General features: G+C 40.8%; 4 protein-coding genes and 1 long non-coding RNA gene across 31 annotated transcripts; 3 read left to right on the top strand and 2 right to left on the bottom strand.

Annotated features, from left to right (window-relative positions):
* Positions 1–4908: 4908 nt before the first annotated feature.
* NFE2L3 (NFE2 like bZIP transcription factor 3) lies at positions 4909–5796 on the top strand. Its single transcript, XM_068935192.1, is given in 3 exon segments — positions 4909–5527; positions 5530–5642; positions 5644–5796. Coding segments are annotated over 3 exon segments (885 nt in total).
* Positions 5797–11566: 5770 nt separating this feature from the next.
* HNRNPA2B1 (heterogeneous nuclear ribonucleoprotein A2/B1) lies at positions 11567–26973 on the bottom strand. Of its 12 annotated transcripts, none has more exons than XR_011139653.1 (12): positions 26841–26973; positions 21365–21475; positions 20355–20501; positions 18646–18856; positions 18187–18288; positions 18018–18098; positions 17341–17403; positions 16743–16862; positions 16371–16493; positions 15481–15563; positions 14023–14153; positions 12857–13213 (listed from the first exon to the last, which is right to left on the bottom strand). XR_011139653.1 is itself a non-coding variant. In XM_068935187.1 (11 exons), the coding sequence occupies exons 1-10, from the start codon at positions 26868–26870 to the stop codon at positions 15502–15504; spliced, it is 1050 nt and encodes a 349-aa protein (XP_068791288.1). In that variant the 5' UTR covers positions 26871–26973; the 3' UTR covers positions 11567–13213; positions 15481–15501. The 12 variants fall into 12 exon arrangements, 8 of the variants coding, with proteins under 8 accessions (XP_068791288.1, XP_068791286.1, XP_068791290.1 ...); XR_011139652.1 differs by having other exon boundaries at positions 18009–18098; XR_694244.2 differs by lacking the exon at positions 26841–26973 and adding an exon at positions 25297–25765.
* On the top strand, positions 25669–38570 carry CBX3 (chromobox 3). 9 transcript variants are annotated; one of them, XM_068935194.1, is made up of 7 exons: positions 27156–27257; positions 28471–28513; positions 28875–28925; positions 32793–32935; positions 34621–34786; positions 36192–36286; positions 37927–38570. In XM_068935194.1, the coding sequence occupies exons 3-7, from the start codon at positions 28902–28904 to the stop codon at positions 38051–38053; spliced, it is 555 nt and encodes a 184-aa protein (XP_068791295.1). In that variant the 5' UTR covers positions 27156–27257; positions 28471–28513; positions 28875–28901; the 3' UTR covers positions 38054–38570. The 9 variants fall into 9 exon arrangements, with proteins under 9 accessions (XP_068791301.1, XP_068791298.1, XP_068791296.1 ...); XM_068935196.1 differs by having other exon boundaries at positions 27169–27253; XM_068935198.1 differs by having other exon boundaries at positions 27186–27257; positions 28376–28513.
* Positions 38571–55895: 17325 nt separating this feature from the next.
* Positions 55896–96133, top strand: SNX10 (sorting nexin 10). 6 transcript variants are annotated; one of them, XM_068935204.1, is made up of 7 exons: positions 55896–56009; positions 74059–74122; positions 81871–81957; positions 83952–84052; positions 84731–84829; positions 93119–93334; positions 93773–96133. In XM_068935204.1, exons 2-7 carry the CDS (start codon positions 74099–74101, stop codon positions 93849–93851), a joined length of 606 nt encoding a protein of 201 aa, XP_068791305.1. In that variant the 5' UTR covers positions 55896–56009; positions 74059–74098; the 3' UTR covers positions 93852–96133. The 6 variants fall into 6 exon arrangements, with proteins under 6 accessions (XP_068791305.1, XP_068791306.1, XP_068791309.1 ...); XM_068935205.1 differs by having other exon boundaries at positions 55928–56028; XM_068935208.1 differs by lacking the exon at positions 55896–56009 and adding an exon at positions 56480–56521.
* LOC104145095 (uncharacterized) lies at positions 75939–98517 on the bottom strand. Of its 3 annotated transcripts, XR_011139656.1 has the most exons (4): positions 97898–98227; positions 90363–90435; positions 87467–87620; positions 75939–77090 (listed from the first exon to the last, which is right to left on the bottom strand). It is a non-coding gene; the product is annotated as an uncharacterized lncRNA (long non-coding RNA). The 3 variants fall into 3 exon arrangements; XR_011139655.1 differs by lacking the exon at positions 87467–87620 and having other exon boundaries at positions 97898–98236; XR_011139654.1 differs by lacking the exon at positions 75939–77090 and having other exon boundaries at positions 83744–87620; positions 97898–98517.
* Positions 98518–143719: the final 45202 nt, after the last annotated feature.

Consider the following 143719-nt stretch of genomic DNA (forward strand, 5'->3'; position numbering starts at 1 on the left):
GAGGAGCTGTTTAAGGTCTTTAATAGCTATTGTCCTTGACTTCTTATCTGTTTGTGATGATGATGAATTTTACTGATTAAGATGATAATGAATGCTAATCACTGGACAAGTATTAGGTTGGCTCTTTGTAAAATTAAAGAGTTAAACCTGTTCTTGCAAACCTGTAGCTATAGGATTAACTTCATGCACAAAAGTGGATCCGTTGAACTTAAATTTAAGTGTTTTCAAGCACTTGGCATCATATACTTGGTGTCTTGTATACTAAATTCCCTCTCCTGCTATTTTACTACCTAGGGGAACATGGTCTTTTTGAGTTTGTTTGCATTTAGAAAAGTAAGTGTCTTCAAAAGTTGGCCATAACAGACAAGTCCTCTGATCATGTCCAACTGTAACTGACAAAGCAGACATGATAGGTTGGAGTATCATTTTTAATAGCTAGAAATTGTATTAGGCATTGTTGAAAGGAAAGAATCTCTTAATCAGAGTGATAGATGAATGCCTTCCTTGGATATGTCTTTGTTGTCAGAAATGACAGTTTATAGAATTAACATTCCCTTATTATAAAATTTAAGTTCCCTTACAGTTCTTGAGAAGAATGTATGGAAGAGCAGAAATCAAAAAATGAAAATAAAATTAATATTACTTTTTTTCCAAAGGACATTAATTTTACTCTGAAATCCTATTTTTTACTTTCTTACGTTACATTTTTTATGTTTTGTGTAAAGAAATAATTTTAAAAAATTGTACACATTTTGATGACAGTTGAAACTGGAGTATTTATATTGTTTATGCTTCAAGTAACAACAAAATTACCAAAAGAGGAGCAGGTGGCTGCAATTCAAAACCATGAATTCAGTCTCATGCTGCTCTTACTATGTTATGAAGTCTATATACAGTCAGTTCATTTACATGAATTAATTACTCAGTGTATATTTTGTTTGAAATACTCTAGCTGTTAAAAAGGTGCGTTTTAAAGATTAATTTTGAATGGGTTGTTTAATAGAATTTTTTTTTTTTTTTTGTATATCTTCAGGATGTAGATTTGAAAGCATATCAGGAAGCTTTGAATGACTGTTGTCCACGTCAAGGAAATGATCAGTTAGAATTGCAAGAGGGGGAGGAAGAAGAGGGCATAAATCGAGTAAATGATGAAAAAAATGGGAAAAGGGAAAACTCTGAAGAAGAAGTGAGGGTGAATATAGAGCCTATTACTGAGGTAAGAGTAGTGAAAGAAACAGTGGTTTTGAAAGGAATGCCTGATATCCTCTTTTCATTTGTGGGTGTTCTTTGCAAGGACAGGAAAGGAACAGTGACTTAAGATGGTAGTCTGTAAGACATGGCCTTATTCACCTTCTCAAAAACGGACCCTCCAATATAATTCATGTAGTTGAAATGTTCTAAACTTTACAGAAATGACTAATTTTTACATTTTCTCCATCTTGAAGGTATTGTGTTTGTGGGCGAGGGTTTTTTTGGCATATGAGTACTTGAGACAAGAACACTAAATTTTACTGCTTTCGCTATTTATGTTAGACTTTTTCTCCAAATGTAGGATTATATTTGGGGAGACTTGATTGCCTAGATCTGAGCATATATATTGTAACTTGAAGGCAGAAAAACAATGATGTTAAACCAAAACAGGTGCACTCCAGATTTTGTTCTTTTGAAATCTACAGTAAAAGAGCATGTTTATTCTGTTTACTCTTCCTGGTGAGAACTGAGAACATCGGATCCATTTTCTTTGCCAGACGTCTCACCTCTATTTTACTGCTGCCTCGGCAGGTTGGCTTTTAAAGACTATTTGCTTTTTCCACAGTGATGGATGAGTGCAGCCTCAAAGAGGAAGAAGGCTCAGTTCTGCATTTGTAGGGCAAAGAACAGTGCTACTGACACTGAGCTATTCTGCTTCTTCTGACGACCTAACATCTCCCATCAGGATGAAGACTAGACGGCAGGGTCTGCAGCAGTGCTTCCCAGAGCTGTGCGCTGCTTCTTCCCAGACTTTGACTTGTACCTCTATTTGTGTAAAATAACTGTGCTTTACAAAGTGTTTTTTTAACTCTGTCACAGAAAGATTCCTTGTAGATTCCCTTCTCTTTTCAGACGACTACTTACAACTGCTGTCGTTGCAGACAGAAAACATGCTAGAGGTAAACGTGAAAGCATATGTATTGCCAATAGACTGGAATACAGTCAGTGGTTATTGCATAATGACTTCCTCAGTTTCATTTAATTAAAAAACAAGGAATGTATCAGCAAATCAGTGCAGTTAAACTTACCGCAAGAATTTAAAGAAGCTAGTGTCCACCTTTTATCAAAGTTGTCATTGGCTGTATTTGTAAAATTTTCCTCAGTAACTTTCTTGGGATTTGCAAACTACAGAGTCGAGTCTTTCCTGTGACCTAGCGTTGAAAGTTGGAGGGAGGTGCTGGGCAAGTCCATTAATTCAACTAAAAATTTTCTGAAACCTAATGCCAGCTGGTATTTATGCCACAGCTCTTAGTGTGTCTCTGTAGAGCAACACCAGTGTACTAAACACTAGCAGTTATAAAGTAGTTGCAGCCAAAGATTAGAGTTGTCATAAATATTGAGTTAAGTGCTTAGAAGGTCACTTCCTTCCAGAAGCACAGACCCTTCTTGGTTGCATATCAGGTCAGTCAGCATTAGCAGCTAATCCATTTTGATTGCTTTGTTCATCTTCTGGGCTTCTGATAATACTGTTTACTTTTTGGGTGCACATCTTCACAAAAAAGTTATCTTAATTGGAGTCTCCCTCTTCTCTCACAGCTCATAGCTGCAGTCATTAAACCATGAAGCTGCTGCCTACATTCCTTTTTTGCAGTGCTCCACGGGCGTCTTACACATGCTTCCCATTGTAGGAGTGTTATAACTTGCTTATCTCTGGAACACCTGGTTTTGGGAAACCAGGTGGCGTAGTGCCTCCTAGCCCATAAATTAGCCTCCTCCCCTGTTCAGCTTTGGTAACACATTCCACACTAAGTTCATTGGGATTTCAGTTTTCTCAATTATTTTCATAATTTCAAAGGAATTTGGCTGTAGCTTTCATGTAGGTATGACAATACATGGTTGCATATTTTATTTAAGACAATCTAAGCACATCTATGTTGCTACCTTGCAACAATTTATCTGTTAAAAATGGGATGCTTGTTCTTTTCCAGCTAAGTATCAAATCTTTACAGTGGGGGGTTTTTTAAAACTATTCACTGTTAAAAATGTTTCTTCTCAAGGGCTTAATTGACAATACCGGCTCTATCTCATGGTCTACAGGTGCTCTAGCACACGGTAGCGCGCTAGGAGAAATATGGCAAGACTTCTTCTGTTACCTGAGCTCCCCATAAGCATAATAGAGAACTTGAAACATTCTCTTCTTCATGGTACATCATTCCTTCCCTGTGGAAAGTGCTTTTTACGTTGCTTGTTCAATGAATTGCAGTCAGAAAAGCCCACTTCCAAATCACAATAGGTATGCTTAGTTGTGGAGAAATCCTAACATACACTTCCTGTATTTGATGTATTTACGTTCTTAAGTTCTCTACATTAGTGTACTTCATGACTACTCCACTGTCAGCAAGTGTCCCAATGTAATGTGTTGCACTGTCTTGGTACTTCTAAACCGAGGGGACCTTGATTTTACTGCAGCACTTGCTGGAATTCAGGCTGAGGGGTCATACGGCAGCTTTGTTTTATAAACAAAGCTGAAGAGTGATTTAAACTTAAAAAAACATTCCCAGAGGATGTGAACAACACAGATTTTTTTTGAATCTTTTCTCCAAACTGATAAGTAAAGGAGTCGAATCGAAAGCTGAAGACAAGAGACCTCAGTTAAGCAGCTGATCCTAACGTGGCAGCTAGCAGTCCTGAATGGCTGCCTTTTATAACCCGTGAAAAAGAAAGCAGTGAGGCTGCCTGATTTGTGCCTCAAATCCACAAATGCAAGTTCCTCTCCTTCTGCTCACTTTTCTTACACCACTGGTCTCCCTGGTTAAGTCCTGTAGGTGAGCTGTTTTATCTTCTTTACAGAGTTAATTATCTCACAGTTTAGCTCCTTGAACCAACTTGTGCTCAATTCAGATCAGCGTTAATGCCACTACCAGAGAAAGGAAAGGATCACCCCTAGAAGGAGCCTTTCTTAGACCAGATTAGATGCAACGCTTAGGCTGTAGTTTGATAAACACTTAGCTACAGTCTACTTCTACCTCTCACCGCTCATCAATCACTCCCACCCACACCATCCTTCCCAAATCCTCTTCCTCCCATCTCTTTAACCAGCTCTTTCTTCTGCATCTTCCCCTCTTCCTCCCGCCATAAGCTAACACAGGTTATGCTCTGTACAAATGGGAAATAGTTCAGAGGGGTGGCGTTCAGGATAGCTAGAAGAAGAATTTAAACATTTAAAATTCTGATATTAGCGGATTCAGGTAGTGGGGAATTCTAAAATAAACAAACTGATTATGACTGTGTAGGTGAAGGATGTAGAGGCATTAATTATATAAGAGAGAGCCTTTTTCCCCCTGTCATCTTTTAGAGGAGTTTACTGGAAGATACACAAGTTGCTACTTCTAGCAGAGGCTGAAATTCATCGTCCTCACACTACAATGTAAATTTGCTCACGCTACAATGTAAATTTGACCCAGACAGGTAGCCACTGTTTTAGTCCTCATGATAGCATGCTACAAAGATTAGACTACCCCACTCAATCAAATACAGAAACAAGACATTCACAAAGACAAGCGTCTTTTCTGCAGTGAAGCTCTAATACAACAAATCCGGAATCACTACTTCATGCGACAGATTTGACAGGGCTGCTTTCAGCAGCTGTCATTGGAAACCTAACACACCCCTAATCTTCCAAACCTTGAGTAGAATATATTTGATGAAATTAATCTCATGTCTTTGGTTTTGGAGGAAGGATTCAGTCCTATAGGAATTCCCCAGCTCTTTGAGGAGCCTGACTCAGATTCTGGACTGTCTTTAAATTCAAGCCATAGCACCACCTCTTCTGATTTATCGTCTTATTCAGTCTGCAGTGAAGGTGCTGTTGCATGCAGCAGCAATGCTAAATCCGTTTCCCTGCATGGCGTAGGAATTGATGATGGTCATTGCCAAAAATGTACTAAATATGGCCATGAGGAATATCAAGGTGATTCAGAGTGCTCTAGAGAAGCTGTAGTTCAGCAGTTGCTTCATAACCTCCCTTACAGTCAGCTGCCAAGTCAATCAGTGAGCCTCATCAAGCAGATGCAGATGGAGAAATCAAACAAAGGAAAGGCTAGGTGCCGTAATTCTACTGACCAGAACCTTAGCCACGATAAATGCCAGGCAAAACCTCTGAGAATTCAATTTTCTGTCAATGAAGTTGTGAGTATGCCCGTCAACTCCTTCAACAGCATGTTAGCAAAAAAACATCTGATAGACACCCAGGTATCACTTATATGCAATATAAGACGAAGAGGAAAGAACAACGTTGCTGCCCCAAATTGTTGCAAACATAAATGGGATGTGATTCTTGCAAGATGTGTAACCTTCAAACACAAAAGGAGAGCCTTAAGAAGGAGCACTTTCAGTGTAGCAGATCACTCTGCTTGATGAAGCAAAAGTTAAATGACTCGTATCATGACATTGTTCAGTATATTAAGGGCTGACCAGGGCAGACCTGTTAACATAAGCCAATGTGCCGCTCATTGCAGTAGCGATGGCAGCATTTTCCTAATACCTCGACACCTGGTCAAATCAGAACATAAACAAGATAATCAGAAAGAACGGAAACAAAAATAAGATACATTAAGGTAACTTTTAAGATTTTATTTTTCTGAAGGAGTGATGAATATACTGGTGTGAAGACCTCTAGGTCAGTTCTTACAGCAGTGCAAACAGAAAAGACTTATTAAATTTGAATGGGAAAACGACAAGTTTAAGGGCTCGGCAAATACAGCAAACTGTCGTCAGAAAGAAACTCTAGCAGCTGAGACTTCCGAATGAGGTGATCTGTTTAGTTTTCATGAGAATTAAAGTTTCTTTAAGAACCCAGGCCATCAGTTACAAATACTGCATTTAAAGGCCTACGAAGACAAAACGCACAAGGTCATTTTAACGGAGACTAGGAACTTTCTGGGGATGGGCATGGGAGGGAGAACATCGAGGTGGGGAGGGAAAGCAAGCTTTATATCAAAGCTACAGGTGGAAGGAAAGTGTTTTTAAATCCTAAGTACCTGATTCCTGACATACAAAGTGACCTTAGATTTCATTATTATTAGGCATTGGAAGAAACATTGTAGCTTAAGTTCATCTTTGGTTTAAATTAACTGTGGATTTATGTATTTCTATAAAAGATATACTGTGTTTGTGGTACTCGTTCAGAACTGTTGTGCTTTTCCAGGTTTTCCCTGGGGGAGAGAGGCCCTGGAAGCTACTGCATTTTCCTCACCTTTCACAGTCATAGTTCCAAGCAAACCCAATGTACCAGTTAATGTTACAACTAGTGCGGTCACTCTCCAAATATATTCTGAAAAATTCGTATCTAATTCAGTATTGTCTTACCATGGTCCTCTGCAACCCTATCATTCTTAAGTTTCTTGCGTGAAAGCATGCTGAATGAGTTCCTATTTTGTTTCGTAGTCCGTGACACATTTACTTTTGTGACTTCCCTTTCTTCTCCTTCCCTTTTTCCTTTTCCAGTTGGACAGATAACTAGGTATTTCCCCAAAAGGAAATGCTTAGTCTTTTCCTTCTAGTTTTGTTTTTCAACTGCTGTTTTGTAAGCACCTTGAACTTTTGTGTGTAAAAAATCTTTTCAGTAAATGAAGTTGTACTAAATTATGTATCAGTACTTGTGAGATAATCAGGTCCCACTCCTTCTGACAGTGGCTTTGAATGAAGAGATCTACTAGCCTTTGGTTTTGATGTGAATTTATTTGTACTATAAAAAAAGACACTTGACTTACATACTTATTCTCAATGGTTCATCCTTTTGTATTTTATATCCTGAAAAAGGACTGCAAAAAAGATGGCCTAAAAGAGAAATAGGCATGTAATGATGAGAAAGGAATGTTAAGGAATAGGCATGCAGTTTCGTAAGGCATTAAAATCTTCACTAGTATTAAGAGCTAATAGCAACAAATACTTTTTATATCTTTTATAAAAAAATCCCATAAAATTCTCAAAAAAAAAAAAAAAACAAAACAGTTGTGGCATGACCAGAACATAGCAACTCTGACCACGTATGTTAAAAGAAATAAATGATGCCTCTGTCATGTAAATCACATTGAATTTGCTTGACAGTAAAGAATTAGGAGATGCAAAGTTACCAGTTCATATTTTGTAAAAATGAAGCACTGCCTCATAGTGCAAAAAGCACTGATTTATTGAAACTGGTCATTTTGAACTATGTGCTCTGCATTTTACATTAATTTTTTTTTTTAAATGTGTGTTTCTCCTTACATCAGGCAATTTCACCACATCCTAGACCTCACAGGGGAAGTTGATAGGGGAAGCTTTCTTTAGTGAGACCCTTAACATTATTGCTGTTAATTAAGAATTACTGTGAAGCACAATCATCCTAAATAGTATTTACAAGGAGTTTCTTTAATCGCTAGTTCATTAACTTAAACCAAAGCACGGAACAGATAAATAGGATGGATTTTAAACTTTACTTCCAGATCCCCAAAAGATTTTTTACATGTGTAAGTCAGCACGTGACACATCTTTGAATTAAATAACATCCATTTTAAAATCTAAGCATGTAGCCTTTGCAGGACCAGGGTCTTTAGGTCTGCTTCATAGCCCATGTGCACAGATTCTGATGGATATTAGATTAGGCTCATAACTGATGAAACCAGAAACCTAAGTATTTCTCATACAAAGAAATCTGATAAAGAAAGATCTTGTTAGCTATTGAGGACAGTGGTAATTCTGACAGTCTCGTAAAACAAGTTCTACAATCCCATGAGGGAAAGGAAAAAAAGACAGCAAAAAAAAAAAAAAAAGGTAGCAAAGGTGGTGTCTCCCCAAGAACTCTTGTAGAGCCAGCTAATAAGACAATAAAGCATGTGTCGCATTGGGTGATGGTTACCTGGTTAGATTTTGGTATGTGATGCAAATAAGGGAGCATAGTGGAACTCTTTCAAAAAGCAGTTATTATTGAAAGCAACATATTCCAAACGGTCCATATAAAAGGAAGACATCACAGCCTTAACTCAATCCCATTTCAATTATCTCTAATTCTGCAGATTGAGAAGTAGTGTGATCCTCAGCTAATTCCATTTTTTATTCAACAACTGTATTTCTTCCTCCAAGAACTTTATGCATTTATCTCAATTTCCACTAGAGCAACCAGCAACGTTACCCCTGCAAAAGTGTTTCAGGTAAATTAATGAATCTTGGGAGGACTGTGAGTTTAACCAAGTTGATCGTGTGGCCCTTCTGACCATTAACTCAGAGCACGCTGCATGATTTTCCTCAAACCTTCAGGTACCTACCCACAGAGGAAAAACAAAACTGTAGGCAGAACTGAGAACCATTTCCTGTTTATTTCAGTTTTAGCAGATTGCTGTTAGTTTTGCCTAAAGACTAGTTACTTACGTGAAGCACCTTCCCTTAGCGTGAATAGCCTAAGTTTAAAAATACATATTTATATATAGAGAGAGCCTAGTCTTGGCTGTCTCACATTTTCACATCCTCAAATTAATTGAGGAAGTTAGGCTAGGTAGGTAAGAAAACAGCAGGTTTATAGCAAGCTTTCTTCCCAAGACAAATGCTTCTTGTACAGTAGATTGCACACTTCTGCTGCACTTCTACTTAGACTATTATTCTCAGCCTATGCACAATAAGGAGACCCTGTAGAGCAGGAGATATTCAGAAAAAACAGCATTGTTAAAGAAAACCTGTAACTTAAAAACTTGCCAAAAGGTAGGAAAGCCCTGCAAAATCTATTTTGGATTTCTTATTGTTAGATCTGAACTTTCAAGGCACCAAAGATGATAATGCACAAACCAAGAACTGTGCTGTACAACTGTAAAAAGCTAAACATGGTATCAGATTTCTTCTGAAGGCAGGAAGATGTCTAGCGAAGAAGTTGCTAGGACTGCATTCTACCTTAATACTGACACATCAAAGAAACATCTCTCAAGTAGGAACAGAGAAATTCTGTTTAGACTGCTGCATTGCTAGAAATCTGCAGAGCTGAGGGTCGCAGGTTTGCTGATATGGCAACAATAATACTAAGCAGAGAGTCCTTACTGAAACATGGTAAAATATGCTATAGTCCTCAAAATTTGAGTGGCACACTCCTTTTTTGTCAAGTTAACAATTAACAATCTCACTATAAGGCAAAGTTAAAAGGTCAGATAATCAACCTGAACTAAGCCTAGAGGAAAAAAAAAAATGGTTGGGGGGGAGGGAAGGGGAGGAAATCACAAAACGGATCAATTTCCCCATTACTGCTCACGGAACCAGAACAGGCTGTTCAAACAGCTGTAGAAGTGCTAGTTTTCTTAGATCCATACCTTTTATTAAGAAGTATCCACCCAGAAACAAACGCTTCAAACAGCTGTAGAAGTGCTAGTTTTCTTAGATCCATACCTTTTATTAAGAAGTATCCACCCAGAAACAAACGCATTTAGTATTTTATTAGAATGGAATACCCTAAGCATTGTTTTAGGTGCAGTTTTAGCTTAACATTCTAGTTTATTCAAGAGACCTTGCTTCTTACAGAAGCTAAATTTTACAAACAGCTAAGACTGTTCCTGCGCAAGAGCTTACAATCTAGTTTTTGATGTGGTAAACAGCAATAACGAACTTCAGGGAGGAAACAAAGAACAAAGCAACTCCGTCAAGATCCATTTGTCAAAGAGCATTGACAACTCAGTATTTGTCCCTAAGATGTCCCACACAGTACATTTGTTTCCTGTGAAAATCAGAAACAAGGTTCTATCAATAACCTTGGGGAAAGAACAGGCAGGCAGAAGCCTATAAACGAGGCCACAGGACACTCAACAGCTCCAAGTTCTAATGAATAACTATTTATTAGATAAAGTATCAAGGTGACACAATTGATGACATGAAATGTTTTATTACTGTAGCGTACCTGGTAAAAGCATTTCAACTTAGTGATACCTACTACATAGCTAACAAACCCATCAAACACATCAGCCATGGATTTTCATACGACGCCTAAAAACAGAGTGAGCAAGCTGGACAGGGGTGGGGGTAGGGCGGGGTGTCACTCCTTGGCGAGAACTGAGGTGGAAAAAGAGATTTTCTAGAAGCTTGCCCCTAAAGTTATTTTGTTGATACAATGAAACAGTGTGGGAGGTCAAAGGAGGTAGTTTGTAACCTTCACGGTCCCCAAAGTTGACCTGTGACGTCCGTATCATTTAGTCAAATAAGTCACCACCATTTAAAGTTAAGCATTGGTTACTTTTCCTATTGATAAATAAACCAGTTCTTGCTTGCGTTAATGCCACTTGTTTCTAGTAACGCTGAAATTTCAGCTGCAATGCAAATCAACACTACTACCTGCAAAGCAAGGGTACAACTGTTAAAAAGGCCAGTACTCCTGATAAAGTGATCAGCATCGCCCAGGAAACCCCTTTCAGCGTTACGTTCCTATGCATTCCTAACAGCATCACTGTAAAAACATGAGAGGAGAGGGTTCGTGTCTAAGAAAGAAAAAAACCCAGCGCTATAACAGATTTTCACTTGCATCATGCATTCCACTTCAAAACCAACCAAAACACTGGAACGATAGGGTATATACACTGTTTCAGTATGTTCTCGGCAAACCCCCCCCCCCCTTTCCCACCATGTGCGGTCAAGTTGCTGAAACATTAACTAAGACAACTTCTTTAAAGTTCAGAGCTACGTTTTTTAGTAGTATGACTGCATCCCCAAAATACATCCATCCATCATGAAGCTTAAATTATGCAAGTAATCTCCCTTTCCAATTATGAAGTTCAGTGCCCACTAGTTGCAGAACAGCATGCGTTTACTTACTTTTTAACATTTGGAAATTAAATAAAGAGGGTGAATAAATTCCACTCATCATAAACGATACAGAGAAGAAACAGATTGAGGGGCCTGAAAAGCAGTATTATTCTTTTCACAAACACTTTATAAGTGAAAGTCCACCATACTTCAGGCATGCACTGCAGTTTTTCTTCTCCCCTACTGTTTACCAGGAAGTTATGTTGTCATTCGCCTTCCCCCCCACCCCCCGATTTGCAGCAGCAAGTGTTGGATGGGGCAAGCTGACCTAACACTGACAGCTAGAGCCTCAGTTTTTAGTACCCTGAAGGACTATCTAGTGAATTAAAATAAACTATAACATATCTTGGTTACTACTCTGCAGGCTTCTGGGTGTAGTAAGATGCCAGCTGCAACAGTCCCTGCTTGGCTGGTGGGGCATGGAATGGGGGTGTTTTTAAGCATCACAGCTAATATACTGACCAGCAATGCTACATTTTCAAAATCAAGTCTACAGAGTGATGTAATACCAACTTCTTAGAAATAAAAAACGCATAGGTTATTTAAAGACTGAAGAACAATAACCAACCACACACTGTAGGTTTTTATTCAAAATTGCTGTTTTTCACTATTAGTTTGACTCAACTAGTTGACTAGTTGACTTCCCACTGAATTTATCACTGAACACTGTGTGTCACTTGCTTGGATTCTAATAAACCAAGAAAGAAGAGTCACAGAGGTGCAACTGTGAGACAACCGCAATCTTACTCAAATACTCCAAGCTTTCAAGACTTTTAACATACAGTGAACTTAGTTTTTACATGCCACTGTTCCTTGTAAACTCTCTTTCCCTATCCCCAGTAGATTGACATAAACATCCTTATTATGGAAAACATAACACAACTAATTCAAATAAATTTGGAACCTTATTGTAAAACTACTAAGTGTGTAAAAATCTCAGGAAAAAAGAATGTTTCCCCTTTGAAGTATGATTTCACTTAAATTATGTGATGTGAACGTGGACTTGGCAACTGTAAAGGAAAACTTCCATTAACTAAAATTGAATTCCAGGAAAGAAGGCAAGTTCCTATGCAACTGGTAAATTAATTCTGTTGGAAAGAGTAAAATAAAAGCAGGTTTTGTGTGTCTTCATTTTTCTGCTTCCATTGCAGCTCAGTTGTTACCTATGCAATTCAACTTAGAAACATAAAAAAAACCCAAACATTATATCCTTGTATGTTTTTGAATTGTACGAAGATGGTTAAAGACATTAGTCTATCAAAGCTAAGCATAGAAATTCAAAGCTTAGAATAAACCGTGTATGTAGGTAACAGGTTAAAACACCAAGAGACTGAACAGGCCTTTCTCCCAAATACATTCCTAGCTGAAGCTCTCCCAAGCTTCCGTGTGTTTTTTCAGAAGAGGCCGCTATTAGTAATAGTTCTGGTACAGCAGGGAGTTCACACTGCATTCCATCTTTCCCTCTTAGTTCTAAGAGCTCTTTATTGGTGAGAGGATAAAGCTATTGTCCTAACGCATTCTGATGAACTGTCTGAAATTGTTAGTTTCATTAACAGGAAAGGAGGTATTATTTTTAAAACAATGATATAAAACACAGCCAAAAGCTGTTTTAAAGCAGTTGTGTCCAACAGCAAAATCAGCATTTTTAAGCTGTGGTACTGTTTCTCCCGCAAGAGAACAGATGCCTACGTTTATCAGAGATACAAGCTCTGTGAATACACTTATCAAGTTAACTGGATTTTAAATCCACCTCAAAAACGGAATGTTCCGTATCATGAATGCATCTAAAAGCTGCGCATCGACATTATTTTAATGTTAGACACAGACTAAGTTTTATTAAGCATTACACTAGAACTACTTTGGTATAAAAATACTTTATTTTAAAGCTATGAAAGTTATAAAAATATGTAGTTATACCTTCTACTCACAGAGTGTCTGCTATTTTAACATTAGTGATTTGTTTCACCTAACCAGTCTGAATTTTATTCGAAAGGTTTACAAGACAATTATTACTATCATTTAAAAAAAAAAAAAACCCAGCATTACAGGGAGCTGTACTAATTGAGATGTTTTATCAGTATTCATTTAACCTCTAGATTTTTAATGAAGCCAGCAAAAACAACTATTTTCTGATGAAACAGAATTTCTTATTTCTTGAAGCGTTTCTGTGGTTGACCACTTCTTCATTAGTTACCTGCAGCATGGCACCTTCCTGCCAAAGAAAAAAAAAGTGTATCTGAAGATGTTTATCACATATGTCTAAACCAAATTACCAATAGGGGAACTTCAGCCATTTAAAAAAAAAAAGTATAAGCAGTTCACCGGTGTGTCTAACACAAACAGAACAGGACCTTCATTAGTCGAGTCCATGTTCTTTAGTGTGTAGCCTTTCAAAGGCAACAGAACTTTGAAATTGGGTTTTTTTTTGGTGAGTTTTGTTGATTTTTAGTAAAAAACCAAATCTAGCGTATTAAGCCATCCTTACTCCGAGCAAATCATTACTTGGTGAATTTTCATTAATTTGAGGAATTACACATTCGAAGCAATGAGAGTAAGGCTGACTAAATTTGGCACTAAGGTTTATTAGCTGCAAGAACTATAAAAAATGGTGGAAACCTCATCATTCTAGCCAAATTCCAATTTAGGTAATTACATTATACACTTATGAAAATACCACCTGCAGTTTCATTTGAAGTTTTCACCTTCCCTCCTAAAGAACTGCTTATGCAGTTGTTAAAGAATAGCCGACACATTCCTTCACAGAGGCAGATGTATTCAGTGGTGCAATTTTTCCTTTTATGAAAAAGGTCTAAAGTTACTTGGGAACCTTCAGGATGAAACGTGTTATATAAATAGATTACTGTAGACAAGACACATAACAACATCGTTCATCTTCAACAGCACAGAACTACCTTCATTGCGTTACCTTGCAACCACCATAATGCATAGACTCCCAAGAAAAAATAAAATGTTGCAGGATGCAAAAATAAAGTTGTATGATTTAATTAACTTGTGACCTACCATTTTAACTACCAACACCAGGGATGGAACCCTTGCAAAGCTTTACTAATGGACACTTGCAGGTCTCATTTGTTCAACTGTAGCAGTGTACAGTGGCAGCAGTCTATGCTTGTCCAGGGTTCATATCATAGCTAGATTCCAGTAGGAAAAAAATATGTTAAGGAGCTGAAATTAATAAAAATTTGTTTGTAAAAAATTTAATAATACAAGAAAACAGGATTCACAAAGTACTCTTCAGTTGGTAATTTTTAAACTCAAGTCATTGCTATGTTAAACTACATACAACAATCACTATACTGAAAGAATACTGTCATATAATATAGTATTAGTTTCTTGTTTTTGGAACATTAAGAAAGGAAAAGTAAATAAGATCTTACCTAAAGAAGTTTAACTGAAGCTTAGAACTATTTTGCTCTACACCCCTCAGCCTTCGTTGGCATCCTTATAAAACTACTGTAGTTAAAGCTTTGCAGAAATACAGCGCAGCTTTTTAAGACTGGCTGAACTTAGTGACGTTTTCAAGAGTTCTCTTGTACTAGACCTGTGTCCCTGGAAGAGTACCTCGCTGGGGATATTTCCTTTCCTTGCCATTGAAGAAGCAGCATCTAAAAGATCTAAAAAGGTGTTTCTCCTTGCAGAGATATCCCTTAAGTTATCTAGATATTTTAAACCTGATCATTTACAAACAACATACTTTATTCTGACCAGCATTTAATTTTACATGTACAACAATAGCTTTATATTATTTGTGGGACCTTATACTACCCACTCCTTGCCTTATTTTACAGTATTAAAAAAAAAATCTATAATTACACAATATTTCCTTTAGAATTATTTTATTAAATCATAAATGTACAACAGCTTCTTAACTCTACACACGCACTTAAATTTTTAAAAGGAAAACGTTATGTCTTATTACACCATGATCCTGGCTAATAGCTTTTCAAAACTTTGAGAAAAATCTTAAAAAAGGTTTCACATGTCACCTGAAACTTACAAATTTAACATTATCAAAGGAATGCTTCTACACTTACAAAGACCACTAGAAAGAAACAACAATTAAAAAGCTAAGAAACTGTCTCAAAGGCATTTTTACAATCCTTCCTCCACAGTAAGGTAATGTTATTAAATAATCCAAATCCATTCACAAAATGGCTCTCTGCATCTGCTCTGGTGTCTTCTGCCATATCACTGCATATTTATGCATGACTGAGATAAGTGTTTCCTTAACATTGTTATTTCGATAACCTGAAGCTGTTCTGTTACCTCTGGGCTCTCATCCTCTCCTATTTATACAGTGAAGCCTGTTTCAACAGAAGTAAAGAGTAAAAAAATAGGTTATGAAATTATTCATCTAACCATTTTTTAAAGGAAAGATAACATGATCCTAAAAAGCTTTTAACTCCTGCAGCTACTCTCAAGAATCACTGCAATTTTAGGACTTATAAACATACTTACCCATGGCAAGCTTGCAGAAGCTCAATAACGGCTCCTCCCTCCATATCCACCACTTCCTCCACTGCCCCCTGGACCATAGTTTCCTGCAACAGAATAACAATGAGAAACTGAGTATTTTCCATCAGTACATGTTTAAATCCAGGAAGGCTCTTGTTCGCTGCGTAAAAAAACAACACCCAACTACTTATAGAGATAACACATACTACTCAGATTTTAACATTTCAGTGTCGTCTTCATGCTGAAGTCTCAGACGTTTAAACAGCGCCACAAATCATTTGATGTATCAAGCTAAAGCCTCCTGTACTTTCTTGAGCCTGATTGTGCAGGAATGAGTTTATCTGAAGCTCAACCCTCGCAAAAAAATGACTTCTGGTTTCAGTTTCTCATTCACAAGCTGTACACACCATACTAAATAACACTTGGACAACCAAATGGAGAAAGCAACACCAAAAAGTGACACTGAACAGGAGGGAAACGGGGGAACAAACCACTAACTTCAGGGGACATTAACTAGATTTCCCTCATCCAACCCAATCGCTGCGAACAACGTGAGCCAACAGCAGAGAACATGAAACTTTTCTAAAATCTTTGCAGATCAGCATCTACAAGATATTTCATCATGTTCTAGAAATAGGTTAGTATTTTGTAATTTGTCTCATACAGACACAAAAAAGCTAAAGTACCCCAAGATAAGCTTTACATTCTAAAGGACAATGAAAACTTGTAGCCAGTCCACATGCTCCATGAAGAGCAAGGGCATTATCAGTCTAGGGGCTGTAGGAGAGGTTGCCTCATTAAGTTCTGCCTATTAGCCTTCCCTCCCACTACCCCAAAGGACAGAAGTTCACCCGCTCTGTTTGGTTCCAAGACAGTTCAGATGCATACGATACCTCCACCATATGGTCCCCCCATGTTCCTGCTGCCACCAAAATTTCCACTCTTCATTGGACCGTAATTTGAGGGTTGTTGGTTGTAGTTTCCAAAATCATTGTAGTTTCCACTTCCGTAATTGCCTGCATTATCAATACAGAGAGGAGAAATGCCTGATGGGCTCAAACATATACAACACTCACCGAGTTTTCTCACTAAAGACAGAACACGTAGGTATTTCAGCAGCCTAAGAAATGAGCCACTTTTCCATATCGTTGGGAAAGTTAAGAGCACTGCTCAGACACCCCCCATCCCCCCCAAATAAAACATTCTCAAATGACTTGCACTGATTAACAACTGAAATACTTGAACATTTCAGGCCAGTAGATTACCTCCTCCATAGTTGTCATAACCACCTCCATAGCCCCCACCCTGGTTGCCATATCCAGGTCCTCCTCCACCGTATCCTCCTCTTCCTCCTCCATAACCAGGACTACCTCCGAAGTTGCCACCTGTTACAAAACAATCCTTTACAATAAACTTTTCAAGGTAGAAAGCAACCAAATTCTACAGAATCAGAGGAAAACCTCTGTTCAGAAGTATATAGAGCAAAAGAAAAGAGCGGGAGTTTTATAAAGAAATTTCTACAGATACTAATTTTAAAGGCGCATACTCAACCTCCATACTGACTAAATTGTTACCAAAACCCACTAGTCAGACTGCCTAAATGCATCAGCAAAGAGTCCCAATTAAAATCTTACTTTTTCAGGAAATTTAGGAAATGTTTTTCTAGAAAACTGGGCATGGTCATCCAAGATACAACTACACAATTTGCTATATGAAGTTATGAAGTTACAACGTTAATAAACAGCTACATGTTTTTCCTAGAGCCAACAAAAAGGCTTTATCACTTAAATGTATTTTATGTATGTGGTAAGTGAATAGAAGAGCCTTTTTAAATGGACAAAATAAACACAGATGTCAACTAACCTCCAGGTCCTCCACCATATCCATTATACCCATCACCGAATCCACGGCCGCTTCCATATCCATCTGTTAGAGGAAAAAAAAAAAAAAATTCAATTCACCAGCAGCAAACTAACTGAAGAGATTTTTCTCCAACCCGTACCACCTTAATTGAATCAATAAATTACTGACTAACTACACATACACTAGAATTTAGAGAAAAAAAAAAAAAAGTATGTGAAATAGCCCATATAATCATTACCCTAGATCTTTTATTTCCCTGCATTCATCAAGTACCAAGTTTTAATTTTGGTCACAGGAAGTCTGAAGCGGCATTCAGAATTATGGCTGCTAGCTTGCATGTAATGTAAGCATTCAAGAACTCCCCCCATTTAAAAAGTCATGTGAACATTACATGCAAGTACAGAAGAAAAATCTCCGAATTCCTTAGCAAAATTCTGAAGTTTAATTATTTTATTGGCTTTTAATGAAATCCTTAAAAAAAAACCTTCAGTTTACTAAATATCCACATCATGAATTTGTGTACTACATAAAAGGTTTGCTAGTTATTTTTTCTTAAAAAAATCCTCCAACCGCTACAGCTGTATTTAAATTAAATTGCAGTAGCTTATAAAGTTACCCAAAAAATCAAACAAATGGTATAAATAAGAAAAGAAATGCTACAAACATGCCTGTCTTACCGGCTCCCCCTCTGAAATTGCTGCCAGGTCCGGGACCAAAGTTGCCACCACCTCCACGCGCATCACCAAAACCAAAGTTCCCTACAACAGTTTAAAATTTTAAGCAGTGAGTTGATGCAAAGTGAACACGAAAAGAAACCACAAAGCATTAATCAATATTTGTACATACCTCCTCTCCCACTCCTAGAATTCTGAACTTCTTGCATTTCCTGTCTAGAGAGAGCTTTCCTTACTTCTGCATTATGGCCGTTGATGGTGTGATACTTCTGCACTGTAACCAGAGAATAAAGTATGAGCATTTAGATACTTATCTGCAAACAAGCAAAATTATCAGGCTTACAAAAATAAAGTGATTTCCAACTTAATCCACACTTATTTAATATTATTTAATAATAAGAAGGGGGGAGGAGGGGAAAAACCCCAACCAGAAAACCTAGGCAAACCCAGTACTCATTTAAAATGGCACCACTGCATGTTCCTACACAATTTGCTAAGACTGTGACGTTGCAAATACTCATGCACAAGATCACTCCTATTACATCAGTAGTTTGAATTTAGCTTTATACAATTATCGAGACCATAAATATTAATACTATCAGATAAGAAGAGTGAAATGAACCTTACTTACATACAATTTTATCCACAGGATCATGGTCATCAAATGTAACAAAGCCAAACCCTCTCTTTTTACCAGACTGTCTGTCAGTAATAATTTCGATAGTGTCAATTTTCCCATATTCCTCAAAGTAGTCACGAAGGTGGTGCTCTTCAGTATCCTCTTTAATACCACCAACAAATAATTTTTTCACAGTAACGTGAGCACCAGGTTTTCCAGATTCCTGTCAAAAAAAAAAAAAAAATTCTCTGAATAACCACAAAGACAAGCAATTTCATAAATCAGTGTTTTCCCAAGATTTCAGGGATGTAATACTCATAATCAAAAAGATTTTGAGATATTGAAGCAACTGTCTTATGATGCATGTCTCTGAGACATCTCTTCAGGGTGGGGAGAGGGCAAGGCAGGAGGAAGGAACCCTGTTCCTCCTCCCTTTCAAAGTAAAGTTTTAAATACAATCTCCAACAGATTTAGACAAAAACATAGCATCAATTGCTTGAAAGAACTTCAACTATTTAGTAACTTTAAATAAGCATGATTTTTATAATTAAAACAAAAACATGCCCTCTTCCTCTGTTCATTTCCCCAATAGCAGCGAAGCCCACATTCCACTTAAATCAACAGCAAAATTCCTGTGACTGCAGTGAATCCACAGCCACACATTTTAATCTCTATTCAAAACATGAGAACTCAACTACTCACATTCTTTTTTTTAATGCTGTTTTGAGTATGCTATCCAAATTGCTGCAATAGTAAGAATCGCTTATCCTTAAAGTTTCGTAATAGCTCCGTAAGTAAAAACAGCATGTGTATATGCTGCTTTAATTATGTTTTTCCAAATACAAATCAATTTTCCATGCTTCATGAACAACATGAAGAAAGCTCGGGTGTTCTGGGGTTATCCAGAGGGGTTACTATCGTCAGTTTCCCTGTCTTACAGGAGAGCTCATTACATTCCAGTTGAACTGGAATGCAGTGAACTGTACTGAAAACGCATTGAAAACCTGAGTCCAACCTTATGTTTAAGCCATAAACTCTCCCAAAGCTCCAACAATGTGTTGAAGTCAGCTAGAATCTGCACTTGCTCCCGGAATATCTGCCCCACAGTAATCCAGCTGGAAAGTTTACTGGACAGGATGAACCGCTATCCTGCGCTCCCACATAATTTGTATTCTGGAGTTTAAAAATTAAATATCCCTGGAGCCAACACCTGAGTAGCCCTAGGCTGACTTTGTATAGCACCACTGGAAAAAAGGACAGTTTCCATACTAGGTTCTTTATTTTCAGTCTCTGTAGTCATATACACCTTAGAAATACCCAAGGGACCTTGAATAGAAACAGGAGGCATTGGCAAGAGCTTATTAATTTGAGGTCTAGCAACAGTAAAGAGTCTATTTCCATAGCAGAGTCTGCCTGAAATTAGCATAATTAAAGGCATTCAACACCTTTTAGCTAATGATACTTCCAGATCCCAGTTGCATCCCTCACAGAGATGATTCACAACCAGAATAATTAAGAATTCACTGTAATAAACAAAGAGCCTTATAAAAGTGTCAATTAACAGACCCGAAGTGTGGGAAACAGTGTCCCAACTACAGCCTTAACAAGACAATTTAAATACAGAAAATTTCAAATAACAAAGCAAAAATGTCTGACCAAAACAGGGATTCCTTTTTCAAAGCCTGAAAGTTTTTTCAAAGCTGTTTCTAAGCTGTACCTACCTCTCTAGCCACAGCTCGCTTAGGCTCAACCACCCTTCCATCAATCGTGTGAGGCCTTGCAGCCATAGCTGCATCAACTTCAGCCATGGAGGAGAATGTTACAAAACCAAACCCCCTTGATCTTTTGCTTGCAGGATCCCTCATTACCTAAAAATAATAAAATGTTTAAACCACTTCTACATGTATCATTTTAAACTTAATACTAACAACACTTGAAGAAAATAGGTACAACTTCATTTACTTTTTTCTTGACTTCAAAACATGACTGTATATGAATATTAACATATATGAAAAAGCATTGCTTGTCATCACACAAATTCAAACCACCTCTCTTCTCCACAACACTACCAGTAGTAACTCAGAAACGCTAGTAACAAATATTCCATGGAAATGATGTAAATTTATACTTACGTTGTTTTTCAAAATCAAATATGTAATTTCTTTCAACCTCTCCAAAGGTCACTGCCTTTAAATACAGCTTATAAAAAATATGCATTTATCACTCCCAAAACAAATTCACCGGAAGAACTTTTGCAAAACAGGTTAACAGAAATGCAAGACATCACAACTTGTAGAAAGACATCCCCTTCCAGCTTCAGTAAGGCTGCTTACCACAGTATCACCTTTAGGCCAAAGATTACCAATCACACACAACAAACGGAATAGCAGTTTGTGTAAGCACTCCCTCCCCCACGCACTTTAAGGCAATGACACCGAAGTTAATTTTAAATTGTTGAAATCGTCAGTTAAAGATAATCTAGGAGATTTTAAAGGAAATAGATTGTATTTTCTAGCTCCACTAGCAGATCAGGGAAAGACTTTCAGAAGGGAAAGTCTGCCGGTAGCCTCGATGGACCGAGTAACGTATTAAAAAATAAAAATCACTAACTAAACTGTAGAAAACTTAACATTTCATGCTTTCATAAAACTGTTCAGGAAACAAAAATCTATTTTTAATCCTTTCTAAACGTATGATATCATCATTATATGAATTGGTATGCCCAACTTACCACACAATCTGTAAGCTTCCCCCATTGTTCATAGTAGTTCCTCAAGCTTTCTTCTGTTGTTTCAAAGCTTAAGCCACCAATGAACAGTTTGCGAAACTGCTCCTTTTCCCTCTATCACAGAAAAGAAGTTTACATTAATACAATTTACAGCATTTCCCCTACTGCACAATTAGACAGTCAGTGAGATTTTCTTAAGAGTTAAAAACTTTCCGTAGAAAGCATTTTTCAAGATAAGATTAGGCGGTTCTACAATGTTTGACTTCTATTCCAGAAATTAAGCAACTTGTGCAATTCTATGATATAGATTTTAACAATGTACTTTTCCCATCTCTCCCTCCAAACATTAAAAAAGAGACTACATTTAAATACTCCCAGAAGAGGAATCCTCCCAAAGGTCTTATCAGAAGCTTTTTCAGGTTGTGCCAGGAAAAACAATGCTGCGAACTAACAAAACGTTCTCATTACAGGTAACACCAACCCGTTCATACTGTATGATTCTATTCCAGATAGCATATATTTTTAAAAAATGTTCTGCCTCAACTTGCTGCACATGAATACAACCATACTATTTTCCCAAGACATTAAAAAACAAAGAGATAGCTTTAGACCTTTTACAACAGGTCATTGATTCATTTTCCCTTTATTAACTCTTTAAAATGTATAAAACTAGAGTATTTGCAAAATTAATCTAGGTCTGGGATCGGGCACCATTGGAACTAGAATAAAGTAGGCTTTACATCTATTATTTTGCATACAGTATACACCAAAGCAGAAAGAAACAATCTCCCAACCTCCATCAATTGAAAAAAAAAAAAAAAAAAAAAGAAAATATAGTAAGGCATCAAAAAGATCATTTTCTGTATGACAGTGTGTCACTAGATTAGGCACTCTGTAGTTTTCTACGTCAAACAGCAATGGTTTAAAAAAAAAAAAAAAAAAAGAAAAACAACCGCACACAAACAATAGTCCTATTTCACAAACTTTAAAAGACATCAGACTCTTGCTCTAAAGAGATATAACTGTCCTGCCAGGTCTCCTGCCAAATAAGAGTTCGAATACAATGACTATTTCACCCTTATAATGATAAGTCATTTTAAAATCAGGAACACCTTTTTTTTTTTTTTTTTTTTAAACACCTCCAGCACGCCACCATTCGCTACAACTAAGCAACACACCATAACTAATTATGCACTGTGCAATAGGAGAAATGCAAAAAGGATATTAGAAAACCAATGAAAAATAATGAGATTTGGAAAACAAACAAAAAAGCCTAGTGCAGATACTTTGAAAAGTGTTAGCCAATCATCCTGCAGGCCAAAATATGCTTTCTGAGCTTGTCCAGAGCAGATAGCATCTAGAATCAATTAACAAGGAAGACCATTATTAGAAGCAATACTGAATCAGTTTTGATTAAAAAAAAAAAAAAAAGAGATCACTATCACCAGCTGAAGATACTGCATTCAGTCTGAGAAACAAGTCAACAATCATAAAAACAATTTTGATATAAATGCTGCATTTGAGAACAATCAATTTCAGTGTCACTCAGAAACGCTAGATCCTATAGCGGGTTCCAAGTATTTTCTAAGAAACACAAAGGAAGCTACCTTCTCATTGTGCAGATGGGCAAAATTTGTCACAACATAACTTAAAAGGGGTAAACCCACGTTACCGTTTCTTTCCTATGAGCTCTTAAATGGAATAAGGGGTGGTGCATACCTCATTTGGTAAGTCACATGTGGCAAGGCATGCATACTATTATTTAAGAACCCAAGTAAGCTAAGAAATCATTTAAAGTAATGATACTGCAAAAAAACCTCTCTCTTCACATTAGTCTCTAATTTTCTAGCAGCAGAGCTGAAGTACTTGCTACAGTTTCACACGACCAGAAAAGAACACTTCTCCCTGTATAATCAATTACCACATGTCTAATAATGCAACTAGGACAGAAATACGCAAATTCAGGCAAATTCAGTAGGCATACTGATATTTCTCATAAACGTTTATCTGTGAAAACAGCGACAGAAATTTAAACGAAACTCAAGCAAAGAACGCTACGAGCCATAAAAAGTTGGTTTGATTATTAAAGGACAAACATGTATCATACATTACTAAAAAACATAAAACAGAAAAATGAAACACTCTTGCATTCTTAAGAATTCTCACATTCATCATCTCCTGTGTATTAGTGTCATACAGCATGTGCCCTACCCAAAACCAACATCTAGGCACCGCATACATGTCAGGACATAGCAATAAAAAAAACCCTATCACTTCTTGAATCAAAACCACTGTGTGAAAACATCATAAACATGCTGTTCCACTAATACAGGCAGAGCCTCTGAACATAGTCTATTTGCATTAAATGTTGTTTAAGAGGCTCAAATTCCTATCTAGAATTAACCTACGACCAAGATCCAGAGAGCTCTGATAATCTTTTACACGGTTCACGTTGAAGCTGTGAAACATATGATATAAGCTATTATCCTTCCAGTCCCACTCAGAATCTTCATGAAAACCCTCATTTGGTAGCAAGCTAATATAAAAGACAGAATAAAAAAACTCCTTTAAAGACTTCCAGAGTGCATTCTACCGCAGTAACAAACTGTGAGAGAAAATCTTTTGGAAATCTGTAAATCTTCCTTAGGGCTTATTTTAAGCCTTCCTTCACAGGCTAAAAGCAACACTTCAAAGGACTGGAAAACATGAAGCCTACACTGGAAAATCCATCACCAGACCAAGTAAGTGCGTTTCGTGTCATAACAGCATGGGTACAAATACTCCAAGCTGACTGCAGACTTCTGCAGAGTTAAGAATCCGAGTAACAAAAACGGTTAACAAAACAGGTAAGTGGAATCTCTGAGCTGGCACTGCCCGCCAAAATGGAAACTGCCAAGCGATTACACTTCCCCAGATTTACTGGCCCCAAACCAGAAAGACACTTCCAACCACTCGCTATGCAGTCGCGCCCCGTTAGCCCCTAACACCTCTTACATGGCTTTCCGATCCATCAGTCTACGTCCTCCCCCTTCCCCCGCAGCCCGGTATTATCAGGAGTGAAGCGGCTGCCATGCCGGCTCCGCCATGTGGCGGCTATCAGGAAAACAAGGGCCCCCGCAGTTAGATGAGGAAAATGGCGCCCAGAAGCAACCGTTGCCTCCAGGGAAAGCGATGCGGCGGGAAGGAAAGAAATTCACAAAGAACCGACGCCAGAATAAAGAAGCTAAGTTACACTCGGGCCTTCAGGAAAAACACAAATCAGTCGCTGCAAACCGCTTCTAGCGTCCGGCTACACACGCCTTACCAGGGAGAGCTTGCAAGCGATTGCTTTCTGTTCCCATAAAGATAACAACGGCAGCCTGGCTCTCAGCCTCTACTGCTCTCCCTCCCTACCCCCTTTCCCCTCCTAGGTCTCATCCTGAAAGCCTCACGCACGAGCGAGTCTCGGCGCCGCCATTTTACCCCTCCCCCTCGTTACCGCCATTATCAGCAGCGCCACCCCGGCCGCTCAGCGTCCCGCAGGGCAAAGTAGAGTCCCGGATCGCGCATTAACTGACCTCCATAGTGGTGTGTGTCCCCCTCTCCCTTCCCCGCAGCACCACCCTAACGGCAGCTCAGCTAAAGGACATGTCGGGAGATTTAAGAATTCGTACCCGCACGCACAGCTACCGCAGCTTCCGCCTCCCCTCTCGAGTGCGCACCAGCCCCAACCGCCGCTTCCAGAACCTTCCTCCCTGCTAACGCTTCCTCTGCGGAGAGGCACCTAGCCGCTAGCCGCGCCGCCGCTAACGGGGGTCGGCAGCAGCACCCAGACCTACGCTGCCCGAGGACGACTCTGCTCCTAACCCCCCGATCCTGAAAAAGCACTCCATCTCCACAACCAGACACGCCACCCTCCCTAACAGCCGAATCTGTATTTTTCCCTTTTCACATACCATATTCTTCATGGTTTACGTATCCCTGCTTGAGAATACCGCACAACTGCTCAGTAATGGCTGCCTTAACTGTTACGTAATTTGAAATTCAGCTCCACGTAGTGCTAGCGCCCTCCTTCTCCAGCCCAGACTCGCTGCCGATGTTTTAGTCAAAAAGCTCGAATCTGGAGCTTAAATATCTCCAAAGGGGCAACAGTTCTGTATAACGCCCCTATGTGTTTTAATCACGTAATAAAAAGTCATCAACTCCGTTAGTAATGGCTGTCTCCGGAATGAGCCGAAGGAGCTGTCGTCGTCGAGCTTATCCACTTCGACAGTCGCCGGAAAAAGCCGAAATAGGAAAGGAAGCCCATTCGATTCGCTTCGGCTATTTCCGGAATTTGCCGAAACGGACAAGAATGGCGATCCGATCCCACTCGGCAATTTCCGGAGAGAAAGACGCAGCAGCCATCGACGATACAGCGCCTTCGGCAGTTTCCGACAACGGAAGAGCTTTCTAATACGTGCCCGAGCGGAGCCGAAACGGCCCCGACCAGACTTGGCACCGCGTCGTGGGTGGTTTTTTTTTTTTTTTCCGGAAATTGCCGAACCGCCCCGAAGACTCAACCTCAAAGCAAGGGGGTTATAATTAGCCAAAGGGCTCGTTCCCCCCCCCCACCTTTACTCCCCCCCCCCGGCCACCTGTGGTACTGGCAGGGCCCGGGCGGGAGCACAGCGCGGTGCCTACGCGCGCCCCCGACATCTCCCCTTTTTGTCGGCGGGTTGGCCCCTTCCCCCTCCGCCCGGGTAGGAGGAAGTGATAGCTGCCCAGATTTTGGCGCCAGCACCGAGACATCGCCGGGGGCCGAGAGCCAGCGAAGGGAGGCGGACTTCGCCGCAGCCTGCTCCGCTCTACCCCGCAACACGGACAGAAAACCCATCGGGCAAGCCACTCACTTAGACATTTATTTCTCCTTCCTCCTTTCTTTCCCTCCCTTTTTCTCTCTTCACCGGCCCCGCACACACCGCGACAAAGGGTGAGTGCCGCCGCCCCGCGCACCAGGGAAATGGCGCTAGGGCTGCTCCTTTCTTCCCGCCCCCTCTTCTCCTCCCCCTCCTCCCAGCTCCCCGGGAAGCGACCCCTCTCCCGGAGCGAAGCACCCTAAACTGACTCGGACCCGTTTCCCCCACTTAATAAAGGGCTTTCTAGGCCCCCAACCGCTTTCCAACTCCCGCTTTCCTCCCTCCCCTCCCCCCTCCCTGGCGCTCGCTCAAGACTAGGCCGCCTCGCCGCAACGCGGGAAATGGCCGCGCTCCAAACGGCCCGGGCCCGCCTCAGCAACGGCAAAACGAACTTCAAAGCCGCTCAAACGCTCCCTGCCCGCCTTCCCCGCACCTGGGGATCGCCCCAGGCGCCCCCCCGCACGGACTGAAGGCCTCGCTCGCCCTGCGGCGGGCGGCGGCCGCCCCGACCCAGCACGCCCTCATGGCGATGATCATCATGGCGGCGGCGGCGGCTACCGGCCCGCCGGGCCCGTTTCCCCCTCCCGCCACTTCCCGCTCACCCAGTCGCTTTCTCTGTCGCCGCGAGGCATCTTCCTTCTTTTGGACGCTTGACGCGGTCCTGCACTCGCCCCCCGTTGGAGAGACGTCTTGGCCCCCCTCCTGTACTGGCGGCGACGACGGGAGGAGGTTGCAGCTCGCGCGTAGGCGGCGTCGTGCGCTCTGCCCCGTCAGTCGCCGGCACGCAGAGCTCGCCCAGCCCAGCCCCGCCAGCAGCCGCCGCCTCCCGCCCTGCGCCGCGCCGCGCCGCGCTGCCGCCCAGCCGCTGCCGCCCCGCCCTCCCCCTTCCCCTCCCCCACCCCCCCCTCGCCCGCCTCAACCCCCCTCAGATGTCGCTGTTGCCGCCGCTGCTCAGTGCGCGCAGGGCGAGAGCGAGGAGGAGACGGGAAACCCGAGCGGCTTGAGCACCATTGAAGTCTGTATCCTTCTCTCTCTCCCTCTTTCTCTCGCTTCGATAACCTTCCCCCCCCCCGCCGCCTCCTCCTCCTCCTCCCCCCCCTTCCCGCCACGGGGGAGCGGGCGCCCCGCGGAGCGCTCCTGCACCGCGGCCCTCGCCTCAAGGCCACGGCGGGAAAGGCGGGGGGCAGCCCGCCTCGCCCCCCTTCCCCCCCCCCCCCGCCGCCCTCAGCCGAGCGCTGCCGCTTCCTTGGCGGCGGGGGGTAACGGAAGGAGCGGGGCTTCGTGGGGCCCTGGCATTTCCACGGAGGCCCCTCGGCTGGCGGGGCGGGGGGGATGAGGGGGCGGCGGCGGCCCCCGCGCTCGCCAGACAAAGCGCGCCCGCCAGCGCCGAGGGGGCGGCCTGGGCCGGCCGCGCCGCCTTCAGGCGCCAGGCTCCGGGCGGCGGCGTGCGGGGCCCGGGGGAAACGTGGCGGCGCTGGGGGCGGGGGAGGCGGGCGGCGAGGGGGCCCCGGCCCCGCGGCGAGGGCGCTGCGGGCGGGCGGGCGGCTCCCGCGGCCCTCGCCCCCCTCCCCCGGGCCGGCCCGCCTTAGTCCCGTTAGCTCGGCCCCGGCCGCCTCGCCTGCGCCCGCCGCAGGCCTGAGCCGCTGCGCTGCCCCCCCCACCGCCCCCAGGCCTCCCGGGGGTTATTCCGTTTTATTTTCGGGTGGGGGGCGGGGGGAATTGCTGCTTCTCCCCTCTCCCTTGCCTTTCAGACGGAGACATGGCATGGCCCACCGCGCCGGGGCCCTGATCCCTGCCCTCCCACCTCACCCACCCCACCGCCTTTGGGGCTGCCAAAACCCCCCTCTCACATAAGAGGCGAGTTGGGCGGGATCGCAGAGCCGAGGAGGCTTTCTGGCCTTGGAGAAGGACTTCTCTTGCCTTGCCCGGGCAAATGCAAAATTGTAACAGCTCTATAGTTTGCAGTCAGGCGGGGATAATACATGCCTACAGAGGTGGCCAGTATGAGAAACGACGTGGAAAAGGGGATGGATCGCGTTCAACATCATTTGCTTAGGTTACATACATAGTATGTACAGCTTAGCTGCTGAGTTAGTATTGCTATAGGAACCTTAACTCTTGCAAACTTGAAAATCAGAAGGCAACGTTATAGTTGCATTAAGATAACGTTTGGCTGTTGATAAGCATTTACTACTATGTAAGAGTAATGGGTGACTCCTTATTACACTGCAGATATGTAGCTGCTCCCCACCAGATTCGCAGTTAATACATCTAGGTATATCTTGATTAACTGCTAGAATCTCTACTCTTCTTCTCTTGGGTTTAAGGAAATATGCATCCCTGATGGTCCTCCCCCTTTTCCCTAGAAACATCTCTGAGCCTTAGAAGGCCTTGGGAAAACCTTTTTTCAACTCTATATACGACTTTGTCGGTATCGTGTATCCTGGCTAGCATAACGGTGTGTTACTGGGTTACGCTGGACAAAGTAGTAACCTACTTTTTGTTCTGGATTTAATCCGTATTAGGAGTGTTATGTGCAGTGAATACATGGGGGTTGGAACAAGGACCATGCTTGTATTGGGATGCCTTTCTTTGAGTAATGTAAACTTCCTTTTAATTGTCATGCATTTTTCTAGTAAAAGCTCTGCAAGTCTGCAATAAAAATGGCCTCCAATAAAACTACATTGGTAAGTTCATGCACACCTAAAGTATATAAGGATTTAATCAACATTTTTCTTCAAACTTATAACTTGGCATCTCCATTTTAAAAAGATACATCCACATCTCCCCTCCCCAGCATTATTCTGACCAAAATTTCAGATCCAGAAAGTAAGGCTACTAGAAAGGACATTATCTTTGGCTTTAATAAATCTGCCATTTCTACTGAGACTTGTTGGGAAAAAAAATTAAAGGACTGTGCGCCATTTTATGTGCACTACAGTAGAAAACACTAAGGATTTTTTTAGCCTCCTTTCAGCACGCTGTGTAGTTCATCATGTATGTAAAAAGAAGTAAAGTCAGACTCGTGTATTCATTTAACTGTGCCCAGTCTGTTCAGGTAAGACAGATTGCTTGAGAAAAGGCAATCTCCTTACTGATGAAAAATAACATTATTGGGAAAATGATGTGGCATAGTTAAGATGCCTTTTGAAACGATTTTTTTTAACAAATAACAGTTTCTTTGAATTTCATAGGAGCAGAGGTTATCAGATGGCAACCCCTCCTGGACCATTTTAATGATGCATTCATGGATCTCAAGTCCCTGTAAAGCTTTGCTTGACATTAAATTATGGACTTTTAAGGGCAGTTGGTTGCTGGAGAAGTTGTTTTAATTACTATTCAACTAATGATAACACATGTATTTGTAGGGGATAGACCTGGAGAAATATGGTGTGAGATGCATCTGAGATTTAGGCAGGGAAGTAAGCAAAAATACATCTATACAGTTTAAAGTTGGAGAGCAGAATTGTTTTATAATGTACTCGGAAGGCCTATTCTTAAATATACTAAAATTATTACTAATTTACCCAGATCAAGATATATTAAATACTTGTATGAACTCCTGGCTTATAAGTGCTATGGAGTACTTGCTTTACAGTTTACTGTAAACAAAATATAACAAAATATTTTACAGCTTTCACCAAGATGAATGTCTGAACTTTTTTTTAGTAACTGATTGCCCACTTCTCCCTAATTTGAGGATAGAGGGAATTATCCGGGGGGGGGGGGGGGGGCGCAGGGAGGGAAAGGAACCTGTGAACGCAGTATTTTTAATCTTTTGATGTTGCGAATTTTGCTGCACAGGTCAGGAGAATCAGTTATGGTTCCCATGGGAACCATAACTAATTCTGCTTCGTTATGTATTTGCATGCAAAACCTAAACATATTAAGGGATAGTGTAGCTCTGGAACTGTAATTCTGATTTTCTTGCCTCTTGTGTGTTAAAACCCTTTACTACAATGTCACATCAGTGTTATAATCTTACCCCTCAGAAAGAAAGAGTGATTACCCCCTGAAGAACATCTGTATCTGTCACATGTGACTTCTGAATACACAGAGAGAGAGATGAGCCATGGATGACCTTTCAATGTTCAAATGTCTAAGTTATGCCTTAAAACATGGAATTCTAAAGAAGGGAATTTTAAGGGTCTAGTGAAGTTCCTACCCTTAAACGGATGTTATACCTCACTTAAGTTAGTATTTTGAGATTTACATGGACTTGTATAATCTCAGAATATACAGGTTTTTAAGAAATATTCAGTAATTCTGCAGGCTCTGGAATCAAATATTACTTCAACAGTTTAGAAAGGCTTAAGAAGACAACTTAGAAAGCGGTGCTGATGCACAAGAGACCTAATTAAGTCTTTAATGTGTTTTTTTTTTAAAGCAACATACTCTTGAGTATGTTATTTTTTACCGCCCTCCCAAAAAATCATTTTCTTCTATGCAAGATTATATAGCTATATAGCCTTAGAAAGAAAAAAAACTGTTGTTTTGATCTAGAAGTCCTAAGCATTTATCTTAAGCGACAAGAATGAATGAAGCTGAAAAGAGTTTCTGAAAGCAATTCATCTTACACTGAATGAAAGCAAGAATTTTAGTCCAAAGGAGAACATTCATAGGAAGCTTTGCACTTGTGGCCAGCTTGCCTCATCACCAGTAATTATAATGTTATTACTATGGTATAGTGAGTCTGTGTCATTCTTCTTCTCGTCTTTTTTGTTTTCCTTATCTCTACCCGTTCCTCGTCTTTCATGCTTCCTTCTCTTGAAAGAAGTTGCTTTCCTAGACTAGTTGGACATCTTCATATTTTTATTTTCCTTTAATTTCAGTATTATGTTCTTTTTCCTTTGGAGGCAAAAAAAGCCAGTGTGATTAAGTTGACGCTCTCCAGACTTGAATACTGGAATACCTGGAATATGCAGGCAGTTAAAATCTAATTGGAAATACATACTCTGCTTTAAATAATCAGTCTTTCATAGTCCCAAATCAAAACAAGTGCCACACAAGATATAATCCTATACAGACGCTTGCTGTTTGAAAGGGAAACGTGACATTTTTCCTTATCTTTCTTCATTGTTTGCACCTTCCACTTAATGAGTTGCTAAGCCGTGTAAAGCTCTGTTTGGGAAGGAGAGGAAAAATTGATTAAGAAAATGAAAGGGCACAAAGAGTGGGCTTAGGAAAGAATCAACTTCATATCTCCATTTTAGAAAAAAACGACTGTTGACTTTGTCTTTGACAGACGTTATTTTTTCAGCCTTCACTACACCAAGACAAAATTCTGCAAAGTCTACAAATCTGACAGTTTTAAAATGGCTTCGCTGCATTTGCAAACTAACGCACATTAATTCTAGATAGGGCTACAAAAACACCATAAAGCAAACTGAGGTGTTCTGTGATTTTTGCTGGTCTATTTTTGTTCTGTAGGAAATGCTTTAGTAAGGAAGGTGTTCTTTCTGCTTCAATTTAGGGTGCTGCAGGACAGTACGTTTTGTGAGCTTAATACTGCTCCCATTTGTTTATGGCTGCCATTTTAACCGTTTCCCTCTAAGGACCAGTCCAAAATGGCAACCAAACTGCTTCTGGTCTTTTAGTGCTCCAGAAATGTGATATGACAACGTCATAGACTTGTTCCAATCTTTTTAAGATTACAAACAGAGAAATTTTGAAATGTGTCCTTCTATTACATTTAATTGTGCCTTATTAAACTGGGAATGCCTTGAGGATGATGTGGATGTAATATTTATTTTAAGAACTTAAAAGAATATTATTCAAAGTATCAAATGTAAATTTAAAACACTTCTAAAGTATATTTTTTTAAGTTAGCAAACCTTCATTTACATGTTAAGTGCTGTACTTTAAGTGTAGCTGTCTTAAATTTTTGCACCTTTGTGACATCTGTTTGAATGTAAGTTACATTGGTGCATGATTAAGAATGAGAGGGGACTGCAGTAATGGAATGCTACTTAGCATGCATCCTGTTGACAACAGTTATCAGTTATTGTTGAGTATTTTGCCTATTATAGCAATATACCCTAAACTTTGCTCCCATCAGCTTCTCCTTTTTTGGAAGGAAAAGGTAGTAACCACCTTCTTTTGAGTAGCATCCCTTTCTATTGTATGCATTTTCACAGTTCCCTTATCACTTTTCTTTACTTCTGCCTTATGCTGTTCCTTGCCCTCTGCCTTTTCATGGGCATAGAGTTAGCTTTTAGAAGCTTTGTCAATTTTGAGCATGTAGCACTCTGAGCATTGAATTTATAAGGGCAGTGGAGGCATTGACTGTATGGATAAAAATAGTTCACCTTTTTAAAAACTGGTATTAAGTGCTGGGTATCTCATTAAGTGACTGACCAAAAAAAAAAAAAAACACCTTTAACATGTCTGGCTCAGGTTACCTGACCTCATGCACTAACCTAAAAGGAGTCTGACTGTAGTGGGAATAAGTACATGATTCTTTGCTGTTTACTGAGCAAAGTTGGATTTGGCCAGCAAACTCACTAGGTAAAGCAAAAAAGACTGAATAATGTCATTCTGAATTTCTTTTGTAGCACAAAATGGGAAAGAAACAGAATGGCAAAGGTAAAAAGGTTGAAGAGGCTGAGCCTGAAGAATTTGTTGTGGAGAAAGTCCTGGACAGACGTGTTGTGAATGGAAAGGTGGAATACTACTTGAAGTGGAAAGGATTTACAGAGTAAGGCGTTACCCTTTTTTTTTTTCTTCTGATAGAACACTAAATACTTTCTACTATAACGTGTAAAACTAAGTAAATAGCCATATGGAGGGGAGGGTTGCATGATGGAGATGAATATATATTTTGGATTTCCTTCGTGTTCTTTAAAATACAAGTGGGGCAGTCAAGTACGACAAGAAAATAGGAGAAGATGTGTAGCCTTAGTGTTTGCCTTTCATAAAATATGCCAAGACTTTTAATAAGGCCTTGGTGATAGTTCTGTTGGCCGCTGTTCCTTGATTTAGCTCCTGTCAATATCTATCACAGAAAGCTAGACTGGCAGTTGTCATAATACAGGTGTATTTATTATGTGTGGCGGAATGGATGTTATTTCTGCGTAAGAAATTTTGCAGGGATTTAAACTGTAGACAGCTCTGGAGTGGTGAGTTTGAGGCAGATAGTTTGGTTATTACTCTCTTTTCTCAACTGCTCCCAAATTAGACACATTTTTGTAAGGGATTCCGGGACATGGTTGTTTTCATTAGACATGACCCAAGAGGTATCTTTCAGTCTCTTTCCTAAGGCTTATGTAAGCACATGATATTCAAGAAAACCTTATAGTGGACTTAAGTTCTTTATCCAAGAAAGCTCGTAGTTGTACCTTCCCCATCAGTTTCTGGCAGACTGTACTTTATCAGCTGAGAGAAGATGATGCATTAAATGTTTACTTAACCTAGTGTTTGAATGTAACTGGTTAGGTATGCAGTCGTATTATTGTTGCATACCTGCCAAAGTGATTGCATTGCAGCTGTCTGCATTGTAGCTCCTGAAATCTGTGTAGTGATAATTGTATCACTACAGCGGATTTAATTTGAGGGTCTGATTTGAAGTAAAAAAAAAAATAAATGTTTCAATAACTGAAAATAATCTGTGGGCATCCCTCTGCTTGTGCAGTAGTGTTGTGGTAGTATTTGTGCATGAAGACTACTGATGAGCTGCTTAATTAGCATAGAGAGCAATTCATGGACCTCTTAAAATTTTAATCAGCAAAATGTATGCTCAGTGGAGCATTTGTAATGCCCAGCTCTGGGCACAGACCCTTTGTTCCTTGTAGTCACCTGAGGGAGGGTGATGACTCTAGATATGCCATAGTTGAGCTCAGTGCTCGGAGACAACCTCTGAGAGCATTTCTGGTGCTCGGAAACTTAGTATATTTACGCAGTTTGAAGTCAGTGTTGTGTATATTCTGTTCTCCTTGAGTGTTCAGTCTTAAGTAGTGCTCTTATCATATAGTTTGTATGGTCAGTCTTTTGAGGTGTGTGGTGGGTTTTTTTTTGTTTTTTTTTGGGTTTTTTGGGTTTTTTTTTTTTTTGGACCAGGAAGGGAATCGATTTAAATGGACAAGTAAGTTTTGGTAGGGTGAAGGTCGTTTATTTTAACTCCCACCAACATCATAGGAGTTAATTGGGCTGCTTATTTTGTATCTCCAGTTTAAGAAAATTGGTCCCCAGCAATAACAGAGCTCATTTTTTCATGTATTGCGTTTGCTGACTGAAAGGTTAATAAAGATGGTAAGATAAGTATTCTCAAGTTTACGAAACCTGTCTTATATAATGGGGACAGATCATTTGCCTAAGGTAAGCCATGTGACTAGGTTTACATTTTTCTTCTTTTCCTCATTTTGCATAAATGTATGTATGTTTCAGTGCTGACAACACATGGGAACCTGAAGAAAACTTAGATTGTCCAGAGCTAATCGAAGCTTTTCTGAACTCTCAGAAGGCCGGTAAAGAAAAAACAGATGGTGCCAAAAGAAAATCTTTGTCAGATAGCGAATCTGATGATAGTAAATCAAAGAAAAAACGTGATTCTGTAAGTACATGTTCACGTGCTAAAATATTTTTCTCCTGTGACCACTACCTCTCTATCCTCCTTTCCCCCAAATTTCTACTGTGACTTAGAGAATTAGACCAAGCATGGGTTTAAAACTGAAGGAATAGCACAACACCTAGACGTGTGGTTCGAGAAGGGTAATGTTCACAGCGGTTATCGAAACTGCCAAAGTGGTGGATAAAAATGATTAACTGACCTTCTTTCTCGATTATCAAACTTCTTACACTGTTCCGTGATACTTTCTGAATGATTGAAAGTAAGGCTGGCTAAGAGTTAATAAATTAATGAACAGTAATAAGTAGTTCATTTGCGTTAGAGCAAAAGGTTCACGAGTGGAACAAGCCAAAGTCCTGCACTGGGTTTCATATTTACTATATGTCTGATGTAGGACGGGTGACAGACAAGATGGCAAAATGCGAAGATCAGACAGTTACTTAGACTAGGACAGGAGATGGTGGTAGAGAGAGGGGTAGAAAGAATGATTAAGAAAACCTGTCCCTTTTTAAAGATCTAGGTTACTCCTAAAACTTAAAAGAACGATCAACGTGATAAATTTGGTGCTGATAAGTACAAAGTAATGCACATCATAACGTGTTCAGTAGTTTACGCTTTCCTCTGTAAGCTTTCAAACTGTAGTGATCTGAAAACAGGCTAGTTGGCAGTGTCAATGGTTTACTGAAGACGGCTGTTCAATGTGTGGTTAACTGTCAAAAAAGATAATATTGGAAAGCATCAGAAGAAATAGTTGATGAATAATACAAAGAATACTTGAATTTCTGTATAAAGTCAATTGTGTGGCTTCATCTGGTACAGTAGTGGTCACTGTCTCAAAAAGGATATTGCAGAACTAGAGGAAATAATTCAAGAAGTAGTCACTATATTTCTCAATATGGATCTCATCTTAGTGAGCCAAGAAGAGCTGAGATGCTCCCTGTGAGTGCAGTTTAAGAATTGCTTTAAGCCAACTCAAGTCTTTTCTTTTGCTGAAAAAGATGTTTTTCCCACTTCCAGGAGTACAATTTTGCTTTGCCCCTTTTTGTTGCTTTTAGTGGCTGCAGTTATTTATCTACTCTAAGGATTTTAGACCGCTTGTTTCTTCTGTTGAGTTCTCAGAAATAAATGCTGGGAACAGTGATGTAAAAATCTTCATTATTATTCTGCATCTAAATGATTTGGTCTGAAGATCAGTCAAGAAAAAATTAAATTGATAATTTTCTGAAAATGGCATATCTAATTATTATATCTTCTGTTATTATGTAGGGCTATATTTCATTTTGTTCTGATACATACATGCATGCGTGTGAATGCGTATACCTAATGCCAAAATAGGATTTTATAGAATTTTTTTTTTTTTTTTTTTATGATCTTTTAACTTGCCCAACAGGTTGATAAACCAAGAGGTTTTGCAAGGGGTCTTGATCCTGAGCGGATAATTGGGGCTACGGATAGCAGTGGAGAGCTTATGTTCCTCATGAAATGGTAAGTTTTATATTGACAGTTCTGGTTCCCTTTAAGGGAGGACAGGCAGTTGCACTTAGACTAATGAGACCACTTCATTTCAGGAGTAAGTCAGAGAAGCTGTTGGTCTGCTCTTTAACCTTGTGCTCTTAGAAAAACAGAGCTTATATAGTCGCTCAGTACTTACTCCTCTTTTTCTTCTGAAAACAAAATAACTATAGATCCTATTTAATTTTAATAGAGAAGTAGGTAGAAGTAGGTTAAATTTTACAGAAGTAGAAATTTGAAGAGTAAATTTCTGATAAGATACGGAGAAATTGGCATTTGTATGAAAAAGGTAGTATCTCACTAATGTTCTTGCTGAGGGAATGGCAGGTAGAACTCCAGCTTTACATGTTGCGGTATGCAGAAGCCAGCTAGATAGACAGGCTTTTAACCATCTATAGTGCCTGCTGTTTTGCGTGCAGCCAGATGGATAGGGAATTGGAAGGGACCAGTGGAGGAGGCTGAGGCTGTGATGAAGAACAGACAATATGGAGGAGAGGTTTATTGTTATGGGCCTGTTAGAAGGGTAAGTGATGGGGAGTTTGCCTTGTTGGGAGGGTAGGAGGAGACCAGTTTCTTCAGCTGTGGTGTTTACAGAAGACTTCTTGTCTCTCCCCAGTACAACAAATGGGATAAGATTTAAAAAAAGTTTGTTTTCCTAGTGTCCAGAATACAAGAGTCTGAATTAGCATCTGCTGAGGGTCAGGTTTCTTAGGGTGGTAGGATGATAAAGAAGCATGATAGCTTTCAACAGCCTTTGACTCTGAATAGAGTCAAACTGAGTGGTCTTCTGAGAATTGTTTATCATGTGACATATCTGGGCTGCTGAGATTAGTTCTTTGGAAGATTCTGTCTCCCTTCTGTGTTTTCAAAATCTCTGCAAATATCTTGTTGAACTTAGAAAGCTGCAAAATGTGGATTGTGGCTGTTGGAAATTTCTGTTGTGGTAAACTGGAAGAATAAAACACCAGGGGAAACATACAAAAAGGAGCTTTTAGATTTTGTTCAGTTTAGCAATTGATTAGTCTTTTCGTCATTGATTGCAGACAACAGACATACGCGGTGTGTAGTCACGTTTTAAAATGGAGTCTGAAGCATATCAGATCAGAAATTGTTTTTGTTACCTGAAGGCAGCATAAGGAATAGCAGTATGAAATACAGCAAGCTAAACCTTAGATATAATTTGAATGTTAAATGTCACCGAAGCCTGATGATACTATTGATTTTAAAAGTCTCCCTTCAAAGTTTTAATTATGCTTTAAAAGAGAAAGTAATTTCATTACGTACTGCAATTGGTAACTAGCTAAATTTCTTTGAATAGCATTTTCCTCTCAAAAAGAAAAGAAACATAGGAAGGGAAGGAAGCTACAACTGTGAAACTTTTCTATTAGCATGGAAACCCTTGATAGCTATAGTGAAAGGTATACTGAAAACTGATTTCTAGCTGACATCCTTTTCAGAATTTACGACCTATGAAAAGCTGGTAAATTTATACCAACACTTAGGCTTCCCGAAACCCATTAGCTGTTAAAATAACTTGAAGCACCCCGGTAAAACAATTAGTTGCTGAATTAATGACTATGCATTTTCTTAAATCCTGCTCTCTTCTACATCAGGAAAGACTCTGATGAGGCAGATCTGGTGCTGGCCAAAGAAGCTAACGTGAAGTGTCCTCAGATCGTAATCGCTTTTTATGAAGAGCGACTAACTTGGCATTCATGCCCAGAAGATGAAGCACAATAATTGTTTGCATTGCTTTTTTATATATATGAATATTAAAACCCAAAATTTGATTTATTAGCAATGTGAGAAGCATACATTCTAACAAGAATCAAATTTGATATTTTTTTGAAGTAGTGTGTTTTGCATCAACAGCAAGTAAATAAAAGCTTTCTGCAACTTGTTTCATTTATCACAAGAGAGCATTTGATACTACTACTTCCTCCATGTTAGGTAAAAGCTTTTATAAAACATTCATAAACTTCCATAGTTATTACTGAATCATAATGAATGTCTAAACAACCTCACAGATGTTTTGTAGTCTTCTATACTATTGATGTGCATGCATCTTCTCTACCCCAACCTAGCCCTTTAAACCTGTAGAATTATTCTTTTTAGTATTTGGGATCACTTGGTCCCAAGAAGACCAGGTGAAAACTAACTTTGTAGTAATTTGAATGTTATCAGACTGTATATTGTTTACTTTATTGTAAATACTGGTGAACAGTGGTCAATAAAATAGTTTTATATTCTTCCTTTATACTGATAGGCTGTGACTCTTTTGAAGCGGTATGCTACTTCTGAACTGTTGATATGTTATTTCTCAGTTCGTAATATACTTAACTGTAAGTTGTTCTTTTCGGGTGGTGTAATTAATATCACCCCCATTACTACTCTGTAATCATAGTACCAGAGAAATATTGGGCTTTGATTCTTTGTATTTTTTGGTGAACAACGCCTGAGGCGTAATTATTTCAGTCAGGAAGGGTCAACTTTTTTCTACTATGAAATGGATGTGCTTTGGGTAATCGCATAAGTCCCAGGTAGCGACCATATGGCCCTAGGTAGGGCAGCTGGTCACAAGGCTGAGTGCCCTCTGTGGACATACCAGGAAGTATTTGACGTATGTCGAGAGTATCAGCCTTTTCTTTCATTTCAGGTCTTACTACAAGGCTATACTGTAACTAGTGGTGGTTCAGATTCCTCAGGCCGTGACTTACAAAGCTGTCTTTTGAAGTGTCATGTTTTAATCAAGATACTAAGTCATATACTTTAAACAAAGACTGTTTCTATTTCAGATTGAATTTAAAAAATAAGTCTTAAAATCAGCTGCTTAGACAATGCCCTTAGAAGGGCAGAAGAACGAGATGGGAGGAAGCTTGCCTTTTTCCATTCTTTCTCCAATTGTCATTCCTCTGTGTTTCTTTCGCTTTCACCTACACACCTTCTTTTATTTGTGTGACTACCATGGTATAATTTGCCTTGAGCTTTGCCTCTTCATATGTCAGTGGCCATGCTTGTTTCAGTATTCCCCTTAATTTAGAATTTTGACTAGAAAAATTCTGAAATATACTACCGTCAGAGTCCTGGGCAAGACAGAGTTCAGACCGCCTCACTATATTTTCTTAGACAGGGGGGAAAAAAAGATGGGCATTCCTAGAAACCCTCATCTCTTTGTCCTCATGAGCAAAGGAGGGAATTACATCTACACTCGATGTTTTTGCAATACAGTTTCATGAATCATGACTATACCTATTTGCCCTCACTTAGATAGCTTCAAAAGCCACTTACTCATGAATCAAAACTTGCCATTGTAAGCATTTAACTGTAGTTAAACACTGGGGTGGCCAAAATGATGCTGAATTACCTTCTTATGTTTAACCGCTTTGTCTTGTCCAGATTTTTTTCTTACTGGGTTTGGGCAGAATCCAGTTCCTGTCTATTCCTGGCTCTAGGAAAAATCTGGTATCCCTGTTGATGTGGGGTTCCCCTGCTCCAGTTAATCATAGTTTCAGAGCTTAGCTAGCTTCTCTTGCTTGCTTCGCAGACGCAATTTCTTGAATTTGTTTTAAGTACAAGTCTTTTAGTTCATGGTTTAATTCTTTGGAGCCTATAATAGGAATAATACACCTACCGTATAGGATTTTGAAACCATTGCTTTTTTTAGCCAGTAGCTTGAGAAATACGTAGGCTACACAAGAATTCTAAAGCAGCATGCATTTTACTGCCTGTTTCTTCAGTATGAAGTGTTTTTTAGTTCAAATTCTTAAAAATAGAGCTATTCTGCAGTGTTTGCTTTACTGTCTGAAACTTTGCAGCTTTATATTGTTTCAAGTGTGGATATCAAGTTTGTATTAAGTTGCTGATTTGAATCATAATACCGGTTAAAAATTATTTAAATTATCAGTTACTGTAAGTGGTAGACAAGATTGTTAAGAGGTTGATTCTCAGTGATTTGTAACCCTTAAAATGTAGATTTCCAACTAGATACAGCTTTTATATTACATTTGGTTCTTCCGACTATCCATAAAGATGCACTGTATTCACATTTAAACAACTATATAGCTTGTTATACAATTATTTAGATTTCTAATTTTTTACATTATGACAATAGAAATACTGACAGATATTTGTTTCCTAGGGTTTTTTTTTTCCTGAGTTTGTGTCAAACTGCATTTTGATAGGAATGAAATGCAACACTTTATAGTTACAATTTATGTATAATTATGCTGAATGTGCTGGGTACATATGCAAAAAAAAAAAAAGTTATCAAATGTTCTTAATTTAAAACTAACTGATTAAATAAATGAAATATCTTCTGTAGTTAGTGAGTTGTGCGGAGGTTTCTGGTCATTTTGTCCTTTCTGATACCAAAACGAATAGGTTGGAGGCTGTGGTTTCATGATCACCCTGTATTGATGCTGCTGTCAAAAAACAGACAGACAAACAAAAAATTGGGCTTGCTCCTATGCTACTGCTTTCCACATATGAAGAAAATATTCTGAGTTGAAAGTAACCAGATTTTTGTTGTTGAGGAAGTTTTGACCTCAGTAAGTTTTCCAGTTTGGTTCAGTTCATTAGCTGCTTGAAGGGTTTTACCAGCACATATTTTTTATGGGTAGCGCTAGTTAATCCCAAAATAAAATCAGTCAATTATGGCAGCAGCCCTTCATGCCTAGTACGTATTTATTTGCTGAGAAAGAACAATATATGTTGCTTTTTTTCTTTTTTAACACCTGATTTGTTCCTTAATGTTGAATTGCTCATTGCAAAACTGCTGTAAATGGAATAAACTGAAACAAGTATTTTTAGTATCTGCAAAAGAAGCTAGCAGCATTGCAAGTTAATTTTATCAGTTCAGCACAACGTGATTTCACATGCTTCATGGCAAGTCTTCTAGATTTGAGATTCACTTCTCTTTAAAAGTGCTTCAAGATTTTTTTTTTAGCACTAGATTATAATACATTTAGAACTCAACATAGGTTGGCATAATTTTGAATGTGGTTACGTTTTTCCTTTAACTCGAAATTATTATTAATTTTATTTATTCACCTAAATTTCTCTGTAGTGCTCTTGCACTACAAGAGATTGTCCCCCTCCTGGTCTAAGAGCTTTCTGTAACATCTTCAGCATGTTCCTGACCTTTGATATTTTCTGATGTCCTCCTTTCTGTTTGGATTTCTTCTCAAAACACCATCTCTGTAATTAAACTTTTGAGTTTAACCAGTTCTGTTGGGACACGTTTACTTTGCTGATAGAGAGACCTCTGCTTCTCGAACCCCCTCTAAACTTGGACTAACAGTCAATCTGGTTGTGAGGTTTCTCCCCCAAAATAAAAAATCTTGCACAGATTTACATTGCACAGACTTACGTTATGAGCTGAAATGCAAGACTGTGCAAACGTGGCTCTGGTTCCTGGACCAAAATTTTGCAGGGTCAAATGGAGCCACGTTGTACCTTGTTGATTTATGAAGCTGGGTCTACACTAGCTCAAACAGCTGTGCACAGTGCTTTGTTTTGTAGAGTAAATATGCTGACTGTTGGAGATTTTATCTGTCTCAAACGTATACTGTTAACGAGCCGTTTTGGTATGGTAGCGTTTTGCCATTCTTCCAGCCTTTAGTTGTGACAACACGAAGGGTGTGCAGTAGCGGCTGTGACAGAAGTGTTTGGTGCATCTTCCTGCATCCCAGCAGGACCTGGAAAGAGGCTGCGGAAGCTCCAAGCTTTCCTAAGAAAGAAGCTCTGAGGAGCAGGAGCAAAGAATTCAGCTCAGTAGTATCAAGTCCTCTGAAGTTCAAATGGAGGGCTTTGTCTGCTAAAATCCCTTTTGAGGACTTCCGTCAACGTACTCTGGCCTATATCATTTCACATTAGTGATGCATGGTACCATATAGTTTAAGCTAAAAAATTTGTGCCAAGCAAAATTGAGGCATTTGTCCCAAAGAAACCGAGCTTGCAATTGATCTATCCCCATACAAACGGGAATGGTGCTTTTCATCCTGGTAAAGTGCTGTGGGACTTATTAACACTGTGTAAGAATTAGATGTTATTTCCAGTGTTCCAGATGGCGCTGTCCAGATGGGAGCTCGTATTCTTGAGTCTAAAGATGTTGGTGTTGATGACATGGTTTGGGAGTGCAATAATCTATTACGACAGATTTTCTTACCTAGGTGATGGTTTTTCGTCAGGTACTTTCATTCGTTACAGTTTCTGCAAAACAATTTTCATATGGTGAAAAGATGCCCCTTCTGTTTTTTGTAGGGGGATGGCAGGGTTGGTTTTTTTTTCTTTCTTGAGTGTATAAGATACCCAGAATCACTAGAACGGGGGAGGCATCACTAGCTTTTGTCTGACTCCTCCTTCCCACTAATAGTTTTCTTCTTGAGGTGCCCTGTTCTATACAATGTTCCCATTTGAAATTTTTATGTATTTCGGCTTCAAAATCTTTATCAGCAACTATTGAGTCTTATTGCTTGACTTCTTATAAGCAGGATCAACAATCAGAAAGTTTTGCCTTTATATAGAAAAGGTACGTTAAAGAAACATGGAGAGAAAGAGACTACTTTTTTTTTCCTCCTGTCTGAAATATAACGAATGCTTTCACTTCTTCACCTCATTTTTTAAAATAACAATCAAAAGGATGAGGATGACTGGTGACTTGGTTTTGCTGGAACTGCAAAATGTTTTTTGAACTAAATATACTGAAAAGCTAAAGAACTGAAACCATTTGCTTTTTCCATTGTGCAGCAGAACAAGTAAGCTAGGCGAGATGCAACGTTTCTGTTGAGCAAAAGCCAGCTAAAACCTTGTACTATCAGAATGCTTCTTTTCACCTGAGAAATGCTTGTGTTACTATTTCAATATTAATAATTACAGTATTAGAAACTCAGGTGGAGGTGTTTAATGTTTTTGCTTTAACAGAATTTCTGTTTATGGACTACAGTGTATTGTTATCTAGGAGACTGCCTATCCACAGAATTCATGGGTTTCCCTTTGAAACTCTGTTGGATTCTGTTGTTTTCTTTAATTGTCACAGACCTCAACACGTCATTTATCAGTATTCTGCAGATCACTGCTTAGAAAGCATACACTGTCACCTGCCAATATAGAGGAAAAAAAAGTTAAGCATATCTTTTTTGAATGAGATGCTGACTCGCAGCTGGTTTTACTCCTTTCCCTCCGTAAAAAAGTGGTCTATCAGGGGTAGTTCATGACATGGTTAGTAGGTTTAAACACTTAAACATATTGTTATATTTAACACAGTTAAAATATCTCATGTTTAGCTGCTTTTATTTCAAATGTGGCTAAATCTTTAAAGCCTAGATGGCACTGGAGACTGGCAGTCCTGCATTTGCCTGCACCCAGAGCCTTCGGTCTCCAGTAGGTGGAGCGTCGACCTCTGCTGGCTGGGGAGGCACCCAAAAGGAGAAAACGATGGGTACCACAGGAGCTCTCGAAGCACAGCTGGTCCTGCGTGTCCTATCACCTGTGTGGTGTCTCAGTCTCGCTTCCAGGGAGCTGTCACCCTACAGGCATCCATCCCGCTGTTGACTCTTCCAAGAGTTACAGGGCTAAAGGGTGCCCAGCCTGTTGTGTTTTAACAGCAGGTTGCCGCAGTATGTTCCTCCCCTTTCAGAAGGGTGCTGAAGCCTGGGAGGTGGTGGTGATTTTTTTTCTCACGTAACTGCAAAGAATTCACAGCCCGTGTCCTTTGTTGCAAAGATAAACCCTTTGACTGCCCTGTGGGATACAGACTAGAACCTACTAGAATACTAAGGATTGGGGTCAAAGTAATGAAAGTGCCATTTTCCCGTGTTCAGTGCTCCACAGTGAATTGGCTGCTAACACTTTAGTGCCATTTGCAAAGTACTGTGCACCATCTTTCTGAAAATCATTGATGCTGAATATATTCTTCAGATGTATTGGCACTGATTTGAGTGGGTGACTTTGGAAGAGTTGGAAGATGCCACTAGCCTGGCCACCATGATGTCATATGGCTAGTACCAGGGAAGAGGGATCACAAAAACAGTTATTTCTATATGGTCCTTTCCTTCTGATGTTCCACTTAGGACAAGATAGTACCAAGAATGGAGTGGCAAACAGTGGCCAAAGAATTTGCTGGTGGTGGGGGATGGCTACTTCCCTTGACACGGGTGCCAAGCTTTGATATCTCTATCGGGAAGCAAATTCCCTCATTGCTTTCTAGTAACTAATCTATTTGCTGCCAGTAGATCAGCAATTGGAGCAGCTGTCACGAAGATTTGTGCATCCATTAAGAGGACATTGTGTTCATTTAGAGGGAAATAAATGGGCCTGGGGAATAAAGGCAGTAAAATCAGTGTTCGATATTAACTGGTTAAATATGGTTCAAGGTTTGAATAGAGACTTTGGTTTTCTTTATCCCATGGCAGACACACGAGAACTACACTGAAGTATGCAAATGTATTGCTGGGATGAATAATGTTTTAATAATAAAAGTTAGAACACAACAGTATTTTGAAATTTAAATTGAATAATTATGTAAAATAACCTTAATAAGAATATCAAAATCCTTTAGTGGAGAAAAGATACTGTAATGGAATCTCTTATCCTGCCAATACTTAGGAAAAAGAACATCTTCTCAAGCTGATTTTGGTTAGCACCTGAAGCACTGAAGTCAAGGGACATGTTCCTGTCCTTTCTACAATGCCATCAGTAAATGCTCGACTAGACTCACAGTGATGACCTGCTGATGCAAGACTGGGGATGCAGGCGGAGCGGCTGAAGAAAATGATGTGAACAAAAGGGAAAGTTTTAGCCATGTGGCTAGAATGATTCTATAGAGTGATGATAGCATGTCCTGGGGATGCTATAGGAAGAGTACATGTGGAGCATCTCTTTTCTTTACACTCCTTTTGCAAGAAACCTGCAACATTGATACCATTGCAAGCTTGATTCCTAGTCCTTCATTCTTCCCCATGATAGAGATTAACTGCTGTCAAAATAAGAGATGTAGTCTTTTGAAGAGGAGGTAATTTGGTTTGATGCTTTGCGAAGAGAAACTGAAGCTAAATGCAGTACTAACATTTGAATTTGAGGAGGACCATGTATGGGCATAAAGCCATCAAATTGGAGTAATTTTTAAAGACACAAAGACACTACATGTTAGCAAAGAACTGATGTTCAAACAATTAAAAGCCTTCTGGTCTTCTTTCCTATTACCCTCCATATTACTCGCTGTCTGAAGCTACTGAATTATAGCTGCTACAGACTGCTCACTGCCTGTGCCTATTTTGAAAAAGCACAAAAATGGAACTGGCTTCATCTTCCTGTGTCTGCCCCAGTCATATCTCACTATTAAGACAACTCAGCAGGCGCACTTAAAATTTGCATGCCTTTTGGTTTCCTGAACGTAGTGAGAAATGAATTTTGTAGTTGCTGAGACTACGCTCTGAAAAGGTAGGGGTGAGCTATGGGTAGGGAAGAGTTGCTTGCACATCAGCCTGTGCGCTCCCTTGAAAACAATTCTAACTGTACTCCAGACACTACACAATCTGTATCTGTAAGCAGAGTGCACGTATAGCTATAGCAGCAAGCCAACCAACAGGACTCTTAATTTATACTCATAAAATGCTTTTTTTTTTTTTTTTAGTAATATAACAACTTTTTGACAAAATAAATATATCCTTGCAAACAGACTTGTTTTCTTGCTTAACTGTGCTTATGAAGTCGGGGAGCACAGCACAGAAGAACAGGGAAATTTGCCTGAAATTGCAGCACATGCATGATAAAATCCCGTCATGAGCTGATCTAAGATAGGAGACGTTACAAACCTCCTAAGTTGTATTACTGTACCAGCAAATCCCAAGATCGGACCAATGAGTTTTATGACAAGTTAACTGTGAAATTCTTACGACTCTTCCCACGGCACCAGTTACACTAATAGCTACGCTGGTGATTACGAGGTAGTTAAAAAAATAAAAAAAAGTTTTGTAATCCGGAATCAGAAAGAGGTAATCAAGCCACGAGCTGAAACTAAAGGATCACTGAGATGCCTCAAAGCATCTCAGGCAGGAAGGCACACTTCAGACAGTCCTTGATCTGAGCTTTTTTAGCCATCTAATATAACGGTGAATGTACCTCAGACCAAGTCATGAAGAGCAGACAAAGCAATGACCTACACCATAGGACTTGTCTACACAGGAAACAGCTCAGAACAGCTATTGCAGAATACCCATTCTGCAAGAGCTCCCTGAGGGGACACTTTTTTGCAATAGGTATGCATTTGTGTGGTTTAGCTTAATACACATGAGAAGTGAAATATATTAAAAGCAAACAAAGGCACCTGTCATGTAAAATAAGAGCATCTACATGAGGAAGTGGTGCACAGTGGTTGCTGGGCTTTAAATTCCCCTCTTTAGATCATTTCACCGTAACTACCTCAGACAGATCAATCCAAAGCAGTGCAAAGTGCGCTGCTCCTTCATTGTAAATTTACAAGCCAGAAGAAATCGAACAAAAGAACACGTGGCTCTATGGCGAGGTAACGGTCAGGCAGAGCTGCTTGTGGTGCTGAGATTGCCGCAGCTCAAACATCTGGGCTCAAAAAGTTTAGGCTGTCAGTCGCAAAGCGGCAACAGCGGTTCAGCACCGCTCATCCCAAGAACATGTTGCTGTGGCTATAAATAGCCATGCAGATGTTTATGAGAGAACCAAAACCCTTTCTCAAATATAGTAGCGCATACTACATAATTTATGTCATAAGCCTAAATATGATATAGACACAACTATTTATTGCACATAGACTTCAGCATGAATCTTTAAAAAAAATAACACCAGTTCTTCACTGTCATGCCTTTAACAATGGATACACTCTTCTAGAAGGTACGTAATACATGGGCAACGGGGAGAGCGAATCCTGTCTGACGTAGTTGCATTGAGCAGTAGGACGTATCTCATATACTTGACTCACTACCGAAAGACTAAGCAAGACCCCCGGAGAGGAATCTCAAATACAGTGTCCAGAGGGGATTCTAAACACCAGCCGTTTCTGCTTGCCTCTCTCCCCTTTAACAGTTAAGCCAGCTGGTTCAGTAGATTTCATCCACGTGTACTTGAGAACGTATTTGCCTCAGTGAGGTGTTGATATAATTAAAAGTGACAGCCATTGACGTGTTAAATGCTGTACCAGGCCTTGCCTATATATGAGAATATTACCATTTTAACTACGTAGGTATGTCTAAAATAATACAGCCTTGACAAAGAGTCCATTAAACTGGCAATAAAGAGGCTGCGTGGGTGCAGCTTATGCCCGCGCTAAGGAAAATGGTAAGTTATAATAAGGTATAGCATCTTTACAACAGCTATATATTTGGAGTAGTACCAGTATATTTATTCTAGTAAAAGATTAGCCCCCTAAAATGACAGTTACATTGGCATAAATGCTGTAAACAAACCAGGCCTTAGCGCTAAGATAATGGCAAGTGAATTCCTGCAAACTAGCAAGTAACCGTCTGTTCCTTGACCCGTGGAAGCTGCCCACAGACATGCTCTCAAACCACTGAGAAAGCAAGATCAAGTATTTAACTTAATTCTTTCTTGCTTCCTGCTAATCTAAATCGCATGATACTGCATTTACATGAACCAGCACTACAAAGATAGGTAATGTGATTCAGCTGATGCATGGTAACTTGTTTAACTGCCATATCTTAAATACGGACATAAGCCCTAACCTGTTGGCTATCAAAGTACCTATGGGAAATGTTCTTTCTTCTCAGTGTATAGTTAGATACAGTTAGAAAAGGCATACACTATTCAGCTGTTACGAAGAGTGGTCCTTTCCCCCCTAACGCAGCCACTCTGTCACTGCTGCCAGACCCGCTAAGCCTGGGTCTTTCATACCTGCTTCTCCTACTTACCTCTCTGTTCTTGCTCTTCTTCTAACTCCATTTGTATATGGCTTGCTACAGCTTCCCTTAAAATTGTTGACCCTTCCACCTTCTGTGCTCTCTTCAGATAAAAATTATCAACCTAGATGCCTCTCAAAAGGCCTAATTCCTCCCGGCCTCTTTATAGGCTCCCCCTGCTCCTGCTGCTAGTACTCTAGCCTTCTGCCAGCGGGCAACAGAAAACAGTCTTAACAAGGAATTGCACAGACACTGTGTAGAGGTCTACTGCAGAAGTCACCGTACTGGGTCAGACCCACCTGTCCCTCTGGCTCACCATATGGTGCTGCTGGTAGAAGAGACAAGTTCCTGAGGCTTCAGAGCTGCGGTAAAAATTGCGTGTCAGATGAAACACCTGCCAGATGAAACAGACCCTCATTTAGAAATACACATATACAATCTGCTTAGAACAGGTCTCACGCTAAAGTTTATAAAGGCTGGTTAATTGTTGCATGGTTTTTCAGAATGGGAATACATGGCTCATGAGAATTTACCATGGGTTTCTCTGCATCAAAGAGAAATTAAAAAATGAAGACAAATACAGGAAGTGTACTTATCAACACAGAGCATTTGGAGTGAGAATACTGCAAGTTTGCTCTTACTCCACTTATTTTTATGAAAATGTAAGTAAGACAATGGTGGGAAGTAAACACTCGTCCACATGCACACTGCCTTTCACACGAGTGCACATTTTCTGCGCTAACCAAACGCTAGCCCATGGCCGAGCCTCTGCAGGCCAAAAGGAAGAAGGACAATTGGTAGTCAGTCTGACCCAGATCCTCTCCCTCCAGATACGTAACTGCCCTTGGCTCCTTGTATAGACACTGGAGAAACAGGTGCTTTCAGAGGACAATTTAAATCTCAGTCAGCTTGAATTGTCTGAAGGAGATGTTTATATCTGCTCGACAACAGAGAGCCGAGGGACTACTAAGGCCCTGGTGTAGGCAGGGAAAATAGGGCAGCGAGCTACTTGGCCTTTGTGCCTTGTTAACACAGTGCAAAGGGACAGAAGTAGGAGGGGAAACTGATAAGGAAGTAAACAGTCATCTGAAATCCTTTTCTTCAAGAACAACCAGCATACTGGTCTAGTATTTTGCAAGAAACCAACGCTGAAGGTTTGGAGAACCAATAAGAAACTGCTGACAGAAAAAGGGCATCTGAGGCTCTTGCAGTCAACCACTACTTTACGCTATTATTATCTGCTCTGAAATTGTCATAAATATCAAACAGAATTTGAAAGCTGTGTATTTTGTTACTCAAGCATTTGCCCTCGATGCTGGTTTTAATTTCTCAGTCTGGCAGATCTAGACATTTAAACACGGCGACTCAATTTTGTTAAAATTGACCTACAAAACCAAAATTGCCTAAGAATAAAAAAAGGAAGCAACAAACACCTTGTAAGAAACAAACGTAGAGGGCAAGAGGGAAAATAAAGTCTGCATGTCTTTGCTTCTATCAAACGGGTAAAGGAAGAGCGACTTTAAAAACATTCATGTTTGTTTCACGCTTGCTTATTTTTATTTCAGAATTATCATGCAATTCTTGCAGGTTGGCTGGTCAGCTCTCTGCAACACCAGGGTTTGTGATGGAGCAGAGCTCTCTTTCTGGTGGTTTTCAGTTTTTAATAAGACGTTTGGCTTCAGCTAGATTGAAAGGGTGGCATACAGATTTCATTAATTGTTCTCTTCTTCTCAACTGATAATTTTCCTCCTCTCCACGCTAGAAGCACACAGTCCTTCCATTTTAGCATGTCTTCAGAAAGGGTATGATATGTAAAACTGGAATTATCTAAGGGGGAGAATTAAAACAAAATAAACAGTCCCTTTTCATATTCCATGTAAATACCAATACACACACACAAATCTAACCCAATTTTGCTTGGGCAAACTCCATTTTTCTAAGGCAGGCACCTTTGAGACTGCAAACATAGGAGATGTTACTGCCTACATAAGAGTACTATACTTGGAAAATCAAGTCTGAGACTACTGCATTCACGGCATTAGAGTCTCCAGCGCACTAAGAACTTGCTTGTTTTCTGTCCAAACAGACTCCTCCTTGAGCTATGCTCACATACGGGGGCAAACCAAGGCCAAGAGTTTCATGCCTCTGGCAATTTTGGATATCTGAACATCTACCCAGGCCGCTTGAGGGAATGTGCTACTTCTGGTTAGCAGTATTTAAATATATACAACTGTTTTTAGGTGTTACACGTACTTGCAAAAGGTACAAAAACATTATTGGGAGGACACCAGCTCACGCACCTGGTTCATTTCATGCTTTACTGCAAACAAGCTACAGAAAAAATCAATACTTGCCAAATACAAAATGACAACACAGTTGAGGAAAAATTGTTGTTTTCTACCATAGAACACAAACAAATAACAGAAAAGCATTTGCCAAATACCTTTTTCTTCTCACTCTTAATTCTTATACCTCCCACATCACCAGAGTAGCAACCACCTTTTAAAACAGGAAGCAGTGGCACAGCTGCCGTTACTATTTACTTGCGCTGCCTAAAAATCCCAGCGTAGATTAATGGTGCCTGATTTCCTCCCCTCTCTATCTATAAAGAGGAAATGACAGGAAAGTTTTTAAAAGGTTTCTTTTTATTTTGTGTTCGCTATACTCCATGTGTGTTTGTTTTTTGACTCCAGTTGAAAGTAACGTACCTTGCAAACTCAAGCATTTTCCTTTGTATGTTAAATTTTTCATAGCGTGATCAAACAGTTGGGACCCAAATAGTCCTGTAGCATTTACTGGACGCTTAATTTCAGTCTAACGAAACAGTTGAAGGAGTAAAAACAAGAGGCTAACAGGGCTGGCGTTTTAATCACTGTGCGACTTAAGACCGTGTCTACAAGTAGTGGGATGCAACAAGAACAGCTCTGTAGAGCAATCCAGTTTGTGCTGAGGACCTAACCTTTACACTGTGCATGTTCTGGGAGGTTTATTTTTGATTGACTTTAGTATGGTCCACCACTGAACGTCCATTAGTTGCCGCAGTGCAGCTTTTGGTTTAAGTTTCAGATGGAAGCCTGTGCGGTCTCGGACTGCTCCACAAAATGAACTGCAGAGCAGGAGCTGAGGTCAACAAGATTTGCTGCAAAAGTACATTCCTGATCGGAACGAAAATGCTAACGTAGATGCACCCTTAGAGTTTGCCTTTCTGAGTAAACATACCACCATAGTTGTGGCAGATTTATTCTGAAATGAGTCAAAATGGCCTCCTGATAGCAGGATAGTTATTTTTTTCAGTGGATTTTTTTTCACGACAGCGATTCTGGAATAAAGTTCCTTTTTTGCCTGAAACAGGGACAATACATGCGCTAAGACAAAAAAGAACATTATTCTTCAGCAATTACTCTGAGAAGAGCAATTACTCTATTACAGCAACGTGAGGCAAGTTCTAGGTGTAGACAAAGAAATCCCCTCAGATCAGTGGGTTAGATAATGCCAGCAGTGGGCCTCCACCATTCACACCACTGCTGCAGCTGCACCCCTGAGCAAATGTCACGAAAAGCTGGATCAAGTGCCTCCTTGGACATCACGTCAACACAGAATACCACTGGGGTGGAAGAGGTTGGGCAAAAACAGCGTGAACTTTACAGAAAATTTAGTTCCTCCATGCAATTTCTACACCAGCAACGGAACTAGGCTAATTCATCACCTTCCCTTGTTTACACCAGTTGTATAAACTTCCTCTTGTTTCTCATTTCTATCCTTTTCCTTAGCATATTAGTTCTCACTTTTTCCTTTCCTTTGATGTTATCCCCTCCCTATTTTCCTCTCCTACGTTCTCAGTCCTTACTGCTGTTTTCCCAGGTACCCTGCTAGATTCTGTTCTAAAGTGGCTTCTTATTTAGCACCTGCAATAATTCTGAACTTTGCTGTTGAGCTGATAGCTATTTCTCTTACAGCAGCTCAATGTTTGATGCTCCGAGCAACTCCTACAGCTCCCTCTGGATCAGCGCTAGACAGCATTATATAGCTGAAGGCAAACACAGAGCCTGTTTTGCAGGCAAGAGCTTCCTCTCGGAAAAGGAAAGTGAACGAGTTGGAGCATATGGCCCCAGTCACCCATGAATAAATGGAGAATAGAACATAAAATAGGAACCATCAATGAAAAAAATGAGATTTTGGAAAATTCTGCCCATGCTGATGATGATAACGCCCATGCATTCACCAAATTTGGCTATGGCAGAAGCCCAAAACCCACTCTTTTCTCCTTTTTGAGGAAATGTATCAGGGAGGGACTGGATAAATCTTCCACTTCAAAACGTGTACGCTTTTTGGTTTGGATGATAAGTGTCCAGGCCCTGTTGTAACAAGCTTTCCTATTGAACTTTTGTTCTTCTTACTCATATATGAACAGAAGTTCTGTAGGAAAACTTGCATCATTCATATGTATATTCTGCTGCTGACTACATGCAGTAATCTAAAAAAGTTCTGATGTTTTCCAATCTACATTCTTTCTGGAAAATATCTGCATGCCACGTCCTTATGGAAAGAGGTAATTCAGTATGACACTGGAGTGGGACAGAACAAAAAAAAAAAAGCCTGAGAGAGGAAGTAAGGATTCAAATCCTATAAATAAGCAGTTTGGAAGTTTGGATAAAATTTCTCCAAATGAAAAATTTGTTCCATTTCACAATTTTCTTTCCTTTTTCATGAATAACACTGGCCTGCACGCCTCTGTTTGCTAGGTGTAACTACATCCAATTATGATTGTCTGCTGGTAAAAGACTGTGGTTTAGAGCTAGCATTATTTCACATTTATGCAGAGAAAACTAAGAGAAATGTATAGATCTCATTGATAATTATCATTTATTAAGCTAGAGTAAAAAACTGATCTGATTTCTGAAAACTAGTTTATACTAGCCATGCAGCAGATAGCGATTTTAACTGTCAGTTAGCCTCATTTTCCTTCTTTCACTCCAGTCTTTTGTATGCTAGTCCTTCTTTGTGAATTGTTTCCCATCACTGCTCAGAAAAAGCACCTGACAATATACAGTAGGAAAAAAGGTGATGACAAACCTTGGTGTTTTCACCATCCTACCGCATAAATTGGCTCTAAACAACTCTACAGGACAGATACCAGCAGACACCAGTATCCTTGTCTACACTTACACTAATTACCCACGGCCATCAATATTGAACCACCACTACCAAAAGTGGCAAACGTTTTGGAAAAATAGACTAATGTAGACACCTTTATGTAACACTCCCTGGCTCCTCTGAACTTTGTTACTATTGTTGTTGTTCTATTCATTGTTGTTCATATCAATCCCTAAGTGTTTCTGTAGTGTTTTCTGCATAAGGGATCTTATCCAGGGAAAACTTTGGGGTACTCAACTGTTAAGTCAAATTAATAATAAAGACTTTTTTTTTGCTGTGTGAGGTCACATAGCATATTTTCTATCCCAGAACTTGCTCCAAATTTTAGTATCCTATGGGGAAAATCAGCCCATAGTTTATATAAAAAGACTAGGAAAAGAAAGGCTCCTAGGCTTTTCAGTATTTAGAAATGAAGTGAGTATAAAAAAATATTCAAACTACTACTTCTTTTTAAAATAGCAGAAGTTGCTCAGATTCTTTGGTGATACTTTATCAGTACATAGATAAGAAAAGAGTATTCAGGCACTTTAGAAGTGGAAACCCTTGCTACTTCTTGTTTTAACAGAAAATTTACACCTTTCCCTCCACTCAGTCTAATTAGTATACATTTCTTAAGATGCTTTTATTTATTCCTCTTTAAACACTTTCAGCACACAAACAGCCTTAGCTTTGTCTTCCTGGTCGACTCATCCAGATAAATCCTGACCAGCTTCTGCTGTTTTGAGTAATTCAGTTTGCTTAAGAGCAGGATAAAAACAACTGCCATATATATGCATACACTCTGAACAAACGTCAGCAAAAAATTAAGTGTAACACCCTTACCACAAATGTGTTCCAGTGCCATCACCTCAGAGTCAATGAGTTTGCTAGGTCCTCATACGTTAAGCTAGACTGCAAGTCAAGTCTGCACTAACACTGGCTCAAAGGCCGTCTTTGTATTTTCGTTGTCCTTCTCTCCATGGTTACTTCTTCAACAGCAAACTGTACGTGACCAGGACAGCTCTCTGCTACTGAGGTCAACTGCTCCTGCCCACATTAGTAATCTTGCTTCTCCCCCAAAACAGAGCGGCCCAAACAAACTAGCTATTGGGATTGGTCTCTGACCCACGCTAAGTCCCCGAACACCCCTGGAAATCGTTGGGAAAGTGCTACTGGCCCAGGCCAGAAGCGTGCAGAACTGCTCCAATGCCCAGGAACCTTTTTTTTTTTTTTAGGACTGTTAATACACAGGCAAGATGTAGCCGATCGCTCCGTTCTCCCTGTTCTCGGCACTGCCAATTCCAACCATCACAACTGAGCGCATCTCTGCAAATACATCCACAATTCCTGCGGCCCCGAGGTGCTCCGGCTTTCCCTGTGTTAGCAGGTGAAGGAACTGGGGGGGAAGGGGGGGGACGTGAGACATTTTGTCAGCAGCGAGAGACAAGCATTCTCATAGAGAAATGATTTCCCTGGGCTGGTTAAGCTGATTTTGTGTGTCGGATTCCGATACCAACATTTGGATAGTCCAGAGATGGGGCATAAAAGCTGCTGTACTGTTTCCAGCTGTTGTGTGCTTGTGGCACACAATATCAATCATGTATTTCAATAACCTCTTGAAAGCTTGAATATCTAGTAATCAAATGTATGATTTAAGTAAAATACACACAAAACAGAGTGGTATTTTGATATCCCGAGCAAATAAACCTTCAAGAGACTTTATTCCTCCTCAAAGAATGATTTTAATTAAAAAGTTAACTGGGTTTATCCATCTTAATTTCTTCTTTTTTTCCCCCCTTAACTGAAAGGCTCCTAAAACCACCGTTTTTGGGGGAAGAGCCGTTTGCTTCTACCTCTGTGTTTCCAGAATACACAGGGAGTCCAGCCTCTCCCTCTTCCGCCCTTTCTCAGTTGCCTTAGCAGAGCACCGTATAACCTCAGCTGCCCTGCTCTTAAAAGCGTTTTCAACTACAGACCCCGAAAAACAACCAGCTCCTGGGCAACGCGCTCGTCACGTCTGAGCTCAGCCCGGCAGGAGCCGCGGGGAGACGTTCAGGCCGGGCAGGGGCCTTCCCGCCTCACTGCTCCGCGCGCTCCCATCTTCCTCATGCGCGCTTCCTCCTCCTCCTCCTCGCACCGCTCACCTCTCCCTGCCAGCCCGTCGGGTGGGGGGGGGGAAGGAGGAGGACACCCCTGCTCCTTTGTGCTGCCGCCTGCCACGGGCTCTCCCTCGGATACGCGGTCCACTCCGCGCTTACTTCCGCCGCTCCGAGAAAGCACCGCTTTCCCGGCGGAGGGAGCCGCTACGGGCGCAGCTCCGCGCACCCGCGGGAAGCCCGCCGCGCCAAGGTGCCTTTGGGGGCACCTGCCCTCCAGCCTGTAGCTTCCTCAGCGGGACCCGCACGGCCCCGGGCTGCCACCCCCGGCCCTCTCCCCGCAGCCCGGCCGCTGCCATGCCGAGCTCCCCCCCCTCCCCCCGGCCCATTTTCGTTGCTCTCCGGCGCCCTCGCCGGCTCCTCAGGTGATGGCGGCGGGCGGGAGGGGGGGAGCGCGGCCCCGCCCGCCGCCTGTCACGTGGGCGCCGCCTGCCGGCCCTATGGGCGGCGGCGGCTCCCCTGTGGGGTAGTGCGCGACGCGGCGGGGCGGCGGGCGCCGCTGAGAGGCAGTGGCGGCGGGCGGTGAGTGTGGCGGCGGCGGGCGGGCAGGCAGGCAGGCAGGCAGGCAGGCAGGCAGGCAGGCAGGCAGGCAGGCAGGCAGGCAGAGCTGGGGGGCGGTGGGGATGAGCGGGGGTAAGGATGTGTGTGAGTGACGGTGTGACGGTCGGCCCGCCTGTCCGTTTTGCGGCGGGGCGCGGCGCGCGCTCGCAGCCGTTAGCCGCAGCCGTTAAACCGCTCCCGCAGCGGCCGGGGTGGAGGGGGGGTTGCGGGGCGAGGCCGCCCTGGCGGTGCCGCCGGGCCGGGGGCGGTGGCGGGCCGGGCAGCGGCGGCAGGTGCGGCGGGAGGCGGCCGCTGTGGCAGCAGGGCGGCGGGGCTCCGCGGAGGCGCTGGGGCTGGCCGGAGTGTCAGCGTGGAGGAGCCTCCGCGCTTGGAGTGAAGGTCTTGCCGTGCTCGCTTGGAGTTTACGTAACGTTTGCTCTCTCTTGGCAAAGCGGACGGGAACATCTGTCGTGAGCGCGTCCGTTTTCTGCCAGGTACAGCTGTAACCTGCCAGAAGTGTCTTGTCTATATAACGGTCAGTACGCTCAAGGCACGCTTTCCAGAATAGCCATATGTTACTTGCACGGTAAAGCCGTCCATAGCCTGGCTGCGGGTACATCAATAAAGCTGCAAGTTTTGCTGGTCTTGTAACACGGTCAAAGCGGGGTTATCCTGGTTTTGTGGATGTATTTCCGCCTGCAAGCGTCAGCATAGCTTTGCTGGTCAAGAGCTGTCTCTCCTCACAGCTCGGAACAGTAGCAATGGGTTCGCCAAGCTCCTTGAAACAATCTGTAGTTTAGAGGATGTCTTGAAAAAAGTAATTCCGAATAACAAGTCTTGCAGAACTGCTAGCTTTAATAGGACTTGATTCCTCAGTATATTTTTAGCTACACTTCAACTATTTTAACTGTATTTTAACAGGATAAGTATTTATTTTGCAGGTAATTAGTATAAAACTCCACAGTTATAGTTAGTATAAAACTCTTCCTGTTAAAGCATTTTGAACGATTAGTCTTAATAATGCCTAGTATCAGGTAGTAAGAAACTTTGTTTTAAATAGTTAATAATCTTATTTTGAGTTAGTGCTTTTTTGTTTTCCTAAAGCAAGTCCATTATCTTTGACAGTTATGATCTTTATACTGATGTGCAAAAAACTCATGTATTGTGTGTGTGTGCGCGCATAATACATGTTATACATATTATATATAAAGAATATAAAATAATTATGTAATGTGTGTTTATAGAAAGACTATGATATTTGGTGCATCTTTTTGTTAGTCAGGTGTCTACCTTGTTGGGTTTTTTTCCTAATTCTGAATTTATGTGTTAGTTAAATAAAACAACCTAAACTTATTTTTTTGAAGGAAGCTTATGAATACAGAGTTTGTATTTAAACCTAACCAATTTGTACAACAAAGGGAGTTTTAACAGTAGTGATCGAATTTCTGGATTTTGCCCTGGGCCAGATATTCAAATTAGGTACAAAAATACTTGGATAGCCACCTTCTTTCTTCTCTTAAATGCCCAAGGTTTTTTTTTTGATGTCCCCCACCCATTGAAATCACCAGTAGAGAGAGACACAGCCATAATTGGATCAGTGTAATGGTCTGTGTGTTCTCCTAGTTCCTTAACTTGTGTGGCAATTTCAGGTAAATATTGCCTAATTCTCCGACCAGTGGTGAACTTAGCGTAAACTAAAAGCACTGAGGATTAGGGATATAGCCTGTTTAGATGCGTTTGAAATCTCCACATGAAACATGATTATTTGCCCAAGTAGCTGGTTCCACATCCTCCAAGGTTTTAGAGTTAGTTTTATGCTCTTTGACTTGCTCAGTAATTGCACAAGGAAAACTGAAGCTTGAGTTTTCATTTCCCAGTCTCTTCCTCAGTTGAAATGAACGAGTTCAAGTGAAGAGAACATTCGCTCTGTACCTGTTAGACGAAAGCTTTCCTGAGCAGCAGAAAGTGCAAATTCCTTCCTAATTTCCTTTAGAAAAATGGGAATACCAAGGTTTTCTGTGTGGTAGAAAGTAATGTTTATGCCTACTTCAGTCTGTGATACTATGATGTGCTTATAATGCTTGACTTGAACTCAGGAAGTAGCCTGTTGTTTACCATGTATATTTTATGTTGGGTCTAAGAAGTATTTCTCATTAAGGAATTTCAATTTGAAGAACACTCATTGGTGCACCATACTTGTATTCAGTAAGTACTTTTAAGGCCTTATAATAAATGCAAGCTTTATTATAGGTTATAATGATTTTAAACTTCACTTCACTTGCAAAATAAAAATTATATTTAAGTAAAAAAAAAAAAATTGTTAGGTGTCTGAAGTGTTAGCACTAAAGTACTAGCAACATAATCTCTCCAGTGACATACTGTAACTACAAGACAATAGCACCGGAAAGCCCCATGCAGTTACTTAAGCCTTGCAAAATGAGCTATACAAATGCAGTCAAAAAAGGCAATTGTTGTCCCCAAAGCATTTATGAAATAAACAGAAAATAAAAGTTTATTAATAAATACAGACAGAAATGTTTGTTTAATAAAGTACCTCCAAACATTCGTATGAGTGGAAATTCTGTTATAAATTACATTGGTGTCATATTTCATATTTCATTTATGTCGATATTTAACTTAAGTTAAATGTTTATGTTCTGAAAACACTGTTTTTCTTTAGTTTTTGCTGCAATGTGATTGTTGTTAGCTGTTTGAGCTACTGGAGTTGGAGATTAATGCTTCTATGCCATGGAAAAACAGCAATTGCCAGCTTGCATATATTATTTCATAAATTTAATTGTTTTTGATAGTCTACTGCACTAATTTTGATGCATGAGTAAGATAGTAATTTATTTGAATGATGTGTTTTTTTTTTTTAAGATATATTTATGCTAAAATCAGTCAAGGATGCTCCAGTAGAAAACTGTAGGACTATCACCTTACTCTGTTACTGTATTTCACTAACTAGTGCCTATGTTTTACTGCAACAGACCTTCAGTTTTCTGATTCTTCCTTGTTACCTGTCTTGTAGGCAGAGCTGGGTAAACATTGCCTTTACTCTTCAAGGACTCTCTTTGATCTCTTATACACTTAGAAGTTGTTTTTCATTATGTTTTTCTACAGTAACTAATCAAGAACAGCTATTCTCAAGGTGGCCCCTTTGAACAGCACTGATGCATCCACTTAAGCTACTTCTATGATCATTGCATTCCCACAGCGCTGTATTGTTCTCAGCGTAAGAGCAGTGTTCAGGTCAGCCATCGTGATGCAGTGCTGTGCTACAGGCTCTAAGTATTCTGGGATTTTCCTTTCTTAAGCACAGTGAGATATACAGGAAAAACCACTGGGAAGTTGGCTCAAACTGAGTAATTATCACCCATAGAGGGAGATGGAGAACTAAATCAAGCCATCACTCGATAAGCGTTTTGTGATATGACTTCCCTTGGTGAGCTGTCACCATCTAGCAGGGACCAGTGCCATAATGTAAGGCAATAGCACTGAATAGATGAGCAGCAGCAGAATGTAGTAAGGGCAAAAGCTCTGTTCCTAGAAATGTTTACAGAGCTCATACTGATGCTGCTGTACATAAATCTCTTATGAAATAGCTTTTATCACCTAGAGAAGAATGTATCAATTGTTGTTCTGAAGCTTCCTGCTGTTGCCAGTTCCCAGTCAAGCAACTCTACAGCACCTCTTCTTGAGGCTTCACGCCTTTCCCTGGCTGTTTCTTCCCCCTGCCATAAAGCCCCCCCCCCCCTTTGCCCAGGAAGCTGCACCTGCTGATATCAAATACACTTGCTTTAATTGAATGTTCCCTTTCTCTTGTCTACTCTGCTATTCCACTGAACCTGTGTACTGAAAGATTGCTGTCAAGAATGTTGATACAGAAGTTGAGTGCTTCTGACTGTAAAGAGCTGAATCCATCTTGCAGCCCCATTTTAGTGAACTTTTGCTTAATCCTTTTCCTGATTACTATCATTTCAGACAAGTGCAACCTTCTCTGTTTTTATCATACGACTTTATTTTTTCCATATGGAAGAAGGAAAGATTTCTCTGGCAGATTGGTTTTGGGGGGGGGGGGGGGGAAATCCCAAAGCAAAAGGGTTATGAACACTTGCTCAGCAGTGTGGAATGCTGGAGGCACTTCTGGCTTCCTGGATGTAGGTAGGATAGAACAGGGGACAACAGATGATTCAATGTATCATGTCTCTGCAATGTGTCACATGGACCTTATTTGAAAGGTGTGATACATAGTATGCATAGGTTCTTGGTTTTGTAAACAGTGAAATATGAGGGATCTGGTTAATTTAGGATGTTACAATTTTCTTTTTTTATTTTAAAAAGAGAAAACCATTTATCCCAATAAAATAACTCAACAACTTGTTTTATTCTTCTGGTAATAAACATACTAAGAGGAAAGCACTGCTATATGTCCTGCAGGAATTTCCTGACTTCTTGCAGAGTAACTCTTGGGATAGAGAACAAAATCACACTATATTTACTGTTTAATTACGATTTTTTTTTAATTAGTAATGTCCACATGCACAGATGTGGAACATGATGTTTGGCTCTGGATCTGTGTATTTATAGCATTCCTTGCTAAACACAATATTTAAAAATAGAAGAAATGTTTAATAAATGTTCTTTTTCCTTATCTTGTTTAAAAAAATCATTAATTTATATGGCTTTGAAACATTTGTATTGCATGTGTACAGATACTGAAGAACAAAGAATGCTGTTGTCCCCTGTTCCCCCCCCCCCAAAAAAAAAAAAAAAAAAGCTTGTCATTTCACTGTGGTAGTGGCTGTGTGAGTGGTCATTGCTCTCAGAAGTTTATCATCATGATTTCCTCTTCAGCAGAAGCTCTAGCTCTTTTATTCACACCCTTGATCAGCAGTTCTTTGTTCTTTTGAAATCAAGGTTTTGTGGGAGGGAAAGAATGAGAAGAGAAACTGCAAAGGGATCTTGGAGCCTAAAACTGTTGCAACAGCCCAAGCACAGAGACCTGCTCTGTTGATGGGAGGCATTGTGGAAGGAGCAGGGTCTCTGGAGCTCCCTTTGTGCTGCGCAAAGCACCAAAGTGCTGCCTGTGCGGCATCAGTCAGCTTGGGCATGGCTCGGTTGCCTGGGCACAGGTGACTGGTGCCTTTCAAGAGGTTATTCAAGGTTATCCAGGGGCATCCAAGACATCTGGATGAGGCTGGCATCGTGATATGTCACCCTCCTTTGGCACTGCAGCTGAAGTGTAGCTAAACTACCTTGTGAGCATCCACAAAGACACTGAATGTTGATGTTTAGGTAGTTGAATCCTACTTGTCCAGGTTTCTGTAGGACAGGGGGAATTACTGGGAGATGTAACACAACATAATCCAAGAGAGTGATCCCAAATGGTCCTGCATTTCCTACTATGTTTCTCCAGTGATTGTCTTTCAACTTGGAGAGCTTCAAAATGATACATCTCTTCTTGAGGTCTAGTTAGGGGTAAGTCTTTACAGAATCCTTAAAAACCCTTAGCATTTCTGGCCCTAGTTCTTTTCCTTTTGGTCTTTCTGCAGTCAGACACGTTCCTCACAGACTGCGGGCTACTGATTTCTTTAGCCCACAGTCTGTCTGTCAGCCTCTCTGCTGGCTCTGTACTCCTTCCTGGTACAGTCACTTCCTCAGTAGTCACCTAAGTCACCTCAGTACTCACTAGGCAGTCACCTAAATAACATGTGCCTCATGTTCTTGCTTGTTTTCTTCTGATCTACCGAAAGCCTATCCTTAAAGAGGTCGTGCCTCTGGATTGGTGTTGTGCAGCTGTTTCTCAGGGTGCCTGTATCTCACTGGTACTTCAAGCACAGATTATTTCAGAACGTCTCGCAGTACTTCAGAGGAATCCATCAACAGAACTGAACCTTGCAAAAGCCTTTAGGACTTGGCACAACCATGTGGATCTGGTCCAAAAGGAAGGACTTGATCAATTTGAAAGGAGTTTCTTTTTGCTCCAGCATCGTCTTGAAAGTGGTATTTGTGACTGACGTTATGGATTGCCACACAATGCATACCACTGAGTTTCATTTGTCGTTGTTGGTTTACTTGCTCTTGCACAAAGCTGTCATGGATCTCTGCAATCTACTTTGTGTTGCTTTCTGTGCCAGGTGGCATGAAGAAATTCTTGTTTCCTGGTATTTAACGGATTTGTGGTTTAAGAAAATTGTCTTCCTCTCCCTCGTGGAGAAGACTCCGCTAGAGTTGTCTGGGAACGCTCACTCGTGAGTGTTGTGTGCTTCAAAGCAAAAGAGCTGTTTTGTAACAAAGCATCCATTTTACTGCCATATGGACAGCAAGCAATAACGTGACCTCTGTGTGTGGTTTTTATGTGCAGCCAACGCATTCTTCAAGTCCAGCATCCTGCACCTCCTTTCCCTCAGGGCCCTAACTGTTAGCCTGCTTTGCTGCCTTTGTACAATATCAGTAGGTTTTAACTGCATGCCTTCTAATAATCTTGCCATTTCAATTGTGTAATGGGAATGTGTGATTTTTAGATTAGTCATAACTTTGGTACCTGTTTTAATGAGGTCTTCAGCTGCGTCCTCGAGGGGATGGCTTTGTTTTCCCAGGAAAGGTGCGTCGCTTCCCAGAAAGGAGGAAATTCTACTAATGAGGCATTAGAAGTAAGGTTACAAGCTTAATGTTGCAGAGTCATATGGAGTCGTGAGTCTTGTGCGCTGTAGAGCATTTTGATAATAGCACTGCCTATGACAAAACAAGCATTCACATATAAAAATAGTTGCAACGGTACATAGTGTCATTGTGATCATACTTGCTTTGAGAACAGCTAAATGTAATAACCTTGTCTGTTACGGTGTGGAGGAACACAACCCAAAAAATAATTCCCGTTCTTGTGTGTCACTAGTAGTCATGTAAAGTTATGAGACCAGGCTTTAATGACTGTCACAAGAGTTGATCTGCTCCTTAAGAATTTATGACTACAATACATTCAATATGTTTGGTTATTGTGAAGACTGGTTACTGTGTAACTATTTAAAGTTGAATCAACAGGGTTGTTGGGGAAACAGGAAGGTGAATTAGTCATTCAAGATGAGATAGAAGTCCCAAGTCCACCCTCCTCTCTGGACAAACAAGGGTGGAGGTTGCTATAAAGATGGTCGGAAAGCAGTCAGGTGGCTGGCTTAAACAGTCCCTTCACCTCCCAGAATACTGGAGTGGAAACTGGTTTTAGGCGGCAAGATCCAAGAATCAGAGATGATTTATAGCCAAAACATAAGTCCATTTGGGGGATTTTATTGGGAACCGTTTGACACACGGAGATACTTTTGCAGAAGCAGCCTTCCTAAGTTTCTGCTCATCTGTGAGGAAACTTTCTGGCCACCATCTCACCAGTAATCATAGGCAGATTTGGAAGGAAGGTTGGGTGGGCCTGCTGGCCAGGAAAAGGATGTATACACATGCATGTAGTCCAAGGTTAAATCTTAGAAGTAGGGATGCAAAATTCTGTCCCCGCAGAACTAGCTTTTCACAGCTAAATCACAGGGATTTAATCTAAACCCTGGTAAATAGGAAGTGAATAGCTCTGGTCAGCTTTCAAAGAAAGAATATATTGACTTTCTCAGTAAAACTACCCTTGAATACGTGCATAGAGACTTATAAATAAAGTGAGATAGCTGTAAAGAGTATTTGGAATACTGCAGACTGTCTTTAAGAAAACATAAAGGCAGTCCTCACACTTCAGACTGACTGAAGTCAGTCTGACTTCAGAATGACTCTTCCTTTTTGCCATCACGTATTTGAATTTAAATACAATATTTGAAAAATAACATTAATATCCTGTACTATAGCATATGGATATAAGCAATTGATTTTGTTTCAAAAATGATGTTTTTGATATTCTTTGAGTTCTTTAGAGCTGGGTAAGTCCTTATCCAAGAGAAGTTTTGCAGGTTAAATAATATGCCTAACGAGTCAGCTTGGAAAAAGTAGACAGGCTTTGGGATATACACCCCTGAGATTTAACTGAACAAGGGCTTGTGAACCTGAGAGTTTTTCCTTTTTCAAGTATATGTGTTGATTTCTCATAAGAGACGCTATCTCTGCTTATAGCTTTGTTTTGCCTGTGTTCTTAAGACCATGACAGCTGCAACCACTAGCATGTTTTCTGAGTACTATAGAATTATTTTGGCCAGCTGAGGATCACTAGAGCTTCCGTCACTCTAACCTTGGGTAATTAACTGGCTGGTCCTAAATATCTGAAACAAGACCATGGGCAGCGAGAAAAAATGACACAGACATTGGATTCGGTCTATATTCACTGGATTTTTAGCAGTCTCGCTGCCTGCTAGTGTTTGGTCACCCCCTGCCTTCAGTGCCCACACCAGCAGTGGGATGGGCAAGAGGCAGCAGCAGGTGAGCAGCCTCAGTCCTAGTAGGCTGGGTGCAGGGCTTTCTGGGCACCAAAGAGCCCATCTGCACCTCTACCTGGGAGAAGTGCCTACGCTGCTGAGTTAGCAGATGGTCATCTGGGTCTGAGAGCGTCTTCCATCCACAAAGAAAAACCTAGCCATCAGTTTGAAATGAGCTGGTCACGGAGCTGATTAGTTATAATAACCTTGAGCCAGTGTTCATGTCAGACTAGTCGGCAACCCCTTTTACTTGACTGATGGCAAATTAATCAAAGCCAAGTGCTTCTTTTCTTTTCTTCCTCCCATTTTTGTTTTTCTTGTCTCTGTTCAGTGTTTTTTACTCAGTATTTGCTGGCTCCTGCTGTTCACTCACAGCTTCTGAAAGGAGTTTTCCATACCTGAAATCTTCTTCCCATGCTGGTAGTTGGCCAAGGGCTGATGCCAATCTTGTAAGGTTGTGGTATGGCACTGGTAAGACCTGTAGTTTGGGAGAATATACCCAAAAGACAGTCTAACATTTAGTGGGCACAAAAGAAATTAGAAGCAGAAAATCTAGTGGGTATAGATGAATCACTGATTTGTCAGACTGATTTTCCTATTGGGCATTCTCATGAGAAGTTCCTCCTGCCAAATCCTGTTTGCTCCTCAAATTGTCTGTTTTAATAATGAGTAACACTATTTAGAAACTCTCTGCTTCCAAAATACGGTGTTCTTGCCACTGCCACAGGCTAACTCAGAATGAGAATAGACCAGACTGTTGAACAAGCAAGTTGCCCAGTTAAAATCACTGTTCATAAATTTCTAAATAGTTAACTGCTAATCAACCCAGCTCCGACTAGTGCAGTGTATGAACACATCTACACAGATGCAACACCAGGAAGGTTTTGCACTAATGATAGGCCATCTGATAGGCTTTTCAGTACAAGAGCTCCTGAGTGAATTGGCATTGCGTATGGGACTGGATGCCTGTAGGACATCCCATTAAACCATTGTAATGATGTCTTTATGGGTTTAAAAAAAACCCCAAAACTATGGGTTCTTCTACCTAAAAGACCTAAGAAACAGAACAATTTGAGCAGATTTGATCAAAATGCTTAGTGAGCTCACTGTATTGGCTGAAATATTTCATATCTTGCCTGTTATTTTGAGCTATAGTTATAGAGACTGCTTAGGACTGATCTATCTCAGAGGATGTTATTACTTAACTTTTATTTTGGACTGTATCTGTGCTTGTTTGCCAGACATCTGCACAGAAACCCGTATTAGACTGGTAGTTTTGATTCCTCGGTTATGAGCAAGACTGTCACTTTCACTTCACTTTGATCTCTTTTTGAACAAGACCAAATGCTAGCACTTCTTAGTGGTGACTAGGCTATGCTTCACAAAAATAACCATTTTGGTAGCATACAGAAACCTGCAACAGGAAGAAAGCCAAGATAAACTACGTAGTGCTATTTGAAAGCAATTCAAGCAACAGAGCCCTTGACTAGAGGGTGGGGGTTAAAAATGAGCAAAAATGAGAAACTTCAGGCACATGATATTCAGAACATTTAAGGCACTGAGCCAGAATATAAAGGATCGGGTGGTGTCAGCATTTGCATTTGAGACTGAAAACTGTTGCAATACGCCTGCATTGTGTTTGCTGACTTTTGCTGCTCTTATTCAGCAGTACAGATACAGTTTCTATCAATGTTTCCTTCCTGTGAGAATTAAAAAGTAGTTATTTCAGAGAGATACCTTGGGGAAGAGGATATTTTTAGGATAATATAACTGGATTTGATGCAATGAAATATTTAATTCCTGTAAGAAAGTTCGAGAAGAAAGAAAAAACATATTCCACAAACGCGAACGCTTTTTCAGAAGCCGCGGTTAAGATCTTGCTTGGGAGAAAGGATTTTATTCGGTGTTCCAGAATGCTAAAATTCTAGTCTCTATTTATGAAACCTTGCATTTTGGCTTTGTAATCTAGCTTGTAAAAGGAACTGTTGTTTAATGTGGTGGTTGTAACTAGCATCATATAAAAATACCCAGGGGTGGCTTATTCATTCTTGGGTAATTTTATATTACCAGTTGTCATTAGTGTATCTAATAAATGTGCATGCAATTTGGGTGAGCCACTGCATGTACATCTCTGCTCATCATTTTTGGACTGAACAGAACTTTGACTTGGAAAGTGCTCAGATATTATGTCAGCAAGTGGTTTGACCCTGGAAGTTACTTTGCTTCTTTCACTTGGTGTTCAAAGATAGTTTTACTGGCAGTGACATGCCTTGTCTGTGTAAATAATGCTAAGAAGTCCAGTGTCTACCAGTATTTGCCATGCTGATTATAGTCAGAAGATGATTGAACTCCCAACTTGCCAAGTTTGCTTCCAAAATTATTTTCTCCTTTTAGGAAAAGGATCTCAAAAGCTCCCTTAAGCAAGAACACTTACTAAGAATTTATCTTGGACGTCGCAAATACTTCCTTTCAAAGCCTCCCTGCCTGATCTCTCATTGGCCTTTCTAGAACACCCTAGCAAGAAAATTGGAATTACTTACACTACAAAATGAATTCCCATAGTTTAAGCTTCTTACTATGCACTATAATAATTGGAAAGAGTAGCAAAGATAGCTATACGTAGCAGGCCAGCTTGGTATGAACTAACACATGCTGCCTGGAGATCAGAGGAACCAGAGCTGTAGGAGAATTTTGAGTGGTCCCTAAATTAACTGAGTGGTCCCAGAAACATTTACAAACATTGGCCCTGAATAATAACTAATAGCCACATTGAAGACCAGCACGTACTTTTCTGTCAGTGCCTTTATCCACAATTACTGTTCTCCAGCTGTGGCTAAAAGCCCAATCTGCTGGCCTTAGCCTTATCAGTATTTTCTAATGGGAGAAAACCAAAGTAATAGTTACTCTGGGGTCAGCAACCCACCCAAACTGCAAATTTTGCTTGAAGTCCTTTTGTTGAACACATTTGCTACTTGCGACTACAAAAAAGAGGAATGAAGAAAGATCCAGTGTTCTCTCCTACTGGGATCGGATTTCTTTGTATGAATTTCTCGCTTGTTTATCTTTAAGTCTTTAGGAGCTTCTCAGAGGCTTGGAATGTGAGTCATTCTGCTCTCCAGCAGTACGTTACTCAGTTGATGTAATTAAGTGTGTCATAATACCAGTTTAACTGGAAAGCTAGACCCATACCTGACATTACAATCTATGTAGTGTATTTATTTTAGAGGGGAGAGGGAAGTTGGTATGTTTAAGTCATTGATTTTGGAGTTCCTCTGAAATGAGTGAAAATTTATTAGTTTTTTTCTTTTTTTTTTTAATTGACTAAATTAATTCTCTTGATTAAAACAAAGTCTTAATAACTAGAAAAACTGCAACACAGTGGAACGGCTGAGTGCAGAAAAATGCTAGCATATTGTTTAAAGAGGATTCTTCCTGTACTTGGTGGCCATAAACAAGTGATTTCCAACCAAATGGAGTGAAATCCCGTATGAAAAGAATAGTTAACTAGGCATCTTGACTACGGAAGCTGAAAGTCAGAACTTAAGTGTAGTCATAAAAGCGTGATTTCTGGAAGTGCATTTCTGTGTTGTGTTTAGAGGGATGTTTTATGAATTCTCTAAGTGATTTGGAAAGCTCTTGTTCTTTCAAAGGCACTTTAGAGAGTGTCCTTTTTTCCTGCTCACCGGTGAAGTGATTCTGCTACTACTGTAGCACAACACTGGTGAAATAGGTACTTCTAGCCCAGAAGTGTTGGATTGTACTTTTCATTTGCCAGCTTCACTAAGCAGTCTTCAGGCGTCTGAACGCTGCATGGAATCAAGATAAAAATGCTTATGTGTTTCTTTTGTTTGTTTTGTTTCTAATGAGTAGGCCACTGATTTGCTGAGAGAAGGATAAGTGGATAACCAGCAGGGTTAATGAAAGAAGAGGAGACCTGAGCACTCCAGAGTTATAGTCCTCACCATCTGGCTTATGTACTTCAGAGAGAGGGGAACTCCTGATTCATCTTATGAGTGCAGTGAGATTGGTGCCAGGTATTACACTTGTTCAGGTGAACTAGAAGGCATTCACTTACACCAAGGCTGAGTTTCTTCTGAATTGACTGGAGGGGTCTGTTTGGGGAGCAGCACTCGAATGACATTTAAGGACATAAAACTGAAACAGGCAGGCTGGCCAAAGTGCAAGGTGCTGGTGATGGACATGACAAAGTTACTATATGTGAATGTGTCGTGTACTTATTATAAGTAAACTTATATTATATGACTTATAACTTATTATTATAACTAAAAATGCCAGCCTGACAGCACTGCGCACTGAAGGTGGCTTTCTGTGGACCCTGATATTTTTTCATCAGTCAGTTGGGTTGCATTATTGGGTGTGCCAAGACTGCTAACTTAGGCCTGTGACCAGACCTACTGCCTATCTGCAGCTTGTATTTCTGTGTTTGGGCCACAGTGCCATTTCATAGTGGGCTGTGAACCCTCTGGTTTGGTCTGCACAAAAATGCCTGTTCTACGGTAATGAGTAGAATAAGGCTAAGATTCTCAGCGGAGGTGACTTGTGGTCCTTTAATGATATGACCACTTCACCTGTCCTCTGTAACATACATGCTCCGAAAGTAGAGCCCGCTACTGTTTCTGAAACGTTTATGCTTTTGAGTTCAGTATGGTCGCTGATCTATCAGAATTTTTCTTTCCCCATCAGTGAAAGCAGTAGTTCTACAAAGCCCGCATACCCGAATCCTGTTAATATCAGCCTACATGATAATGTGATTAGTTTAGCATCGTAAAATGGAACACGTTATATGTAATAAGTATGCTAGCTACCTATATGTATATTTCCGAATATTTTCTTCAGAAACAGGCGAATAAGCATACAAAATTTTTTTAGTTTCTTATACTCTAAGATACCACTGCAAGTTGCATCCAAGTCAGTGCTGTACTAGATGGATGTTTCCACTGATTATTCTTTATATTTCTATTTATAGAGATAGATATATAGAGATATATACACATACAGTATGACTGTTCTTACTGTTATTGTGACTTCAGGCAGTTTTGTTCAATAAACATTTAACATTACTTTCTGCTGCTTCTTACCCCTTCATTTGAAACATATATAATACTTGATCCGTGCTTCTGACTGGATGCGAGTTTACTAGGTGAAATTTTAACCCTTCCATTAGCTTCCGTTTCCTACTTCGTTTCAGCAGCAGTGGCACAGTTCGTTCCTGCGGCACCTCAGGCTCTCGGCTCCTTGCAGTAGCTGCAGGATGTGCTCTTTTGCAGCAGTGACTGTCCCTGCCAGTGACTGACCTCTCAGAACTAGCCCAGCACCCAGGTCTTCAGCAAGGACAGTAAATATGCCCCAAAATAAATTCGTGTTGGCCTACCTTGAGTTTAAGCACTTATGTTTTAGCGTAGAATTATTTCTGAGTTTGTTTAATATAGTCACGTATGAACTCTTCAGAGCTAGCATTCTTTTTTTTTTTTTTAATTGCAGCTCTGTTCTGTCTGTCTGTCTATTTTGCTTACAAATCCGTGTGAATGACCCGATGCTTTGGAATGCAGTGGAGGTCAGGGACCTGCAGGCATGTTCTGTCATAGTGAATGCCATGTACTGATGCAACTGAACTTTCTACAGACTGTAGATTAAAACTCTTAGGATATTTTATATGAGCTTTAAGTGCAGTAAAGATCTTTATTTAGAGATTTAATTGTGATCTCTCTGGTCACACTGAAGCCTTGGGAAAAAAAATATTTCATTCAATAGTGATGATAGTAACAACCTTGAAAGGGCAGCCAAGGACTTTGGTTGTGATTGGATAGGACTATCAGTCATGACCAAGGTCTAAAGAGAAGTTACTCTTCCCTGTTAAAGCTTGAAGGCGGTTATTTATTTATACTTTCAGAAAAAAATGAAGGTAGTTGGATGGGTAACTCTTGAACTGAAGATCAAGATTTATTGCTCAAGGGAAATACTTGCTATATGGAATTTTGTGAGCAATCCCAGAACAGACAAGTGCACTGCATGTGCCACTACCTAGCAAAGGGCTGATCGTAAAACCCAGTATGACTAAACACAGTTACTCATGAGACAGCGGAGAAGACTGTGCTCAGGTACTGGTAAGAGAAGACCAGTCCCCAGGCTGAACAGACTGCTGAGGCTAGGAACAGTGGGTAGGTCTTGCTCGCTTTTTTTGGGCTGTGCTTAGAGCGGTCTATCATGTCATTTTTTTGTCTGTATGAAACTGCTTTAGTTTTAATCATTCACTTGGGGAATATAGGAGAGGAGCTACCTCGTCCTTTATGATGAAATAATTTTCAAGGTAAAAGGATATTTCCCAATAGTAGTTAAAATCTAAATTAAAATGAATTATTTACATAGAAAATAAACTCTAATTAAATAAATGTGAAATAAAATATAATACCTAGCACTTCTCTATTATCCATAAGAAAAATATCGCAGTTCCTGTTTTTTCCCTGATTTTTAGGCTACAGGAAATATGACAAGTCACTCTCCATAATTTTTTTACTTTTGGGTTGTTATTGTTGGCAGCTGTGGAGCTGTGCACTGAAGCTTTTGTTCGTTATGCAAATAAAAACTGTCAAGAAGTATCTGCTGAACGGACCAGGTGTTACATTAAGTATATGAATCTAAATAATAAAAAAGGGCTTCAGTGTGATAATAAATCAGAAGCAGGATGAAGACTTTCTCAAATCAGTGGGTTTTTTTTCCCCAGCCACTGTAGAAAGTACTTTGTCAAAACTATAGAACTCCCACTGATTTTTTTGTTTGTTTTTTGTTTCTTTTTCCCAGCACTGGTTCATTTCTCTGTCAATGGAAATTTTTTATGAGTAAAAAGACCAGCAACCTTCTGTTTGGTTTCTGAAGGCCACTTCTCTCCATCACCTGTATTTTGGGGAGGGTTTTCTGAAAACAAAAAGATATTTTCTTAAGCAGGCAGTTGGAACTACTGTTCTGCTTCATTGACTTCTGCATGTGTTAAAGTGCTAGAAGCTTTTCTGTGTCTCGCTACTATACAGAATGTGTCATTCAGTATGTTTTCCAGTTATCTGCAGTGTGATGGGTGGATCTTGGCCTTTCTGAAGTGAGTGGAAAATATATCTTTAATGAGCTTGAGTTTCAGCTGGTGAGATTAATCACTTTGGAAGATGCTGAGTTGCTAGCCTGCCTGTAGTATGTAACTTGTAAAATGAGAAATGCATTTTGCTATTTGAATGTAAGAATTTTTAACAGTTGTGAAAGAGATCTAGTATTTTAGTGTCCTAAAACAAGAGAACATTTACTATTAAATGAACTAATGATAATATTTGCATTACAGCAGCTTAAAATGATTTTTTTCTTATGTTATATCTTATTTTGTAATAGGTTTTTGGTCTATTAAGAGAAAAAATTTGCATGTACAATGAAGTATCAGAATATTCTTCTATTTCCTATAATTCCATTTTTCAAATTATGTAGTGAAAACATATTTATTAGTATTTTAGAAAGCCTTTTGCTATTGAAATATTAATTTGGAGAATTTGAGAGCAATATGGCAGCATAAAATAGTGGAAAATATGACTGAATTACATTCCTAAAAATCCCTCTTGCAGAGTTGCTTGGCACTACAGAGCTTATGCAGTAAGTGTCAAAATACCGTTCTAAGCCTTCAGCCCAAAACGCATTGCCAGCATCCTTCAATTTAGTTTTTGGTTTCCTAGGACTGAATTATTTAGGCATAAATATGCTGAGAAAAAGGTGTTGGAAGTGTGTTTTGTGTCATCCTCTGTGCTTTATTGGTGTGATTATGGCTACAGAATTCAAAGAACGGAGACTGGTTTACGGAGACTGGTATTGTACTAATCGTACCCTTTATGATGTTTGAAGTCTGATATATGGACATCTATATTTGCAGTAAGAGTATCCTATTTTGATGTGACTGAATCTTGTAAAAATCTGACACAGGTATTGTTCCAAAATAATTTCCTGGTCTTACAGAGAAATGTGTGTGTGCTTGTCTTTGTACTCTGTGCTTTTTCAATAAAATAGATGGAGTTGTGTATTTAAGGTAAGCATGTTTGCAAGAGGCACCAGAGGGATGTGGACTTCTAAGAATCCTTATTTGGACTTGACCTTAAATAGTTTATTATTAACTAGTTAGCTTGGTTCCAAATTCTGTATAGATAAACTTATAGTAAACCACTTCCAAAGTCTTAACAATGTATCTTTTTGTTTATATGTAAACACTTTACAGTCTCTATCTCAAAAGAGATCTGGATGAAGGGGAGGATGGTTGAGGGTTGTATAAGAAAGCTGTAAGTTTACCTTTTCCAATGGGATATCCACCAGGATTTTGCCCAGCTTCTCTCAGTTGAATATTGCTCATTTAGACCACTGGGCCAATGTATTCCTGAGTGAGGAGCTGTACTCCTGTGCTGAAGGAAGGAAATTTTTTTTTTTTTTGTCTCTTTGGTTTGGAAAGAAGAGGCTGACACCTAAAGCTGATGAGGAAATAAGAGTATTTCTGTAGTTTAGGGCTTAGCGTATGTATTACCCGAAAGTGTCTGGATGGCACGTGAGTGAGACAGAGGTGAAAGGTGAATTGCAATTTTTTTTCCCAGGCACTGTGTATGCAAGCTAGCAACTGCATAAGTCAGCCTTGCTTTGCTTTTTCCAGTATTTATATCTATCCTTAGCAAACTGGCTCATGCAACTGCAGAGGTAGTTAAGAATGTTACCAGGATTTCCAGTTTAAGTGAAAGAGTGGATTTAAAACATGGTAAGTTAATGAAAGGATTTTTGGATTTGGTGTAACTGTACACTTTCCCCAAATAGAGTTTTTTAAAACCAGTGTAAATTTCATGGCATTAGTGGAGTTTTAGCTAGCATACAGAATCCAAACAAACAGTTTCTCTCTCTGCTTGTTTCCATTTCAGGGAAACGGTTTAGAGAGGCTTTTAGATTCCGCTGATTTCAGCCATCCATGAGCAGGATAATTTGGGTTGCGTTGTGTTCTAGTGTCTCCTAAACCTCAGCAGTACTAGTCAGGCAGAGCTGTGCCTGGGAATAAGGTACAGGAGGTATTGCTTTGGCTTCCTTTCTGCAAAGGCCAAGCAGAGTGGGTATTGGGGGCATAGGGCTATTGGGAGATTGGTGCAGGGAGGGTGCATGGATGAGTGCTGGGGCACAAGGCAACTGCTGGATTTAACAGGCCTCTGGCAAGCAGTGCAGGGATGGCTCTACTTTGTGTGTGTGTGTGTGTGTGTGTGCATGAATCTGTGCATGAGACACTTAAGCGGCCTTTGAAGCAACCAACAAAATTATACTGAGTTTCGTAGATGGCAGGCATCACTGGCCTATCAAGTACGACAGATATCCCCAGAAGGGAGCTAACCCAGTGATTCTAACACAGCTAAGCAGATAATGGCCCATCACAAATCAAAAATACATAGAAATGAGCTTTTGTTTTTGACTGTTAAATTCCTAGTTATGATTCAGGGAAAAAATATGCCTTATATTGGCCTTACTGTGGCTCTTTCTACTGTTTACTAATATCTAACAGAAGAGATAATGACATTTAAATTCCTGTTAAATGCCAAACTAGTATCTGTTTTATTTTTCAGGATTTTTTTTTTTCCTTCTCTTAAATACAAAGCTGTGAAGATGACCCCGAAACATGAAAAACAGGTAAGTGATATTTAAGCTTTATTAAAGAAGGATTCTAGTCTGGTGGTTATGGAGTGAATTTCACTGAGATTTACAGATGAGGAGTTTGTCTGACATCTGTCAGATTAACCAGTCACAGCACTTTCATAACATCTTGCATTAGTTGCACATAGAAAGTTTTCCATGGAATTATTCACTTTCTTCTCTATAGCAGCCTGCATCTGAAGTCAGAATGGCTGTTATCTTTGGCGCATCTCCACTTGAGAATACAGTGAAGTCTCCAGAGTACTCAAATATGGTTGACTAAGATGTGTTACATTAAAGAGATGCTATACTAGGAACAAAGCACAGTATGATGTTCTGCCTTGGTGTAAATACCAAGCATTTTGTTGTTATGCCATGTTATGGTTCTGGCAGTATCCCAATCCCTGGAGTAGTCTATGGTCATTGTGAGATAGAAATGAAAGAAGAAATTTCTGGGACTAAGAAACTGAATTTTGGCTTGTGCACTATATGTCACTTCCAAGCTGGCTTTTTTGAAGCAAGCTTTTAAAATGCCACTTTCACATGGCCTTGATTCCATTGTATGATGCTTTGAGATTGTCTGGTTGCATTTAGATGCATGAATCCATGATAGCACTGGGTGCCGCCTTTCTTTATTTTTGCTTGTTTGTTTTTTAAATGATTAGGCATTGTTAGCTGTGTGAATGTCACAGTACAGTGTTTTAGTAGCTAATGTAAACATCCCAAAGAAAATCCTGTAAAATCCTGTAGTTCTTGCCTTTTGGCATTTCTAGGGCAGGATGCTCCTGCCTTTTTGGGAAGACTCTTTGGCACAACACTGTCACGTCGTGAAACCTACCATATTGTTTTCTCCAGTAAAAAGACACAAAATTTCAGATTTCTTTTTTTAAAGAACAAACAAAACATTCATTTTAATAACTATTAGTAATAACAAGGATTGTATCAATGTTTTGAACTGTTTTCTGCGAAATTTGCAACCTCAGCTGTGCATCAAACTAGAAAATGAGGGCTGAGGAGTGAAACTGACTCGTGGCCTAAGCTGAGAAATGCACCTTCCTATCCCCGAAGTCTCTCAGCTTGTACAGATTTGGAGGATGTTAACCAAAGGAAGACAATTGGAAAATATATTTAAACCCCATGTGATTCTACCTTTGAGATTGCTGTAAACGCAGCACCACAGAATTGTTTGCTTGTTCAACAGTGATTTCTGGATAAAACATAGGAGAAAGCAAACATTCGCTTTGTCGTTACTAGCAGTGTGTCTATCTCATGTTGGGGCCTGGATTAAATGAAATTAAAATGGATTGCTGTTAGTATGACAAAGGGTAGTGCCTGTTTTGCAGGCCCAAATTAGCCCATTTGAGCAGTGCCAGTAGGTCAAATAAATGCAGCTAGTCAGAGTCCCTCAAACACTCACCTATTTTACCACTATCTCTTCTGGTATTTTTATTATTTATAATTTGTTGCTGCAGGAGTGTTTAAGAGCTTGAGATATAAATAAGGTCCTGGGGAGTTAGGTGTGCTGGACAAACACGGAGGGGGAGAAGTCCTTACCTCAAAGACCACTCAGAAGCACAAGTGGCAAAAGCCTTTCACTTGTGACAATTGCCATGTCTGCTGTCACTGGTGGAGCAGGGCTAAAGTACAGCTGTCAGTAAAAGTTTTCTGAAAACAATTAGATCTAGGTGTGCTGGTAATGATATTTTGCTATTATTATCAAAGTTGCAAACCATTTCATTGAAGCATTACATTAAAATAAGTCCACAGAAGCATTCAAGGACACAAATTGATTTGCAATGAAAATGCCAATGGATGACTGTTTGAACCCAAATTAATTTATTAACTCAAACTACATCAGTGCTAGTATTCTATGTCAGTATTTGGAGAAGACCTGAAGTATGAAAGATACAGAAAACAGGTTAATACAACTGAAAAGCGAACCCTGCAGGCAGTTTTGAGGAGGAATTCCTTTGAAATGTGCAAGTGTTTCTTCTGTTGTGGTTCATGTTCTGAAGAACCATGGTGATGTTTTGTTCCCCCTCCCCCTCATTTTTTTGTGTGTTGTTGAGGGGGTTGCCTTTTAAGTTTATTTTTAGCAAGGTACTAATAAAACTTTTTTTAAGCAATGAGCACTAAGAATTGTCTGCTCCAAATGTTTGCTAGTGTGTCCTGGACTGGAGGTCAATGTGAGGATGGAAAGAAGTGCAAAAAGGTGGCCTCCCCAAGCACACATAAAGAAGCTGGTGTATATTCTGTAGGGAGGCTGCTCTCATTTTACAGCTAGAACCCTGACTCTGCTTCCACACATCTGACCTAGCAGGGAGGACTTGCCATTTGCTGCTTAGTATAGCCCAAACCGAACTCAGTTAGTTATACTATGGTTAGGGAATTACTTGCCTTTTTTTTTTTTTTTTTTTGCTCAGTCTCAATGAACATGAAAAACTTTATCAATTTTATCTTCAGCTGTTAATCTCTTACCAGCCTTACTGTTCTTCATGCATGGAGTACAGATTTCCCATATACCCAACATAAAGAGCCCCCTTGTCATTTGTGATTGATCCTTTTACTAACAGGCAGCCTGATGGGAAATTCTGCTTTTTTAAGGACACTTTGTGGAAAATGACTCTCTTGGGGTTATTGACTAATCTAATGTGTAACAGTGGCACCATGGAGCATGAGTTTATCACCTGATGCAGTCCTGACCATGGAGATTTGAATTAAAACACAGCTGGAATGGATGAAGCAAATAGTCATCCAGTGCAAGAATATTTTTTTCCCTCCTTCTCATGGTAGATTTTTCCTATATTAAAAATATATGTTTCCATGTAAGATTTCTTATTTTCCTAGTAGAAGAATGTTAAAAATAAACTTCTCAGAAACACAGTTTTTGTAGTCATTCTGTATAATAAAACTTCTGGCTTGTCCTTATCTCCAAGCAATCCATTGCATTGTTAAGAAATGATACCTGCAACAGAGGAAGAAAAAAAAAATCTTATGTTTTAGCTGCTTTTATGATGTGTTGTTCCTTTTGGGGCAAATCCAGATGGGAACATACAGGCACTGAGAGCTGGAATCTACAGTGACCTTAGTGCTGCCCCTTTTCCTCTGTTGTTAGCAGTGATGTTCTTTGAGCAGACCTGTAACAGTGGGAGTTTAGGTATAAAGCAGGTGTAAGGGCCACATTGGTCATTTTCTTATTTTTATGTGACCCAGACTACTTGGAATGGCCCTGTTCTCAAGGGCAGGATAGCAAAATGCCATTCCTAAAGTGACTGGCACAGAAATCACAGTTGTTTTAGCCATGAATTAAAAGGCACAGCTAGCTAGAGAAGCTGCTCAGCTTATTCCTGCTCATTAAATAATTATGAGTACTTCTTGTGTTTTGGGCTACCCATGCTATCTTGACTGGTGCATGCAGTAACTGCAGAGCTGTTTCATATAGGAGAGAGAAATGACCTTCTGTTTTTCCTCAGTTATCATCAATAGGATTTCTTGTTAAATTCCAATTTGGGGGCAGATTTGAAATTGCTTATGAGGCTATTTGGGCCAGTGTGACTGCTGGATTCCAGGTCAAAGCTATAGTAATAGCAGTTTGGGTTTTGCTTGTGAATTAACAGCTTCTAGGGAGAAGAAGTATTCTCTGCAGTAACTTTCTTGTTATGTCTATATAATTTGCATCTATATACTTTACTCCCATTACCAAACTTGGACATTTTGTACTGTCAGCAGCAAGTTCAGGTTTTGAGAGAATCATTGCACTTAGACATTGCAGGGAACATATTTTTCTTGAATGTGTAGTAGGCATGTCTATTTATTGTGCCCACAATTAAAAAAAGAAAGTATGTAAATATGTGGCGTAATGGCTAGATCTGCAATTCTGGAAAAAAAAAAAAAAAAACCCTTAGGGGGAAGGGAAGGAAAAAGACCACAACAAAATGATTTCCTCTCACAAGTAAAACTTCCCTGAAACTTTGGTTTTAGGCAACAGGAAGCCTGGGGACTTTTGTTCTCTTAGAGTTCTACTTCGGGGCTTGTAAAGTTGGACTCTAATGTGGTCTGGTGACAAAGAATGGAGTTAGTCTTCATGTGATCTGTGGGAAGAGGAGGGCAGCCTCACCTCTCACAGGTGAACCCTGGATTTAGATACTTGGTATCCCAAGTAAAAGTAGGAGGGAGGGAAGCATATATACAGAGGCAAAAGGCAGTTATTACCTGGGACTGCTATAATCTGCTTGATCTGCTATAATCTGTGACCAATGAACACGGAATGGACTAAGCATACAACAGCAATGTCTCAAATGAATGTTCTGCCACCTAAATTTATTTGGATCCTGCCATAGCCTATGTGCAAATACTGGACTTGCACAAGCCTAGTTTTATAGGGACAGGGTAACATAAGCACCTTTTATGGCAGTGTATCTGCATCTTCACTACATAGTACTGCTTTGATTGAATCAATGTGGTTATACTGATGTATGTATTATATTGTTATATCCCAATTTGGTCTTGTATGACAGAGAAGGTTTACGGGTCAAAAAAAGAAGGGATAGTCTGCGTGTAATGGCCCTATTTCTGAGTAGCAGAAACTGTAAAGGGAATTGTAATTAATGCTTCCTGGATTCAAAATATTTATAGAGGAAGTAACAGTACATCTTGAGAAAGGCTGTACATTTTGGTTTTGTTTTGTAATTGCTTAATATTTATCTTGCTTCATACTTACCTCAATCTTGGTATCTTTTGGTAAACTAAAAAAAAAATACTCCCAACATTCTGCTGAAATGACAGTGTTTCAAATTGGAGCTCATAGTGACTATATTTGAGTGCTGCAGTTTACTAAGGTACTCCATTGTGGTATAGAATATTTTCACTCTTGGGTCTGTGATATGCTCCCCGGATACCTGACTGCCATACTGTGTGTAACAGGTCTCACCTCTCATAGAGGTAGAGTCTGAAAGGTCTGAAGTATTGAAGGCGTCTCAAATTCTATTATACCAAAATATTATGATAAAAAGTTACTGTTGGACATGCTGTGTTAGCTATGGATTACCTTGTAAATGATTCTGGACCACAATTTCCATACAAAACCATCTGTACTTTCAATTTCTAATTAAACAGCCATGAAGTTTCAATACTATTTTGGTATAACAGAGTTTTAAAGAAGTATTTTACTTAGAAGGCTATTGTGATGAAGAGAAGGGTGGTAGAAGGTCACTTGGAAATAAAGTAATTTGAGGAACCTAGGCATAAGGAAGCATGATGGGAAGATGATAGGGCAATTGATGACAGGAAAGGAACCAAAAGTAATGCTATAAGCAGGTTGTTTACAGTCTTGACTTCTGGGCTGTAGTATTTGAATGGAAGAGGAGAGCAATGTTGCATCTGAAACTTTCTGGCATAATTGCTCTTTTTCCAGCTTGCAGGACTGATACAATTACCCCTCACAAAAGAGAAGACAATGATTAGGAGAGGTGTTTGCAGCCTTGGGGAGGAGTGAGAAGCAGGGAAATAGAAGGCTGGGAGCAAAGGGAAAGATTGAATGAGGGAAGACTAAAGCTTAAGAGAAGATAAGAATATAGATATAAAAAGATGTGCGTCTGAAAATATGCTATAATAGCGAGCCAGGAGGAGAAAACAGAACTGAAAAATGGCTTTCTGTCCTTTATTTGGCACATTGGATTGATCTGCATAGGAAGGGGAATAACTTTCTCATGTCTCTCACTGATGTTTCTCTACTAATAAAGGTATGACCCTCAGCTGGTAGAAATTATTACAACTTTGTTGCTTTGTTCATCTTGTGCCCTGTTGGCACTGGGTTAAAAAGCTGCATAGGATATAAAGCAGAGGGTAGTCAGACCTGCGGTGTTCTTTGGTGAGGAAAGCAGCAGGAGAGATGGAAAGAACCTTTCAAATGGGCTTTCTTTGGCAAGGTGCTCACTGACACACACCAAGGTGTTATCCAGTAATAATGCAGAAAAAAACATGTAACTAGAAGCCGTACTAAATGAGATGAAACAGTGTGCTGTTTCAGAGGCCAGAGGTTCTCCATTGCTGAAACAGTATCACCAGGAAATCAGCTGCTCTGGTATGATAAATGATTTAATCAAGGCCACAAATGCCTCCCTGTCACATATAGGGTACAAACGATTGTTCAGGCAAAATAGATCTTTTTCCTGTCAAGGATGTCATTTATCTCCTGTTTGTCTGTTAGTTTGCTGCCGGTACACTGAAGTACACATGGTTGGGGGGAGGGTGGAAGCAACTTAGCTGAAGAATAAAGGTTTCCTTTCTGACATCTGTGGTTTGGGGATGGAGAGACACGTTTTGAGAACTTTCTAGTTTAAGACTCCTTTATTTATGAACAGAGAACTACTAAAAAAGCATCCTACTTACCAAAGATTTTCTCTGTCCTACCACCTTTGATCCCTATATTTGGAGGTCTGGTGCAGTGCCTTCCTCTCAGGAAAAATGTATCTACAGCTTAAAATGATTTAAGTTGTTTAGGTGGTTGGTTTAGTTCTTTGGGGTAATTGTTTACCTAAGCAACTGAGGTTGGACAGGCTATTTTTTTTCTTCTGGTAAGAGCTGGTAGTTAGGCATGCTTTCAATCTTTATCTTTTAAAGAACCTTTTCCATGTTAATATGGAAATATGGATTTACCATGTTGGTTTTCTTAATGTGATACAAAATTTCATGTGGTTATTAGCTGAGGATACCCAGAAGCATGTAATCTTCAGCTTCATCCAATTATTATGTAACACCTAGTTACATTACATTAATGCCTGAAGGTTCCTTCGGGATCCCTCTAAGTTATTATATAAATGTAGGAATTATAAGGAAATAGACTAGGTATGTCAACTTTGAAGGCACATGCTCTATATCATTGTCCCCAGGAAACAGGGCTAAGTATGCTCTGCAGTGCTGCCGTATTCCCTTTTCATGCAGGTTGATGGGTAGATTGGGATGGAAGTGTCCTGGTGCTACTGTCCTTGGCTGTACTTAGTGACTTAAGTTTGTGGTATATCAGGAAGCATATGCGGCACAGCAGAAGAGCAGTATTCACCTCCTTCCACAGAGCATCAGGGACACTAGGCTTGAGACCATGAATCCCTGCATCAAATCAGTGCCTGGGGCAACTAATAGTGGTACATATTCTAGTGGGCTGGGGCGAGTAATTTTGTTTATAGAAAACAGACAATTCTTCATCCCCTCATGGAGGTACTGAGACTTATCTCAGATCCCTGATATCAGTGGGTATAAATGTTTGATCTTTTAAAAAAAAAAAAAAAATAAAGTGACAGAAGAAACTCTAAGCATTGGGCAGGTACATGGAACAGTGTTGTAACACGTTCCTTGTGAATGTTGAACACCAGGTTGGGAAAAGCCTAAAATACCTGCTTAGTTCTGTCTTAGACCTGTGATTTTTTTATGTTGGATACTTAATTTGTAGTGATTGAAATCACCAGATCTCCCATGAATGAAGCATGTATGATAATTCACGATATTTAATCTGAAATAGTCCCTTTTCAAGCCAGCAGTTTGGCAAGGAATTTCCTGGACATGTGGTGTAGCACAGATGATTCATTGCTTTTTGCTTCTCCTTTTATAGGATTGCAACACTCAATAAAACAGCAGTTCAGCTTTTAATCTGAGCACAGTAGTTTGTGGAGCAGCAGAATAATCAAAAGAATCTTTCAGGCTCCCTTTGTCTTCTGAAATTAATCGCTTGATTTATTATGCGCTTGCAGGAATTTGTAACTGTCTTGGTGCGAGACCCTAGGACACAGAAAGAAGACTTTTGGCATTCATACATAGACTATGAGATATTCATTCATGTAAGTATAAAAATATCAGTACAGATTCTTTGTATTCTTATTCCTGTTTCTATCCAAGCCCGGGCTCACTTCAAGTATTAAAGAAATTTCTTTACAACACTTCTGGAAGGCAGGGGGATATTACTCCCCTTGTGAAGATGGAGATGCAGTGGAACAGGTAACATAGCTTGGCCAAAAGCCATGCAGTAAGTCTGTGGCACAGCTGGGTCTAGAACCTGATACTTGGGTTCACATGAGTGTTCCAGAGCACATTGGCTTGCAACAGAAATTGCTCTTAGTTTTAATTATCAGCTAGAAAATCAGCGCAACAGATTGGAAAGTTAGTGATCTTGCAATTATACCTGAAGTTTCACGTTCAGGTATTCATGTGAAAACAACTTTCTTTTCAAGTATGAGTCTGGTAATTTGTACCTTAAACTCTCTCCAGTTCTTATATTTGCCAAGTTATTTGGTTTCTGTAATGTGTTTTCAGTGTACCTTGACATTCATATTATGCCAGCTCAGTGGTATTTGGATATGTCAAGTAAGTACGTTCGTGTTTATAATTGTAGCCTACCATATGTTTATGAGAGTGCACTTAGAATTATGGTTCTCTTGTGTCTTAAATCTGTCCTATACCTCGTTTTGTTCTGTTGATTATTCTTCTTTGGTGGATGATATATGGAAAGAATTACCCTAATTTCCTAAATCTAGATCCAGGGATTTTAAACGCTATGTAAATGAAGTTTTGTGAAGTTTATCAGCTATCAGGCGAAGAATTTGAGAGCACCAAGTGATGTGACTGGGGTTTGGCACAAGACTGAAAGCATTTCCTTTCTGTGTGGGAGAGTTAAGTATTCAGCGTAATGAGAGCAAACAGTCAAATGATTGCTTATTAAATGCCTTTGCTGACAAGTTCTTGTGTCCTATGGGGCAATCAGAGCTGTGAAACTTGCATTGTGCAATGTGGTTTAAGTACTGTTTCAAAAGCAATTATATTTTTGACTTCTGGTAATAGAAATTCTATAGATTTTGGGGGGTTAGATTACATTTTCATAGACATTGGTGCTTCTGAAATGGAAGCGTATTGCTGGTTTCCTCAGCAACTGCCAAGATGGGGTGATGTCGTTTAGACACTGTGGTATGATTCAGCAGTGGACATCTCTGGGCATCTCTGAAGCTGATAAGCATGAGCTCAGCTCCCTACCAGGAATCTGCAAAGGCTTTCAGAGACCTTGTCTGTAGGTACATACTGGACTGTACTAAGCAGATTCGAAATCTTGGGTCTGCCAGGTTCTTGGGCTAGCTGGATTCCTCTTCTGCCTCAGCTCTTAGTGTTTGGTTTCTTAAGCTATGAGGCAGCCCAGATACCAATCTCTTCCAGAAAGCTGGTGCCTTTGGGCCCTGTGCAATCCATGTGGGGGGTCTGTGTCACAGCTATGAATGCTGGTAGGCAGAGTTTCACTTAAATGTATGCTCTACTAGAAAATTTGGCAAAATCATTTAGTTTACATGAATTGTTTCTCTTCTGATGAATTGGCATTTTTTTGTGGAGTAACACTATTCTTTGGGAAAATGTCTAAATACTGCTAGTTGCAGGGAGCGTTCACATTAGTTTCTTTGATTTAACTAGGACTGCAGCCTGAAGAACTCTGTAGAGTAAAGCGTTTGGACAATTATAACTAGAATAGTTAAATGTGATCCTCTCCCCACCTCCCCCGCAAAGATTGGTGTTTTCTGCTGCAGCTTTTTTTTCCGAGACTTTTTTCCCCAGTTACTGAAACTTTATCCTGACCTTTTGCTTAAAAAAAAAAAAAAAAGAAAAAGAAAAGAAAAAGAAAAAAATTCCCTGAGGACCAGTAGAAACTGATGCCAGTTTTGTCTGAGAGAAAGCACAGTCCTCCAGCTAAACTCATCCATGTCAAGCTTTCTGTTGGTGTCTCGGGAATTGGCATCTTAGGTTTTTTTGATATAATGCTTGCACTTTAGTTTAATGTTTTTTTATTTCCCAACAGACAAACAGTATGTGCTTTACAAGGAAAACATCCTGCGTTAGGCGACGCTTTCGAGAATTTGTTTGGCTCCGGCAGAAGCTTCAGAGCAATGCTGTGCTAATGTGAGCAACTTTTAAGTTTAATTTATTCCGCTAAATATCTGTTTTTAATAATCTGTAAATAACACATAGTGGGAGAGAAGGTTGTTTCTTCTTACTCTTAGAATTATAGAAATCGGAGCTGGAAAATGTTCTGCATTTTCTACTGGTACAATTTTACTCTGTACAAAACATTTCCTCGTGCTTTACTTGGTCTAAACCCAGAAGGATGTAGTTGATACTCATAGCCCTCGTTTAGTGACCCCCCATTCTAATAACCTGTGATATACTTGATCTGTATTTCCTTTTATTGGATACAGGTAGCAGCAATAGCAGTCTGGCCAAGATAAATTATTAGGCTGTATTGAGCAGAGGCTGTTCTGCTCCAGTGGGCCAGTAACAACAGTGCAGATATAATTTTAGGATGTACTTAGGTTCTACAGTCATAAGGACCACAGAAGAGACATAGACATGCATGCAGGCTTAACAGCTGGACCAGAAAATTCTGTGTTTGTTTTTTTCCTTCAAGGTGTGTCAGAAGCACACCAGTTGCTCAAACTCGTTCTCTCAAATTTGATTTCATTAGCTTTTGGAACATGACTTGTGAATCCCAAATGCTTGAGGTTGGCTTTAGCTTATGATATTTTTCTCCGTTGTTTCAGGTTTGGTTTTAACTGTGTATTTGCTTGTTTGTTTATAAAGACAGTTACCGGAACTGCCATCTAAAACTCCCTTTTTTAATGTGAACAATCCTCATCACGTGGACCATCGTCGGCAGGGTCTTCAAGAATTCCTCGAAAAGTAAGTACCCCTTATCTTGAGATGCTGGCATTTTTATACTGTCTTAAATTTTCTAGTTTAACATGGCTCATCCCTGGCATGAGAGAGCCATCTTGTGGTCATCCTCACATGTTACACGTTTGGTTTTATTTTTTGTCTTATTTGCACTAAGTCATATTTCATATTTGTGACTTCAGCTTCACTGGTGTAAGGAAACTTCAGCTTTTCCATTGCATGTCGTTGCATTGATTAAAAAGAATAGTTCTGGTTTTACATTACTTTATGCTTGTATTGAGGATGAAAGTTCTTTCATGGTGATGTCTACTTACAGCTTTCAAAATTACGCTTCCACAAATAAATGAGACTTCTCTTCTTCTTTGTAGTAATGGAAATTCAGTGTCCAGGTCTCTAATAAACTCTGTAGGCTAAATCATTGGGAGCTTGGGAAAATTCTGCAGGGAGATCTCCTGACACAAATATTTCCTATGATGCCAGTTACTCTGTTTACCATACCCACTAACATAAACAAGCTCTAGCAGCTGTGATCACTTTTACTACAGCTGCAACTTGTATAAAATTTTTCCCCTATGCTGTTATGTAAAGCGTTAGTGTAAACTGTAATAAAAGAACAGTGAAATCTTAGCTAGACTGACCTGAGTTACAAGAGAGTACTGTATTAGTTTTAGTATTGCATCATCTAGTCACACTGCTGTAACCATTTTACTGTCTGCAGTGGTAGAGAACTTGTTGGTGTGATTTTGTGCTTTCTCTGCCATTTTCTTAACCTGCAACTGCTGCTATGAGTGCAGCTCTGTTCACAGTTGCTGTGGTAGGAACTACGTATAAGGAAATTTGAAAGCTTCTTTAGGCCCTGTTTGGGTTAAGGGCATGGTAAGACACTGAGAGTAAAGACACTCATCTTCTTTCAGTATCGACACTGTCATGAATCAGAGATGCACAGACAAAGGAAAAAAAAAAAAAAGCAAATCATTTACGTAGGCTTTAAGCTTCATGGTGAGTGGGCAGAGGAATACTAGACGAACTATTTTTCTAGTCAATATGTTATAATTATAGGCTTCCCTAACAGACAAGAAAGAATTGGTCCTGGGGATATATTTGTTAGCAGTAGGCTTAACAACTGAAGACAGGCAGAGTTAACCATTGCAGGAGTTTCGGGAACAATATTTCTATGTACACTTATACTTAGGATCTGTGGGTCGAAATATAGTCAGGGAATACTGTCTGAGGACATGGGAGACAGAAAAAGGAAAGCAGAAGAGTTTTTCCTTTACCTCATGGGAGAGAGTGACTATGTTTCTAGAGGTGATAATATTAATGATCAGCCAAAGAGTGTGGTAGTTCAGATCCCTGTGTCTGAGCAACTCTTGCTCAGCTGTGCTGTCACATGGAGTAGTGCATTTTAAAATGAGAGTGATTTTGAAAATGGTAGAGACCAATCTGGTAACGGTATATAATATTTCAAGATCAAAAATATTTACAACCACTATTTGTGCCTCAAAAGGCAAAACACAGTGACATATTCTCTTAAAATGGATCTTCACTCTCCAATTTTGTGGATGCATGTAATTTAAATGGGTACTGGCAGGAGAAAATGACAGCATGTTGAGCATTTTACCCTGCTGCTGTTCATACAGGAGCAGAGGAAGAGGCATCTCTTTTGTAAATCATTAATTTAAATGTTTAAACTTAGAAGCTGTTTAGAAAGGTGGCAGCCTTCTCTCAGCCCTGGGGAATAGTTGGAAGGAATTTTCAGAGATATAGTTGTGCTCTGATGAATTGGCTTGGCGATTATGTGCTGTACCATTGCCCTCTGCTGGCTGGCGTGTCAGATGTGCTGCTATTTATAGAAGGGATCTTTTTATTGGCTGAACTAAGCTGCCATGATGTCAGTCCCCCCCCTCCCCTTTTGGTTTTTAAATCTGAACCAACGGTTATGATTTCTTTCACTGAGATTGCATTTGTGTGACTCATTGACAAGTGAAGTGTCTTTCTGTAACTCCAGCGTGTGAGCAGTGCTGAATTTGCACATGCTCCAGCAGATATAGCTGAGGAGCAGTTAATGTGAGACCATTTCAATTCTCCTGCCTTATGTTTCATAGACTTGACATTACTAAACTACTGGGTCTGAATGCTAGAGGTTCTCTAGTGTGGCAGTGCTAGGGGAAGCAGGACCTCCCTGGTATACTAGAAAGGGAGTGAGAAAGGAATCAGAAAGTAGTTGCATGGAGTATTCTAGCCCAGCACTACAAAACTGAGTGCTCCATTAGCCCAGCAATAACAGTGCTTATCTCAAAGAGGTCCATAGTCCCTGCTGGTGTTCCTTTATGATGGCAAGAAGAAATGGGATTTGAACCTATATATACCTGTCAAGGGGAGGGTCACAGGTAAGATTTTTCAGATGCTTACAGGTGATAAAGGAACCTATGCTCCTTTCTGCTTTCAGTGCCTCGTGAGATTGTCAAGACCTAAACCATATATGAAAATGAAATGTAGGTCTTTAACCTAATTTCTCTTTCTGCCCTGCATCCATTGCTCTGTGCAGGAAGGTTACTGTAGCCTCTCCTGGGACAGCAGCCACAAGACAGAGGAGTAAGGACTGAGCTGCTGGAGGCTAGGTATCCAGTTCTTGTCGCTGACCTTGAGAGCACCTCCATATCACCTCTGTGTGGATAGCCGTAGAGTTCTCTTGTCCTCCTTCATATATCGCTCCAGAATTAGCATGGGGTAAGGCCTCTGTGCAGCCTCTTTAGGCGGAACATGGTAGGGTGAGAATTAGGTCCATAGCAGGAACCTAAAGCAAAGCATCAGAGTTTATTGGAATCTGGAAATGGGTTTTCCATTCTGTTTGTCTTTAGCATACAAATGCAGGTTAAGACCCGCTTGTCTTATAGGTTATTATCACTCTGAATGATGAAGAGCTGTAAAGCTCGCTTCTTGTCTGGGCATAATTTAATATTTCAAAAGCCCATTTGCATTAACGGAAGTCAGCTAGCCCATTTTCAATTATGAATTACTTTGTCAGAATAAGGAAAATGATGCAGTTTTCGTGGTAAGTATCCTGATACTTTTGAAGATGTATTTAAATTCACAGGAAAAGCTTATTCTTAAACTGAAGGTCAAAATCAAAACATGAACTTTTAATATTAAGTTTTAAAAAGGGTGAAAGCAGAGGCTCTTATTCCTGCACAGACATAACTATGGGATTTAGACTACCTTTTTATAGGATCATTCATGTTTGCTTATTAGAACACTAATTAACAAAACTGATTTAAATGCTAGTTGTATTCACTCCTGTTGCTGATATTTTGCTTTCATTGAATACAGTTGGATTCTAACAAGTGGTGGGGCAAGATCTGGGGCAATTACATTGCAGTTTATGATGTGGTGGAGGAGATAGTAGGAGCTTGGAAAAATGTACTGCTAAAATTCACAGAGAACAAAGTACTTGCACAGTCGTCCTGCTCTGGCTGTAGTGCTTTGTGTCGCTCGGTGCTCGTGCAAACAGGCCATTCAAAATTCTAGTTGATCAGCCCCACTGCCTAAGGCAGAACTGTTCTTTAAATGTAACTTTGTTTTTGCCTTCCTTCTCAGGCTTGCTTACCTTCCAAATTACAATCCCATGAGCACAAACTGGGGTAGGGTTAGAGAGTTCCCCTGGAAATACATTGTTCTCCCACAGGAATGGGAGAAGTGGGAGAGTGGCTGCTTGCGGGGGCTGCTGGGGTGCCTTCAGCAGCACAGAATAGACAAAGGCAATGGCGGCCATAGGCCGGGTGGGATTTCCTCAGTGACATGTGGCTCCCTCTTTCCACTAGAGCTCTTCTGGGTAAAATGCTGAAAATATTTCAGATCTGGTAAGTTCCGCTGAAGTGCCTAGTACTTTTAGCAGGCATGTTAATACTTAACAGGCGGTTTAGTTACTAATTCTTTTATAAAATGTATTCATTATCAGATTCTAAACAGTTGCTTAACAGTTGCTTGCTATCAGTAACATTTCCTCTGTTTAAAAAAAAAAAAAGGATGAGGAAACACAGTAGGCTTTTTAAAAGGAGGAAATGGAGCTTTGTTTACTGTGGGCTTGTGTTAAGTCCCTGTTTGCTGCGAGAGGCTGAGCGGATGTTCAATAGAGGGCACCACAGTACAGGCTGTGATCTGTTGTCTCAAGCTTTATTTTTTTTCTCTCATGATATGATGTAAATGGGCAGAGTAAATTTGTTGAAAACAAAATCGGAGTGTTAACCTTCTACACACATACAAGTGTGCATCTGTCATTGTATTAGGTTACAGTAGATACAGGAAATCTTTAGTTAGGATTAAGTTGTACTGTTCAGCCATATGTTGCTCTCCTCCAGCAGAACAGTGTATAATATACCTAATAAAATCATGTTGAAGAAAACCAGATTTTGGACCTTGTCCAAATAAGACAAAACACATGTTTTGTCTTTTGTAAGTGCTCTTGCTGTTACATGGGGAAGGAGAAATACTCTCCAAGTAGTATTCAGCATTTCCTCAAAAATGACATTATTTCTTTTGGATGTCAACTGATGTTTTCTGCCCTCTTTCTTTAAAGGTCTAGAGATCATGAGCATTTACTGAAAGCTTACAAACAAAGATTCACATGGCCACGAATAAAAAATGATTTTATTATCTCTAATTCAAATGTAGAGCCTTATCCTGCAGCCCCCTAATCACATAAGGAGTCATTATGCACGTGAGCAATCTGGCTGAGAGGAGTGAGATCTCTGACAAGTAATGACTACTGATGTGATAAAGACTTGCAGGATTTAGCCTTTCACTCTTATTCTGGGCATGCATAGAAAGTCTGTTGTTTTCTTAAATATGTCCAGTCAGTTTACAGGAATTAGCACTGTGAGCCATGACTCTTACATTAGCACAGTTGCAGTGAGAACTGATCTACATCACTGTAACTGCAGCCTTGTATTGACACTTGCTGTAATAAAACTGTTTGTGAAACATTGTGAATGCTACTGGTTGAATTCACACTGCACATGCGGCTAGCCTGTGCTAAGACATCTGATTATTAATATCACATACCATTTTCCCTCCTACCTTTTTTCATTTGTATGTTGTGTTTTGTAATTTTCATTTTAAGGTCCTTGGAGCCAAAACTATTATTTTCTAGATGAACAACACCTCACACAATGAATCCCTAGAACAGTGAAGGCCCTTGAGGGCAACTACTATATTAGTAACATCTGGTGACAAATCATAGATATATGGCTATTTCCTTGAAACAGGAGTTTTCTGAACAGCGAAACATAAGGCTTATGGATAGCTTAAATTTATTTTTCACTTTGATTGCTTTTTAATTGCATCCTTCAAGCAATCTGACCTGTTGGTTCAGATGGGGGGGGGGGGGGGAAGGCAAAAGTTGTCTTTAATTAAAAGGAAGAAGAGATGTTTCAAGGGCATGACTGGGTGGAAAGGTGTTCATATCTTTGCTTTCAAGATCGCTTTAAAAGGTTTGTAAAATGCTTTGTGTTTGGGTTTTTCCCCTTATGGATGTACATACGCGATTAACTTAATGAACTTCTTTCTCTCTCTTCTCCTTGGTTTCTCTTCATTCATTTCACCTCCAGATGGCACTATTAAGCAGAAAAGAAAATTACTGTGAAATAATGAGTCCAATGTAAAGTAAAATTGGAAATTGAATTATAGCTGCAGAAAAAGGACAGTAGCCTTGAGGTCCTGATCAGCCTGTACTCTTATCACTTTTGTTTGCCGTTCCATGTGTTGGGTTACTGGCAAGTTAATAACAGTGCTTCAGCAGTTCAAGGCTTAGTAGAATTGTACTGGACATGAAATAAAGCTAAAATGAATTTGTGTCCAATATCATTGACATTAGCGCTCATTACTTCTCTGGTGTAATGCCTCAAACTATCTAAAATCAATTTTAAAGATTACCCATTATTTTATAAAGAAAATAAAATACATTTCAAACAGCAACAAAGCTGTAAGCGTAGTGTAATCTTATGAACAGTTAGTTACTTGTGTTTCTGCTAGCTAGCAGGAAACTTTTGAAGGTACAGTACAAGAAAATGTGTCGTGAAACTAAATGCCATACACAGAATTTAATGTCTTGGCTTTTGCTGGGTTACTTTGTATTAGACACGCAAATGTTAGAACCGCAGAAATGCGCATCCCTTCATTATGCTGTTGAAAAGCCTGGGAAAACTAATAACTCTAGTTACTCTAGCGTAAAAGCTAGTATGGGTTTTGGTGGTGGGTTTTTTTTTCCCCCCTTCCCTTTAAGAGGAGGAAGAGGGGGAAGGGAGAATTTATTCCCACAAGTGCTTACACTATAAACATGGATTTATTGTGTGGAGTGGTATTTTTTTCTTTTACTTCTTGTCATGATGTTTGTCTTGTTTGGGAGTTTATATTTATTAAAAGTCAAGGCTGAAATCTTCTTTCAGTGGCGAGTGAATGATGTCTTTTCAGGCTGTATTCATGAAGCTATTGCTGTTGAGGTGTGTGGACCTGTAAATTCTGTGTTTTGAATATTTTTTCACAGCATTTGCTGGTTTCCCTTAGGCTACTAAAATGTTTTTCAGTGTACTGTGTATTAATACACTGTATCCATTGACTTTGCCAATGTATTTGCTGTGTTTATTTTTAAGTAAAATTGTGAGAATTTATATAGGAGTAAAAAGACTTTATCTAGGTATGAAAGAGTGTTTATCTTGAATCGTAGTGGATTTTGGTCCTTTTTAGACTGAATTTCATATGCACTGGGTAGATCATTAGGGCAACTTCAGGTATTTCCTCACGGCAAGATATCAACATGTGAATTGTTTGGTTGGGAATGTGTATTTACCTATGCAAACAAAATGTGCATGTACACACAAATATCCTGCATTTTCAATTAGATATATCTGCTATAAAATTCTGTCAAATCAAAATAAATAATAAGCTTAGATAAAGCCAGAAATCTTTTAGTGTGTTAATTAAATGTTACTGTAATGTCGGCCACTTTAGAGAATGGTTTTCAGAGCATATTTACATTTTTAAAAATGTTACAGTCCAAGCACATCATTAATATTAGTTTGACAGAAGGAACTAATCCATTATACGTTTCATTTTAATCAGAGTACTACCTATATAAGGCAGTATTTCTTTCTGCTTTTACCAGTTCTTACATTAACGTCATCTCTTATATCCTATTGCATAGCCATGACTTTTTTTGGCAACTACAGTGACCTAAATGATTAGAAACAGGTAAATGCTGGCTCTTATTAGTTTTGGTTAGTTTAAGGGTATTTTAGTAATGTTCTATGGAGCAGTGTTAGGCATGACTGTAGGCTCTTATCTTGTAAAGGCTAACAGTAGGTTACTTCACTCATGTGAATAAAATTATGTGTATGTATGTCTCCTGTTAATCATGCTAAGATATGTAAGGTATTCCTTCTTTAGATAAATCTTGCAGCAGAATTTGTATTTTCTCAAAATAGTGGTGATATAATCCTCAGTTCTCAGGCCATGTAAAAGTATCTCTACAACTTTTTGTATTTTTGGAATGTATTGTAGTTTGTACTCCCACTCTATGTAAGCAAATACTCTGTGCTAAATGCATTTGAAAATGGAGTTTTAAAAAGAACAACTAAAATGAAAAGTATTATTTGAGATTCCCTGATAATGGTTTAAAGTACATTTAGATCAATGTTCAGTATTGGTATTTTCCCTCTACCTTAAAGGTATGCATATTTGTTGAAGTGTAAATTAATTTTGGCTTATGTATACAAATACTCTGTTTTTTATGAGTATATCAGAGACCAGACACTTCATGTTTCTAAAGTCCTCTGTCTCTGTAGGCACTTCTTTCCCCCACCAAAGAGATGGGTGCCTTTTTTTTTTTTTTTTTTTTTTAAGAAAAGCTTAGTTATTTTAAAAAATATATAGACAGTTCTCAAACGGAGTCCAAATTTCTGTAAGAATATATGCTACCAAACGCCTAAAAATCATTAATTAATCCATGTGGTAATAACAGATGGTTAAAAGGAAGAAACGTCCTTGAAGTTATTCTTACAACAGATGTGCTTAACTATTAGCTTCATGTTTTTACTCACCTAAAATTCCAAATACTGTAACAAGAAAGTAACACACACCTAATCATTTTAATTTGTTCATTACCTTCTGTAACTGACTTAGGATTCTTATAAACACTTAAAAGCAGGACATCATTTAGAATTTGTTGTGGTAAAACACTTTAGAACATATGTGTATGTGTATCTATATAAATACATTTGACTTTTCTTTTTCTTTTTAAAGGATCCTACAAAATGCATTATTGCTTTCAGACAGTAGGCTTCACCTCTTCTTACAGACTCAGCTAAGTCCGGAAGATATGGAGGCTTGTGTATCTGGACAGACCAAATATTCTGTTGCTGATGCGATTCATAAGTTTGCCTCTTTGAACAGACGTTTTCCTATAGAAGCTGAAGAGAGAAAAAAAGGAAAAAACGACGCAGACTCCGATTCAGAGAGGTGATTTCTGTATTTCCTTACTTTCCGCAATTATATATACATACATATATACACGCGCATGCTTCTCTTTTTTGTTGATGTAATACTAAGATAATGAAAAAATTAATTGACTGAGATTTTATTGAGCTGTGACAGCTCATCATAGAAGTCTTCACACACACCTCCACACTGAATTAATGAATGCAGTAGAAATTCAATTATCTGCATTCTGATTATGTGAATTTCATTTAGTCAGACTTGAATTATTCGCGTTTAAATTATCTTGCTAAAAAAATATCCAACTGCACTCCAAATGGCTAATTAAAAGTCCAAATTTCCTGTCTCTCTTTGTGACTGGAGATAATTAAAGTTCTCCTCTGTTACTCAGGCTTTGAGTGTGTTGTGAAAACCAATTTCCTCCTTTTATTTTTTTTTTTTTCCCTCTCCCCTTCTCTGCAGTTCATCCTCTGGGCTTGGACATAGTGATGACAGCATTTCACGTGGATGTAAAGCAAGCCCAGCTTCTGAAGAATCGTGAAAAATCATTTCTGTATTGCTCTCTGAAGGACAGTACAAAGTGGTTTCTGCTATGTTAACTAGTTACGTGCACCACGTAAACATGACTTGCTAGTAACATGTACCTAAAAGACTCGTTGTCAATACTACTGTATGTCCCTAAAGAGTTTTTGAAACAGACCTTGATACTATTTTTTGTTGATTTATTATGCACATTGATTGAGATTTACATGTTACCTATTACATTTAGGCTTTTGCAACTGTTAAAATCTCAAAATTGGGCTAGTCACGCTCTACAGAGACATATGGCAGTTAAAACATTTCCTTTAGTGACTGCACGTCTTAAGTCTGGAAAATCAAGGTAACTCAATTCCTCAGCTTAAAAGTTCTTATATCATGCAAAATATATTCAAAGTATCTTTTTGCAATTTGCATCAGAGAAGTTTAATCTTTAGAAGTCATTTGACATTGGTGACGAAATTAAAAACTTAATACCTTGTGGGGCATGTAAAGTAGCTCAGCAACATCAGCAAAACAACATTTGTACAAACTATATGCTGCTAGCAATTTGAGATATAAATATATCTTCCTCTGCTCTTTCTCTAATGTTTATGGAAAGCTTGGTTTTATCATGCATAAGAACTGAAGGCCAAAATTCTCAAGCATGACTGCTTAGAAGTTAGGAATAATAAAAATGACGTAATGTTGAGGTTTTCTAAAGAGGCTTAGTTCCCAGGGAATTATGGATACTCATTCCCAGTGAAAATCCTGGATGAAGTCCATTAAAACCAATGGCTAAATTTTCTGTTGACTTCACTAGGGCCAGGATTTCACCCCACGGGTCTAACCTTAGGTACCTGTATTTGAAAATGTCAGGACAGAGATTTTAGTTTAACAGCTTAAATGGAGTGTATTTCTCTCTCCAAGATGACGATATTCACGTAGCTATAACATGTTGTACAAATGTGCACGTCTCAAATCTTTGGGAACAACTGCAGCTGCTGCTTTCATTGCTACTCTAGTTAACACATTGGAATATTGACTTTTTCACAAACAAAAGGCAGGCTTGAACACAACTTTGTAACCACCAACACCTATTTTGATTAAACGTCAATTTTGTTCTTTATTGTTAACCACAGCTGCATAGTGTCTTGTCCCAGACTCTGTCAATGGAATATGTTTCACTGTGGTGTTGTATTTATATTTGACATTTAACTGCTATTAAAAAGAGCTAGGGGGTCTGATCACTTTAGCAAAGCTCCTATTAACTTCAGAGCTGTAGTTACAGGCCTAAAAATGGGTTTTTTTTTGTTTTTTTTTTTTTTTTAAAAGAATTCTGTGTCTAGTTTCAAAGAAGGAACACTTTAAATCTGTGAATTACAGAAACAATAGATTATTAAATGGCCAGCTAATAAAGGTTAGCATCGGCATGTGTGGGCATGTTTTTTCAAGCATCCAGCTGGGAATCTGTGTAATTTTAGAAACATGTTTTAATAGCCCAAGGATAACATCTCTTAGGTAACTACTTTTAAGCCACTGTTTTCTGTTAATGGTAGCATTTCTGTAAGATAAATACCCGTGTTTCTTTTTGCTCAGTTTTATTGAATGGCACAAATGTATCTCTTCACCATCTCAGCTAGTATACAAGATAGCAGCAAAGCTATTTTAATGTAAAAGTGATAACAGTTAATTAAAGCAACAAGTTATCACTAGAAGTAGCTAAAGGATAGCTGTTATTGCCAGGCAGAGATGTTTGCTTTTTAAGTTGTTACATTACTGGAAAAATTATTGTTTAGCCAATATATTGAAAAGATGGAGGAAAATATCAAAACAGACAAACTGGAATAATGTCTGAGAAAAAACAAATGCTTTTATTTAATACAGTGTTAGGGTAGTGGGTTTTTTGTTTTGTTTTCAAATGGTGACTAGACTGTTGAAGCACTTTACAATTCTTGGCCTACTTGTGCAGGTCCTTAATAGTTGACTAAAAATACATAAATAAAAGGATTAGAGAATCTTCATGGCTTTTAATTCTAGGAGCTTATCTTTTTGTGTTTCAGAGGATGGATTTGTGGGTTGTTTTTTTTTTTTCCAAAGAAAGATATTTCTGAACTAAATACTTGTTTCTAATGGTTCTGTTGTTACTCTGTTATTTTCTTTATTACATTCTTCAGAAATATCAGTACTATTAGCAATGTTTTCTTTGCATCTTTGAAAGCAATTTGTTTAAAACCTTTACCTGTTGAATGTTATTTGTTTAGCTAATATTACTGGATTTTTTCTTATTAAAGAAAATGAAAAGTATTCTCTGTTCTAGCACTTTTATTTTGTTATCAACTATATAAATGCATATAAATGCTTTATAGCACTTTCTTTAAGTGGGGACGTTTATATGTAACAGTTATATAATTTTACATTTATATGTAAGAAAACCCTTATTTTTAATATCTTTTGACGTCAATTATTTTGTTTAACACTCATTTATTTTGACTCTAAAAACATCACTGGTGTTTTGATTCTCAGTTTTTAGTTTTGAATAATATAGCTGATATTATCTGCTAGTTTTTCAGGCAGGCTAATACCTAAATTATAATTTCATCTAATTACTCTAATTTATATCTAATTACAATGACTCTAATTTTGCATGCAAATAACCAAAAGCCTTGCTTTTTTTTTTTTTTGCTTAGAGCTTTATATTCTGATTTTGCATAATGATTTAACAACTTTTATGTAATTAAATAAAACATGTTACCATTTTTATCTCGTCTTGAAACCTGATAGTAAGATTTACTTTAGTGTCAATATCCTAATCATCTTATGGCTTTCCATGTGTAGTTACTTTCCTTCAAATATTTTGATATATATGTATAGACTAAGTTTGTGGGGGGTTTTTTGTTTGTTTTGTTTCTTAGAAATTGTAAACATGTGAAAATATCTCCAGTCGTATATCCTGTCAAATTGCACAGCATGTTTAACTTCAGGGTATTGTAAACTAGCATTAAACAAGCTCTTATTTAAAATGTCACTGAACTATACTTGTAAGAAAGATGAGAAAAACTGTCTTTTAGAAAGTTGTTCACTTACACAGCAGTAGAGTTTTATAAGCACTAAGAAAGCTTATACCCTTGAATGCACCACCAAATAACATTGCAAAATTCTATGTCCAAAATTTTTTAGAAACATGTACTATGCTGAAATTTTTCAGAACAATATTTAAATTATAAATTTGTGACTTACTCTATAAAATACAAAATGCACGTAAAGTGAGTAAAATAAAACTTTTATGTTTCTTCGTAGTTCTTACAGGAATGGGATCAGTGATGATGACCCATGTTTACACCTTAGAGGATTTTTCTCACTAGCTTTTACAGTGTTACACTTCTTTATTCATACATGCACAAAAATGTAAATCAGTATTTCCTAAATACTTCAAGAAAAACAGTTATTCTCTTCCTTAATATTAAAAAATAGTCTGTAGCATGTTAAATTGGTTCTTTGCCTCCTGGAATAAAGCCTTGTTAGAAATAATCTAAACCAAAAATCTGCTAAGGCAAAAATCAGCCTTACTCCTTTTGGGTCGGAGCCCTGACTTTCTAACGTGTGACGTGCCTGCACCACATGCATGTATGTCTGTGCGTGCACCGGGCAGCCCTGCGGCACCTCTCGTTCGTGCACAGGCGGCACGCGGTTCGCAGCGCTGCTGGTGCACGGCACGGCACGGCACGGGCGGAGCGGGGCGCGGAGCAGCGCCCGCCGCCGCCGCTAGCCCTCCTGGCGGCGTTTGCGCTGCGGCGGCGGGCGCTGCTGCGGCGCCTTAGCTGCCGCTTGGCCTCGAATACAAGAGTACGGGGAAACCCACAGCCGGTACGGCGGAGGCAGCATTTCAGCAAGCTGCAACTGTGGTGGTGGTGGGTTTTTTTTTTTTCCTCCTCCTTTTTTCCCCAATAAGGCCGGTATTGGCTCCAGCTCGTGCTTCCCCCCCTGCTTCTGGCACCCGCCGCACCGTACGGCACCGCGGCCGCCGCCCGCCCCGCTCCGCCCCGCCGCCGCGCGGGGCTGCTGTCTTACCTGGGCTGTCCGCCGTCCTCGCCGCCCCCGCCCACCTGCCGCCGGGCGTGAGCACGCGTGTGTGTGTGTGTGTGTGTGTGTGCACGTGTGCCTGTGCACGCGTGTGCCTGCGCCGCCGGCGCCTCCGCGCGCCCGCTGGGCCGCGTGGGGGGCGGGGGCGGTTGTCAGGTAGCGGAGCCGCCCGCGCTCCGGTAACTCGTGGCAACCGCAGCCCATAGCAACCGCGGGCCGAGGGGCGCGGGGCGGGGAGGGAGGGCGGGCGGCGGCCGCGGAGCCGCCACTCCGCAACCTCGCGCGTGAGATCCGGGTCCCCTCGCGGCGGCGAGCCCCGCTTCCCCCGGGCCGGGGCAGTGAATAGATGACAACCATCAGCCGGCAGGAACCCCGGGGGGCGGCACGGCCTGGGCGCTGCGGCGCGGGGTTTCCGCGCAGCCCGCTCCAGGCGCGTGCGGGGCGGCGGCGGCGGCGGGAGCGCTGCGCGGCCGCGGACGGCGGCCCTTTGTCCGGGCTTTGCAGGGCGCTGCGGCTGCAGGGGACACCCGGGGGTTATTTTGGGGGGGGGGGCGCACAGACCCCCCTCCCCCCCCGCAGCGCCAGCTGGGGCTGCCGCGCGCTGCTCCGCCCGCGCCGTCCCCGCCACGGACACTTCGCTACTGCCCCCCCCCCCCGGCCAGACGGGGGGCGTTTAATGAGCCCCCCCCACCCCGACCGTTAGCCGTTAGCCGTTAGCCGTTAAACAGCCCCCGGGCGGGGCGCGGCTCCCTGCGCCTGCCGCGCCGCCGCGCCGCCAGGGGGCGCTGTGGGGCAGCGAGCGGGTGGGGCGGTGGCGCCCCGCGGCCGCGGGAGCAGCGCCCTCCCGCCTTGCGCGGCCTTGCGCGGGAACTGCGCCGTATTCCCCACGCATTCCCCAGTTTTATTGTCCCCCCGCCCCCCCACCCGCTCCGAGCACCTCCCGCGGGAGCCCCGGCGACAGGGGCTGTGCGAGCCTCCCGCCGGGAAAGCCCCTGCCATCCCCCCCCCCCCCCCCCAACAGCGCAGAGCTCTTCAATTTTTTTTTTTTAACAAAAGCAATTACCGAAAAGTGCAAATCTTAACGTGTGACATTTAACACCTCTCCGTGGCAGGCAGGCTGCACTTAAATGGAGGCCTTTCTGCGGAACAACACGGAGCCAAAAGGCCTTGTGTCACGGAGTTATGTAAGACACAATCTCGCCTGAAAATGCACAATGAATCGGGAAGGATTTATGTAATTAATTGACCAGTCTTAACCTGTTATCGTGATGTAAGGAATTTGGAACTCATTAATTTGGGCCCTGACAGATTTCATATTAGAGCTGGCAAATATGGATTGAGCCTCTTATTCTTGTAGCAGCTGGAATTTCCATGACAGTGAGGATTAGTGAAGAAGACCTATTGCTGGAGTCAAACTGCCTCTTTTGTAATCAGCAGCCCTGCTCTGCATTAAAGGGGTAATGGGAAATAAAAAAAATAAATACCAAGCAAAAAAAAAAAAAAAAGGAAAAAACGTTTTCCTGTATGGAGCAGAGCAGAAGGAGGAGGGAGAGGGAGGGTTATATCCTGGCGCGTAACAGCACCACGCCACTGCTTTTACTGCTCCGTTGAAATAACTCGGCTGCGAAGGCAGCTCCTCTGAGGGGAGGGTGCCCGGCGGGTGGGCCCATGGCGCCAGCGCTGGGCTTGCGGCCTGCCTGCCCAACCCTGAGACCCGGCCTCGGGGAACCGCCGCGGCCTCCAAGGCTGCCGGGAGCAAAAGGGGCCGCTCGCGGGCCACCAGGGCTGGCCCCGACGCGGGCGCTGCCGTGCGTGAGTGAGGGGCGGGATGGGCCTGCCCGCGGCTGCGGACGGCGAGAGGAGCAATACTTCCGTCGCCTGCTGCTCAGCGACGGCCTCTGCGTGGGGTTTTTACGGTGCCTAGGGCTCTCGTGAGGGCCCTAACCTCCGTTACCACTTCCAGGCGTTGGTGTAACATTGAAAACATCGAGTGCAGACTCCAAGGAAACAGTCCAAGAGCTTTTGTTTTCTCTTTTGGCAACTATTAACGACTGCACCAGTAATGACTAAAGTTTTTAGAAATGTCATTAAAAGGTTTCTGTGAGGCATCACCAGCTTAAAAATTGTATTGCTTCCTGCAAAGAGTTTACCGACTCTTGTGACAAATGCCATTCAAAGGTGGAGGTGTATTTTTCCTTTTCTCGTCATTTCTTTGCTATGAGCCCTTGGTAGTTGAACATTTCCCCTCCCCAGTCACTCAGTTTCCCCTTTTGTTCACGTGGGTCATTTCTCCAGGAGGAGGGAAAAAAATGAACAACAGGAGTATGTGATAGTTTGCAAAGACTGTAATGGCAGATACAGATTCAAAATAAAATGCAGCAAATTGGTCTATGTGACTTGACTTCTCTGGCCGACCTTGTCCAGGCTCATTGGCCCTGTCTCCCATCCTTGCGCCAGAGTGATTACGTGGAGCCTCATACCAAAACGAGAACATTCGGCCCTCGGTGTGGGAAGCTCTGTGTAGCAGAGCATTTGGTGCTGGAGACCTGCCCTTGCCAAACGGTAAACTCTGTGGAGAAGGGCTACCCCTTCTTCAAGGGCTACCACTTCTTCCTTGACTTCATAGAGCTAAGCTCTGTGGTAGCCTTTATGTTGCTCTTGTAATTGTCAGCTAATAGTCCTGATCATGGCTTTAACCTACTGGATTATTGAAACAAAAAAAAAACCAGAACAACAGATTGCAATTTGATTGTGCTCCTTCAAAGAACATCTTTTGTCTTACTGTCTCCTGATAAATTAAAAAACCTTCATATATGTCAAGGACATCATATTTCCCCCAAAGGCAGGGGAATAATTGATCATTTACATTTGTGATGGACCTGACTCAACCATTGCCTCACTGATTCTGTCTTTGCTTTTCTCAGGGATCAGGAGTAGCAAACTGTTCAGGTTCTACTGGTAACTATGCGTTTTGCTCAAATGTTCCCCTTGTTAAAATGTTGATCAAGCATAACTAATTTCCATGTTAAATTAAGTGTGCCAGCATATGCCCAAGCTTAGCATTATTTAAAGCAGCAAAACAATGCATGTTAAGGCTTTACCTCCTTCAGGAGGTTGCATTTATAAGTATTTTCACTTTCTCAGATTCTTTCCCAGGGATATGTTTAAAATATGACTGAGTGGTATAATTTTTCAGAGTCGCCCATGGTTCTGAGTGCTTGCAAAATTAAAGTGAGGGTTTTTTAATGGTAGTTCCCCTCCCCTATTTTTCACTTGTAGGTAAATAAATAGTCATCAGCTGAGATAGGCATTTTGTCAGATTCTTATACTATTTCTATTCTTTGATGGTTGAACAGAAAGCAAAGCAAAAAAACTACATAGAAAATTGAGTAGAGAAAAACTGAATACACTATCAAGCCCTGGTTCAGTGGAAGTCAATGGAATAAACGCGTTACTAATATTGAAGTTGAACATATTCTGTCTTCTAAGTGTCACTCAGATTAAAAATGACGTTCTTGTCTGAACCAATAGGTGGCCTTTGTCAGTGTGCTATAGTTATTTTTTCCCTAAAAACAGAAAAAAAGTCTGCTTTGAAGTGGAGAGCATTTTCAAACAATAATTTTCAAATGTAGTGAAAAGATATTTTTGTTTCTGAAAGACGATAGTAGATGACATTCTTAATAATTTATTTCCTAATATTCTAGAAGTGCACATTTTCACTGTACTTATATTTACCTTCTTTTCCATCCTGGATCTTCGGCGCATGATAATGATTAATAATGATGATAAGGTGGGCTACAAAATCTACTCGTCCATATGTTTGTGCAAATGCCATATATCTCCAGTTTCTAGGCTCTCCCATTGGTTCTTACTTAATGTTATTTACACAGGTAATTAAAACGTGTACAGTTTTAAAAGCACAGATCTCCTTGTCCTTCAGAAAAGGAACACTTGCGATCTTCACAAGTCGCACCCCTGAACAGAGCATCAGGAATTCTGATTCCATTTCGTTTCCTATATAGGCAATTTGCTCTTAAAGGAGCTTGGCACCTAATGTAAAAAGTTGCTGGCAAAACGTAACCAGCAGCCATTGGTGGCTAAGGTCTCTTAAAAGTCTAGGTCAGATGAGGGTATTAAACACTTGAAAATAGCCTGAGTTATGTAGAGTATCCCACACTTGCACCTGGACCCTTGAGATATGTCAGCCCCTCACCTGCTGGGTAGCGTTTGTGTAGATACAAGGATTCTTTGTCTTTTGCAATATTTTGGGCTTGTGGTTTTGTCCCTGGGAAGCAAATTTGAACTGTGAGGGAAAGAGCCAGGCAGGTGTCTTGGGGTGGCATCAGCGCCAGCATTTGCTGCTGGTCCCTGTCAGAGCAAGGACACAGAGCTACATGACTAATGGTCTGACTCCGTTCTTAGCTTCCTCGAAGCCTAAGGCAGCCGGGCAGGAACATATGACTTAGTCTTTATCACTCCCACCATGAAATCAGGCTTTAATTGGGATTTAAGTGGGAATTCTGCCTTTGACCTCAGCGCAGGACAGGATTTCACCCACAAAATCCAGGGTACCTGTGTTCCCATTTGTATCCACACCCACATTTTTTTGCTTCCTGTGTTCATTCAAAGACTATATTGTGAATAATGCGGTTCAGGTACCTGAAGTGTGGGGAGCGATACTCTCAAAGGCTAACTTTAGCCTAGGGGACTGGGTTCTAACTAAATTTAGATGCTCTGACTCATCCTCTGAAGGAGTCTATCATTCCCCTAACACTTGAGAGCCTTGGGAGACCTGGCCTTCCAGCAGTAAAGTAACCTGATGAATATCTACCTTGGGACTATAGTACTTAGCCCCAAGAAATAACTTTGTTGGCAACGTGCCCTGTGTATAGCAATAGGATGGATTCCTATCATATGGCAAAGATGCATTATATGTGCTGCTTATATGAATCTTCTCATTTATTACTATTTTCCACTTTATAGAAGACCCACAGCTACTGCTGTTTCTTATGGTCTAAGACACTGGGGAAGGAGGTGAGATATGACTGTCCATCCATCAAAATATTACAAATTCAGTCGCACAAAAAAAGAGCTCTTAAGGCAAGTTTGGCTCCTGGATGTCATGAGGGCTTGAATTTTATTGGGAAGTCTAAGCCACCCTTTGGCCTCACAGTCAGCATATCACCAGCTGGATATAGGAAGTTAATGACTCTTTTGCATTAATGATAAAGCTTTCCTGTGCACAGTTCTCAAAGCTCTTTGCAAAGGTGGATGAATTCAGCCTCACATGCAATAAACAGGAGTTACTATTCTACGGCTGGGGAAACGGAGGTGACCATGTGTGTAGAGGGGGTCTTTCACAAATAAGGGAGGGACAAAGATTGTCTGCGTGCCACTTCTGGACCTGTTTTTTGAACAGGTCTTTTACTTTAGGCGGTGACCGAGACACTTCGTGAAAAGAGTCGGCGAGCTTATTCTTGATCCTGTGTTGTGAGGACAAAGCAATGATGACTTCTGAACAGGAGATGAAGACTGTGCCAAGGAAGGAACACTGTGTTGTGCCGACAGCTTTCCTGGCTATTCCCTCCCTCCCTATTTCTTACTAATCACAATAGCTTCCTACAATGCATTTATCAGTGCAGGCCAGTGCCTGTACATAAGACAATTCTTATTCTCTCTCTTCTTTCCGAAAGCCAATAGTACAATGTTATCTTTCCTCTTTTCCATAGAAGAGCTTCATTAGGAAATTCCTTGCTTTCGTTTGTTCTTCTTGTTCCTTGACGATGTTGGAACCCTTATAAAAAGTCGCTGGGCTTACATTTCCTTCTGAAAATGCCAAATTCATCAATGACCTGGCTTTTTGGGAACAGGCTGTTTTATTAACTGTAAGCAGAGATTGAGAAATCTTTAGCTTGTTCTTGGAATGGTCAGGCTAATTTCTGGCAATTCCAATATTGTTCATAGTTACAGTTATTCCAGGCAGGGCACTGTGACAGGGGCAGGAACAGTGTCTGTTAAAGTTGTTGGAGTGGGACCCTGCATGGAGCTGAATATTCTGGGCTACGTTAGGGCATATAAGTCTACCAAGTATCTTACTGGTCTGGGAATTAGGTACTCATGATTTTTGTGGGTGAAACCTGTGAAAATAAAGACCTAAATGTTAAATTTAGTGAAAAATGATTTGGAGAGTCAGTTCAGGGAGTTGGGGTGATGCGCTTACACTAACCTGTGACTGTCACACTCAGCACTAGCTGAAATTTCTTTGAAGGCAGTGCCCTAATTCCCAGTTGTAGTATGTGGCCATAACTCAGGATGGAGGCCTCAAAGAGATGCTTTATGAAGTGACATGTAGCTACTAGGGAAAGATCTTCTGACAGTTCTCTATTTCTGTGTCTGTCGCAGCAAGGAGGACATGGAGGGGCCCAGAGATCATCTTCCCTTGCAAAGAGTGAAGCGGGGATAGCTGTGGCAGTAGGTAGTGCCAGGGATGTGACCAGCTCTCTCGCCTGCTTCTGCTGTTTCCCTGTTCGACATCGCTTGTGACTGTTTGGATGTGGCTTTGCTCTGACCAGCTTTTCCTCCAGGGAATGCCGCTGTGGGCCCAACCAAAAGACAGTGCTGTCCTTGGAGACGTCTGCTCATTTCTGCCACTTTCCCTGGGAGATCTGAGGAGTTAAAGCTCCCCTCTCTGTTAGGTAGGTAGTAATACCCTTGCACTTGCAGAAACTCTGCAAGCAGATAAAGGCTGTTACTTTTCTTGACTCGCATGTTAACATCCAACCCATCCTCACTTACAACAGTTGTCCCCAGAGGTCAGAAGAACCATTTGTGCTAGAAAGATAGGCAGGACCTCCTGAGATGCACCAAAATGATCTTGAGATGAAATTGCTCCGCTCTTCCCTGGAGGGCCTGCAGCATCTCGCAGGGTCAGCTGCATAAATTGTATGTTCTTCAGGGCAAGGACCTTGCCCTCAGATTTGTCTGGGAAGCACACACATTTGATGCTGTGTACAGCAAATAATAAATAACAACTTCAGCTGCTAGCTGGACTCAGGATTATGAGTTGGTTCTCCCTCCTGATTCATTTCTTGTTCCAAGTTGCCAGCTATGCAGTTTTACCAGAATGTGTCAGTAGCTGGTGTTAGACCCTCTGCTACTTCCCTTTACTCTGCACAGCATTAACTGTTAGGCAACTGTCATTTACTGTCTACAGCATACTTCATAGCACAGAGGAAGAATATTAATAAGACTTCCAAAGGGCTTGCTGCCACTTTTAGTGGAAAGGTTTCCTACAAAGGGAGCGCAGCGAAACTCCCAGGAGACAGAAGGAGAAATGCTCTCACTGAGAAGAGCTGGTGTCATCCCATTTTATTGTCTGTATGTCACTACAACACCCATATGACTCTGACAAGCTGTTCTTTTCTGCTGTGGCTTATGCTGCTTGATGTAATTTCCTTGCTTCAACATCTTTATTTCAGATTTGTAGCAAGGTATTAACTAGTTTCCAGGTGTCTATGTATTCACTGTTTGTGGTTTAAGTAATATTCTCCTTCCTGCTAAGGTCAGAGACACATTTACTTTTCCGTGTTTATTTTTGCATCACATCACAGAAAAAGCCTTCTATGTCATACTTCTATCCAGCTTAAGGGATTAGGAACACAGCAATAAATGTGACAAGAAAACTAGGAATGCACCATGTCAGTGAGTAACAAACACGTTTAGCCCAGGAGCTGAGGAAAGAAAATGGTACATGCGGAGAAGCCACACACTGCACCATGAGGCTCTCGGTTTACTAGATACATTTCTCATTGGTGAGCTGGCAGATGGTCAGTTTGTTACTGCGAAATTACTGAGAATGCACTTCAAAAAGCACAGGGCAGCTCAATCATGTTTTCTTAGCTGTATCTTACATCTCATACTGTTACTATGCCTGAGCCTTCTCTGGATCGCTCTGAGAAGCGGTCAGCCCTGAAATGTGTCTGTCCTGCAAGCATTCGCATGTGGGGAACTCGCTTTCACACCCTCGGTTTTTGGAAGAGCGTGGCCCTCCTCGGGAATGGCTCCTGGTGAGGTGCTGCTCACCCATGAGCAGCTTGTTGGAGTGGGCCTGCCTCCGGCTGCATCGCCGGGCACCACGCTGAGCTTGTGGCTGTGTTTGGGTGTGTAATGGCTCATGCAATTTAGCGACCGACTGCGTTTTCCAGGTCTAGTCCTGAGGACGCCCCTTAAATGCAATCTGCGTTTCTTCAGTGAGTCTGCAGATGTGAGTATGGGTATGCAGGGCTGCTTTCTAAATGAAGAAGGGAGGTAAAGTGCAAGTGAAGAGGGCTTTTAAAACAAAAAGAGCATAATGCTAACTGTTGAGGAGCTTCTGTTAGATGTTAGGCATCCTCAATCCAGTTCAGACCCTATCTCCGCAAAATTTGACCTTTGTCATTTTTTATCTTCTTTGAGTTCAGGGAGACAATTCATGTATGGAATTAAGAGACTGTGAGCTGGGCTTGCATTCCTAATTAGATGCTCTTCAAGCACCTACAGGCTTGACCAACAGACTGTCGTGCCTTTTGTTGCTCATTTATATGTCATATGTATTAATATGGTTGAATGAGCTGAACACTTCCGAAAGTTAGGCTAATGTATTGACTGCATCATCCAGACATAACTTTTAATAGGTAACAGTGATATTGCTTTGTGTATTCAAATAATAAATCTCTAACTACTACGTAAGGCATATTAAGTTTTTGTTTCATTTTGTTTCCAGATTGAAACTGAGAAGCTGATGTACATGAGTTGGTCTGTTCTGAATCTTTGTCATCTTAGACAGCCCTGCTTATTGCCAGCTCATTTCACAGAGATCTATTTCAAATCAACTCATAAATTATTAATAGTACATGTGTAGGTCAGAGAGACACTAACCCTGACAATCACACCCTAATATTCTCTCTTTAGCATCAGAAATAAGAAAGGAGATGTGAATAATCAATATTCAACAACCGAGGTACATCTCATACAGATATGGTATATGCACTTAGAAAAAACCCCCAGATCTTTACAAAACTTGTCAGGCTGGCATTAATCTTGCATGATGAATAATGTGGCAATCTATGAATTTTTAACACCTTTAAATGATGAAATTGTTGGATGTAATATCCAAAAGTAAATTTGTTCAAATTGGAGAATATTTTTGATCAAATGGAGATACTGAATAATATGTATAAAAATATTTAAACATCAATTTAAATTGCACAGCAAGCAAGACAATTCATACTGGGAACAGCTTTCCGTCACAAATAATTCGCCTGAAGATTTAATTGCAACTCAAATCTTTGCGGTACCTCTTCTGAGAAGAGACCTAATTCTGGAGGGTGCCAAGTGCCTCCCAGGACTGGCTGGCTGCTCTCGCCTCCCTGAGAGTGAGGGCACTCAGAAGGGGACAGGCTGCTCCGGCAAGCTCTTGGGCCAGAGTTTAGAGTCTTGCCTCGTTCTTACTGTGTAACATCATATACAGAAAACCCTGCTGAACTGGGTAGGATTGTTGCAGAGGGAGGTGCCACACAACAGCAGTAAAGGGCAGGAGCAGAATTTAGCCTTTAATTCGCAGTGGGGCTGAACCCCAGGGATGCTACGTGTGCAGGGCTCTTCACAGCCTCTCCAGGTAGCGCCAGGAGATCAGCAGGAGGCAGGATCAGGCTCTTGCTTGGCTGATACCATTTGGTGCGTTTGAGTTTTGGGCTTAGTTTGAGTTTTTAGGCTGAAGAAATAAACCCCTGCTAATGCATATATAATAATGGGACGGATCCTGTCCTAGCTGCAGTCAGTACAGATTTGCTGTTGACTTTCATGGGGACAGGATCACACTTCACACTGGAAGTCACCTCAGTCTGAGACTGCCTGACAAACACTAAACCAAAACGTTTCATTTAGAAACTGTCAAAAAGGAATTACTAACCTTTTATGCTTATTAAAATAGCTATATACTTTCCTGTAAAAGGACTAGAGAGCAGCTGGACATTTTAATTTTCACTCTGTGCAAAATAAAAATGACAGTCCGGAACTTCACCTATTTTTAAGCCCTTCTAATGAAAGGCATTTTATTCCATTTTTGTGGAACAGAAAATAAAAGATGTTTGTTTCCACAGATTTGAGGAGAATTAACATGTATCTGACTGTTAATATTTGATCCTTCTTTAATTATTTATGATATCTAGGAATGAATCTGTCAAGTAAATAATGAAATGCGTACATGCAGCATATGTAATTAGGTTAGGTGCATAAATCCAAAGTGTTCACTTTATAGTTGTCAGGGCAAAATTTATTAATAATGAGAAATGCTAAGTGAAGAAAATCCCTAACAGTCTACTCATTAGGGTAGGTTAGAGCAGTTGCTGAGAAAGAAAGTTATCATTCCTCACTTACTGTATTTCATCATTTAAAAATGTTAGTAAGTTGCTATACATTTTCCTCATCTTTGCTCTAAATCTGTAATAAGAGTAGTCTTTAAGTTGTATTTTGAAGGTGCGTTTCATCATCATGCTACAAATACATAGACAGCTATCAAAGTAGAGATTTTGTGCAGCTTTATGGAGTTAAAAGCCAATAGAATAACACATATCTTGCAACCTTAGCAAGATATCCTTCACATATTAGTAAGAAAGAACTGCACTGTGTTTCTCACTTGGTATTTAAGGACTGAAGATGATGTATGAATGCTTATACACAAGAGGAAATGTAACCATACATCTATCAGTGGGGTAAAATTGTGGGTGTTACAGTATGTATTTGTTTGTGTTGTGGACCTTATCCTGCATCAGAGTAGGTCACATATCCAGTCTTCACACAATATCTATCTTCTTATAACATATAAGTAGCATAAAAGCTCCTCACTTAGAGGTCTGAGTTTGTAGCCAGGTGTAACAATCCGTCTGCAATCTATTTTGAGCTGAGTGGAGCATCTGAATACGTCCTGGGCCATGGGTAATTTGGTCTGCACAGTCACAGGCCTTAATGCATTGCCATGGGCAGATGACCTGAGAGGGGAGCACTGCGGCTGTCACTATTTCACATGACCCTGGAGAGATAACACCACACCAATTGCCTTTAACAGTGGCGCTATGGCCCGTCTTACTCTCCCTGCTCCTTTCCCTGAGCTTGCCATCAAGTTGTTTCTGCTTTTTGCAGATTGACAGAAAAAATGGTTCTGGTTAATAAGAAACAAAACAAAACTAATTTGTGAGTTTCTGCCTCTTGGGGTGTGAAAAAAATGTGTGAGAGATGAAACACCTGTTTGAGACAGAGAACTGTTATGGTGGGACCACAAAGAACATTTTCTCAATCCCAGAAGGTATTTTTCAGAGCTTCTTCCCTGAAAGCAGACTTGATTGCTAAACATACATTTAAACCAATATTTCAATATCCTTTTGAAGCTTATCATTAGCACAAGCACTTTGTGGGCTAATTCTCTATATCCAGGATTGGGATTCACCCCAGTTCACTTTAACTGTCAAAAATTAGGTTTCTAGTACGAATTAGTCATCTGGGCTCCCTCTGCAGTCACTGAGATTCATCCCATCCTAAAACCTGGGCTTTAGGCTAAACCTGGGATGCAGGAGGTGAATCACCCTCTGGAGACACCCACTCTTCTCTTTGGCTGGAGAAAGATGACTAGCTCAGGCTAGAAGCCTGGACTTTGAGGCTACTGAAAGAGATGAGCTAAATCTCACTATATGCTTCTGTGCTGGACTTACTTCCACTTGGGAATTTAGAGGGAAGATCATCACACGATGACCTTAAGGTAACTAAAGCTCCTGGAAGCTGACCACTTGACCACAACCAAGTGCTTATGCTTACTGTGTCCTATTTTGTCAAAGCATTAAAATACAAAGGACTTTGTTTCCTGATCAGCAGAAGCTGACCTAAGTCTGGGCTGCCACTGAAAGCCCCAAACCTGAAGCAGCATATCCATATCCCTCACTTAACGCTGGCCTCAGCAGCCATGCAGCTCAGTAGGCAGTTGCTTTGAGAGCTTATTTGACTAAGCACTATTGCTTAGGCGGGTGCTGCCAGGCGAGCTTTCATTTAGATCTGTTTAAGGATCTAGCTAAAGGCGCAGCCCCGCATTCGCTTGTGGTGCCTCAGGGGAGAAGGTGGGAAGGGACAGGTTGCCAGCATTGTGGGGTGGGAGGGTTGCTGCTTGTGGTGCTAGTGCAAAATTAAGCTGATTGTGAAATCAAACCCTGAGCAAAAGGAGGCTGACAGACATTCATTCACTTTTGCATCACATTGTTAGCTTTTAATCACTATGTTTTGAAACAGAATCACAAATCCTCTTATCTGCCGTAAGAGCTTCTTTCAAGCTTAACATTTTTCTGCCCCATATAGGATGCAACAATATTCATCTCTGCTAGTCAAGCCTAGAAATGCATTAAACTGTCCAACCAGAAAATCGGGAACAGACATTTAGTGATGCAAAATGGTCATTCTGCAGCCTAATGCCTAAGGGACCTATCAGTCATCACAGACTCCCACTTCTGCCTGAAAAGACCAATTAGACGACTCTGCCTATTCAACTATCAATATAGGATTGCTCCCAACAGGATATTCCCCTGTGCTTTACCCAGTCTAATTTTAAATTACTCAAGTGCCAAGACTTCTATCACTTCCCTGGGGTGACCATTACACAATCGAAGGCCTCACTGTGAGGAAATGTTTTCTGATATTCTGTCACAATTTTCCTATGCTTAGTCTCATCCCACCTTGTCTAGTTACACATTCTTGAACAGCTCTAACTTCCTTGACAGTCACACCGTTGCAAAACATAATGAGAGCTAACCTAATTTTTTGCATAATCATTCCTGCTAGGCATTAAATGCTTTAAGGAAAAGTCAATCATTTCAATCACTGGTATCACTATTGTTGTTGTTCCTGCAGTTCCTTCCCCACTCTTTCTGGTGCTGAGGTGCCCGGAATCATTCAGGATAAAACAAAGCTTCACAGAGAGGAACTGTTGTCCATGTACATCCTTCGAGGAAGATGATAAAGGCCAAATAAAAAGGAAATCTAGCAAAAAAGTCAACTTGAGGTGTTACATACTATTGTGGCAACAGGAATTAGCTAATCACATATTAGAGGCCACTGGTTATAAATAATTAGGATGCAACTGCCTACAACAAGAACTTAAGGCTTAGTCTATGCTTCAAGGTTTTGGTAGGCAGGTAAATGCCAGGGGCCAGGGGGATAGGGTGGTTTCTGGCAAGGGGGCAGCAGAACCTGCCTGGGGTCCTGCGTGCTCTCAGGTACTCAGGTACCTTTGCTCAAGGAAATAAGACTTGAGTACATCTTGTATATGAGAAAGTTTTGCAGGAAGACGCTTGTCTCCAAGCATCTTGGAGAAACAAATGGCAGGCTCCCTCCTGCCCAGTCTTTTTACGCTCAATAATGGGGCAATACTGTTATGTTGCTGCTTCTTTCATCTGAATCAACGCCACTCTGAATTTTGGGTCTGGTGTATTCAGGATGAGCTTTCCCAAGGCCACTGCAGGACCTTTCAGCCTACTTTAGGTAAGATTTCTTTTTTAATTTTTCCCCCAGACAGTGAGTGTCGTGTAGTCAAACCCTTCATCTGTTTTATCAGACAAGCAGAACTGGGAGTCTGATATCTTTTAAAAAAAGATACAGTTCTCTGATTAACTGAAGAGTAATAGCATGAAATTCTAGTCTCCAATAAGTAACATATTGATGCTTATGTCTAATTTAATCAGCATCAGAGGGGACAGGGGTGCCCATTCCTTCACCATCAGTTATGCAGCAGTTCAAGGTGATAAATCCTATCTGTGGAATGATATTCTGTCGACATTTCTATAATATTAATTAGATCACCGTGTCAAGCTGTAGGAAATTTGCTTAACATTCATTAGAAATTTCTTATAGCTAGATAGACGTCCCTCCCTCCTTCTCCCCCCACTTTCTTTCTGCTGTGATTGACAGATGAGGTCAAGCCAGAGACAGCACCCCTCCTTCGCTGTGCCTGGAGAGCCAGGTCACCGGACTCCATAATGCACGGCGAGTGGGAGGGGAGGATTATGCCTCTGAGAGATATCTTATTAAATTCGACAAAAGCTTGTCTGCCTCCGGGCTCCGTCGACGGGTCTCTTCAGCCCGCAGCCGGCACGCAGAATGCAGGCGAGTGCGCGACGCAAAAGCCATTTGCATCACCCTGCAGTCATTTTTATACGCGTAGGTAATGAAGTTGTCAGCGGAGCCCTGAGTGTGGCAGAGCCTGATATTCAAATAGACCTGCCACTTCTTCCCACTCCTCGCCACCGCCCTCCACCCTTTTCTCTTTCCCCCCAGCTGATCCACCAGCTCCCTGGGTTACTGCTTCGCTGGCTCCCGGCTCCTGCTGTGCTTGCACTCTTGCCCCTGTCAAGCGCTTTTGTTTCCGAGGCAGAGAGCGCGCAGCTGTGGACGCGTGTGCGCCTAGGTCCGTGCACCGCGGCTCGTCCACACCAGGCGTCACGGGCTGACTGCTAATGAGCGGCGAGCGCCCCAGATCATCACGCCACCGCCTCTCGCGCGGCCAGGCTGATGCAGAGGTAGCACCCGCGCGCCCGCTGCTCCCCATCCTCCTGTTTGCATCGGATTTTTTCCAGAAGAGCTCTCCGAGGCATCAAATAAATCCCAAATTTAAAGTCGAGGGCATATTGTTATGGTCAAAAGGGTTTCCAGTTCGGGGAGCTTTTCTGAGTAAAGTGGTGATGAAAACTGAAACTTCATATTTTGCATTCATACCGTGCCCGTTTCATGGGGAATGGCAGAGCACACAGCGGGGAGACAGGCAGCAGCCGAGCGGTACTCAGCGCTCGTGTTTACCAGTGCCGGGGGGGCGTTAGCAAAGGGCATCACAGCCCTACCTAAACTCATAAAAGAAACCACAGGATCATAAATAACAAGGCAGGTCAGACTAGTCTTTGGTGATTTTAAAGTCCATTTTTGAGAAAAATCTTCCCTGTGGTAAAGCTGCTTGGTGAGAAAAAGGGCTGAATCAACACCGCTAGCCTTGGAAACTCGCTTTTACTAAATATGGGGCTAGGCTGTCAGCTGGTGTTAATTGGCATAAACCCGCTGAAGCCAATGGAATGACAGTGATTTATACCAGGATGAAGGCTTGGAGATGGATATTTAAAAGCAGGTCTGTCTTTTCTCTGCTTTCAGCAACTAGACCCACTTGTGGTTACAGCATTGCGGGAGCAAATGATAGCTTTTAGCCTTGATGGGCAGACGTCATGAGGTAGCTAGGCATCTGCAGGGTGTCAAATGTGCCTTGCAAAACCAAAAGCCACTTTAAAAAAATCCTCACCCTGATAAGTATTTATCTGCCACAATATTTCCATTTTTGGATTACCAGCTCATTCGTTATTTGCAGAAAAGGATACTTTCTGTGCTCTTATGAAAATGATCAATGAGCCTTTAGCACAGAAGGCCCATGGGATTAATTTATTTTGTAAGCAGCATGTTAAAAACACTGGTTCAAGCATTTTTTAAAAACTTACATGAGGGTCAAAAACACACAGGTTTCAGCAGCAGTTTTCTTGAGCCTTTGTTCTTGCAATGAGATTTTGAAAGATTCCCTAGAACTCTAACAAGCTATGAATTTTCATGGCATGATACATCATTGTGCCACTGGAATTCATATGCCTTCAGGAGTTTCTTTTTGAGCAAATTGAAATTTATTTAAGAAAATGAACTTTATGTTTACACTAAAACAGTTAGTCTACAAGTATTTTTAGTATACAAGGCTACTCTAAGTGCATCAACCTGCAGATTAAAGGCTCCCCAAGTATACATTGGCACAATGCACTGTAAATGATTCACAAATGGAGGAGTCCCTAAGCGTGCGTTGACTCGCTACACCATAACATCTCCAACAGAGATTTTACAGCATCGTATGCCAATGATCCATGGATTAAAGACTCCCTAAGTACACATTGACACGATAGACTGGAACTGTTTTGGTCTATCGTGTCAATGATCCGGGGATAATGACAGTGTCTTGTGCATGTCCACTGAGACCAGAATTGTCGTGGTTCCTAACCGAAGAACCAAAATTGTCTCACTTCAGTCATATAGATCTTTTGGGTGCTACCGGGACTTGGACAATGTTCTCCTCTTTCATATCAACTGAGGAATGTCTTCAACAGTGCAATTCTGTGGTCTGGGTTGCTTATGTTTGTGTATATATATATATACTTTTATATATAAAACTATGGGTAGGTGTATTTGCACTTTTATATGTTTGATGTGCATATACCTTTCTTCATATAGAATTCACAGATCAGCAAGACTCTCACACCAAAATTTTGTCACTGTAACCTAGAGTAGCAAGGCTCAAAATGAGGAATAGTCATTCTAGATACTTCCTACTTCTAGATCAACTCTCTATGCCAAAGAGCAAAACTCTCTCTAGTACAGAGCAGGGTGGGAGGGGGAAATGAAGACCTAAACCCATATAATAATGCCTATTTATTCTGTGATTTTCATTTCAAAAAATGCCTGTCTAAAAGTTGCAAGCCTACCCTTCCAACAGATGGGGAAATCAAGGGGAAACCCTTGATGAAAAGAGTTTAAGGGATTTGCTAAAGCCATGCCTAAAGTGCAGCTGGGACCAGAACACAGATGTTCTGAGTTCCTAATATGTCTCAGCCCCAACAGCAATGACTGAACTGGTTAAGGATAAACCTGCTTGGTCCTTGGGATGCATCTGTGAAAGCTATGCAAGAGAACAAGACTGTAAAGCATTCAGAGACAGGTAAGAGGTCAGCGTTAGAGAGTGTTTATCCTCCAGAAAGAAAGCAGTCTGTTGCTGGAGCGTTCTAGGCCCCTCTCTGACCTTCAGCCACTCAAGATTTAGAATTGCTAGGAAAGGGGAAAGGGTAAAGTGACAAAAAAATTAGGATATAAATGCAACTCCAGGAGAGGCAGAGTTAAGGAAAAAATGCAATAGTCTGAAGGCAGAAAAATGTTATCTCAGGGCCATGATATCTGCCTACTCTGCATGGCTCTTTCTATCTGATTCCTCCAAACAGCAGAACCCCCAGATATGTGGATGAAATGAATCTAATGTCTAAGCCAAACTTCATACTGGGAATTTGCTTTCTGAGACTGCTAACACAGATGTTTCAGAGGAGATTTCTGAGCTGGCTTTGCATATTAAATCCTGTTTGTTCTCCACAAGAAGGTATCTTGCAAATTGTTGATAGAAAAGGAACAGAAGAAACACTGTGCATGTGGTGAGAGCATGAGGAGAGGAAGTGAATGAGGAGTGAGTCTGGAAGAGGGTAGATGGAATAGCTACAGTTAATGCTGTTTCTGTAGAAAGAAGAAATATGGGCCAAATTTCAGTATGCAGGAGGAGTAACTTCAGTGAGTTATAAGAAAAACACTGTTCATGTCCCAGTGGAGCATTATTTCTAGATTATATAATCTCTCTACATAGTCCTATGGGTTTCAGCAGGAGTTACATTAATTCTATAATAGGATGAAATGGGAGGGGGATCAGTACAAAATTAAATAGGATGAAGTTGGCACGGGATGGGATTATGAACATCAACAATAGAGTGAATAGAGTGATCAGGCTGGTGAACTGTTGACGCAGAATAAAGTAAGGTCGTTTTATGGAAGAAGGAGGAGAAATAAGCATAACTGATAGAATAAATGTCTTGCTTGTCCTGATTAATAAGATTTGAAGAATCTTCGCGCAAACATTTCCTGGATCTCCATCCATATAAAATGCAGGTTTTGGATTAAGATATCTAATATTTTAATGAGCCTGGCCACAGCTCCATCTGAAGTCATTAGAAGATGCTAGGCTCTACATTAAATTTCTGAAATGAAGTCTCAGACAAATATTGTCAAAGGAAATTAGCCATGTGTGTGAAACTCCTTTTTTTTCATATGGCGGTCATTCACACTTCTCTCCTCACCTCTTCTGTAAGAGGAGGACCTATGCAAATTTTCACTATAACAGCAATTGCTAAGAGCAAAACAGTCAGACCTGTCAGGTTAACACACTGAGAGTGGACCCGATAATTTTTATCATTTGCAGGTAGATTTCTCTCTAGGGCTGGAAATGATGTTGGAGAGTTTGCTTTTTTAATAAATAAAGATTATATTGAAGGTTCCAGGAGATGAGTGTAAAGATATAAAATTTTAAACCTAGAATTAAAATTAGAGGCCTATCAACCTCCACAGAGCTCTTTCAGAAGAAACTCATAATACTCTGAATACATTTAATTGAAAAGAAGAGAAACTCTTTGACTGTGATTATGATTTAAATGAATACATTATACATTGACAACTGGACCTTTTGGTGGAAGGCTGCTTGAAGTTGCAATATATTGGCTTCTCAGGTCCACTGATGTTCATTATGAAGATTTCCATTATAATATACTATTTTATGAAATTCCTTGACTCCTGACAGTCAAGAGAAAAGGTGCATATTAAGAATAATAAGAATATTTTCATCTTCTTCACAATTTTATCTTCATAGAAAGCTAAGTCTGACCTCATTTTATCTTCTAAGGTGAAATAAATGCTACCGAGACTCAAAGAAAACTACAAAAAATCCAGAGATGATTACAGATATTCAGGAACTTAAATTCAAAATAGATTTTCTCAGTTTGTAATCCTGGAAAGACAAAATTCATGAAGTTTGCAAGTTTTATTGGAAGATACCACTTTATTTATGGCACACATAACACTACTTTCTTCACATTCAAAACTCAATTGCCATATTTCTTAATGTATGAGGTAAGAGTAGTTTCCCCTTCCTAAGATTTCACTATCTGTTTTCAAGAAGTGATCTGCTCCAGTCTCCCAGTCCCCTGGACTCCCTCTCCACTGAGTTCTGACAAGTTCTCCTGAGAAGGGTAGAGATTTTGGCAATCAGAAATGATAACAAATATTCAGTATGTCAATAATTCCTTTTAAGAAGTACAAAATATAAAAAAAAGTAAGTAGTTATTCAACCAACTTCTTAATCTGCTTCAAAACTCAGACAGTAGATGGTATTCAGCACTAAAGGTAATCACAACCCTGCTAGAGGCTGAATGGACAGCAAAGTCTGCAGCCGCAGCAGGAAAGCAGGATATTGGAAGACCAGTTTTGAGCTGCAGGCTGGCACTCAACATAATGTGCAGCAGATGGAAGTAAAGAGGACACTTCCTACAGGCATGCTTTTGGAAGGACTACCTGAGCCCAGCTTGCCCCAGTGGTTGGCACGAGTGGTTGGCAGGAGGCAGACATAAGCCCTAATAATGCCAGCAGGATGGTAGCTAAGGGGAGGATGCAAGCAGTTGATGCCTCTTTGAGGCTCTGCATTTTGGGATTCTGGAGAGTTGCGAAGGAGCTGGATCCACTCACATTTCTGGAGGGAAGCGATGATCTGCTTCCTTCTATGGGCTTCTCACTTTCTGTTAGGGTCAGGGCCATCCTGCCATGATGACGTTGCCTCTCCGTACTCATGGCTTGTGGTGTGTGCTGCAAGTGTCAGCACCCTCTTTTTTTTCTGTGCCAATCCGTAAGGAGAGCCCTTCCACCATAAGGGGAATTCTTCCTGGGGACTGCTCTGCACAAAATCTTCTGCTGCTTCACAACCTATTTCCACACAAGTGCTTAAGCCAGCCCGTATCAGCTGACTATTGATGATTAGGCTAGTCTTCAGAAATCCCACCTACTGGGATGATTTTGGGGAGATATTTGCAGAGAAATTAATAGAAGCTATTTTATATGAGAAAAACTATATATTTATTTACTAACAGTACAAACATCCTTAGCCAGATTGGTATGTGAACTCACTCATCTTATGATTTTAAATAACACTTTTCCTGCTCAAGGACTTCCCTCCCACTTATATTATCCCAATTTTTAGCCAACCTTCCTCTTTTCTCCTTCCCTCCCAAACACTTGCATCGTACAATTTAAACACCAAAACAAAAGCCCTGGGAAATCTTTGCTCTCTTTCATCACTGGTAAAAAGAAAGGAAATATCCTAAAGTGCAAGTCATGGTTGCTTAAAACATCCTCCAGAAAGGCACCCAGCCTTGCTGTGAAGACATAAAGAGACAAGAACTGCTCCACTGCCCACAGTATTTACTTCTTAAAAAGTAATTGTGCAATTGTTTTGATAAGCTAACCAGATCAAGCCTCTTACATGTCTTGCTCTGAGGCACTTTTGTCAGTCCCTAGTGTACACAGAAATTCACTAAAAATCTCACTCAAGCTGACTGAAATCTACAGAGTCACTATTATTAAATTCAGTGGGGCTGGGGTAAAACACAAAAAAAGTGATATCTATTTCCATTAAGAAAGATGAAGAGCATGGGTAGTAGGAAGACACAGCTTTACATTTCTGTTTTCTCCCCTGGCATCTGAAATCCATTTTTTTTGAGCTGTTCGTAGTTATCTGTGATACTTCTACATGAGCAAATAGTGCTGCCCAAAAGGAGTGGATGTGCACAATAAAACAGCGAGGACCTGACATGCACACGTTATGCACTTTGGGCTTTTACTTAAGATTAGCTCTGGTCTGATCCCCAGGACTGAACATCCATTAGCATCTGACATGTATTAGGTGCACTCCTAGAGCATATTTTTTGATTTGGTTTCCTCCAAAATTAATTCAATGCTCCAAGACTGTTCTGCAACATGAACCAAAATGCAGTAAGTGGGGACAATCACAAGATTTTTCTTCTGCACTGAACCATAAGCGTGCTCCCAATGCAACCTGAGATGCAACACAGGTGCGCCCTGTAAGTGCCACGCAGTCCTGCTCTGTTTGAAGCTCAGCACAAGCACCACAGTGTTATTCTGGTCTACTGCATAGGGCGCGCTTAGCACAGCTCACAGTTATTACTGCTCAGAGGAGTGCTGGCACCAGCAAAGCACTGGCTCTGAACACTGGGGCACACAGCATTAGCAAACCTTTGTGAATTGTGGCATCCCCAGCATCTACTCACTTTCTGCTTTGGTCTGCCGTGGTCTGCCTCAGCCTTCTTCCATAACCCAGATAATTCATTCTCAGTAAAATATCTATGAGTGCACACACTGTGCACACACAAATATATATATAATCTTACAGCAGATTCCTGGTTTTCTGAAATGAATCCCTGAAAAGAGACCAGTATGCTTCCAATGGCACTACTTAACATGTGAACAGAGCTGAATCTGTTCTCAGCTGTATTTCTGGGATATACTGGGGACAGCCACTGTCAGAGTACTGCTGAGGGTGCTTCAGGTTGTCCTGGACACTTCAGCCAGTTTTGAGAGAATACTGCTTTTTTGGCATACTTGATGGGAAATGATGTAACCCAAAATGGATCAGAGGCAACCCAGGCAGGAAGTGGAAGATGGGAGGATGAAGAATTATAGTACCTACTCTTTCTTTGGAAATGTAGCAAATGCCAGTTATTGCTGTGTTCAAAAATGTGTATGCTGTGAGTTAGAGCTCTGGCTCTGAAATTATTAACAGGATATGGCCACAGTTCTGGTATATGGCAGAGGAATGCAGACTACTAATAGGAAACAGCTAGAGAAATGAAGAGAAAAGGGAAAGGGAAGTTTTTTTGCACTCTGTGATTTCCGTTTGGCCAGTTAGGATCTAAACAGGTCTGAGAAGTCCAAGGGAGGATCTGAGCCTCAGTTTTCCTCTAACGTGGGGAAGAAGAAAGGGAATGATTGAGGACTGGGGAAAGAAAACAAGAAATTCATCCACACCTCAGAAGCGCTTTTTCTTAGATGGCGACACCCATTCTTCAATGTGTATCTGGAGAAGATAGGCATCCCAACGGCTCTGCTCCTGGGGGACCAAGGTGTAGAGCACCTTTGGAGTAAAGCTACAAGAGCTGTGTATGAAGTCAGGTGGGGTCAAACTCATTTAACCAGATGCAGGTGCCTAGCGCCATTTGAGATGCCCTTGGCTGCTTGAGGCATCTGTTTAGGCTCGCAGGCGTGATGCAGGAGCAATGAACACTCATGCCCTGCCTGAACGGGAGCTGAAGACCAGCACAGCTGCCTAAAGGCATCTCAAGTGGCTTCAGCACCCACGTTTGGGCAACCAAATCAATCTCATAAAAACTGCACATCTTGTTACAAAACTGATACTTTATGTATGCAATTTATAGCTGTTCTGAGACCCTTTAATTCCTGTGCACGTGCTTGAGATAAATATACCTTAAAAAAAATCCTTACTCTCTTCTTTTTCAAACTTCTGGATTTTGACACTTGCATCCCCAGCATTTAATTCTGAGGTGAAGGGAACCTGGCTTCTTTATGTAGATGAAAAATACACTAAACTTTTCCCTTATGAAAGATCTTTCAAACATTAGCGGAATAATTTTTGTCCATTTGACCGTCCAGGTAATTACTTTAGACTGTCCTCTCCTGTATTTCTTTGCTAGCAGTCAGACCTCTGTAATAAAATATTATGTTCAAAATATATTTTAAAGGAAAGGTATATAATCCTATTAATGGATTTCTTTAAATACTCTATATGTGTTTTGCAATGAAATAAGCATATCCACAGCAATTTTTAAAGTTCTGCTTCAGGATTTATGCACTCTTAATGGACGGAGATTATTTCTTTGGATAATATAAATATCCCAAAGATTTAATGAAACCATAAAGACATTCATTAAACTTCTGTAATTAGACTTATAGTTACAAAATCTTCAGAGTGCTAAATATACCTGCAATATTTAATTGTTTCAAGTTTTCAGTAAACAGCTTTCATATGGGGGAAGAACACAAAACTGTGGGGGTGGAATTCACCTCAAACCTGGCCGGAGGGCCCGAAAAACACCTCACCTATAAACTGGGGAAAAAAACACTGAAGCTGCATATATGGAGATCTGCTTCTCCAAGCCACCTGCAGCCTACCGAGATCCACTTTTGGGGCACTGCTGTGGAGTGTCCCTCAATTAAATGTCATCTCCAGCTCGCAAAAAAAGCATAAAGTTCCCTTGACTTCTCAATGTGGCGTTTCCTTGATATCAGACCAGAACCACACAAATGTATTGGAAGTCCTTTGGAGATCTTGCAAAGCCATATGTATAAATATTGGAACTGATTTTGGCCCTAATAGCTCACTGGAAGTGCGGAAAGGTAACACTCTTCAATGAATGTTGCAAATCAAGCCATTTCTGGTTTGGTTCAGGCCATTTTGCTCTCATGCAAATGTTTTGCCTGTTTTCTATGCAAAGAACAATAATGACACAGAGCCCAATGATGACGTCTCAGAATCCAATCAGAAAACCTGCATAAAGATGAAAGGTCTTACCAACAAGAAGTGAGCTTGCTAAACTACACCTTTCAATGAATTCGGACAAAACTGAAAAATGTTGTTGATATCAGATCCTTAGGCTGATTACTGAAGCATTCGATTTTTCAGTGTGTCAATTCATCACTGTCTACCCGGTTATATTTAACACTTTCTCCTGTTTCCATCCTGTCTGCTGAGATAGGCATTCTCTGTCACACGGTATCTGCTTCAGCAGAAGGTCAATAGACCATTGTGGAGACCCATGAGTCCTGTTCCTAAGTTGACTTGATTCTTTCCATGATATTGCTGACGGCAGATGGAGCTTCCATGTCTTCTAGCATCTGAAATATTAATGAGTTTAGAGCTTTCATCCTTCAAACAGTTCAGCGTTTCCTTTTTGGTGCTTGGAAATTATTCAGCCAGTCAGAGGAACGCTAAGCTTCCATAACAATGTTTGTTACCCTGTACTCGTAATACCAAGTTGTTGCATTAGTTGTACTGGTGTTCATTATCTTAGAGAAAATGCTGCTTTTGCCAGCCACAGATTCAAAATTTTTGTGTAGGTTACTAAATTTTGGATAATTCAGTCCAGAGCTGAGAGGTTTGGGATAAATGTTAGTTTATGTCTGGATACAAATCGTCAGTTCTGGCCAAATCGTGCAAAATATGCATCCTGGAAATGGCTTGCAACTTCCATGTGCACTAGCCTGCTTTTGGGACTATATGGGAGCAGTCCTTAGACTGTTCTAACTCAAGCCTGTCTAAAGCTACCTGTGATGGCACACCTGTGGTGTGGGACTGACAAGGCTTAAATAATCTTATTTTCCTCTGCTATTTCATTGTTAGTGAGGAATGGCTGCACAACCTGTCATGTTGCCCCATTGTTTCCATTAGATTACCCCTCATTCTGCACCTGGATCCTGGACGTGTAGCATACATACCCATATAGCTTTAAAGATAGACAGATTTTATATATATATTTTTATATATGTATTTATATGCACAGAGCAGTCATAGAGTGATTAAAAAGAATTTATTGTTAGACTTATGGATGATTTAGTATAAAGTGGCTGCACTGATTTCCCAGATGGGATTTATTTTCCAGTGTGGGTCCTGAACCAAACTCTGCATCTGGATGCTTCTGGATGTTAGGGAAATGGGAATCAAACTCGGACCTTTTTGATATTTGGCTTCTCTCTTTTGTAGTATAATAATCATGCAACTTGCCTAGCTTTGTAAAGTGCTTTGAGATCTATGGGTGAAAAACACTATAGGCACTCTAAGCACGATTTATTTCCTTACAGGACCTACCCCTAAGTGGCTCATTTAAGAAAAAACATTTATAAATATGCATAGCTTCCTGGTGTAGAATTTTTTCCTATTCTTTTCAGAATATACAGGCTAAGCTGTTATTCACTTTTCCATTTTTAGAATCAACGATTAAATTGCACAGTACTGCTGTGTTGTACCAATTAAAATAACTACTGTCTATTTGGCAGTCCTTTAATGGGAAATGAAATTCACTTTTAGGCATATATCATGGTAATACATATATCATATGGTATACAATTTAGATCATTTGGGGGACAGTAGCTGTATTAGTTCTTATTCCCCTACCTAGTCTTAGTTATCAGCATCAATTTTGTTAATTAAGAATTTTAAACCCTGTGAATTTATAGTACAATTATGTTTTACTTCATAAGTAGGTCTTTACCCCTCTACAACTATTAACAAAAATGTCCACTTACATTATTTGTGGACGGTTTCAAAGGCTGATGAATTTTGTATGAAGATTTACCCGTTTTTCTAAGCTTTGCTCATTGCATATCAGCTGTTTGTCAGCAAAACATAACAGTGAAGACTTTTGACTTAAATCTTATTTTTTTAAAAGAAAAGCCAATTCATCAGGTAGGAAAGACCGCTGCTCACACTCTCAAGTCCTGCCAAAGACAAATGGCTGTAAAAATTTAAAATCAATCATTAACAGATTAGCTGTTGGTCCAAAGTAAATAGCAATCAGCTTATTAGGCATCAGGCAGAGTGAGATAAAGGGGAAGAGTTATTGAAAATGAGGATGTTTGCTGGGGCTGTGCTGATGGAGCAGAACAGGGAAAGGCTGTTTCTTTGTTGCTCTAATTACAAATGGAAAATAACCTGCAGTGCTGAACAAGTTGAGCTCCCTAGCTGAATTGAACGGAGCATAGTGCTTATGTTTTACGTCATGGCTTGATTTATCTTGATTATCAGTAGTTTGCACTACTTCTTCCCCTCCGCAGAAGGCCCTGTTTGTCATTCTCTTATACCAAAGTAAATGGATTTTTGGGCTTTGCAAAGGAAGGGGAGTTTTGCCACAGCAAAAATGCCCTTCTCATCCAAAAGTATAATTTTCATACAGGAAATTCCTCTGATATGATGGAATTTTGTTTGTGACTTGGTTTCATTATGGTTAGGCAACAGATCGCTGGTGACTACATTGCAGCCAGTTTTGTGTCACAGTCGCATTCAGACATGGTGAAGTTCTGCAAAGTGGATAAATTCAGAAGAACAAGGACGTTGCAAGAGGAAATGGAGAGGGAGAATGAGTGGAAGAGGAAAAAGACTAAGACAGAGAAACAATAGCAGTTGAGTAGGAAGCAAAGCTAAGGGGAAAGAAGGAGAAGAACAATAGCTGAAAGTAAAATGATATGCCGAAGCAGAACACACAAAGTCAAATAAGAAGTGGGAGGAAATGGGAACAAATTAAAGTCAATGACAAAAGCTCTCTTTCATCATGTAAACACTCAAGTTTTTACATAGAGCGTAACTGACCCTTAGATTGATTTACCAGGAGCTGAGGCCATTTCTCCATTATCAGAATTTTAAAAACCAGGATAAGAAGGTTTTCTAACGGAAATGTATGCCGTTCCTGGTTCACCTGAGAACTCGTTGTTCAGTGGCTTGAGCCGATTGAGTGAAAGCCAGCGTATTTATACATGAAGAAATCTGGAGACAGTATCTCTCTATTAACAAAATTATTCTGCACGTTGTGTTTGCAACCCCTCACATGGCACAGTGACTTGTCCTGAAGGCAATGCAGGGCACTCAGGAGTCCAACAATGGTTCCATGGGCTTGACTTAAGCTTCGTCTAAGCCCCAGTATGGCTTATATCCTTCCCCATTAAACAGCTCAGGAACAGAGAGTTTTTAATTTACTTGGGATGACACTGAGTCTCCATGCCTGGGACCACAGCTCAGCCCCTCAAGGAAGGCTGAAGGTGTCCACCGCACCTTCTGGCACTAAGAGGGCTTATCACGGTTGTGCAGAGATGTGATGCCACAAGAGCATGTCCCCAGCAAGGCTTCCTCTACGGAAGTCCTGCACGGACTGCACAGCGGTCAGATCCAAAAAAATGTGGGGATTGTTTTTACAAAGTTCTTATTTAAAAAGAATTCAGAAAACTTACAGAGAAACAAAAATTCAAAATGAGAAAATTCCCACGTGCTCTTACTTATTTTTCCTTAGTAGGAAAACATACATAGAGCCTGTAGGAGGAAAAACTTGCTTGTACACTTCAAACTCACTTCTCCAATAAAAAGGTACGGAAAAACATAAGGTATTTCCTTTCCACCTTTTACATTTATTTTTGTCCTTTTCTCTACTTTTCCTGTGGCATAAAAATGAGATATCTATTTTCTGTTCATGTTTTCTGCTTTTGCTTTAGGTTACTCTTGAAGATATTCAAATGAAAATTCACAAACTGACATAAAAGTGATTTCTACAAAAGCAAAAAGTGAGAAGTCTCAGAACAAATACATGCTAACGATTATTTGCCAACATTTTCACAAAAAAGAACAGTCAGCTGAAATGGCAAAGTAGCAGAAGTCTCTTTTCCACATGCTGAAATGCCTGAATAAGCTAAATAGAACAAAAATGACTTTTCCACCTGCAATTTGCAGAGTCCCAGGACAGCAGCCCACACAGAGCTGTGGCAGTCTGTCATCTTTGAGCTATTTCTTGATGGACCAAGCCAGAGAGTGGTGACACTGCTTTCTGTCTACTACAGGAATTGTTTGAATTATTTACAATGGACAGAAGGACAGGTAGGGGGAGAGGATGAGGAGGCTAGTGCAATTCTGTAGACATTGATCCTGCCAGGAAAAAGAGCAAACTGACTTGCAATGAGAACGGCAGCATTGCGAATGTGGAAGGAGAGCCATTTTCCAATGTCATTTTCACAGCCTAGAAGAGGGCTGCATGCATATTATTCAAGTGAGTGCAGGTGGTAATGTTGTCTAGGGATGCCAGAATCTCAGGATATGTTATTGTCTTCTTCATTTCCTACTTCTTGATGCCTTCCAGTCTACAGTACAATGGAAGCTGTACAGATCATTTTGTGCATTCACAAAATTTATCTCCCTGAAGAAAAATGTCAGTTCAGTGACTGAATTGCTTTTAAGAACAGATCAAAGACAGAGAGGAAGAGTGGAGAGCTGAGGTCTGGCCAGTCGCTGTGACGCACTACAGAAAATCAAGGAAGGCAGCTGCAGGACCTGACCTGTAGCGACTCAGCTCTTAACAGCAGAGGAAGACCAGGAATAGTTGACATTAAGACTGTAAAGAAACAGTTATACTGGTGACACTTCTTATACAAGGACTGCCTGACTAATTTTTCCACAAACATTTTCCGGTCATACAATTTTTGGCTCTTTTAATTAAGCATTTCAAGAGAAAATAATGGGATCTTAAAGCCTCATGTATTTTGGAAAAGGTAGTAGTAAATTGTACAGTTTTGACCTTTTCAGCTTTTTGTAATTTGATTGGCTGTCTATTCTTTTTCCTCCACTATTTACAGCTGCAGTGAACTGTACAGAAGGGGTAGAATGGCTAGCCAGCTGAAATACAGAATATTTAAAAGGTTAAAATGCTGCAACATACTAGTGCCTTCCATAGAGTATATGGGCATTATAAATTTCTCTGCGTTGATCACATAAAGGATTGAGAAATTAAATGACTTCATGAATCATTTTTTGTGGGACAACAAATGTGACCAAAATGGGGAAAAATGGTATCACTCTGACCCCAGATCTGGGAAGCATAATTCCTTTGTGTTTATTATTTCTTTCCCAGTAATAGATGAAGACTCCCTCTGAAGCACAGGATCATTTCAGTAGGCACTGAATATCTACAAATAACACAAAGACAACCCCTGCCCTAGAAAGCTTGCAATCAAAGCATCCTGATTCCATTCAACAGGTGACTAAATAGAGGTGATGACCTTCTTTGGCATAAATATTTCTTTTTTAGAGTAGCAGAGGGAGATCTTAGGGAAAACACAATATACTTTGAAAGTAATTCCTTAGCAGATGAAGAGGGTAACATAGAGACATTAATAGCCATGTAATAAGTCCAGGAGGCATCTGAGGGGCAATGTCAAATAATATGGTACCCAGGCAACATGCTGAGGAGATTGAGAGCATGTGAGCAGAGCAACAGAAGATCAGCAGAAGCTTGGACCAGGATGGCAGCTGAAACACTAAGAATTAAAATAAAAAATCTTCAGGATTTGGTATTTCCTTTGTCATCAATAACAAATCTGGTAAATAGTGTTCAGTTCTGTGCAGGGTTTTCTTGGTGGAAGAGACAGCTTACAATAAATCTGAAGAAAGTCGTCTCAGAAAAAAAAAGAGCAAAGCTTAGGTTACAAATCTTTAATTTCTTTAGAAACACAGCATCCTCAAAAATGTTTATTTTGTGTGCAAGACAAACGTGAAAAGTAAAACCAAGGAGATTAGGAGCCTGGTCTCACAAAGGCCAGCAAGAAGCTTCACTGCTCTGTGTACATCATTTCTGCAGATCACTAGTGTCTGGACCTTTGTGGTGAGGCTGTAGGAGTGAGGCTGTACCTCAGCTCTCTACCCTGACCCCATGAAACCACACATGGCTCTGAGTACAGCCGGGAGAGCACAGGAGCATTACAGATGATAGGGGAGGAAACAGATATGGTCAGAAGAAATGAGGAATCAACCTGAATGGCAGATACAAGAGATCCCAGGCTGTGCATGCAGAAAGAGAAGCATGCAAAAATGGGGCTGATTCCAAACATTTTGCTTTAATAGCTCTAGTGCCCTGTTCTCTTGGCAGAAACAGAGAGTTTCATCTTGTTCCACTTGTAACTCTGGATTAAAGTCAGAAGTTTAGGGAGAACGATTGTTCATGCCTAGATACTGGGAAAATTTCTTCAGAAGGAAATGCCAGTGTTGCTTTTGATCCATCATTTGAAACAAACTCATAATCTTTAGGGATTTATTTTCTGCGGTCATTAAAACTGAATGTTTTCATTGATTCGGAGAGCCTCTTTCTGGAGAAGCTGCAGCTGCCGGGACAAACAAGACCCCATTCTGCTGAGCTGATCCCTCAGGGAGACAGGGTGATTGACAAGAGGCTCTGGTTTGGGCAGACTCTAACCCAGAGGTACAAGAACTGATGTATGAATTTCAGCAAGAGCAGCCTCAGCAGCAAGGAGGCAAAGGGGAATTTTCCTACATTTCAGAGACATTGAGAGGTGGATGGAAGTGTTTCCAGAATGTCTGTGATGAACACACACACAGAGACACCTTGTTCCCAAGCATGAAACCAGTCCCACCCTTCTGCTGTGGTCCCTGAGATGATGGCCGCTTTCCCACCCTCCTCAGCCTCCCTCGCAGCAGCAGCAGACTGCAGTTAGGAGTATGCAGTAAAGCCATGGAGGAGACGGGAAGTGTCTGGAGTTAGCTGGTGTGTTTGCTGCTTAAGGGAGAGGAGGGCCAGCACAAACAGCCTCACTTCCAAAATCATTGAGGAATGGAGATAGGCTGGACATGCTATAGTGTCTTTTCAGTCCCAGGCATCCTTGGATGTGTTTGTGTGCAACCTCTCTGAAGCCTCCTGGTCTGTAGTGGGGCAGTATGGCTCTGTCTTCCCAAGTACTGCAGCTGGCCCAGAGACTCTGTGGAGGACTGGTGAGATAGGGACTCAGCCAGGCTGGGTAACCAGCTCCTCACCTCCTTCCCCCATCTGCACTATAGCTATTCCTTGGATGGCCTCTCCAGTGCCACCGTATTTGTCCTCCTTGGGGAAGATGGGAAGACATAACTGAGGAAGACTTGTAAGGTTTTGAAGGAGCTGAGCTTTAACGCTCCACTTACTAGGCAGTAGCCTGGAGGCTAGCTGCTGGAGGCCATGGGTGGCTTGGTTTGCCTTATGGGTTCACCAAGAGGTTTGTCCGCTTCTGTTCACCTGTTGTTACTCTTCCGAGAAGTCCTCCTGCCCTTGATCTTCATGCTCATAGGTAAAGACACATTTTTCTTCCTTCCCCTTTTCACTGACGGCCAGGCCATCAGCAGAAAAGATATCACATGACATAACACACACATATATATGTATATATGTATGTATGTGTGTGTATATATATAATAAATAAATAAATAAGCAGTTATATTTTAATGAAGCATGCCATCTGTTCAAGGGGACGTGTGTAGCCTTGTAGTCCTCACATGCTTCTGCTTTCCTTGCTGAACAGTTGTGACGGTTATGCTGGGAACTGACCCAGCCAACAGCTCAGCCAGTACCATCCCCTGCTGGCACTGGAGATTTCATGCGTTACAGTATGATTAAAATCGTCCGAGCATAGACAGTTTTGAAACCACTTGCCACGAGGGGGAGTTTTGCCCTAATCTCATGCAGTTAGCACTTGTCTTATGCCCTGAAAGGGAATGTAATCAAGGGCAGGTAATAGGACTATATCTACCATAATGAACTTCAAGGTATTGTAAGTAGAGACTGTCAGGAACTGAATTCTTGAGCTGCGCTGTTTGTAATTGGAAATTTTCTCATTTTATTTCCACATGTCACTTTTCAGTCCCGTTTCAAGAATATCAATTAAAAATAATACAGTACTCTCTGTATGCAGCCGTCATGTTTCAGCAAAACACATCTACTCCTCCTGATTTAAAAAAAAAAAAAAATCACTTATTGCAGTTGAGGAAGGCTGGTGGGTCAGAGTCTTGGGAGCCACACGTAAAACTCCGGTTGTACCAGCCAGCCGAAATTGGCTCGCACAAATTGCGCAGTTACTTTGCATAGTTATATGGGGGGCACAGCTGCCACAGCTTCCTTCAAAACATTGGCCTGCAAGAAAAAGCTTGACATTTTGGGACAGCTTTGAGATCCTTCATATGAGCGGTATTGCCAGTGAGCACGAAAGGTCGCTTCTTGCTCTCGTAAAGTCAACGGCAAAAGACACGGTGGCTTCAATGCAAACTACAGTTGGCCTTTTAGGAGCCTTTCCCGCCACGTGCGAGGGCGGCTGGTGCTCGTGGCGTGTTCCAGTTGCCCTTGGAGAGTCTCTCTAAGCAGACGTAAGACGGGAAATTTCCGGGGATTGTCCTTGGGTGAAAGAGAAACGTTGCCTTCTCGTTTTCTGCCGTCTCAGCCGTCCAGCCAGAGCTCCAGGTGCGTGAAGCGAGTCTGGGGGTCTGGAGGCAGCGTACGCTTTCAGGTCGCTTTTCCTCTGCTGGCGTTTTAATCCCGAGTTGCATTTGGAAACAATTAAGCCCCGTACCAAAGGGTACCGATGATAATACAGACCTGCATAAATAACGCTGGCTGTTTCATTTTCATTCACTTATCAGATATATTTACTTCTCAGATATTTCCTTAACCAGAATTGACTGTACTATAATTGCCTATTTCTTTGGTCCATTGGCTGTTAACCTTGAAGTGAGTAGGGTAAAGCTGGCGAGGCCTTCCCTGTCAGGCCTGACCCCTCGCTGCGCCGGAGAGGGGCTGCCATGACAACCGCGACAGATGTCAGCTAAGCAATGTGCACCCGAGAAAGACTCCTGGATTGAGAAAATCGATCTTGTAATGGTACTACCGCGCACATTCACTGAACTGCCAAGTGTTCTAGGCTTAATCATTTATTTCATCTAGCCGAGAGAAGAAAACATAAAAGAAATGAAATGAATTTGACCTCTGTCTTTTGAGTGACTTTAGTGCTACGCTGAATTCTAGCAAGTGCCTCTTATGAATTTAAAAAAATTACATTAGGAATAACATTTTGAAGTGAAATGACTCTTGTAATGTCAACCCTCCAGAAACGTGTTATTTCAAATGTCAGATGCATAACAGTCATTCGCTATTTTCTCTGTGTGTCCGCAGGTTATCTTCACCTCGGGTGCATTTCAGGTAAATTATTATAAAGAAACTGCCTGTGAAGTATACAGAAAAATATTGCCTGGTTTTTTATACTCCCTCGGTGACGAGACTTCCTTTGTGGCTGCATTAGAATACGCTGTGGCGAGAAAACAATAAAAAATGCGTCATCCTGACAACACCTCTTCTTTCTCTTTCTCAAAGCATTCCAATATAAAAGATTTTTCCCAGTCTTGAGTGAAGTTTTTCTGGATGACAGCGGATCCCCCAGTAGAATAGAAGAGATCCCAGGTGCTCACAGATGAGTCCGTCATCACTTCTCTCAAATTCATGTGGATGTTGCTTGCTGCATATGCAAATGATTTCATGGCCAAACTCTATAACTCCACAGTAACATTTGCCAATATATCAATGTCATTCTGGCGATGTTATGTATGTGGCTGACAAATAAGAAAAAACTAAACCCCACAGGATTTGGTTCATGCCTACTACTGGACAGACCTGCTGATAGATTTTAAAGGCCACCCCTCCCAAATCTATAGAGATGGACAAATCTCTGAGATAACCTTGTCCTTAAAAAAAAACAAAAAACCACACACACCTACCACTGAAGGTGATTATAGTGAAAAGGATCTCTTAAGATTTTCAATGCGATATGTCTGTCTCTCTGCTGTGGGATATTTTATTGCATTTTTGCCCTCAAGTGAAGCTGACGGGAGCCAGGCTTGTAATTTAAATCAATAAGAACCCTTTACCATGGCCATAAAATACTTGGCTAAACCTTTGAAGTGGCCACAGTTGAACGCACAGTGAACACAGTATAAATGTTCCTTAAGATGTATTGTATTAGACCACTACTAAAACAGCATTCAAAGGAACCGGTACCCAGGCACCTTTTGTGAATGATGCAGAGTGGTCCAGCCTCTTTTGATCATTACATTCGCTGCTCACATTGCCATGTGAAGTTGCTATAAATGAGTGTTCCTAGTTGGCACATCACCCCACTGCAGATGTCGGGCGTCCTCACTCTCCATTTGACAGGTTTCCTGGGATCTGGATCAGGTTCTAAGCCAATAATCCACATCTGATATGTTGTTATGCCAATTGCTCTTTCACATGTCAACGATGGCTGGGGAAATGCAAGGCAGACATGGTGCTCATAACTGTTCCACAAGTACGGTGCGTCAGGCTGAGAGGCAAAGCTGATTTTGTACCCGATGGTGGGGAGGTATTTTAAAAGGAGTCTGAATTTAAAAGGATTGTCTGAATCAATGACAACAGTGTTTGCCTCTTCGGCGAGTCCTGATTTCACTGTATTTGCACTGCTTCCAGGGACAGTTGCTCAGTTATGTAAATCGGCATTTTTCCACTGATGTAAGTGGAACAATTCTGAATGACCCCAAATGAGGTGTAGTCTTTGCAGGGTGAATAGGTGTCTATGTGAATGTGTGTGTCTAGTTATCTTTCAGCACGTGTATGCGTGTATATGTCTCTCTCTCTCTATATATATATCTACAGATAAAAACCCTATGTGAAAGCTTAGCTCTGCAGATACACTAGCCTAGTTTGAGTGGCATGAATCACCTGGCCATTTTATTTTTGGTATTTAATAGTTACAATTGGGATATTCGAAGTCAAGGTTGACATCACCATTTCTGTAACAAGCAATAGGAAAAGAAAGTAAAATTTAAATTGATGCTCTGACTTTGTGGTCCTTTACGGCAAGTCCTTGAGATTCTTTAAGAATGAGTCTATGTTTTTCGCTTCCTTTTCTGAATAAGTTTCTCACATAAAAAACAAACGAACAAACAACAGAACAGATAACCAAATATTACTTTATTATCAGCTAAATTATACTGCTAAAACCTCTGGCACAGAGGCATAGAAGATGCGGAGGTGTAGCATTTTAAGGACATAAAAGCCTAATCTTTCCAGAGACATAGCTAACATGTTCAGAAGCAGCATTAAGTGCACATACTAAAAAGAGCAGTGTATGTCCTCCAACTGCAGCTCTCTGGCAGTAGAAAGAGTCCTGGCCACGTAGGTCCGTCCTCAGGCTGCCTAATGCTGCCTGGTTTGGGATAAGCGGTCCAGCTGGCTGCACTGGGCGACGAGTCTTTTGTGCTCTATTTTCGTACTCGTTGAAACTACCAATTCTTTTTCATTCACTTCAGTGAAGGTTGGCTCCAGTCCAGTGAGGATCAGCTCTTCAGCAAATATGCTAAGAAGGAAAAGGACAGTTTTCCTTTTTGTCCTATACATTCACAGTTTGGCATTATGTTACTCCCAGTGTACCTTAGTATTAAAGAAGCAGCAGCACATGTAGATATTCTATATCCTCAGCAGATAGTACAAATATGGATTAATAAAACTTTGATCTTTATTGTCTGTGGTGTTTGTTATTTGTAATAAATACCAAGTATCATAGGTATAAATCTATTTAGGTGTTGGTGGGGTTAGTATAAATCTGGCTTACCATATTTTCAAGTCTCTGATCAGGTTTGGAAGGCGTCTCTGATACGTTTTAATATAACTCATGTGGAAGGAATATATGTACTCAGTCAACCCCAAGAGCACATCAGCATTGTCACAGATGGATATTAATCATCAAACACGACCTATGTTAATTCATATGTGAGTAAAAGTACCTCTCTATACATACATATTGTAAAACACATGCTGTTCACATGGCGTTCGTATTGATGCCATGCATGTCTTCTGCACTGAAAAACACCACACCTGTATTGCTCTACTCTATTTTCACCTAAAAATAAGTGAAATCTAGTGGCTGCTCTGCTCAGAATGCTCCACTGAGAAGTTTTGCTCAGTTATGGCTAGTTTGCTCCAGTGAACTTTCACTGGCTTCTCTTGCCTTTACTCAGGCTGTGACCTCCCCCTCCTTTCAGCACATGTAAGTGTCCTGACAACAGGCGCTATACCTCATGCTTTGTTGTCTCTTGCGCTGGATCAATTCAGCTGTAACATGCCCTTGGGTGCAAATGAAAGAAGTAAAACCCTCAAATTTCCTAGATAGGCTCACATACTTTTCTTTTATTCTAGAAAATATTGCCAAACCATTTAACCACTGAGACCACATTCCAGCTTGGAGTCCCAAACTCAACGTTGTACAAGGAGAAACTTGGAATTGGGGAAATAATCAGGTGAAGGAGGAGAGAAAGTGATTGTTTCACTGAATTACATCTGATAGTAAGTATTTGATCTAGCTCACGTCTTGCTTACTGGTAAGACACTGTTAGTTTGGAAGTGTGATTGTGGATTTCGGAAAAATCTTCCTCTTTCTTCCCATTACTGGAGATTCCACATGTTGAGGCCTAGACCCCTGAGAAGCTTTTCAAAAAAATATTCATCTACACTTGTGACGACTTTTCCTGTTTATGTTTTCCTCCCTAAGTTATTCCTCTTTTTCCTTGGACTAGACTAGTAATGAACAGCATTTCTCTCATGTGACATTTGACAGCAAGAGCCACATAGCTTTCTGATTTGGACACTGAATGCCTCCCTTCAGTCTCTGAGTTACATAGACATGACTGTCCAGAGAGAGATTAAATAAAGAGCTAGATTTTACCATCTTTAGGTTGATATAGTGAGTCTTTAAAATTATGGAAGGAAGTAGGCATGACTACACTATTTCTTTCCATGTATTTTTCTGCAAATCCATCAGACCAAGAAATCAGAGACTGTACAAGAACAGAAGGAACCCCTAGAGGTTAGTTTTCTGTCTAGGGGACTAGGAGGTAGTTTTCTGTTTCCTTCCTCCGTAGAAGGAGAAACAAAAGAAAAATTGACTTTTAAAATAGGGAAATGCTGACTCACTAATCTCAAATTAAACTTGCAGATAATTGTTTGAAGCTGTAGCATGGACACCAAGGATAGGTATTCTACTATTAAACGGGCTGTTTCACATTGTCTTCACACAATTCAACAGTTCCTCTCTTGTCCCTCTTGGATTTTGCTACCAAGCCTCGCTGGTTCTTACAAAGAACAGCTGGTGGAAAGAAATTCTTGAGAAGTAGGGCTGTATTGACTGTTCTAGAGCATTTCATGCAAAGAGCTCCTAGTAATTGCAATTTGTTATGCATAGCACATCAATCTACAAATAATCCTCCTGAATTAGCTAGTACACGTCTTACTTGTTTGAACAGAGAGTAACGCCCTTTCCCTGCCCAGGTGAGCACAGGGTGAGTTTCATGGCTCAACCTGGAAGCATTGCTTTCACTTTGGATGCATAGTCTGATAAACGAGCAGGGTTCAGGCAGATAGGCAACAGTCTGGACAGCCTGCAGTGACTAAAGGGCTAGTCACATCTCTGAAAATATGCTGTGATCATCTGCCCCTGCAAGTCTTCTAAAAACATCTCTAGAAAAATTAGTGTCTGTCCCTAGCTCTGGGTCTCATAGGCATAATTGTCTAAGTGCAAGCACACTCATCATCACAGTCCCAAGCTTTGCACCTTTAAACTGATACGTCTACTTCCCAATTCCTTAGTCACTTAGACAAGTTTCCCTTGGCCCTATGTGCTTAGAGAAGCTCTGGCAGAATCTGGCAGTGCATCAGGAGGGAAGGATGTCCTTAAACCCAAACATTTCACTGTTAACAAATCACTCTAAAGAGAGCAACAAAGCCTGACGACAGCTCTCCTACAGTTTGATCTTAAGGCAAGCACAAACCCGAGTTTTGACAAGTGGTCTTCTGGCCTTTCTGCATTTGAACTCTGCTTTATTTTGTCCATCTTCTAGGCTTTCCTATCAGCCTCCTCCTTAATTGTGGTCGAGAGAGGTGTGCAAAGACAAAATACAAAGACAAAGTCCAGTAAAACTCATTTGTTCCCATAGGAAAGAGTTTTTCATGGCTGATGACTTGTTTGGCATGAAGCTTCTGCAGTAAAATGTATGCTGTAAACTACAAATGAGTTTGCAGTCCAATATAGAGTGACATTCTTCAATGAAGGTCACGATGTAATATAGAGGCATTGACACAAAACAAGTTTCACAGAACAAAATGGAGTTCACAATAGACATATCCACAATCTGTCATGCTGTTTTCTGCCTTAACGTGCTGGTCAAAGTAGCTGACCAGGTGTGAATAGGGAAGCAATCTATGCCTCTTCAATAGCTGTAGTAATTTCCTTGTCCCTCTGCAAGCTCTCCCCATTCCAAGATGATGGTAAAGCTGGTCTCTTATATGACCTTCTGACCAGTGGAGTGACAAGCTATTTCTTTCTCAGGTGAGTCCTAATCTCCTATCACGCCACATGTACACAGGCTACTGTGATAAAAGCTTGCAGTCTATGACACCTGGTCAAAACAATTATTTTGGTAGTTGTTCCCTATGGATTTGGTCTGTGACATGTGAGGTGACTAAACTAATCCCTGGAACAAAGGGATACCTAAAGTGAAATGTGATTTAGGGGGCATTGACTAGGGTTTGGAGTTAGGTACATCCTTCTTAAGACTATCCAGCTCTGGAGTTAGCTGCCTTTTCTCATATTTGGACTTTGCACTGTGCAGTTTTTTCAGCCCAGGAGCAGCTCTGAGTGGGTGTTGCCCAGCATGTCATTGGGCAATGCTGGGATTTACTACTTGTAAATCAAAATTATCTAATGGCACAGGAGGATGGTCTACCAGGTGCAGAAGTCCCATTTTCAATCTGCTTGTAACAGTCTGTTGAGACAGTATACTCCTAGGCCAGGTTCATTCTTGCTGGAAACAATTCACATGATGAGACTTCCACCATAACTTCATACCCAAAGAGATCATCAAGTTATCAAGTTGACCATCAACTGGCACATCCTATCTACATGATCTTTTTCATCTCTTCAAAAGTGAAAGGATGGCTGCCCCTGTGTTGCGGAAGGAGCACTGAGGCACAGCAGGAGCAGCTAGCTTGCACCAGGCTACCCAGGAAGCTTGTCACAAGGCAGGGACTTGCACACCTCATGTAATTGCTGGTCCAGCCTTTGTCTGTCTAGTTTTACCTATTTGTGTCATGCGGGGCCTAACAAAGGAGTCCTCTCCAGCCTTGAACCTGACACCCTTCCAGGGCTGAAAGTCAGTTACTGTTAGGAACAAGCACATCTTGTACAGTTGTGCTTTATTTCTGTCCACCTCTTTCTCCTGAGCAAGTCTTGACGAGCACTGCCATCCCGTTAGCCATGGGAATACAGGCAAAGATGGGGCATGAAGGTGTTGCACCAACTCTACTACCAATGTGACACTGTCCCTGCACAGCGAGAATTCTCTACTGACCTTACCCATGTACTAGGGCTACTTCACACTAGTTGCACAAATTAGCTTTAAAGAGAATTTGGTCTCTGAATTCTGAATGTCTTGTTTGGACTGCTGAGCGAACTGAGATGCAGAGCTGGTTGCATCTGTGGGGCTTGGTAGAGTCAGCCGTTCCAGGTCTTGCAGAAGATCCAGCAGGTCCTTGACCATGGAAAAGCACTGGCACAAAGTCTAGATCTGTCAGGATTCACCTTCTGCTCAAGTACAGCAAACCATGCCTAGGAAAATGGTCTTGTTTGCTTGTCAAAGATACATGATACTTCAGCTTACATTTCCTTGACCTCTTCTGTCTGTTACTTGCTAAAGTTAGCAGAATTTGTTAGTTGGCAAATCCCTGTAGCCTGCTGCAGGATCCTCTTGCCTCTTCGATATTCAAACTGTCTTTTTAGGTGGTGACCAAGACTGTGTCTATATTACTGGATTCAGGAGCACAACCAAATTCATATGTCTGGATATGTGTTTCTTATCTATGTGAGATCTGGTTGCATATTGGCTTCTATTCTTCTTCAACACTATTTTTCATGGAAAGAAAACTTTAGTATGTGGGCCACAAAAGGACGGCTGAATGCCCTATCAGCTAAATCTAGAGAGCACCTCAGTGCCTGCTTTTCAGGGAGACGCTCTCATAGGACCTCTCTTGTGGTACCTTGAAGAAGATGATTGTTTACAGATTTACCACCTTGTAAACAAGTATATTTTAGTATCTACCTCGTGTCTTTTCTTCTCTAGCATAATAGCCATCTCTCATTATAGTAACTTCTTCTCATATACCTTCAAGTTAAATAATGAAAGGCCTTTATTCACTTACAATGGATCTAAAATAGTGAAATTCTACTGGCTTCTACATGTTACTTCCAGTTTATCAGTTCAAGACCAAGCCCTATTTCTTTGATTGTTTTTCCTTAGGAATTAATCCCTCTTGCAGTTTAGTTATTTTATTACTTCCTTCTGAATATGCCCAACTGGTACTGAGGTAGCCAGTGCTGTACAGATGTGAGCTGAAGGGGTGCTTAGGTGGTTATGCCAGTTCTGTTGGAAAGAGACACAAGCCTGCTAAACAATTACTGAAAGAAAATAAAGGTGAAATAGAGCTTGTTAGCATCTCCTTTTCCCAGCTGGAGCATATATGAACATTATTCATAGTGCAATGTCAAAAGCACTATCCATACTGCCTCCATAGTTTGATAATTCAGTGTGGTCAAAAGGCTTTGACTTTTTTGTTTCCACGCTTTTTCCTGGAGGGACAGTATGTCAGAGGTTAGCTCTTTATGAGAACACTATACTCTCCTTTCTTTCCTCGGAGCAGTGGCGGAGGCTGGTGCAGTTACTCTGCAGAGGTCCACTGACTTTTACAGCACTTGGTTAAATACGTTAGCTAAATAAGTTTTTTCACTACAAAAATCCCCCTTCCTTGTTAGCCAGAGACTGCTTCTGCCTTTTAAGCCAAGCCAGACCACCAGTATCTTTTGATGAGAGCTTCACTTAAGAAGGAAATATTTTACTGCAAGATGCACATTCAAAAAATAATAATCTCTTGCCTGCATGTTGTAGCATAAGAAGAAAACCAGATCACAGCTGGGAGGCTGCTGGGTGTGGCAACTCAGAACTACCTAAAAAAGCAGTTGCTTATGATCATAAAACAAAGGCTGGCATTATTTTGTCTAAGGCATTCTTAGCAGTTGTCCTACAGAGTTATCGATCCTTGGCTGCTCATCTAATGAGCAAACTCCACAGCGGACCACAAGTGCATTTCAGTTTTATGTGTAAGTGCTGTAGATGCTACTTTCAAAGTTAATATATTATTTTTGGCGTTTTTATAACAGCTTATTTAAAGTGTTGTTAATGTTTAGAAACATGACTCAGGCCTTATTTTATGGGTGTTTGACTCAGTTTTAAACGCTCTCTCCTTGTCCCTTATCCTCCCCGCTAGGTTCAGGTTGCATACATACAACTTTCGGAGTCTCTTGCCTCATTTTGGGTTTTGTCCCTGGTTGTTTTGTTAATCTATCTGAGCTGCTCCTTAAGCCACTTCTGCTATCCTAGTGGAACAGCCTGGGTCCTAAAGTACAAGTCTTTGTGAGTTAAAGGTACCAACAGGATCAATTTCCAAAACGCAGAAATTATAAGGAGCGTACGGCTTAGCCTGAAGGGCAGGGACTCGCTCTCCTTACGGGTTGGGGTTTGTATTTGGGAAGTGCCTTGAACCCAGGGTGAGGCACACACAGCCCCCAACCTGGGGAGCCCCAGGGAGGCATTACAACCCGGGGGCTCCCGCCCGCCACAGTCCCTCCCCTGTTTCCACCTTGCTCTAGAGGAAGTAATTTTGCTTCTGCCCTGTATACGAGGGGAATGACAACCCCTCCTTTGTTCTGTGGGTGGCCAGGACCCAGCTCCAGGCTCCTCCACCCTCCTCCTCCTCCTCCTCCTCCTCCTCCTCCGCAGAGAAATAAACACGCGGAGGGCAGCACACGCTCAAGTTTATAGTACAGGCAGCCGGCAGAGAGCTGCGCTGGGAGGTCTCCCGCCCTTCAGCTCTTTTGGGCAGCTGTGTTGTCTGCGCCCCCCCCCCCTTTGACTTTGCTACAGTGCTGGCGCTGGCCCGGGAGCTGGCATGAATTGCAGGTAACGTGCTATGAAACACCAGCACGGACGCCAGAAGCAGGTCCCAAAACCTGGCCCTGCGCTCGGGCACAAAGACCAGCTTCCTCGGCAGTCCAATAACATGAGCACATGCAAGACTGAATTTCTCAGACCCCAGGAAAAGGGAGGATGTGGTTTCGCTTTGCACATCCGCACTTTTTTGAACCATCTGCCTGTGCTCCTGGGTGGGCGCTGTAAAGCGAGAGGTACTGCTGCCCACAGAGCGCCTGAGGCGGGGGCCGCCGAGGCATCATGGCATTGGTCCTGGAGCTGAAAGAGGACCTTTAGTAGCAAAGGACAGCACTTTCTGTAATTTCCGTGCGTTTGACACACTCAGCCCTCTGACAGATTGCTCACAGAGAACTCGAGCCCCCTGCAAGCACGGTCAGGGCACCTGCGTAAGCCCAGGCTTAGTTTTTAATGCGTGGATAGTCCCAGTAAGCTTCAGGCCACGCGCTGAAATATGGATGAGGGTTTGAAGTGCTCAGCATCTTGGGGCTATCAAGCCCCAAATGGATCAGTCCCAACACATTATTCAAATTCTGGATTTCCAATTCCACATGAAAAAAAAAAAAAGAAAGGAATCATTATCTCCATTGCAAAGATGAAAGAATTAAGGTACACAGAGAGGCTGAAGAACTCAGTCAACGTCAAGGCACACGCCCTAGGGGCAAATCCAGAAATATAACCTGTTTCTTCCTGAAACCCACTTCTGTTCTCAGCCACTTTGCTACCCCTTCACTGTCTGCTCACTAGTCTTGTTACGGCCGGTTACTACCACCAGGCTGGAATTCTGAATGTAAAATACGCTTAAATGACTATGTTGTTTGCAGCTTTCTGCCTTACATATTTTTGTTGTGTCTGTCATTTCTGCTATTTGTCCCACATTTTAGAGGACAAGCTAGTCAGTGGGTTAAGTGACAGAATGCTTTTCATCTTATTTAAGTATATCTCTATTAAAATGTAAACTGCTTTCTACCCCCTTTTGGAAAAAAAAAAAAAACCCTACTCCTGTAGACGCAGTGAAGTCATGGTAATTTTCCCCAATTGAAACTCTCCGACTTTGTGTCTTAGCATCATATACAGCATAATTTATAAAAGTGTGAGCAACTGCAGAATTGTTCTCCTAATAGATTCTGAAGATTCCAATTTCCATTCTGCCACACAAGACTGAAAATCCACTTGTGCTCAGTTATCTGTATCTTTGCCTCATCCTCAGACTGCATCAAAAATCAGGTTCAGGTGCAGGTTAAGAGCATGCATTTACCTCAGGAATATGGGACTTATTAAATATCTCTACACAATTAACATCACCATATCAATAAGAATTATCATTATGTCCTGTCAATCAGGTGCTGAATTTTGCTTCAGGGAAACAAAACAATTTAAATTATAGCAAGTGCCCCCCCTCCTTTTTTTACATGCTTCTCTTAAAATTGGATAATTATGTGGCTTTTCATTAGATTCCTCTAAGCATAATAGATCACGATATTCACCCTTTGACCTTGGTGATGAATGCTTCTGGTGAAAACATGTGACAAGCAGTGTTCTAATGAGAATAAAATACTGAACAACTGTGAGACTCACATAATGAAAGAACAAAGCGAGAAGCACAACTATTTTTAAGGTTGCCGTGCAAAACATGTTCATACAGCAATTCTGACATGGATTCAAGAAGGAACCCTCTTTATTTCTTTTTAAGATTGTCCCAACTAATTTTGGTATCAGATGCAGAGACAAAGGCATGAAAAAGACAAAGGAAGCTTTGTATGCCGTGTAAACTCTATAGGCCCATGAGAAGTGTTCTTTTTCTGGGCTGTCTAAGCAAGTTGCTACATAAAGCTCTGCCATCAGATTTTCTTAAACATCTCAGAATTTTATGTATTTATTTACACTATGAAAGAACGATAAATTTAATTTGTTTCCCATAATTTAGAGTGGGCCTAAGTAGGTCAAATTATCCTCAAGGAAAGAGTCACACACAGTAGAGTTACAACACCAATGACTATTATCCAGTGTTATTAGAAAGATTTGTTTTTTGTGGGCTGACACAGATGACATACCAAACGATCATATTAGCAGTGCCTAAGCAAAAAGGGGGGAAAGCAGAGCTGGCTAAATTGGAATCTGTTACCAGGTACTTTTGTTTTTTGGTTTGCAGCTCTGAACCCGACTGGCGCCTTTCAAAGCAAGCACGGACCAGAGTGTCTGATGCCCGTGTCTGCTGCCCTCCTGGTCTCATCAGAGCAACAACTGCAGCAGGGATATTTTTAGAAGATCTGGTTTTGTTCCATCTTGGTTTTGCATGTGTTACTTTTTGCATTTTGTTTGATGTCTGGGAAATGATTGTAGTCTAAAGATTAAGGAATTATCATCTCTGCTAACCAAACTTTCAGTAAACTTCTAAAGAAAACCTTTTGCTTCTTATTTCTGGCTGAGATTCATCTCACCTTCAGCTTCAGCTATTCTTTAGCATGCACTAGAAAGGGCTTTTTGTCTGAAATCCTGTCCTCATAAAGACAGTGAAGGTTTTGCTGTAGACTTACGGGACCAGGATTTCACATACGCCTTGTGCCAGGTTCTCCTTTGAGTTATTCCATTATTGCAATTGTTGGCACGTCATTATTCTGAACTGAGGACTATATGATGGAGAGAAGATTTTGGCCTCTTGCCTTTATTAACCTTCTGGAAAATTTTGGAAATGATGTAAATTATCACTGATCTTATTTTAAGAATTGAAATAAATAGCACAAAATAATAAGGAACAACAGCTATAATTTCCCCAGTAGCCGGGCAGTAAAGCTCTCTGTGTAGCTACATCTGAGGCCAGACCTTCCTGTTCACACTAACGAGGAATTTGAGAGCCACAGCCTGGCCCAAAATAAGGAGAAGAAAAGTCAGAAGATTTGTACAGCAATCTGAAAACAAAATGAAAGAGCAGCATGAGTGTAAAGCACTACTTCTCCTTCCCTGTGTCTGAAAGCGCTGTGGTCAGTAACTCACTTTAGGGGAATTTAAAGGCCGAGGAAGCCCCAATGAGCATGTTGTGCTGCTAAACAGCTGCATTTTCCCTGCTTCCTGCCGGGCAGCCTGCAGGAGTCTCCGAGTGGGGAAAAGATGCGCCACGGTGTCCCATGCTCTCCCCTTGCCCCTCGGGGCCCTCCGCCGGCTGCTGGTATTTGCCACCTGCATATTATTGCCACCCTTTTAGCCTCACGTAAGAGGGAGAACGTGCTGGTTTAGTCCTTGCCACCCAGGCTCCCGACCGCGCAGAGCGAGCAGCGGCTGCTGGGCAAGGCTTATTTCCCCTGCGCCTCTGTGCATTCCTGCCTGGCCCGCTGCATTTCAGAGCCGTCTGAATCATTCAAACCTTTGCCTGCTCGAGACTCAGGCACGTGTCTTGACAGCTGTGAAAATAACAAGAGAGAAAAAAAAAGAGTGGGCTTACATTAGCAAAATGAAGAAAGCAAGTTTTGTTTTTCGTGCAGGTGGATCATTAAAAGCAAAATAATCCTATTTATTGTTTGTTAGTCTTGTCTGAATTTGAGGGCTGCATCCTAGCAGACAGAAATTTACTGTGACTGATGGGATCTCATAAACACAGATCAAAAGAAGAATAAAAATGAAGCATCTTCAAAGAAAATTACCTCAAATAAAAAGGTTAGTGTCAGAAACAATTAAATAAAAATGCACCATTTGCATTAACCAATGCTGACTACTTATCCAGCAATTATCATTTAAGTTTACCAAAACAATTTTTTTAGTGTTATGCTCCAATAATTAAAAACAAAACAGAACAAAACAAAATGAAACAAAACAAAGGTTCTGATCCTGTAAAGGTTAACCTGTAGAGCAATGCTGCGGCTCATAGTATGCACGTAAAGCTGCTTATACATACACAGGATCAGAGTAATGTTAAGGTCAGATTTATGTGCTTTTAACTCAGTTCCCGCACTGTCTGTATAGGTGCTGGGTCTCACCCAAGCTATTTTGAACTTGTTCATTGTGTCAGTCAAATTTGGCAAGGGTACTTCAAAGGTGTTGTAGCTCCTACACCTTTTGCAAAGAATAGATGGTCATATAGACGAGAGAGACACAAGGTGAGATGTAATGTTATGACCGAGCAGTCGAGTGGTTTGCTGCTGTGGAAAGGGGAAGTCCTGCTGCTGCCACCACCACCTCCAGCCCCGCCACGCCGTGCCCCGGAGCTGGCTCTGGTGTCCGGCCAACCAGTGCTCCGTAAGGCAGCTTACCTAGAGTGAAAAGGTGTGAACCAGGCACAAAAATTGCCTTGTTTTCTCCCAGATTACTCAGCTGATCCAGGGCACTGGGGAAGCACCAGAGCTGATGGTGGGATAGGTGGCACTGTGCTGTCGGCAGCT

The sequence above is a fragment of the Struthio camelus genome, chromosome 2, assembly GCF_040807025.1.
Source record: "Struthio camelus isolate bStrCam1 chromosome 2, bStrCam1.hap1, whole genome shotgun sequence".
NCBI classification, from domain to species: domain Eukaryota; kingdom Metazoa; phylum Chordata; class Aves; order Struthioniformes; family Struthionidae; genus Struthio; species Struthio camelus.

What these genes read in the sequence shown, in the direction of transcription:
- HNRNPA2B1 (XM_068935185.1), bottom strand. Translation starts at nt 26,870, where the DNA reads ATGCCTCGCGGCGACAGAGAAAGCGACTGG. An exon ending in GGAAGCTTACAGATTGTGTG is followed by an intron (nt 20,502 to 21,364) that starts GTAAGTTGGGCA and finishes TATTATTTTTAG; the next exon opens with GTAATGAGGGATCCTGCAAG. An exon ending in AGCGAGCTGTGGCTAGAGAG is followed by an intron (nt 18,857 to 20,354) that starts GTAGGTACAGCT and finishes TTTTTTTGACAG; the next exon opens with GAATCTGGAAAACCTGGTGC.
- CBX3 (XM_068935197.1), top strand. Translation starts at nt 28,902, where the DNA reads ATGGCCTCCAATAAAACTACATTG. An exon ending in AAGTGGAAAGGATTTACAGA is followed by an intron (nt 32,936 to 34,620) that starts GTAAGGCGTTAC and finishes TGTATGTTTCAG; the next exon opens with TGCTGACAACACATGGGAAC. An exon ending in CAAAGAAAAAACGTGATTCT is followed by an intron (nt 34,787 to 36,191) that starts GTAAGTACATGT and finishes CTTGCCCAACAG; the next exon opens with GTTGATAAACCAAGAGGTTT.
- SNX10 (XM_068935203.1), top strand. Translation starts at nt 71,491, where the DNA reads ATGTTTTCCAGTTATCTGCAGTGTGATGGGTGGATCTTGGCCTTTCTG. An exon ending in TGGATCTTGGCCTTTCTGAA is followed by an intron (nt 71,541 to 74,058) that starts GTGAGTGGAAAA and finishes TTTATTTTTCAG; the next exon opens with GATTTTTTTTTTTCCTTCTC. An exon ending in CCCCGAAACATGAAAAACAG is followed by an intron (nt 74,123 to 81,870) that starts GTAAGTGATATT and finishes ATGCGCTTGCAG; the next exon opens with GAATTTGTAACTGTCTTGGT.